General features: G+C 40.7%; 4 protein-coding genes and 1 pseudogene across 12 annotated transcripts; 3 read left to right on the top strand and 2 right to left on the bottom strand.

Moving 5' to 3' along the window:
- Positions 1 to 27,384: 27,384 nt before the first annotated feature.
- LOC308415385 (putative ribosome biogenesis protein RLP24) lies at positions 27,385 to 27,995 on the top strand (annotated as a pseudogene). The gene has a single exon. The product of its transcript is annotated as a putative ribosome biogenesis protein RLP24 (transcript).
- An 18,787-nt stretch (positions 27,996 to 46,782) lies between these two features.
- TRO (trophinin) lies at positions 46,783 to 56,871 on the top strand. Of its 5 annotated transcripts, XM_080910618.1 has the most exons (13): positions 46,783 to 47,478; positions 47,747 to 48,484; positions 48,587 to 48,991; positions 49,565 to 49,669; positions 49,778 to 49,841; positions 50,024 to 50,103; positions 50,569 to 50,660; positions 51,154 to 51,233; positions 51,329 to 51,371; positions 51,736 to 51,798; positions 52,231 to 52,345; positions 53,136 to 56,503; positions 56,680 to 56,765. In XM_080910618.1, the coding sequence occupies exons 1-12, from the start codon at positions 47,434 to 47,436 to the stop codon at positions 56,490 to 56,492; spliced, it is 5,187 nt and encodes a 1,728-aa protein (XP_080766744.1). In that variant the 5' UTR covers positions 46,783 to 47,433; the 3' UTR covers positions 56,493 to 56,503; positions 56,680 to 56,765. The 5 variants fall into 5 exon arrangements, with proteins under 5 accessions (XP_080766744.1, XP_080766746.1, XP_080766743.1 ...); XM_080910620.1 differs by having other exon boundaries at positions 47,747 to 48,991; positions 53,136 to 53,243; positions 56,680 to 56,871; XM_080910617.1 differs by having other exon boundaries at positions 53,136 to 56,780.
- Positions 56,872 to 58,138: 1,267 nt separating this feature from the next.
- PFKFB1 (6-phosphofructo-2-kinase/fructose-2,6-biphosphatase 1) lies at positions 58,139 to 100,835 on the bottom strand. Of its 3 annotated transcripts, none has more exons than XM_080910760.1 (14): positions 100,656 to 100,835; positions 83,810 to 83,935; positions 81,300 to 81,393; positions 80,269 to 80,335; positions 79,271 to 79,345; positions 78,791 to 78,847; positions 76,308 to 76,429; positions 72,629 to 72,836; positions 69,521 to 69,667; positions 67,312 to 67,416; positions 62,737 to 62,866; positions 59,999 to 60,061; positions 58,769 to 58,833; positions 58,139 to 58,429 (listed from the first exon to the last, which is right to left on the bottom strand). In XM_080910760.1, the coding sequence occupies exons 1-14, from the start codon at positions 100,681 to 100,683 to the stop codon at positions 58,370 to 58,372; spliced, it is 1,347 nt and encodes a 448-aa protein (XP_080766886.1). In that variant the 5' UTR covers positions 100,684 to 100,835; the 3' UTR covers positions 58,139 to 58,369. The 3 variants fall into 3 exon arrangements, with proteins under 3 accessions (XP_080766886.1, XP_080766885.1, XP_080766887.1); XM_080910759.1 differs by lacking the exon at positions 100,656 to 100,835 and adding an exon at positions 96,079 to 96,887; XM_080910761.1 differs by lacking the exons at positions 58,769 to 58,833; positions 59,999 to 60,061; positions 100,656 to 100,835 and adding an exon at positions 96,079 to 96,887.
- Positions 100,836 to 102,656: 1,821 nt separating this feature from the next.
- APEX2 (apurinic/apyrimidinic endodeoxyribonuclease 2) lies at positions 102,657 to 120,154 on the top strand (the record flags this gene model as incomplete). The annotated part of the gene is made up of 6 exons (XM_080910758.1): positions 102,657 to 102,810; positions 103,585 to 103,668; positions 104,390 to 104,570; positions 105,110 to 105,256; positions 105,925 to 105,994; positions 119,025 to 120,154. 6 exons carry the CDS (start codon positions 102,657 to 102,659, stop codon positions 119,937 to 119,939), a joined length of 1,551 nt encoding a protein of 516 aa, XP_080766884.1. The 3' UTR covers positions 119,940 to 120,154.
- Positions 120,155 to 121,114: 960 nt separating this feature from the next.
- ALAS2 (5'-aminolevulinate synthase 2) lies at positions 121,115 to 141,001 on the bottom strand. 2 transcript variants are annotated; one of them, XM_080910351.1, is made up of 11 exons: positions 140,965 to 141,001; positions 136,342 to 136,537; positions 135,570 to 135,692; positions 134,613 to 134,723; positions 131,456 to 131,678; positions 130,668 to 130,852; positions 127,304 to 127,483; positions 126,489 to 126,653; positions 125,190 to 125,458; positions 123,770 to 123,932; positions 121,115 to 121,388 (listed from the first exon to the last, which is right to left on the bottom strand). In XM_080910351.1, the coding sequence occupies exons 2-11, from the start codon at positions 136,520 to 136,522 to the stop codon at positions 121,225 to 121,227; spliced, it is 1,764 nt and encodes a 587-aa protein (XP_080766477.1). In that variant the 5' UTR covers positions 136,523 to 136,537; positions 140,965 to 141,001; the 3' UTR covers positions 121,115 to 121,224. The 2 variants fall into 2 exon arrangements, with proteins under 2 accessions (XP_080766477.1, XP_080766478.1); XM_080910352.1 differs by having other exon boundaries at positions 135,570 to 135,647.
- Positions 141,002 to 141,826: the final 825 nt, after the last annotated feature.

Raw genomic sequence — 141,826 nt, 5'->3', positions numbered from 1 at the left:
AGTTAGATTTTTATTATTTTTTGCTATCTACTGCATTTGGGCTCCGGTTTGTTCTTGTTTGTTCAAATTTTTGAGTTTCATTTTTTAAGGTTTTTTAGATTTCTTGTTTGTCCCATTCACTACTCAATAACATATTGTTTAATCTTCATAGTTTAATTATTAGAGACACATTTGCTGTTGACTTTAAACCTTATTTTACTGTGGTCAAACAGGATACATGGAGTTATTTCATTGTCTGAGTTTGTAATGATTTGTTTTGTATCTCAGTATGTGGTGTATTTTAGAAAGGATTATTCAGTGTTTGTATGGAATAATCTGTAGATAACTGTTAGTTCCACTTGATGTCATTTAATTCTAATAATTTTATTATCTATCCAGATAAGCCCTCTATTATAGAAAGAGGAGCATTGAAACCACTCATTCTTATTAAATTGAAGTTAATCTGTGTTCTTGAACTCAGTAGAGTTTTTTTTTTTAATTAAGTTGGGTGCATCAGAGTTTGGTGCATGTATAGTTAGGATTGCAATGCATTCTAGGTATTTTTTTTTTATTAAAATGAGGTGTCCTTTAAAAACTCCTCTGATTAGTTTTATTTTGAAGTCTATTTTGCCTGATATCGAGATAGTGACACCTTTGTTTGCCTCCTGTTCCCATTTGCTTAGGATAATTTGTTATTGACTTAACCATCCTTGCTACTCAAGGTTGTGCCAATTTTGAAAGTAAGATGAGTTTCTTGTAGACACAGAAATATGGATTTGATTCTTAATACTTTCAGCTTAACTTTTTTAGCTAGGGAATTGAGGTTATTAATATTTAAAGTTATTATTGAAAGGTGTGGTGATTGCAATCATTTGTTATTGTTTTCTATTAGTGTTCCTAGCCCTATTTTGTGCTTTAATAATTAGAGTTTCATTTGCTTCTATAATCTCTTGGTTCTCCTTATTCCTCTTTTGATACAAAGTATTGATTCCAGTGTTCTCTGTAGGGCTGGACTGGTGTAGATGGATTCTTTTTTGGCCTCTTTAAATCATTGAAAGTTTTTGTTCTTCTTCAACTATGGCCAGATGATGTGCTGGGAACAGTAGTATAAGCTGACATCCATGGTTCTTTAGAACTTGACACATGTTACTTCAGATTTTAAAATTTCCCATTGAAAGATTAGCTATTATTCCTGTCTATTTTTCTATGTAGTAACTTGTGGTTTCTCTCTCATATCTTTCAATATTCTTTCCTTGATCTGTATATTCAGTGTGTTAACTATTGGGTAGATTATACACATTAGTGTTTAACTCTGAGTTACTAAAAATACATTGCTGTCAGATTAGGAGAAGAAATAAAAGCACTTCCCTGTAGAATCTTTTAACCAAGAGTGAGGCTAGATTTGAATTCTCTATTCCATGCTTGCTGTGTCTTCCATTTTCTCGCTGTCAAAGAGCTGGAATCTGTGCCTGTCTGAAGAAAATTTTCTTGTGAATCTTGTCTGTCCCTGTGTCTGAGTCTTTTGTTTGTATGTACTGTCCCTGTGTCTTCTATTTGTGTGTGTCTATCCCTAAAAAGGGAGCTTCAATTTGTATTTATTGAATAGCACAGAAAGAATCACATGGGGGAAGGAACAGGTTACTTTACAGAGACTTTTAACAGTTTTACAAGTGTTGAAGTCACTGGCTGCAAATGATCCCAACTGATCCAGACATCAACCATCATTGTTTATCAACCAATATCCACAAATGATTGCTTTCAACCTTTAAGGTAGATTTTATAAAGTTGCTTTCAATGTCTGTATTTGTTGCTTTCAGAAAATGATGCACATGTATTACTCTGGGTCAGGGGCAAGGAGGGTAAGTACATAACTTGAGATTGCAGCTATGCACTATCTTAGGTTGTAAAAGTTGATTACTCAAGAAATCCAAGACAAACAAAGTTGACTGTTACCTTGCTCTCTTTAAGACAGGTTAAACAAACAGTTTAAGTACACAGTGGGATATAAGTCTTAAGTCTTAACTGGCCTCAAGGTATATTATTAACTTTGGCTGTGAGGACCAGCAAATGTTCCATTGTCCTGGAAAGTAAGAGATATTTTTATAATACTGCATTGCCACAAACCATAATATGGGGAGTTTATCCTTCTGTTCCTGTCTATTTAGTGTTCTTTGTGCTTCTTGTGTCTGTACAGACATGTCTTTTCTTAATTTGGAAATGTTTTAGTGTCTGATCCAGGTGAAGATCCAGCCTATACCATTAACCTGGGATTCTCTTTCTTCTACATGGACAATTTGAGGATTTGGTATTTTAAAGGTACCCAATAGTTTCTGTATGTTTTTATGTGTTTATTTTTCATATCCTTTCCTTGAGTAGACTAATTTCTCTGTCTCCACGTCTTACTGTTCTAGCTCTACTTAACTCATTCTACTGCTATATCTTTTTCTAGAGTTTTCTAATTTCATTGTTGCAGTAAATATTTTGAAAATGGTGTACTGTTACACAGCACTACACCATGCGACCCCCAGCTACTCTCTGTCCTTAGTGCTCTCTCCTGGCTGGCTCTCTGCTGTGATCTCTGCTTTCATTCCCAGCAACCATCCCCTGTGGTTATTGTCAAAATTCTTACTAGCCAAGCAAAATCAAATAAAAAATTGATAAACTTGCAATTTATCAATCAGATTTACCTCCTTTGTCAAAGATCAAGTGACCATAAGGTGTGTGATTTTATTTCTGGGTCTTTAATTTTATTCCATTGATCAAGCTGTTTGTCTCTGTAACAATACCATGTAGGTGGTTTTTGTTTTTGTTTTGTTTTGTTTTTAAATCACTATTGCTCTGTAGTGTAGCTTGAGGTCAGGGATGGCGATTTGCCCAGATGTTCTTTTATTGCTGAGAATAGTTTTCGTCATCCTTGGTTTTTTTGTTATTCCACATAAAGTAGATAACTGCTCTTTCCATCTCTGTGAAGAAGAGTTGGAATTTTGATGGGAATTGCATTAAATCTGTAGATTGTTTTTTGTTAGATGGGCATTTTTACTGTGTTAATCCTACTGATTCATGAGCATGGGTGATTTTTCCATCTTCTGAGGTCTTCTTTGATGTCTTTCTTCAAGGACCTGAAGTTCTTGTCACATAGATATTTCCCTTGCTTGGTTAGAGTTACACCAAAATATTTTATATTATTTGTGACCATTGTAAAGGATGTTGCTTCCCTAATTTCTTTCTCTGCAAGGTTATTTGTATAAAGGAGGGCTACTAATTTATTAGAGTTAATTTTATATCCAGCAACATTACTGAAGATGTTTATCAGCTGTAGGAGTTTTCTGGTAGAATTTTGGGGGTCGCTTATATATACTATCATATCATTCTCAAATAGTGATACCTTGAGGACAACAGAAACACTGGAAAGCCTACACACTCATGGAAATTTAACAACCCTTTAATCAATGATATCTTGGTCAGGGAAGAAATAAGAAAGAAATAAAAGGCTTTTAGAATTTAATGAAAATAAGGTTTCATTTTCATTATGGGACACAATGAATGCAGTGATAAGAGGCAAATTGATAGCACTGAATGACTTGGTAAAGACTCTAGAGAGATCCTATACTAGCAACTCAATATCACATCTGAAAGCTCTAGAATAAAAAGAGGCAAATACACCCAAGAGGAGTAGACTGCAGTGAATAATCAAACTCTGGTATGAAATCAACCAATTAGAAACAAAGAACAATACAAAGAATCAACGGAACCAAGAGCTGGTTCTTTGAGAAACTCAACAAGAGAGATAAACCCTTAGCAGAAAAACTAAGTACCACATAGACAGTATTCAAATGGACAAAATCAGAAATGAAATGGGATACAAAAAAAACAGAAATCAAGAAAATTTAAAACATCATCAGATTCTACTACAAAAGCCTATACTCAACAAAACTGGAAAATTATTGGTCTGATTCCTGTTTCTTTTCTTTTATTTTTTCCTTTCTTCTTTCTTTCCTCCCTCCCTCTCTCTCTCTCTCTCTCTCTCTCTCTCTCTCTCTCTCTCTCTCTCTCTCTCTCTCTTTTGCCTAGTGCTTCCAGGGATGCTGTAAAGTTGCATATGAGAACTCTCCAAATTCTTTATGTAGACACTTAGAGCTCTGAATTTTCCTCTTAGCTCTGTTTTCATTGTGTCCCCTAAGTTTGAGTATGCTGTGCCTTCATTTTCATTCAATTCTATAAAGTCTTTAATTTTTTAAAATGTTTGTCTTGACCTATTTTTTATTGATAATAGCATTGTTCAGTTTCTGTGAGTTTGTAAGCTTTCTGTTGTTTCTGTTGTTGATGAAATGCAATTTTAATATGTGATATTATGATAAGATACAAGGAGTTCCTTGTTTAAATTTCTATTATCTGTTAAGACTTGCTTTGTGTCTAAGTAGGTAATCAATTTTGAAGAAAGTTTTATGAGATGCTGAACAGAAGGTATATTCTTTGGTGTTTAGGTAAAATGCTCTGTAAATATATGTTATGTATATTTGGTTTATAGCACCATTTAGTGCCAGCATTTCTGTTTCGTTTTTGTTTAAGTGACCTGTGTATTGATGAGGGTGAGATGGGTATTGTAGTCTCCCACTATCATTGTGTGAGGGTCAATGTGTGATTTAAGCAGCAGCAGTAGTGTTTTTTTTTTTTTTTTTTTATGAACTCGTGTGCCGTTGTGCTTGAGCATAGATGTTGGACTATGCTCTAAGATCAAGAATCAACAAATGGGACCTCATAAAATTGCAAAGCTTCTGTAAGGCAAAGGACACTGTCATTAGGACAAAATAACAACCAAGAGATGGAAATAAAACTTTAGCAATTTTATATCTGATAGAGGGCTATCAGATATGGTATCTAATATATACAAAGAATTCAAGAAGTTAGACTCCAGAGAATAAAACAAAAAAACATATTTAAAAATGGGGATGGAGCTAAACAGAAATTTCTCAACTGAAGAATATCAAGTGGCTGAGAAAGCACCTAAAGAAATTTTCAACATCCTTAGTCATCAGGGAAATGCAAATCAAAAACAACCTTGAGATTCTACCTCACACCAGTCAGAATAGTTATGATCAAAAACTCATGTGACAGCAGATTCTGGTGAGGATGTGTAGAAAGAGGAACACTCCTCCATTGTTGGTGGGATTGCAAGCTAGTCCAATCACTCTGGAAATCAGTCTGGTGGTTAGTCAGAAAATTGGACATAGTACTACTTGAAGACCCAGCTATGCCATTCCTGTGCATATACCCAAAAAGTGCTCCAATATATAATAAGGACACATGCTCCATTATGTTCATAACAGCCTTATGTGTAATAGCCAAAAGCTGGAAGAACACAGATGTCCTTCAACAGAGGAATGGATACAGAAAATATGTATTACATTTGCACAATGGGATACTATTCAGCCATTAAAAAACGACTTCATGAAATTCGTAGTCAAATGAATGGAACTAGAAAACATCATCCTGAGTGAGGTAACCCACTCACAAAAGAGCACACGTGGTATGAACTCAGTGATAAGTGGATATTAGCCCCAAAGTTCAGAATACCCAAGATACAATTCACAGACCACATGAAGCTCAAGAAGAAGGAAGAACAAAGAGTGGATGCTTCAGTTCTTCTTAAAAGGGGAGTACAAAATACTCACTGCAGAAAATACAGAGACAAAGTGTGGAGCAGATACTGAAGTTAAGGGTATCCAGTGACTGCCCCACCTGGGGATCCATCTCATATACTGTTACCAAACCCAGACAATATTTTGGATGTCAGAAAGTGCATGCTGACAGGAGCCTGATCTAGCTGTCTCCTGAGAGGCTCAGCCAGATCCTGACAAATACAGAGGTGGATGCTCACAGCCAACCATTGGACTGAACATTGGGTACCCAATGGAGGAGTTAGAGAAAGGACTAATGGAAGGAGCTGAAGAGGTTTGCAACCCCATGAGAAGGACAACAATATCAACCAACCAGAACCCCCAAAGCTCCCAGAGACTAAACTACCAACCAAAGAGACCCTTGGCTCCAGTCCCATATGTAGCAGAGGATGCCTTATTTGGCATCAACCAGAGGAGAGGCCCTTGATCCTGTGAAGGCTTGATGCCCAAGTGTAAAAGAATGCCAGGCTGGGGAGGTGGGAGGAAGTGGCTGAGTGGTTGGGGGAGCACTCTCATGGAGGCAGTGGTAGGGGAAATGGTATAGGGGGATTTCCATGGGGAAACCGGGAAAGGGGATAGCATTTGAAATATATGTAAAGAAAATATCCAATAAAAGAAAAAAAGAGAATTGCAACATCCTCTTGGTGGATTTTTCCTTTGGTAAGAATTAGCGTCATCATCTGTCTCTTCTGATAAATTTAGTTTGAAGTCTATTTTTTCAGATATTAGGATGATTATACCAGCCAGCTTCTCACCTTCATTTGCTTGGAATATCTTTTTACAATACTCTACCCTGATGTAATGTCTATCCTTGAGGTTAATGTGCAATATCAATGAGTGATGTTCATTAATTTCTGTTATTTTGTTATTGTTGGTGGTGGTGGTATGTGCCTCTCTCTCTGTGTGTGTGTGTGTGTGTGTGTGTGTGTGTGTGTGTTCCTCTTCTTTTGTTATACTGAAGTTGTTTATTCTTTGAGTTTTATTAGATTCAGTTATTTTCTTTAGGTTAAAGTTTTTGTTCTATTGCTTTCTCTACAATTCTGTAAAATACTCCTAAAATTGTATACACACATTGCTGAAATTTGGTTTTGTTAATGTAATAATGTTTTATTTTTTCCATCAGTTGTGAGAGAAGGCTTTTCTTGGTATAGTCTAATCTGGCACTGGTAGTCTCTTAAGAGTCTAGAGAACATCCATCCAGGCCCTTATGGTTTTTAAAATCTCCATTGAGAAGCCAGGTGTAATTCAGATAGATCTGCCTTTCTATGTTACTCAGTGTTTCTCCCTTAGAGCTTTTAATATTCTTTCTTTTTTTTTCTGTACATGTAACATTTTGATTATTGTATGCTGAAGACACTTTTTTCCTGGCCCAGTTTATCTGATATTTTGTCAGCTTCTTTTATGTTGATAGACACTTCCTTCTCTTTGTTAGAGAGATTTTCTTCTATGGCTTTGTTGAAAATATTTTCTATGCCTTTTACTTGGCTGTGATCCTTCTCTTCCTATTATTCCTATTATTCATATGTTTGGTCTTTTCTTCATGTCCCAGATTTCTTAGATATTTTTTGCCAAAATTTTTCTTTTTTTTTTTCTTATTGAAAAACTTTATTTTAAAGAACAAAGATAAATGTACAAATTTTTAAGCATTTTGCATAAAAGTATACAAATACATTTTTAAGGGTGTAATTAAGTATTTGTGGGTACTTATACATACACATATGTATATATGTAACAATAATATAGGAAAAGAGGTTATTAATTTGAGGGGATAGGAGAGAAACTGGGAGGTGCTGTAGGAAAGGGAGATGTGATACAGTTCTATTTTAATTAAAATATATTCTTTTTTTTTCTTGAACTTCACACAGTCTGTGAGTTGTTTCTGGGGTGTTCAGAGCTTTCTGTTGTTAGTATCCCATTATCAGTGACTGCATATTATGTCTGTTCCTTTGTGACTGTGTTATCTCTGCAATGCTAAACCAGACCATCCAGCTGTGTTCTAGATGCATCACTGTCTTGCTCAGCTTCTCCAGAATCTGATCTAGCCTCTTATGTTAGGAAGTACTCTGGGTACTATAAATCTCCCATGGGGTAGAATACATCTCCAAGCTTAAGCAGCTCAGCCTGGAGGTGTAGTAGAGCAGGTGCTCCAGAGCAGCCACTGAGATGGGATTCCTTAAGTAGTTGAACATGATGAGCTGAACACATTGGCTCAGGGCAAAAAAGAAGACATTGAGATGGGAGTCCATAATCATACAGTTCACCAAGTTCAGGGTCTTTCGAGTGGCTGCAACTCTCTCCAGCAGGACTAGAAGGGGCTCAGGATTTATGTCAGACCGAATGACACCACTCAGGTTCAGGAGTTCCAGCTGTGCTGTCAGATACCTAGACACTGAGACAGGGACTTCAAGTATAATTCTGACAGCAGGGAATCAGTGATAGAGAGGAGCTCCAAGGGGGTTTCCAGGCATAGCCAACCATTGGATTGAGGTCAGAGGCCAATATGGAAGAGTTAGAGGAAGGACTGAAGGAGCTGAAGGGGATCGCAGCCCCATAGGAAGAAAAACACTGTAAACTAATCCAGACCCCTCAGAGATCCCAGAGACTAAGCAGAGGACTCTTTGTATTGATTTCTTTATTTCTCCTTTTTATTAAATAATTTAGGCATTTACATTTCAAATGTTATCTACTTTAACCCTGATTTTTAAATTTCTTTTTCTTTCATGCTTTCTTCTTGTTTTTGGATATATTTTTTGAAGTGTTAGTTCAAATCTTTTATTGCCTGACTTTTTGAATTTTATTTTATTAGACACTCTCTGTATTTACATTTGAAATGTTGTCACCTTTCCCCACCCTCTCCTATACCCCCTCCTTCTCCACTTGTCTTCACCAAGATACACTCGCTCTTAATCGTCCTTTCCACCCCAGTGCCTTGGCAAAACGTGCCCTCCTTGGACCAAAGGCCTCTTCTCATATTGATGCCAGACACTGCTATCTTCAGCAACATATACAACTCTCTCAATGTGTGTTTAATAGTTGGTGTTTTAATCCATGGGAGTTTTGTAAGGTTTGGTTGGTTGATAATGTTGTTCTTCCCATGAGGTTGCAACTCCTTTCAGTTCCTTCAGTACTTTCTTTTGCACCTTCATTGGGGTCCCCATGTTCACTCCAATGGTTAGCTGCAAGCATGCTCAGCTGTATCTGTATGATTCTGGCATAGCTCCTGAGGAGGCATCTCTATCTGGCTCCTGCCATTAAGTACATCTTGGCATCAGCAATAGTGCTTGTGTTTGGTGGGTGCATATGGGGTGGATCCCCGGGTGAGGCAGCCTCTGAATGATCTTGTTTTTATCCCTGTTCCTCTATTTGACCTTGCATTTCCTCCCTTGAGTGTTTTGTTCTCCGTTCTAAGAAGGAATGAGACATCCCCATTTTGGCCTTCCTTCTTTTTGAGCTTCATAAGGTCTATAAATTGTTTCTTGGGTATTCCAAGATTTCTGTGGCTAGTAGCTGCTTATCAATGACAATACACCATGCATGTTCTTTTGTGACTGGGTTACCTCACTCAGGATGATAGCTTCAAGTTCCATCCATTTGCCTAGGAATTGCATAAAGTCATTGTTTCTAATAGCTGAGTAGTATTTCATTGTGTAAATGAACCACACTTTCTGTATCCATTTCTGTGTTGAAGAACATCTGGGTTCTTTCCAGCTTCTGGCAATTATAAATAAGGCTGCTATGAACATGGTGGAGAATGTATCCTTATTATATGTTGAAGCTTCTTTGGGGTTATATGCCCGCAAGTGGATTAGCTGGCTCTTCAGGTAGTACTACTCCAATTTTCTGAGGAACTGCCAGACTGTTTTCCAGAGTGGTCGTACCAGCTTAAAACCCCACCAACAGTGGAGGAGTGTTCCTCTTTCTCTACATTCTCCCCAGCATCTCTGTCATCTGAGTTTTTGTTCTTAACCATTCTGACTGGTGTGAGGTGAAATCTCAGGGTTGTTTTGACTTGCATTTCCCTGATGGTTAAGGATGTTGAGCATTTCTTTAGGTGCTTCTTGGCCATTCTGTAATCCTCAGTGGAGAATTTTTTTGTTTAACTCTGTACCCCATTTTTTAATAGGATTGTTTGATTCGCTGGAGTCTAACTTCTTGAGTTCTTTGTATATATTGAATATTAAACCTCAGTCAGATGGGGGATTGGTAAAGATTCTTTCCCAGTCTGTTTGCTGCCATTTTGTTTTCTTGATAGAGTCCTTGGCCTTACAGAAATTTCATGAGATCCCATTTATCGATTGTTGATCTTAGAGCATAGGCCATTGGTGTTCTGTTCAGGAATTTTCCCTCTGTGCCCATGTGATCTAAGCTCTTCCCCACTTTCTCTTCTAATAGTTTCAGTGTACCTGGTTTTATATGGAACTCTTTGATGCATATGCACTTTAGCTTTTTCCAAGGAGATAAGAAAGGATCTACTTTCTATGATCCTTCTAATCCACGAGCATGAGAGATCCTTCCATCTTCTGAGATTTTCTTCAACTTTCTCCCTCAGAGACTTGAAGTTCTTGTCATACAGATCTTTCACTTGCTGGGTTAGGGTCACACTAAGGTATTTCATATTATTTATGACTATTGTAAAGGGTGTAGATTCCCTAACTTTTTCTCAGCCTCTTTATTCTTTGAGTAGTGAAAGCCTACTCATTTATTTGAGTTAATATTGTATTCAGCCACTTTGTTGAAGTTGTTTATCAGCTGTAGGAGTTCTCTGGGTGAAGTTTGTGGGGTCACTTAAATATACTATCATATCATCTGCAAATAGTGATATTTTGACTTCTTTCTTTCCAATTTCTATCCCTTTAACATCTTTTTGTTTTCTAATTGATCTGGCGAGGATTTTGACAACTATATTGCATAGGTAGGGAATGAGTGGACAGCCTTCTCTAGTCCCTGATTTTAGTGGATTGCTTCAAATTTCTTACTGTCTAGTTAGTTGGCTACTGGTTTGCTGTATATTGCTTTTACGACATTTAGGTATGGGCCTTGCATTCTGATCTTTCCAAGAATTTTATCATGAAGAGATGTTGAATTTTGTGAAATTCTTTCTCAGCATCTAATAAAATGATCATGTATTTTTTTCTTTGAGTTTGTTTTTATAGTGGATTATGCTGATGGCTTTCTGTTAATTGAACCATCATACCATCTACAAATAGTGATATTTTGACTTCTTCCTTTCTGATTTGTATCCCTTTGACTCTCTTTGACTTTTTTTTGTCTAATTGTTCTGGCCAGGGCTTCCAATACTATATAGAATAGGTAGGGAGAGAGTGGGCAGCCTTGTCTTAGTTTCTCATTTTAGTGTGATTGCTTCAAGTTTCTCTCCATTTAGTTTGATGTTGGCTACTGGTTTGCTGTATATTTATTTTACTGTGTTTAGGTATGGACCTTGGATTCTTGGTCTTTTGAAGACTTTTAATGTGAAGGGGTGTTGAATTTTGTCAAATGCTTTTTCAGCATCTATAGAAATGATCATGTGGTTTTTTTTTTTTTCTTTGTGTTTGTTTATATGATGGATTTCCATATATTGAACCATCCCTGCATCCTTAGGATGAAGCCTACTTGATCATGGTGAATGATCATTTTGAGGTGTTCTTGGATTCAGTTTGTGAGAAATTTATTGAGAAATTTTACATTTATGTTCTTGAGGGAAATTGGTCTGAAGTTCTTTTTCTTTTAGGGTCTTTGGTTTAGGTATAAGTGTAATTGTTGCTTCGTAGAACCAGTTGAATTGTGTTCCTTCTGTTTCTATTTTGTTAAATAGTTTGAAGACTATTAATTAGCATTAGGTCTTCTTTGAAGGTATGCACTAAATCCATCTGGTCCTGGCCTTTTATTATTATTATTATTATTATTATTATTATTATTATTATTATTTAGTTTGGAAAACTTTGATGACTACTTCTATTTCTTTAGGGGTTATAGGAAAGTTTAGATGGTTTATCTGATCCTGATTTAACTTTGGTACTTGGAATCTGTCTAGAAAATTGTCCATTTTATCAACATTATCCAGTTTTGTTGAGTATAGGCTTTTCGAGCAGGATCTGATGATTTCTTGAATTTCCTCAGTTTCTGTTGTGATGTCTCCCTTTTAATTTTTGGTTTTGTTAATTTGGATACTGTGCTTGTGGAATGGAATGAAGTACATCACCATTGATGACAACATGCTCTATTTTCTGAAGGAATCATAACAAATTCCTACCACCAGGAGCATTAGATGGGAAGTAGTAACACACATTTGTAGACATTTACAGTTTGTGATATCAAACAGAACACATTTAGCAAAAAATAGATAATTGAATTAATCTTTGTGGGTGAAGTATGTGTGTGTGTGTAATAAAAGACATTGTTTTTTCTGTTTTATTAGATATTTTATTTACTTGCATTTCAAATGTAACCCCCTATCACATCCCCCTCGCCCTGTTCCTATAAGAGTGCTCCCCCACCCACCCACCCACTTCTGCCTCCCCGCCCTGGCATTCCCCTACACTGGGGCATTGAGCCTTCACAGGACCAAGAGCCTCTCTTCCCATTGATGTCTGACAAAGGCCATCCTCTGCTACACATGCAACTGGAGCCATGGGTCCCTCTATGTGTGCTCTTTGGTTGGTAGTTTAGTTCCTGGGAGTTCTGGGGATCTGGTTGATTGATATTGTTGTTCTTCTCATCAGGTTGCAAACCTCTTCAGCTCCTCAGTCCTTTCTCTAGATCCTCCATTTAGGTGCCCATGCTCATTCCAATGGTTGGCTGTGAGCATCTGATTCTGTCTGTATTTTTCGGGTTCTGGCAGGGCCTCTCAGGAAACAGCTATATCAGGCTCCTGTTAGCAACCACTTCTTGGCATCAGCAATAGTGTCTGGGTTTGGTGTCTATCTATAGGATGGATCCCCAGGTGATTTTTCTTTACATAGCCATAAAAGCGTGTTCTTGAACAATCCATGAGCTTTCATAATCTGTCTGGCCTCTGCCTTCTGTTTTGGAAACATCAGCATTAGTTAGATTTTGCTTCGTGCCCTGGATATGCTTACCATTTTGGGGAGGGAAGATATGGGAAAACAAGTGGCGGAAATATTGTACAATATAAGACAACAATAGCAATGTAATAGAATACAGGGGAGAAATTACAGCTGCTCTGAAGGTGACAAACTAACTATACATAAGGAAATAAAAAGGCTTCAGGAAGAAATTGTCTATTTGAGGTGATATAGAACAAGGATGTGGCTTGCACTTTCTTTCGATGGTTCTGCAGGGATGGTTCTAGTCATAAAACTGTATATGGAGAAGCGCCCGACAATATGACAATAGAAGATCATGAAACAGCATAGCGAGTAGAAAGAAGCAGTTCATCCCTCGAAACAGAACAGAGTATACTGCCACCAGGTGGCTGGAAGAGTCGTATCTTTCTCTGAGGCAGAGGTGATTAGTTAACTTTGACTGTTGGGCTTTTTCATTTACGGAAAATGTGAAATGCTGAATACAGTGTAAATCTAGATCCCCGTTCTTATACTAGAGAAGCTTAGTACATTCTTAAAGGAAAAAATGAATATTGGGGGATGCTTCATTGCCAGATGTGAACATGTAAAATATGTAAAAATATATCTGAACTTAATTACCAGCAGTACAAAAATCAAACCTATCAGGTTAAAGGTGTAAGTTGTACTTTATCTTCTTTCTAACACTGATTTTTTTACTATCACATTGTGTGGTAGACACTTAGTTTCATCTATTTGTTGACCCCCTTTCTTTTTGATCCTCTTCTGCTACATGGAAGTGTGAATTGGGGGATCTAATATTCTGTGCTGGCATCATTGAGATATTTTCTTTATATGTACCATGGCTCATTTGTTTGTGCTGGTTTCCCATACATTTTCCTTTTCTTATAATAGACTTCAGCCATTGTTTGCGAACTGCTTGAGATGATGGGAACTATGAATAAGTTTATTTGCCTAAGTTTTATACAGACAATTCTTGACTCTTTTAAAAAAGAGGTGCAATGGGATTCTGGAACCTGGCTAGATACTTGTTCTTGATACTGGGGGTGGGTTGGGCTGGGGTGAAGAGGTACACTATTATATTTTCTTTCTGATTTTCAGACTAATATGTATGTTTTACAACTTGGCCTACGTTTTACCAGGCTTATTATTTCTCTCTTCAGATTGCATAGTGACAGATAAATTCTCTATAGCTAAAACTTCCTGATATCTATCTATCTATCTATCTATCTATCTGTCTGTCTGTCTGTCTGTCTGTCTATCTATCTATCTATCTATCTATCTATCTATCTATCTATCATCTATCTATCTACCTACCTACCTAACTATACACACACACACACACACACACACACACACACACACACACACACACACACACATATATATAGTTTCTGGATAGAAAGATCGTCTTGCTATACTGAGAACTATTAAAGATTAAATTATTTTAATTGGTCTATTTCTCTCTACTTCCTTCTTTTCATCTTTCTAAATCTAAATGTTTCGTGACCTCTTGGCTAAATTATGGTGTGAATCTGGATCCCCATTCTCATACTGAGGAAATGTAATGGCATCTTAAAGGATAAAAATGACCTTGGTAGGGATGCTTCACTGGCAGATCAAGGCTTTTAAAAACAGAATTCAAGAGTTGATTTTGCTGTTTTCTTCACTAGCAACATCTTGTCTGAGATATAGCAAAGGTAAAAGACATTCTAAATGAAGAGGGAGATGTGGATAAAGCTATGTACCAGAGTGGGACCAAAAGAAAGCAAATGAGAGGCTCTGGAGACTGTATGGCTTTGTGGAGCAGACATCATTTACTTCGAAATTCCAGGGCATGCATGTGGGGCCTCTGGAAAGGCTGGGACAAAGGATGGACATTGAGATCATTCCAGGAAAGCAAGTGGTTCCAGGAAAAAGATCTGGGGGATGGGAAGCTAGCTGAGGACCTAGAATAGGACTGAGATATTTGGGGAGGATTTCTAAGGTTTATGGAGAATACGACTGAAATGATTATACTGAAGACAGCACAAATTATATGTTTATCTTTAGAACAATGAGGCATTTCAGACTCAAGTTGTTGATTATTTATATGGACATGGAAGCACAATAAAGCATGCCAATTCCTCACAGTTCTTATCTCATCCATTAAGAATGACATTACCACATAGGAGGTCAGATTATGACAATACAAATGGTGTCTTACCCCAGTACTGAGAAGTCAATTCTATACTTAGGTTAAACTGTTTTGTTCATTACAGTTTATTCTGAAGAGGGGAAAGCCAGATGTTCCATATATTGTTACAACCAGGGGGAAAGCAACTATTTCATGGACAGCTTCTTAGGAGAGTCAAAAAAGCAAATGGGAATTGGCTTTGTCCTATGCTCCTCTTAGGCCTCTCATCAGTTTATATTTGGGGAGCACAACTATACAACTAAGACTTGGATTAAATGATGTTAGGTATGTGTGCTATATAGGTTTGAGGCCAGTCTGAGCTTCATAAGGAGTTTCAAAGACCTACGATTTAAGCTGTTGCTCATACGGAAGGATGTCAGAGTGCCATGGGAGACACTGCCCTACTGTCCCTTCCATCTCTTGTTTTCCTCTGAAGAAAGAAAAAGCAGGATCTAGCTCTGTAGTCCTGGGACTTCAGGCCTCAGACTCAGTTCCCAGTCAGCCCTGGACTCACGGACCTGAGCAGATACTAAACCCTAGAGGTGGGGTGGGAGGTTCTGCTGGCCTTCTTTGTTTTTCTTTTCCTCACTGACCCAGTCCTCAGGCTCTGCAGAGGGAGAGGTGGAGTAGGGACAAAGGACCAACAGCTAATCACATTAGGACAGCTCAGGGCATCCATATAGATTGGTGCTTGCCCATTTAGATGGGTCTCAGGTTGGGACAGTTATTGGTTGGCCATTCCCTCAGGCTCTGCTCCCTCCCCATGCCTTCATTACTTGTAGACAAGATAAATTTTGGATTGAAAGTTTTGTGGGTGGGTTGGTGTCCATATCGCTCCACTGGAGTTCCTGTCTGGTTATAGGAAGTGGCCTCTTCAGGTTCCATATCCCCAATGTAGTGAATCACAGCTAAGGTCACCTCCATTGATTCTTGTGTGACTCTTGTATCCTAGGTCTCTGTCTGGTTCTGGAGATATCCCCTACCTTTTCACCCCTGTCAGTTGCAGATTTCCATTAATTTTCATGGCAATATAGCCATCTCTCCTGTCCTTCCCCATACCTGATCTTGAATCCCCCATTCCCTTACCCATGCCCCTTCTTTCCACTTCTCTCCCTCCGTCTGCCTCTTATGCTCTACCTCAAGACCCAGTTATACCACTCTTGGACATATACCCAATAGATGCTCCAACATCTCACAAAGACACTTGCTCAACTATGTTCATAGTGGCTTTATTTGTTATAGCCAGAAACTGGAAACAAACTAGTTATCTCTCAACTGAAGTGTGGATAAAGAAAACATGGTACATCTACACAACTGAATACCATTCAGCTATTAAAAACCAAGACATCACGAATTTACAAGCAAATGAATAGAACTTAAGAATATCATCCTGAACATTGAGAAACGAGCTACTGTAGTGTTGAGCTAAACCTATGGGCATGTTGGGAAAATGACTTTAACTACATTTAGAACTGATTCACATTGTGCAATTGAATGTTGTAATTTTTCAGTACGTCCTCTGAAGTCAATGCATGTTCAAGTGCTGCTAAATAATGCTGTTAAATAAATCGCAGGAAGAGATGTGTTAAGTATGTATAACATTTCTCTTGCTTCTAGGGGGCGTTCCAGATGGGGGTCATTCACAATTCTAATAGCACGAGAGGGGTAAGTACAGCACCGAGTACCTACCTAGCTCCTCCAGCCCAGTCACACAGTAAAATAGGTTAGGATAGCCTAGAAATTGAAGACAGTAGGGAGGCACATCACAGTCCATGGGAGTTAGCAATGATACTAATTTTCAATCCCAATTGCATTCTTTCTCCCTCACAGAATCATGGACTTAATAACAAAACTGACAGCCACAATGAAGGAAAGGTTATTCTTTGGACAGAGAATAAGAAGAGGCTGGAAAGATTAGTTTAACGATTGGCTTCTAGTCTGAACAAAGAACAGAAGTCCCTTTAAGAGCAAGGGGAGAAAATGGGGGCAGGTGATAAGGGAGTAGATTATACATGACTGAGTTATGGAAGGTGAGAGTAGAAGGTCCATTTGGCATCTTTTATAGATCAATTTCATTTTGTCTGACTCAGTTCAGTATCTCGTTTTGCAGAAGTAGCAGCTACTATTCCAAATATCTGTTTGGCTGGCTAGGTAATATCTTGTCAGAAACAGAACACTGGTTAACAAAAGGAATTTTCTTTCAGGGGTTGAGACTGAAACCCTTGATGCTAAAATGAACATTTGTTGATGGACAAATTATCATGACTGCAGTTAGAAAGAATCATCACATCATAAGGACAATCATATTGTTAAGTTTGTGGTACCAATAACTGTTTCTGTTATAAAGAGTTAAACTGTATAATTTTTAGCAGAAACAAAAAGGGAAAATGTTGCAGGACATTTGATCACACTGTGAACCCCCGAGATAGTATTACTTGCTGAAAAAGTTGTTTCTAGTTGTAGTGTGGCTCAGCCCTTATCACTTACATTTAATCCTTCTGCCTAGACTACAGACATGCCCTTAGCACACATTTCAATCCTAAATGTTAAAGGTAAAGTAGGTTTGTACAAGGAAGCACCAATGTTTGATAGTGATGTCTAATTGAGCGGCAGACAAAGTGATGAATCAGAGAAAGATTTGACAGAATAGGAAATGCCCATGAGAAGAGAGAGGAAAGGGAAGATACTTAAAAGGGCAGCGCAGAGAAAAAGGAGGAGGCAGTTTTACTGGGAGTGTTTTACAGAGACAGGTAGAAAGGCAAGATAGATATAGAATAAGCCAGAGAATGAGAATGGGTCAGAAGATTGGAACATATAGCCTGAGTAAGTATAAAGCCAAGCAGAACAAAACTCAGAGGCCAAGAGAGAAGCCATACTGAATCAGTCAGCTTGGAAAGGAGTTTGAACCAAAATAGATGAGTAGAACTAGCCATCCAGAGTTCAGAAAGAACTAGGAAATGCTGATCTTATTCTGTAGTACCTCTCAGAGCCTGAACACATTCTAGGCTTAGATTAGATTCTACAGAGGATATAAGCATCCAGGTCTAGATCCTAGGAAGCAGACTTAGGCAATCAGCCTAAGGAGAGAACAATTACTTCAGGAGAATAAGTTACTTGAACAATTACCTCTGGAGAATAAATGTTACTTTTGCAAGGGTACACATACACTTAAGTTGAGGTTGGGCAGAGTAAAAAATGTCTAGACTATTTTTTAGACAATGAATTCTTCTAGGTTTTTCCCTGTCATATCTACACCTGTGAAAAATGGACGTTGGAATTTGCAAATATCAGACACAGTTATGAACAGGCAGGTGATTTTTCTATTTTTTAAAATATTTTATTAACACACAATCTTAAGGTTTTATTACTGTGAAGAGACACCATAACCAAGGAAACTCTTACAAAAGAAAGCATTTAATTGGGACTGGCTTAAAGTTTCAGAGGTTTAGTCCATTATCATCATGGAAGAAAGAATGGCAGTGTTCAGACAAACAGAGTGCTGGAGAAGTAGCTGGTAGTTCTACATCTTGATATGAAAGCAGCAACACCAAATACCACACTGGGCTTAGCTTGGGCACATAGAAGAGTTGAAAGGCCATTCCCATAGTGATGTACTTACTTCAACAAGGTCATATCTACTCCAACAAGGTCACACCTCTTAATAGTGCCACTCTCTAGGGGCCAAACATTCAAACACATGAGTCTATGGGGGCCATCCTATTCAAATCAACACACACATTCATATTAGCATACACACATATTAATACGGGTTCTATGTGATGTTTTAACACATTCACATAATGTTACTTGTATCAAATCTGGTGTTTGTCAGCCATCTGTCTACCTTTCTAACTTCTACTAAGGACCATTCTGTAGTAGAATTCTTGTCTTCCTGTTTCTGGTTCATTTAATAAAACAATGCTCTCCAGTTCCATTTTACTGCAAATGTCAGAATTTCATTCTTTTTTTTCTTACAACTTTACTTTAAAAAGAGAAATACATTTACAGATTTTAAAATGCATTTTGGCAAAAAGCTATATGAATATATTTTTGTCAGTACTTGATTCTTTTAAAGGTTTGATAGTGAGACACACCGGACTGGCCAGAACCGGGTGAGAACAGATTCCAACTAGCCAGGGGGCAGAGAGATCTCAACGGAGCACATGGAAAGTGTGCGCCTGCCCGGCTTGATCCAGGGACAGAGGAACCCAGAGGCATTGGGCCCTCTGTTCCCAGCCTGCGGCTTCTGGGGTACACAACAGGCACTCAGAACATCTGCCACCAGGAAGAGCAGAGACCCAGACACACCGGACTGGCAAGAACCTGGTGAGAACGGATTCTGACTAGTCAGGGGGCAGAGAGATCTCAGCAGAGCACGCGGAAAGTGTGCACCTGCCTGCTCGGCTAGATCCAGGGACCCAGGAATCCAGTATTGGGCCCTCTGTTCTCAGCTGGCAGCTTTTGGGGTGCACAACAGGTGCTTGGACCATCCGCCACCAGGAACAGCAGAGATCCAGGGACACAGGCCAGGAACAAGGGAAAGGCGAGAACCAATCACTGACAACAAGATGGCAGGAGGAAAGCAAAAGAACGTACCCCAGGGAAACCAAGACAACCTGGCAACACTAGAACCCAGATATCCCATCACAACAAAGAGCAGAATGTCAAACACTCCAGAAAAAGAAGACTCAGACACGAAATCCTACCTCAAGATGATGATAGAGATACTTAAACAAGAATGGGAGGAAAAGCATAAAGAATTAGAAGCTTTTAAAGAAGAATCAAGAAAAACACTCAAAGAACTCAAAGAACTAGAGGAAAACAGAACCAAGGAGATAAAGGAATTGAAGAAGGAATTTAAAACGGAAATGGACAAAATAAAACACTAAACATAAAAGCAATATACAGCAAACCAACATCAAACTTAACGGTGGGAAACTTGAAGCAATCCCACTAAAATCAGGGGAACTCGACAAGGCTGCCCACTCTCCCCCTACCTATTCAACATTGTACTGGAAGTCCTGGCCGGAGCAATTAGACAGCAAAAGGAAATCAAAAGTATACAAATTGGAAAGGAAGAAGTAAAAACATCAATGTTTGCAGATGACATTATAGTGTATGTAATTGACCCCAAAAATTCCACCAGAGAACTTCTACAGCTGATAAACAAGTTCAGCAAAGTGGCTGGATATAAAATTAACTCAACAAATCTTCTACTCAAGGACAAACATGCGGAGAAAGAAATTAGGGAAAAGATACCCTTCACAATAGTCACAAACAATATGAAGTACCTTGGTGTGACTCTAACTAAGCAAGTGAAGGATCTGTATCACAAGAACTTTAAATCTCTAAAGAAGGAAATTGAGGCAAGATGTCAGAAAATGGAAAGATATTCCATGCTCATGGATTGGAAGGATCAACATTTTAAAAATGGCCATCTTACCAAAAGCAATCTACAGATTCAATGCAATCCCCATCAAAATTCCAACCCAGTTCTTCATTGAGTTGGAAAGAGCAATGTGCAATTTCATCTGGAATAACAAAAGACCTAGAATAGCGAAATCAATCCTCAACAACAAGAAAACATCTATGGGAATCACTATCCCTGACCTCAAGCTATATTACAAGGCAATTGTGCTGAAAAGTGCATGGTACTGGTACACAAATAGGCACGTGGATCAATGGAATCGAATAGAAGATCCAAAAATGAGCCCTCACGTATATGGTCACCTGATTTTTGACATAGGAGCTTTAAACATTCAATGGAAAAAGGACAGCCTATTCAACAAATGGTGTTGGTCCAACTGGCACTCAGCATGCAGAAGAATGAAAATAGAGCCTTTCTTATCTCCTTGTACAAAGCTCAAGTGTAAATGGATAGAAGATCTCCACATTAAACCAGGTACACTGAAACTATTAGATGAGAAAGTAGGGAAAACCTTAGAACTCATAGGCACAGGAGAAAATTTCCTGAATAGAACACCAATGACTCGAGCTCTAAGGTCAAAGATTGACAAATGGGACTTAATGAGATTGCAAAGTTTCTGTAAGGCTAAAGACACTGTCAAGATAACAAAACAGCAGCCAACAGGGTGGGAAAAGATCTTTACCAACCCCACATCAGATAGAGGCCTAATATCCAATGTATACAAAGAACACAAAAAGCTAGACACCAGAGAATTAAACAATCCTATTAAAAATGGGGTACAGACTTAAACAAAACGTACTCAATCAAGGAATATCGAATGGCTGAGAAACATCTAAGGAAGTGCTCAACATCCTTAGCCATCAGGGAAATGCAAATCAAAACAACCCTGAGATTCCACCTCACACCAGTCAGATTGGCCAAGATCCAAAACTCAGATGACAACAGATGCTGGCGAGGATGTGGAGAAAGAGGAACACTTCTCCACTGCTGGTGGGGTTGTAAACTGATACAACCACTCTGGAAATCAGTCTGTCGGTTCCTCAGAAATATGGACATAGTACTACCTGAAGACCCAGTTATTCCACTTCTGGGCATTTACCCCAGAGATGCTTCAACATACAACAAAGATACATGCACCACAATGTTCATTGCAGCTCTATTTATAATAGCCAGAAGCTGGAAAGAACCCAGATGTCCTTCAGTAGATGAATGGATACAAAAATTGTGGTACATTTACACAATGGAGTACTACTCAGCTATCAGAAACAATGACTTAATGAAATTTTTAAGAAAATGAATGCATCTAGAGAATATCATCCTGAGTTAGATAACCCAGTCACAAAAAAACAGACATAATATGCAGTCACTGATTATTGGATACTAGCCCCAGAAACCTCTGAATACCCCAGAAACAACTCACAGGCCATATGAAGCTCAAAAAAAAAAAAAAAAAAAAAAAAAAAAAAAAAAAAAAAAAAAAAACCCAAAGGCCAAAAAGTGAAAGCCTCAGTCCTTCTTAGAAAATAAGTTTATAGCTTCCTCAGAGTTTGGTACACCTAGACCTTAAATAATTAATTATATATATATATGATATCACATTTTTCTTTACCCATTTGTCCAAATACATAAATGCCATTATCTTATCTTGTGAATACTGTAGCAATAAACTTACAAGTATCACTTTATAGCATTATTTGGAGAACACATATTCATTCTTATAATAAAAACAATGTAGATAAAAACCTTACATATTTATTACCATATATTTTTCTTGTATATTTCATACAATACCAACTCCATAGAAGAACTAGGATAATTTTCCTAAAGCTATTATCATAGCTAAATTTTCTTTCCAAATCAATTTATATATATGTATCTATATTTATAATATATATTCCATGTGTATGTATATGAGTACATTTTAATGTTTTTAAATTATTTTTATTTTTACACTCCAGATTTTGTTTTCCTCCTATCCACTCAATGACTGTTCCACATCCCATACCTCCCACCCCCAGTTTCCATGAGGATGTCCCTACCCCATCTACCCTGTCAGACCTCTAAACTTCCAAGGGCCTCAAGTCTCTTGAGGGTTACATGCATCTTCTCTGACTGAACCCCGACCCGGTAGTACCCTGCTGTATATGTGTTGGGGGCTTCATATAAGCTGGTGTATGCTGCCTGGTTGGTGATCCAGTGTTTGAGAGATCTTGGAGGTTGAAGTTTAATGAAACTGCTGGTCCTCTTACAGGGCTGCCCTCCTACTCAGCTTCCTCCAGCTTTTCCCTAATTCAACCACAGGGGTCAGCAGTTTCTGTCCATTGGTTGGGTGAAAATATCTGCATCTAACTCTTTCAGCTGCTTGTTGGATCTTTCAGAGGGCAGTCATGATAGGTCCCTTTCTGTGAGCACACCATAGCCTCAGTAATAGTGTCAGGCCTTGGGGCCTCCCCTTGAGCTGTATCCCCATTTGGGCATGTTTCTGGACCATCTTTTCCATTTTCACCCCTGCAGTTCTTTCAGACAGGAACACTTATGGAAGGGAAAGGGAATGTGGTAGGGGAGTGAGAAGGAAATATGATCTGGTATTGGGTGGGGGGAAAGGATATTTTGATGTTTTTGTTTATTCCTTGGGAATTTCACACAATGTTTTGATCATATTCTATCCCCTCCCTCAGCTTCTCCCAGAGCTTACTGTATGTATTAATCAGGGTTCTACATTGGGAAAACATGCCCTCCCTGGACCAAAAGCTCCTTCTCACATTGATGTCAGACACTGTTATCTTTAGCTACATATGCAACTGGATCAATAGGTCTCTCAATATGTGCACAAAGGTTGGTGTTTTAGTCCATGGGAGTTTTGGAGGGTTTGGTTGGTTGATAATGTTGTTCTTCCCATTTGGTAGCAACCACTTTCATCTCCTTCAGTCCTTTATTTAGCACCTTCATTGGGATCGCTGTGTTCAGTCTGATGGTTAGCTGCAAGCATGCTCAGATGTATCTATATGACTCTGACATAGCCCCTGCGAAGGCATTTATATTTGGTTACTGCCAGTAATTACTTCTTGAAATCAGATATAGTGTTTGGATTGGTGGCTGCATATGTGGTGGATCCCCAGGTGAGGCGGCCTCTGAATGATCTTTTCTTCAATTCCTGTTCCTCTATTTGACATTGTATTTCCTCCTGTGAGTGTTTTTTTCTTCCTTCTAAGAAGTACTAAGGCATCCCCATTTTGGCCTTTCTTCTTTTTGAGCTTCATAATGTCTGTGAATTGTTTCTTAGGTATTCAAAGCTTTCTGAGGCTACTATGCACTTAGAGTTTCTAGTTCTATTCATTTTCTAAGAATTTCATGAAGTCATTGTTTCTAAAAGCTGAGCAGTATTCCATTGTGTAAATGTACCACATTTTCTGTAACTATTCTTCTGTTGAAGGACATCTGGGTTCTTACTAGCTTCTGGCTGTTATAAATAAGGCTGCTATAAACATGGTGGAACATGTGTCCTTGTTATAGGTTGGAGCATCTTTGGGGTATAAGCCCAGAAATGGAATAGCTGGGTTTTCAGATAGTACTATGTCCAATTTGCTGAGGAACTGCCAGACTGATTTCCAGAGTGGTTGTACCAGCTTACAACCTCACCAACAGTGGAGGAGTGTTCCTCTTTCTCCATATCCTCGCCAGCATCTGCTGTCACCTGAGTTTTTTATCTTAGCCATTCTAACTTGTGTGAGGTAGAATCTCAGGGTTGTTTTGATTTTCATTTCCCTGATAATTAGGGATGATGAGCATTTCTTTAGATGCTTCTCAGCCATTCGATGTTTCTCATCTGAGAATTCATTGTTTAGCTCTGTACCCCATTTTAAATAGGATTATTTAATTCTCTATAGTCTAGCTTTCTGAGTTCTTTATATCAGATACTAGTCCTCTAACAGATGCAGAATTAGTAAAGATTCTTTCCCAATCTGTAGGCTGCCATTTTGTCTTCTTAACGGTGCCCTTAGCCTTACAGAAGCTTTGCAACTTCTTGAGGTTCTATTTGTCGATTCTTGATCTTAGAGCATAAGCCATTGGTGTTCTGTTCAGGAAACTTTCCCCTGTGCCTATGTGTTCTATGCTCTTCCCCACTTTCTCATCTAATAGTTTCAGTGTACCTGGTTTAATGTGGAGATCTTTGATCCACTTGGACTTGAGCTTTGAACAAGGAAATAGGAAAGGATCGATTTTCATTCTTCTGTATGCTGACTGCCAGTTGAATCAACACCATTTGTGGATGAAGCTGTTCTTTTTCCATTGAATGTTTTTAGCTTCTTTGTTAAAGATCAAGTGACCATAGGTGTGTGGGTTCATTTCTGGATCCTAAATTCTGTTCCATTTATCTATCTGCCTAACTCTGTACCAATACCATGCAGTTTTTATCACAATTGGTTTATAATATAGCTGGAGATCAAGGATGGTGATTTCCCAAGAAGTGATTTTATTCTTTAGAATAGATTTCACTATTCTAGTATCTTTGTTATTCCAGATGAATTTGCAGATTGCTCTTTCCAGCTCTATGAAGAACGGAGTTGAAATTTTGATGGGGGTTTGCATTGAATCTGTAGATTGCTTTTGGCAAGATGGTCATTTTTACTATGTTGATCCTTCCAATCCATGAGCATGGGAGAGCTTTCCATCTTCTGAGGTTTTCTTCAATTTCTTTCTTTAGAGACTTGATGTTCTGGTCATACAGATCCTTCACTTGCTTGGTTAGGGTCACACCAAGGTATTTTATATTATTTGTGACTATTGTGAAGAGTGTTGGTTATCTAATTTCTTTCTTGGCCTGTTTATTTTTTGAGTAGAGGAAGGCAGTTGATTTGTTTGAGTTAATTTTATATCTAGCCACTTTGGTGAAGTTGTTTATCAGCTATAAAAATTCTCTGGTGGAATTTTTGTGGTCACTTAAGTACACTATCATATCATCTGCAAATAGAGATATTTTGACTTCTTCCTTTCCAATGCGTATCCCTTTGACTTCTTTTTGTTGTCTAATTGGCCAGGACTTTCAGTACTATATTAAATAGGTAGGGGGAGAATAGGCAGCCTTGTCTAGTCCCTGATTTTAATGGGATTGATTCAAGTTTCTCTCCATTTAGTTTGATGTTGGCTACCGGTTTTCTATATATTGCTTTTACTATGTTTAGGTATGGACCTTGGATTTCTGATCTTTCCAAGACTTTTATCATTAAGGTGTGTTGAATTTTGTCAAATGCTTTCTCAGCATCTAGTGAGATGATCGTGTGGTTTTGTATTTGTCTTTGTTTTTTTGTTTGTTTGTTTTTGAGATTGTTTATATGGTGGATTACACAGATGGATTTATATATATATTGAACCATCTCTGCATCTCTGGAATAAAGCCTACTTGATCATGTTAAATGATCATTTTGATGTGTTTATTGAGTATTTTTGCATCAACATTCATGAGGAATGTTGGTCTGAAGCTTTTTCTTTGTAGTGTCTTTGTGTGGTTTGGGTATGAGCATAATTGTGGCTTCAAAGAACAAGTTGGGTAGTGTTCCTTCTGTTTCTATTTTATGGAATAATTTTCAGAGTATTGGTATTAGTTCTTCTATGAAAGAATGATAGAATTCTGCACTAAACCCTGGGATTTTGGGGGGGGGTTGGGAGGTTTTTGATGACTGCTTCTATTTCTTTGGGCATTATGGGACTGTTTAGATGATTTATCAGATCTTGATTTAACTTTGGTACCTGGTATCTGTCTAGAAATTTATCCATTTCCTCCAGATTTTCCAGTTTTGTTGAGTATAGGGTTTTGTAGTAGGATCTGATAATTTCTTGAATTTCCTCAGTTTCTGTTGTAATGTATCCTCTTTCATATCTGATTTTATTAATTTGGATACTCTCTTTGCCCTCTAGTTAGTCTGGCTAAGGGTTCATCAATCTTGTTAATTTTCTCAAAGAACCAGCTCTTAATTTTCTTGGTTCTTTGAATGGTTCTTTTTGTTTCTATTTGGTCAATTTCTGCTCTGAGTTTGATTAGTTCTTGCCGTCTACTCCTCTTGGGTGTATCTGCTTCCTTTTGTTCTAGAGCTTTCAACTGTGCTGTCAAGTTGCTAGTGTGTGTTCTCTCCAGTTTCTTTTTGGAGGTGCTCAAAGCTATGAGTTTTTATCATAGTACTGCTTTCATTGCATCTCATAGGTTTGGGTATGTCGTGTTTTCATTTTTATTAAATTCTAAAAAATCCTTAATTCCTTTCTTTATTTCTTTTTCTATTGTTGAGTAGAGCATTGTTCTGCTTCCATGTGTAAGAGGGCTTTTTGTTGTCTTTGTTGGTGAGACTTGCATCAGTTGGTTATGCAATACCAAATGGTCAGCACTGAAAACATTTACATACAAGAAACATCATACAGACTTAATAGGTTGTATTTATATATTTAGTAATAAATGTACAGACACATATAGACACACACATACAGACACATAAACACAATACAGAGACCGGAGGCCAGAAGCACTATACTCTTCTCTTTTTCCCTCTTCCCCTCCTTCCCTCCCCCCCCCCCGTGTGTGTGTGTGTGTGTGTGTGTGTGTGTGTGTGTGAGTGTAACAACAATTAAAGAAAAAAGATTTGATAAATTTGAAAAAAAACAAGGGGGTTGGTACATGGAAGGGGTTGGAGGAAAGAAAGGGAAGCCGGATATATGTAATTATATTATAATCTTAAAACTATGGATGGAAAAGCATGCACAGTGCTGTTTTTTTTTTTTTTTACTGCATCCAAATGGTTAAAAACACAAGCCTGTGGGGATGGAGGGATAAATGGCTCAACAGTTCAAAAAAAATGTACTATTTTTTTTGCAGACAACCCAAGTTTGTTTTCTAGACCTTATGTCAGGCAGTTCACAACTGTCTATACTGTAACTCAAACTGCAAGGGATCTGATATACTCTTCTGCCCCCCCCAGGGGCTCTATATTATGTGTATGTCTTGCATACACACATTCAAATGAAATCTTAAACAAATATGTCTAGGACTTGTTTTTTTTTAAAGCTTGATCCTTTGTTTGTTGAATATAAAACTTCATGTTAATTAAATTTAACTTCATCTTTAAGTTGTGGCAAAAATATGTTTTATAAGATTGAATTTCCACTTCCTCTCAAGCTCCATATCTAGAAGGTGGGCCCCATGTGGGGTCAACATGAAAATCAAGAAGTATTATTTCTGCTCTGGGCAGATCTACCCAGGCCACTGCATGGTGTTCATTCACAATGACTGCAAGTTGTTTCAATTCTGCAAATTCAAGTGTCATAAAAAAAACCTCAAGAAGAGGGACCCATGCAAGGCCACGTGGACTAATGCCTTCCGTAAAGCAGCAGGCAAAGAGCTCACAGTGGACAACTCATTTGAGTTTTAAAAATGTAGAAATGAGCCTGTGAAATGCCAGCTAGAGCTGTGAAATAAAACTATTGATGCAAGAAAGAGAGCTGAAGAGATCAAACAGAAGCACCAGGCTAAATGTATAATGAACAGGTTGAAGAAAAACAAAGAGCAACAGAAGGTTCAGGACATCAAAGAGGTCAAGCAGAACATCCATCTTATCAGGGCTCCTCTTGCAGGCAAAGGAAAGCAGCTGGAGGAAGAAATGGTCCAGCAGTTACGGGAGGATGTGGACATGGAGGAAGCTTCCTAACGGTGCTGCCTGCAACCGGCCCTGTGCACACTAGAGTCAAGCAGAGACTTTTGGCCCTTAAATTATTGATTGGTTCCATAAGGTCTCTCGGACAAGGGTGATTCAACGTGCTTCTCCTTAAACGCTGCAGCCTGTAAGAGCATCCCCTTGTGGGTGCTAGGTCTCAGCTCAGCATTCTGCTTCACTGTGTTATGCTCATGCAAACAGGAAAGTTTGTGTGTAGATGAAGACATGAACTGTGGGCATAATGTGGTTAGGCCAATCTCTTCCAGTGTGAAATTTGAAATGATGTAATATTTTTCTTGCATTGGGATAGTCTGTTTATTAGGGTTATTGAAATGGAGGTCACATTGGAACATGTAACTAACTGTTCTCATATCTACCTGAGTCTCTTTTGTTTTGAACTAGTATGTTTAGTAACTTCTTAGAGTTGCACAATAGCTGCATACAGTACAGTTAAATTATGTTGGACTATCTGACCTGCTTCAGCCATTCTAACAGGCAGCTGTGATGGTGGAGGTGGGCCAGGCTGATAAACTTTGCCTGAATGGCACCTTATTATTTATGCTTTGAAGAATGCTAAGTTCTAAGTTGTGACATCTGTCCCAAAACATTCTCCTCTCCTTCTAGCCCATCAGTGATCTAGAAGCAGAAGAATCTTGGTACCTTTCAAAGTTTAGTGTGCAGTTTTCCTTCCTTCCCTCCCTCCCTCCCTCCTTCCCTCCCTCCTTCCCTCCCTCCTTCCCTCCCTCCTTCCCTCTCTCTCTTCCTCCCTCCCTCTTCCCTTCTTCCTTCCTTCCTTCCTACTTATCATTCCTTCTTTTCTTTTTGTGAGACAGAATCTTTGTGTAGTCCTGGCTGTCCTGAAACTCACTCTGTAGACCAGGCTGTCTTAAACTAACCTAAGATCTACCTGCTCTTGCCTCCCCAGTTCTGAGTTTAAAGGCATACAACATCATATCTAGCATTTTTGATTAAAAAAAACCTTAAAAAACAATGAAAAAGAAACTCTGTCTTTTAGAAAGTAAAATTTATGGATAGAATGCTAACTAGTATTTGTACAGAAAGCCCTTTCTAAAGTTTAAAAAAAAAGATTGGATTTCAATGTTACAGTATATGCTTAAGTGAAATTTACTTCACCAGCAGTCAACTTGTATCAATGTTTAGTACATTATGTAATATTTCATGGGACAAATTTGTCAGCTGTTGTTAATGCCTTTAGTCCATCACTCAGGAGTCAGAGACAGATAAATTTTTATAACTTAAAGTCCACTTAATCTATATAGTGATTTCCATGGTTATCTAGTGAAGATTCTGTCTTAACAAACAAACAAGACAAAACAAAACAAAACAAGAACAACTCAAAGTACAAGCTTGAATTGACTATATTAACAAAGCCTAGTTTGGAGGTCTATGCTAAGATGGCTAAGAATAAATAAATTTATTTCATTAATATATTTTTTCTTTTATTCAATATTTTATATTTACATTTCAAATGTTATCCCTTTCCTGGTTTCCCTTTCACAAATGCCCATCTCATTCCCCATCCCCCTGCCACTATAAGGGTGCTCCTCCACCCACCCACCAACCTACCTACTCCCTCCTGCCTCCCCACCCTGGCATTCCCCTGTCCTGGGGCATCAAGGCTTCCCAGGACCAAGGGCTTCGCCTCCCATTGATACCCAACAAGGCCATCCTCTGCTACATATGCAGCTGGACCCATGGGTCCCTCCATGTGTGCTCTTTGGTTGGTGGTTTAGTCCCTGGGAACTCTGGGGGGTCTGGTTCGGTGATATTGTTGTTCTTCTAATGGAGTTTTAAACCCCTCCAGCTCCTTCAGTTTATACTCCAATTCCTCTCTTACTCTTCTCCTCCCAGTCCCTCCTATTTCCTCTTTCCCCATTCCTCTTCTCTGAGAAGGGAAACACACACACACACACACACACACACACACACACCTCTAACCCGGGTACTAATGTGCCCCTGGTGTTTCAAGTTTGCATCAGGACTAAATCAGGACTAAGTACATCCTTTCCAACTGAGGTCAGACAAGGCAGCCCAGCTAGGGGAAAGGGATCTGAAGGCAGGCAACAGAGTCTGAGATAGAGACAGCCCCCACTCCAGTTGTTGGAGGATCCACATAAACACCAAGTTGCATATCTGCTATATAAATATGGGTAGGGGGCTTAGGTCCAGTCCATGCACACTATTTGGTTGGTGATTCAGTAAGAGGGAATACATTTATCTTACTATTTAGATGAACAATATCCCAGTTTCCCAGGACATTGCCTGATTTTTAGCACTAAAAGCTGTATATAACCCAGGGTCCTTCTAGATAGACTAGTATAATGGTTAGCACTCATAACTGTTATCCACATTTCTAGCTGGAATTGTTTGCTAATATCACTTCCATATCCATATATTTTATTTCTGATTCCTTATTTTTTTTCTTTCTCATTGAAAAACTTTTATAAAGCATATTTTGACCACACTTCCCCAATGCTTTCCAGATCCTCTCCCACCTCCCCACCCACCCAACCTCATGCCCTTTCTTTCTCAATGTCTATAACTTTTAATGGAGCAAATCCTTAATTAGGGCAATCCATTTTTCAAAACACAGAAAATTTCTTGATATGTTTACCTTGCAGATGTAACTATTTATCTTTAGAAGATAGCAGTGTTTGAGACTGAATATTTTTCTTATCATATCTCATACAATTCAGAGTATCTTGTTTAAGTCTCAGGGGAAAGGGTTTTTAACTACAGCCTTTATGAGTCTAGGTTGAATGTCTTGTTTCTCTCACAATGCAAGATGATGCCAGGTCTGTGAAGACTTGTCCTAAGGCCCTATCACATGCCACAGAGCCAGGCTTTAAACTGCTCAGCTGAACTTTTAAGTTGGTTTCTCAATGCTGATGTGTCTGATAATTTATGTCATAATTCTCCACTCTTTTGTATCAATATTCTTTTCAGTATACAGGATTCGATGTTTACTAAGCTGCACCTCTGGGTCCTTTTTTCTACCATTGTCTGTGTATTTAATAAGCCATAAATCTGAAAGTAGCTAAACCCATCCATTAGCAAATCAGTAAGGCCTTTACTTAGGCTGCGCTTGTCTTCTGTCTGCTTGACAAGATCTTTTAAAGATGCCTTCAGCTTTCTTTATCATTTTGTTGACAGTGCTGAAGGATTAGGGACTCTTCCAGGCTAGCAGCTGGTTCTTTATCACGTTACATTCTACCACTATTTTCTGCAGATGGCTCTTGCACGCTCTGGCCCTGGACTGCTAGGAATGTGTGTTTATGTAAATATAAAATGTAGCACACTTGTAACCTTTTAGTGCCTCAGAACTACTGATCTAGTGAGAAAAAAAAGCCATTTGACTCACAAGGACCCTGTAGGACAATGTTCAGTGGCTAAAAAAATATATGGTAGAAAATAACAGTAAAACTTCATGAATTAGCAATTTCATACCTAGCCCATATGATAGAAACTTCTTCACAGGCATACCACCATAACAACTTTTCAGAGACTGGCTAAGTTGCTGTTCTCAGAGTGATGAGCAGCAATACCCATGCTGGTAAAGTCTCAAGGGAAAATGAAGACTCTCCTGTCTGACATTTGAGTTAAAGCCATTCTTAACACACCTCTGCAAAGAACATATTATTCCATATTCCGGGGCTTCATGACAGACCATATTTTAAAATGATGAAAAACTATCAAAGCACTCAGGTTGCTACTTGGCTACCTTTACCCACTTATATCCAGATAAGAAAGAATAGAAAGGACACAAGGACAAATTTTCAATAAAGGAATAGTAAAGCATCCAAATTTGAAAAATTCCCAGCCTCACCAGACAAATAACCAAAGGTATCTAGGGGTAGGGTTCAGTGACTAAATGCTAAAAAACAGCATTAATAAAATGGACACAGGTGAAGAGGAAGAGACTTAGGTTATGGGGACATTACTATCAAAAGGGATTAATACATTTCTTGCATGATTCATAAAGTACTCATGAAGGCAGATGCAAGACAATCTATATGTACAGACCTTTTTCATACATCTTTCTGCTTCTCTGGTATGTTGTGATATAATTTAGGAATCCTTGTTAGAGTGAAGATTCCATGCTACTTGGGCCCTTCAGCCAACAAGAATTATGACCCCGAAAATTTATTTCCATTTTAAGTTATCTAGCCTCTGATATTGTTTAATAAAAACACAAAACACAGATATATACATAATTTATTAGAAATACACACATACACAAATGAAAGGGTATTGAATTTTGCTAAATGTCTTTTTCTGCATCTATTAAAAAAGTAAAAACATTTTAGTCCTTTGTTTTGTTGATGTGATATTGAATCATTGTAAATAATATTTTTAACATCTGGTTGGATTTGATTTACTACTATTTTGTCAAGGAATTTTCTATGCCAATCAGAGTGTATCCTAGTGGTTTATTTGGTGGTTACTGCTGTGTCCTTTATTGATTGTGGTATCAACATAATGCTGTCATTTTAGAAGGACTTTGGAATTATCTTACCTATTTAGTTCTTTGAAATAGTTTGAAAATAATTTGCATTAAATTTCTAAATATTTGGTAGAACTCATTAATGAAACCTCAAGGTCACAGATATTTCTTTACTAAGTGACTTATTATTTCTCACTTAATCTCTTTCATTAGTAATCTGTTCTGTCTAGAAATGTCTGTTATCCCACTTGCTGGCATACTGTTGCTTTGTTAGAGTCCCTTATGTTCCTTTCTCTTTCTGTGGTTTCAGTGGTAATGTTTCATTTCCCAGCCCTGATTTTTATTTGGCTGAGTCTACCGAAAGGTTTGCCAGTTTTGTTGAATTTTTCAAAACGTATTTTTTAACAGCTCCCTTGAGTATCAGGATGACACTGTGAAATGGTTTGTTGGATGACACAGTACCTCACTGTGGCCTTTCCCTTTGAAGTAGAGCCACTTTGGGCAGTTTAAGCTGTTCTATAAATTATGCTCAAGGCCTTGGAGGACATTAGAGGTGCCCCATGGCAGAGACCATCAGTGTCCACAGCAATAAACAAGACTTTCTTATCTTCTCCTTTACAGAGAGGAGTCTTCCCTGGTTTCAGCTATGAAGACGAAGTGACAAAAGGCAGGGAATTTTGAGCCCTGATTCAATTTTCTGTGCTCCACGAAGCTCCTGCCACCCTCTAGAACTCTTGCTTTCTCCTTTGACTAGCATAATCAACCTGTAAGTGTTTATTCATCCTTTAATCCTTTTTGTGTGTGAGGGATGGTGTTAGGCATCTCTAGTCATCCATCTTGTTAGGGTCATTTCCATGGTGTGTTTTTGTAGTTATTTAGTTATTTTTTTGTTTTCTTATTATTTTTTTCTTCTTTGAAAAGGGCTTATAAGGTAATATGGGTCAGCCAGTGAAAATGCCTGAGTTTGACCTTATATGACGGAAGAAAGTTGTTCTCACATACTGTTCTCCAGCTTCTATATGCATGTTGTGACACACACACACACACACACACACACACACACACACACAAAATATTTTTTAAAAATAGAATTAATTTACAAAGTAATAGTTTCCTATGACATTTCTATTCATGTTTTGTTTTGCTGGATTCCACTGCTGGTTTTTCCCATTTTGCTGTCCCCCTCATTTCCCATGTATACCCATCTGGCCCCAGTGTTCTTCCCTGTACTTTCATATTTTATGATGGATCCTGACCATCATCCTCCCTTACAGCCTTTTGTCCCACATACAGAGCCCTGCCTTCACCATAACCAATATTAAGGTTTTGGCCTGGATCCTTACCTATTCTTCCAACCCACAGGCCCCTTTTATGCCAATACAATGTATTCACCCAAATCCATGACCATCAGCTCAGTCCCTGCTGTCCAAGTGACTCCATTCCACCTAAGCCATTTCAAATCTAGAGGCCCAACATGTCTACACATCTTCTCTTCTGCAATAACTCCCACTGTCCCTAAGAGACACAGAACTGACAAAGTCTACATGCCCAGATCTCATCACAAAAATACAAACAATATGAGAGCTCAAGCAGGTATCTCCTCTCTAAAATCTACCAGTCCTGTTTGCCAATGAGAATTACTTAGACTAACACCAGAACATAGAATTCAAAACAACAATCATAAACTTCATTAAAGAATTCAAGAAGTTTAAAGAAGGCACTAAGAAACAGTGTAATGAAATTAATGATAAAGAGCTTAAAGTAAATAAATGCCCAAGAGACACCCAAGAAAACACAAACACAAGGCTGATGGAATGATGAAGACAATCCAGGACTTCAGAAAGAATTCAATAAAAAGATACAAACATCGAAAAGGACTCAAGGTGAAATTGAAAAAACCTGGTAACAGAACTAGACAACTCAAAGGAATGCCTTACAAGTAAAAGCTCGAATATCAGTACTCAAAGATAAAGTAGATGTAGACCAAATAAATAAGGACTATAAATTGTTTTAGAAAACACAGGAAAGGAACATATAGGAAATGTAGGAAACCACAAAAAGACCAAACTTTTGAATAATGGGCATATATGAGGCAGAAGAAACATAAATCAATGGCATACACTAGATCTTCAACAAGATTGTAGAATAAAACTTAGTATAGACACACCCTTAGAGATACAAGAAGCACACAGAGCACAAAATAGATAAAACAAACAGAAAGAAAGAAAGAAAATCCTCATGGTACATCATAGGCAAGTATACATAACAAAGAAACTATACTGAAGGATGTAGGAGAAAAATCACAAGTTACAAATAAAACCATCAGCATAACAGTTACTTTCTCAATGGAAACTTTGAAAGCTAGAAGAGCATAAAGCAATGGATTCTAAGTCTTAAAAGACCATGACTGATCTAGAGTAATATATTGAACAGAATTATCTTCCATAATTAAAGGAGAAAGAAAAAACTTCCTATGATATGAACAGCCTAAGGAATGTATATCCAACAAGCAAAACCTAAAGGAAATACAGGAACCAATATTTTTCACTGAAGAGAGGAATGAGCATAGCCAAGAAAACAAATATAAAGCCATGATTACTAAATGAAAAAGTACCATTGAAAACACAATACCACCAGAACCAACATGATAAAAATTAATATGTGCATATAAATAATTACATTAAATATTAAAGCCTCCATTTCTCCAACCAAAAGACACAAGACTGATTGGATCATGAAACAAAATCCATCAGTGTGTGTCAATAAATGAAAAAAAAAAAAGAAACACAAGTTAAGTTAATTTTTAAAGATAGGCAATGCCTTAAAATAAAAGGATGACCAAAAGTAACCTAATCAAATGGGGTCAGGAAAGTTTGGTAGAATTAATATTCTGAGGATGACTATCTTACCAAAAACTACTTATAGATTCAACACAATCCCAATCTAAATCCATAGCTCATTCTTTATAGATGTATTTTAAAAAACTATCCTATAATTCATATGGAACCACAAATAAATAAATAACCCAAATCTTTAGCTAGCCAAACAATCCTGAAGAAAAAGAACAATGGCAGAAGGGTTTCCATTTCAGATCTTAATATATATTATAGATCCATAGAAATAAAAAAAATATGGCTAATTGGTGCAAAAACAAAAATATAAGCAAATGGAACAAAATTCAAGACCAAGGTAGGCATGGCACTGCATGCCTTTTTTCAGTTGTAGCAAAAGAGGTAGAGACAGAGGCAGAGAGACAGAGAGGCAGAGGCAGAGGCAGAGAGACAGAGAGGCAGAGAGACAGAGAGGCAGAGGCAGAGAGGGAGAGGCAGAGAGGCAGAGAGGCAGAGAGGCAGAGAGGCAGAGAGGCAGAGAGGCAGAGAGGCAGAGAGGCAGAGAGGCAGAGAGGCAGAGGCAGAGGCAGAGGCAGAGAGAGAGAGAGGCAGAGAGGCAGAGAGGCAGAGAGAGAGAGGCAGAGAGGCAGAGAGGCAGAGAGGCAGAGAGGCAGAGGCAGAGGCAGAGGCAGAGAGGCAGAGAGGCAGAGAGGCAGAGAGGCAGAGAGGCAGAGAGGCAGAGGCAGCTCTATGAGTTTGAGGCTAGTATGGTCTACACAGAGAGACTATCTCAAAGAATAAGAATAAGGAGAATGAGGAAGAGAAAAATAAGCAAAAAAATTACTTGCAGATAACCATACTCTCTAAATAGAGATCTCCCAAATTGATAAAAGTTACTAAATTTATCAACAGTTCAGTATATGCAAAATGGAAATGTAAGATGATACTGTATTTTTTAATTAAAGATTCAAACATGAATTACATGCTACTTCAGCCATTTAATATTTAAAAGATTTTTTTGACAAAAAAAAGGAGAAAGCATCCTCAACAAGTGGTGCTGGGAAAACAGGATGTTCACATGCAGAAGAATGAAATCAGGCCCATATCTATCGCCTTGCACAAAAATTGACTTCAACTAGATCAAAGACTTAAACGTGAGACCTGAAATATTGAACCTGCTAGAAAAAATGCATAGGCAGTACCCTACATGATATATATGTAAGAAACGACTTCCTGAATAAGATGCCGTTTAACCCCAAGTTAAAGTCAACAATGGACAAGTGGGACTTCATAAAACTAAAAGTTTTGGCACAGAAACAACCAACCAGGTACAGAGAAAGCTCACATCATGTCAGCTATACACCTGACAAAAGACTAATACATATTATATATATATATATATATATATATATATATATATATATATATATATATATATAGAACTAAAACAAAACAAAACAAAAAGAATAGAAAACCAACATCTCATTCAAACAATGGGCCTGAACAGAGAGTTCTCAAAAGAAGAAAAACAATGGCCAAGAAGTATCTCAAAAATGCTCATTGTCCATAGCAATTTGGAAAAGGCAAATCAAAAAACCCTTGAGATTTTATCTTAGTCCAATAAGAATGGTAAAGATCAATGGAACCCTGAACAACAAAAACTGGAGAGGGGTTGAGGAAAATGTAATCCTCATTCACTGTGGGATTGTAACCTGGTGCAGCTACTCTGGAAATCAGTGTGGAACATTCTCAAAAGGTTAAAAAATAAATCTATCATATGACCCAGCCGAACCATTCCATGACCTATATCCAAAGGACTTGATATCCCACTGCTCAGATACTTTTACAGCCAAATTCATTGCTGCCCTGTTTGCAATAGTAGGAAATGGAAACAAACTAAATGTCCTAAATATCTTGATGACTGGATAAAGAAAATGTGATACATACACACTATGGAACACTATTCACCTGTAAAGAAAAATACAGTTATGAGCTTTGCAAATAAATAAATGGAACTAGAAAATGTTACACCGAGGGAGATAACCCAGACCCTGAAAGACAAATAGGCATGAATCTGTGTGCCTCTAGCCTGCTCCTTGCCCTGGGAGGAGCTGCCCTTGGGTTAGCAGGGGGATCCCTACTGGAGTTGGGGGTCTATAGCACAGCAACAAGTGGAGGTTAGGAAGGAATGGTTTGTAGGATCCACAGGAGTATTTTTTTTTTTTTTTTTTTTGCAGCACTAGACATAAGACTGGAATTTTAGATCAGAGAAAATAGACTGTTTCCATTTCTTTATTATCATAACATTTTTGAATACAGACATAATCAGATGAAACAAATGAATAAATGAATGATAAATGATAGCCAAGCTTTCTAAATAATATCAGAAAGGGAAACTACAGATAATCAAGAAAGACAGATACAAATGTGCACTTGGGTTGGAGTTAAGCACTTCTATAAGAATGGATTCTCTAGTTATTTGGAAAAAAAAATCGTGTTTAGCTTACTCCATATAGAAATGTATGAATCAAACCAGTAATATGTCTATATAAACAAGTTAGTTCAGAAAATGCATTTTCTAGTTCATTCTCCCAAGGTAACTTCATAATAATAACCAACCCTAGCATCTAGACCTTGGTTCCTAAATAATAATCTCCAATAAAAGATCCAAGTTTGTGGAGAAATCACTAATTTTAGGGCTTATCTGAGAAATATGTACCATGAACCTGAGTCAATTTCTAGTACTAGAAAGTAATAAACTGCCAGTGTTCCAAGAGAGTGTCACAGCTGGGTCTTTGGGGAGTTTTTTACTATAAACATTGCTTTTAGTGTTTGATATTATAATTTCATAATTTCCCCTTTCCATTTCCTCCATCCAACCTTGCTTTGCTCTCTTTCAAATGCATGGCATCTTTTTTCATTTATTGTTGCTACATGCATATATGTTTTCAGGGATGGCTATTTACTATTGGATAGCCAATCCCTATGCTTTTCCCTGGCGAAGACGATTTCTCTCACTCTCAGTATTCCTTACTTGACTGTAGATTTTTGTGTAGGTTCAGGTCTTTGGGGCTTTAAAACTTCTACTTGGCTATTTCTGTCCTTGTTCAGCTCATGTTTAGACAGGCATGTTGGTGAGACTTTATGGGTGTGGCTTCTGATCTTTCTAGGAGACACAATCTCCGAGCAACTTTCCTTTATTCTCCGAACCTTACAATCTTTTGTGTGTAGTTGGTTATGTTTTCAGTATCAGACATGCTTTATATTTTGTTTAGAGGGTCTTAACTTGTTACCACCGAGGTATGTGTGCCACTACAGCACCTTAGAGTTATTGTGATATGCTGTTTTTTTTTTTAAATTGTGGTTCATAGGCATCATATACGGGTAATATTTTTGGTTACATCCCTCCTTTGGAAGCTTGCATGGTGCATTCTGGCACCATGAAAGCTAGCCCTCAGAAAGAAGGCTTTCAGGTCAACTCTAGCTCAGGAGCATCTGGACCCTGCATCTAAAGTGTGTCATGTCTTCAGCAATAAGTGCTTACTTTCTTCACCTGGAGACAATCAAAAGCAATAGCAATTGTAACTTAATTTTTTTTTCCAGACCTATTTTTAATAATGGTTCTTAAATGCTTTAACTTTTCTTTTAACCCACCACCCACCAGAGGTAGTGGGAAAGAAAAGATACAGGGGAGTGGACCTGTTTAGAAATGTTATTTGGAACCCATAGGAAGAACAGTATCAACTAACCGAACCACCCAGAGCTCCCAGAAACTAAACCTCCAACTAAAGAGTACACATGGAGGGACCCATGGCTCCAGATACATATGTAGAAGAGGATGGCCATGTCGGGTATCAGTGAGAAGAGAGGCCCTTGGGCCTGTGGAGGATTGATGGCCCAGCATAGGGAGATGCTAGAGTGCTGAGGGAGTGGGTATGTGGGTGCAGGAGCACCCTCATAGAGGCAAAGGGAAGGGGGATAGGGGGAATGAAATGGGAGGTTTGTGGAAGGGAAACCTGGAAGGGGAATGTCATTTGAAATGTAAAAGAATAAAGTGATTACTAATTTAAAAAAGCAAGTTATTTTGGAGCAACTTCCATCTGTGTTGTCTGGAAATCGGCAGTTCAGTTCAAAGGTCAGCAGCAGCTCAATCCACTCTCAAACACTTCAAGGATACACCAGCAGTCCAGTTAGGGAGAGTAGGGAGAGCAGACAGGAATCAGTAGCCATGGCACTACCTAGCAGAGACAGCCGGGCCTCAGCTTTGATGCGAGTCAGCAGGAAGGTCCAGGAATAGTTCTTGGGTGTGGCTTTCTCAGTGAAGCGAAGATCAGGAAAGAATGGAGACCCTCAAGTTGTTGCTATGTCCTAGATCCCCAACCCCAGTAGGTCCTCACTGCTAACCCAAGGGCAGCTCTTACCAGGGCAAGGAGTAGGCTAAAGGCAAACAGACCCATACCTCCACTAGCTCTCCTAAGATCCCATGCCCCGGGTCTCATCTTCTGTTATGTAGCAGCAAACTTGCTGTGCTCTCCCTTTCCTCCTAGACTCCATTCCGGATGGATCACAAAGACCTTTTCCTCCAATCTTCCTTCTCCCAACTCATCCCAGTTACCAAGTCTCCATGCACCAGCTGAACAAGCCAGTAAAAGAGGTAACTCAGCCATCACACTTTCTGAAGACACAGAGAAGAAACCAAGGAATAAAATCAAGGAATAAAACACCCAAACAATGGGGAAAAATACAGAAGTCAGTGCCTAGAACTTTAATCATCCCATACTCAGGTGCCTAAACACTAGGGCAAAAGCAATCAAAGACAGCCAGAGTACTGTCTCCACTAAAGCACAGCTAACCTACCATGACAGGCTCTGAATATTCTAATACAACAAAAGCACAAGAAACAGACTTAAAAAAACCTTTATGACTAAGATAATGAATCAGTATAAATAGAAGTTAGTAAAGAGGAAACTAATAAATCCCTTAAAGTAATCCAGGAAAACACAGAGAATTGGAAGAAATAAATAGCTCCCTTAAACAAATCCAGTAAAATACAAACAACTAGAGGAAATGAATAAACCTCTTAAAGAAAGACAAGGACACAAACAGAATGCAAGGAAATAAATGAAATTGTTCCAGACCTGAAAATGGAAATAGAATTGATAACGAAAACACAAACTGAGGGAAACCTGGAAATGCAAACTTTAGGAATTGGAACAGGAAGTACAGAAGCAAGATTCTCCAACAGAATACAATACATGGAAGAGAGAGTCTCAGGCACTGAATATACATTAGAAACAATGAATGCACCAGCCACAGAAAATGTTCAATCTAAAAAAAAATCCTAATACAAAACATCCAGGAAACCTGGCACATTATGAAAATAACAAACGTAAGAATAATAGATATAAAATAAGAAGAAGAAAATCAGGTCAAAGGCCCAGAAAATGTTTTTAAGCAGATTACAAAAGAAAATTTCCTCACCTAAAGGAGATACCTATTAAGCTATAAGTAGCATACAGAACACCAAATACAGTGAGTGAACCAGAAAAGAAAGTTCCCTTGCTATATAATAATCAAAACACTAAAAATACAGAACACAGAAAGAATACTGAAAGCCCTAAGGAAAACCAAGTGACATATAATGACAGGCTTATCACTTTTTATACCTGAAATTTTATTGGGAACTCTAAAAGCCAGAAGTGTCTGTACAGATATGCTGTAGACTCTAAGAGAACTCAGATACCATCCCAGACTATAATTCTTACTTGGCAAAACTTTCAATCAGCATAGATGGACAATATAAGACATTCCACCATTAAATCAAATTTAAACAATCAACAAATCTAGCCCTATAGAAGACACTAGAGGGACAACTTCAACTTAAGGAAGTTAGCTACACCCTTGAAAATATAGAATAAATAATCCCACACTAACAAGGGAAGTACACACACACACACACACACACACACACACACACACACACCTCAAACATTACAACCAACACCAAAATAAATCAACAATCTTTGGTCATTGATATCTCTCACTATTAGTGGTCTCAATTCCCCAGCAAAGAGACACAGACTAACAAAAAGGATGGAAACAGGATCCATCCTTCTGATGAATAGAAGAAACACACCTCTAACATCAAGAATACACATTGGCTCAGGGTAAAGAGTTAAAAAGAATATTTCAAGCAAATGGACATAAGTAGCAAGCTGGTGTAGCTATTTCAACGTGTAACAAAATAAAATAGACTTCAAACCAAATCTAATCAGAGGGGATAAGGAAGCATACTATACACATTCATCAAAAGAAGTCCCCTTCTCACCAATGGATATGTCATCTAGACAAAAACTAAACTGAAAAATACTACAGCTAACAAACATTATAAAACAAATGGGCTTGACAGGTATTTGCACATTATTTCACCAAGACACAAAAGAATATACCTTCTTCATGTCATGTCATGAAACTTTTCCAAATTTGACCGCATACTCATACACAAAAAAAGTCTCAACAGAAACAAGAAAATAGAAATAACTCTTTGAAACCTGTCTGACAATCATGGATTAAAGCTGGAATTCAACAACACAAACATCAGAAAGCTTACAAATTTATGGGAACTGAGCACCTCTGTATTGAATTAGAAAGGGTCAACAAAAAATAAAGAAATGAAGGACTTTCTAGAATTCAATGAAAATGAAGGCACGACATACCCAGACTATGGAGCACTGTTAAAGAAGTGCTAACAGGAAAACTCACAGCACTGAGTGTCTTCATGAAGAAACTGAAGAGATCCTATACTATTCATTTAACAGCACACTTGAAAGCGCTATCGAAAAAGGAAGAAGCACCCCCAAAGAGAAGCTGATTGCAAGAAATAATCAAACTCGGGGCTAAAATCAACCAATTAGAAACAAAGAGAACTATACAAAGAATCAACAAAACAGAGAGCTGGATCTTCAAGAAAATCAACAGGATAGAGAAACCATCAGTCAAACTAACCAAAAATGCAGAGAAAGAATTATCCAATTTAATAAAAGCAGAAATGATAAGGGTGCATAGCAACTGACACTGTGGGAAATCCAGAGAGTCATAAGACATACTTTAAAAATCTTTATTTCACCAAATTAGAAAATCTAAAAGAAACAGACAAATTTCTCAGTAGATACCACTTACCAAAGTTAAATAAGTATCAGATAAACTATTTACATGGATCTGTCACCCCTAGTGAAATAGAAGCTATCATTATAAGTCTCTCCTGCCCCCTCCAAAAATAATAAACTGATAGGCAGTTTATTGCAGAATTTTACCAGACATTCAGAAAAGAGTTAACACCAATATTCATCTAATTATTTCACAAAATAGAAAAATATGGGATGTTGGTCAATTCATTTTACGCGTCCAGTTATCGATACCTAAACCACACAAAGACTCAAGAAAGAAAATTCAGACCAATTTCCCTCATGAACATTGAGGCAAAAATATTCAATAAAATATTTACAAACTGAACTCAAGAGCACATCCACAAGATCATCTACTACAAAATATAAACAGAAGAAACATTTCTAAATTCTTTTTTGTAGTCACAGTCACCCTGATACCTAAAACCACACAAAGACTCAACAAAGAAAGAGAATGTCAGGACCAGTTTCCCTCTTGAATGCTGATGCAAAAATTTTCAATGCTCACTAACTGAATCCAAGAAAACAACAAAAAGACCATCCAACATGATCAAGTAGACCTCATCCCAAGGATGCAGGGATGGGTCAACATGAAAATCTGTCAATGTGATCCAGTATATAAACAAACTAAAAGAATAGCCACATGATAATCTCATTAGATGCCGAATAAGCCTTTGACAAAATTCAATACCCATTTATGATAAAAGTCCTGGAGAGATTAGGGATACAGGTGACATACCTAAACATTAAAGGCAGTTTACAACATGCCTATAGCCAACATCAAATTAAATGAAGAGGTCCTAAAAGAAACACACTTAGTACTAAAAGCTGTAGAAACTTAGGACTAAAAGTCCTGGCTTCTGTCTGCTGCTGGATACACCATCTCCTACATTGTAGGTACTCACTGATTATAAAGATGTTTTAGATGTCATCAGTAAAGTGGCTTCCTTTGGCAGCAGATGGGAACAGATGCAGAGACACACAGCCAGACATTACATGGAAAGAGTCTAAGTTGGATGTCTCCATCCAATCCTTCCCCTCAGGGTTCAGGGAATCCCATGGAAGAGGAGGCAGAGAGAGTGTGAGAGCCAGAGGGGATGGAGGGCAGCAGGAGAACAAGGCCCTCTGAATCAGCTGAGCACAGATCATAGGAACTCACAGACACGGAAGCAGCAAGCACAGGGCCGCGAGGGTCTCCACCAGGGCATGCATCTGCATATATATATAATAGCTTTCAGCTTTGTATCTTTATGGGATGCTTGACTTTGAGGACAAGTGGGTCTCTGATTCTTGTGATTCCAATTGGGAGTCGTTTTCTCCTGTTGGGTTGCTGTAGCCAACTTCTATGTGATGGTTTTTGTTTTATCATTTTGTGTGTGTGTGTGTGTGTGTTTGGTTATTGTCTCTTAGAAGGCTAGTTTTTTTTTCTGTTTTTCTTTTTCTTTTCTTTTTCTTTTTTCTTTTTTTAAACAAGAGACAGAAAAGCAGTGGATCTGGAGGGGAGGGGAAGGAAGGTTGGGAGGAACCGAGTAGAGTGAGGGGAAACTATAATCAGGATATATTTTATGAGAAAAAAAGTTTATCTTCAATAATAGAACCAAAAGGGGGAAATAAAGAAATGCACTACCTACAGGACAGTATATTTATAGGGTTTACTTTGATTTTATTTTTAGTTCCCATTCAATCAACCACCCAAATATATTAATGTAAACTGCTCCTTTTCACCTTTTACAACATTGCTTAGGTACTGTCAATATTCAGTTCTTTTTCTATCCTTCATTATAAAATGTGTAATTGTAGGATACTTATGTAATAAAGTTGGAGTTACTTATCATAGATTTTATTAGATCAAAGATCACTTGTATGCTATGGTTATCTTTTTTGTAGATATTAAAGTCCCCATTTAGTGACATACAATTCTATGGGTCTTGACGAATATTCTCCTTGCATTTGTTAAGACTTGTTTTGTGGTCCTACTTAGGATGTGTGCTGGAGAAGGCTGCATGAAGACTTGAGAAGAATATGTGTGTTGCAGCTGTTGGCTGAAATGTTCATCTGGCCTAAAATGAAATTCAGGTACCACGTTCCTTTACTGATTTTTCCATCTGGATGATCCCTGCATCGTTGGAAGATGGATATTGAAGTCCTTCACTATTGTTTTACTGTGCTCCATCCCCCATTCTTTATTGACATTGCTTCATATACCTAGGTGCTTCAAGGTTGGATTCCTATATATTTGTATTTTTTCTATGATCCTTCTGAATTGCCTCTTATTATATAATCTTTTGTTGTTTTATTTTCTTTATACAGGACCTCACTATGTAGCGTTGGCTGGCCTCTGAACTCATAAAATCTGCCTATTTCTGCTTCTCAAGTGCTAGGATTAAACACCCAGTGTATAATACCATTCTTTTTTATAATGTCTCATTTTAGCTTTTGATTTTTTTCTGACATAATGATCTCTACTCTGTTTGACATAATTGAATGAAAAAAATTAATGGCACAAAATGTTTCCTGCACTGGAGAGTAGTGTGCTACATCACAAGACACAGCCTAAATTCTTGCTCAGTGCATCAGTAAAAGAAGAACAAAAAAGTAAAAGAGAAAAAAAAGATGTGCATGTATATTTATGTGTGTATATGCATGATTTTTTAATATATCATCTCACTGTAGAAGGCTGTACTTGAACTCAAGACCCTTCAACATGTCCCTTGTAGGTAGTTTTGGAATTATATGAGTGCTTTGTTAAATGCGCACTCCCATAGTTTTCAAATTATTTATTTTTTAAAAAGAAATCAGTGGAATTATTCTGAGATAAATAGAGGCACGCAGGGATTTTTATTACATTTTTATTTGTAATAAAATGTGTGTGCATGCACATATGTGTTTGTGTGCAAGCAGAGTTGTGAAGACAACCTGTGGGAGTAGGTTTTCTCCCTCCGCCATGTGGGTCCAGGAAATAGAATTCATGTCCTCAGGCTTGGTGGCGAGTGCTTTTATCGCTGAGCCATCTGACAGGCTCTAATTGATTTTTCTTACATCTACCGTTTAACAATATGTATTTAATCAATTTATGTATTATGTATTATTCAAATATATTATATATATGAATTATTTGAGAGCATCCCTTTAATGTTTAGCGCTTTTATCTTAATCTAGTCGTATTTGAGAGGCAGCAATGAATGTGACATAATCGTCTGCTCTCACAGTGTATCACGCCATGTAATTAGTGTTGTCGGGACAGGCGTGGGAGCTCTGAGGTCATTCTCTTCAGGAGAAACTGAAAAATCAAATAGAAACAGGGACAGGGAATGGGGACTAGAGAAATGAAATGGAGAATAGGTGTGACTGCTGAACAAGAAGAGGTAGTAAACAGATGCGCCACACTGAGGAGACTGGGAAGCTGTTAAGCAGGGAGGGGGTGGGGCGGGCCGGTAGGGACGGAGACCCCCCTCTGGAGGCGGAAAGAGGCAGGACCACTTCCGGCCAGGGGGGGCGGGTTACAGCTCAGACCTGAGGAGAGGCTTGGAGAGAGCAGACGTCCTCTCGGCTCACGAGGGCGAGGTGAGCTGAGGTGGCCGGCCAGCTTTGGGGAAGACGCTGTGGGGCTTCAAAGCCGCGGTTTCGGGGTGACTAGCTTCACACAATCTTAAGGTTTGACAAGAACCTGGCTGGATTTGGATTCGGAATCTAGCGGTTTCGATGTAGTGGGTTTAGAGGTGCCTGGACCAATTCTCACTGCGTAAAAGCGGGGGCGGAATCTCTGGCTACGGGAAAGTCTGGACTTAGTTTGGGGATGGAAAGAAGGGATGCAGACCTGGTTGGGATTGTGGAAAGGAAACATCTAGAAAACGTTCTGGCTGTAGCGAAAAGGGAGGAGGGTCGAGTTCAGGAGGGAGGTAAGGGACCCGGATCAAGCTGAAGAAAGGGGGCTGGACCCTGTTATGGGCTACGGAAAGGATGAATCGAATCTGGACCAAGAAAGGAGCGACAGAATCCTCTTTAAATGGCCAAAGGACCAGGCTTGGGAGAAAGGGCGGGCTAGGATCCGGTTAGCACTGCTTTAAAATGGGGGCGATGACCTGGTAGGGTTAGGGAGCTGGGAATCACGAAGGGGTATTTCTGTTGGATTTGAGACTGGGGTATCAATGTTGCAGAAAGGGCGGGGCAGGGCCCTTGTAGACGTGGACTGGGGGGGGGGCAGTGTTGGCGAAGGCGACTGCAGAGCAGTGGGGGAGGGGGCTTGTGGAGGGGTGGGAGGTGCGGAGGACTGCGGAACCACAGCCTGGGTGAGTGGCTGACGTTTGGCGCGGCCGCACAGCAACGGGGGCGGGGAGGAGGTGGGGGTGGAAGGAGGGGGCGGTGCGAAGAGGCCCTGCGGAGCCTGGGGGGCTGAGAAATGATGGAGGAGCAGGAGGTGGCAGTGGGACCGAGATGTTGTATAGCTCTGAGAGCTGTGGACATATGTGGACATTAGATGGTTAGAGATGCCTGTCCACCATAGCGCATGCGTACTAAGGGCCTTGAGGACCAAACGCATTTGGAAAACCTGTTATCATGCGCGCGCCTTGTGTGTGTGTGTGTGTGTGTGTGTGTGTGTGTGTGCGCGCGCGCGCGCGCGAGTGTGTGTGTGTGTGTGTGTGTGTGTGTGTGTGTGTGTGTGTTTCTGTGCGCATGCGCACTGTCAGGTTGCGGCGTGGTAGAGGGTATTAAGGTGTAGGTCGTAGAACTAATTTGCCATTTTGGAAAGGAAAGATGCTGGAGCTCGGAAACCATATGTTCTGGGCTTCTAGGTAGGCAAACCCAGAAAGATTTGGGGCCCAAAACTGGGCAAATCCTTTCACCCTTAAGATTTAGCAAGACTTTGGATGGCTCTCCCCCCTCACCACCCCAACATTCTCCGCTAACTCGGGCGTATTTCCTTCAGGCTCGGCTATTAGCCTTTCAGAAAGATGGATAGAAGAAATGACTATGGTTATCGGGTGCCCACATTCCAGGTGAGACCTCCCTGCATTTTTACCAGGCTGTCTGTCATGCCCTGAATTTATTTACCACTATGGAGCCTATTACCACTGATAATTCCCTACCTTACCTGTCTTGGTTTTCCTTTGCATGGTGCAGGGAAGAGGAACTCATTTGTCTCCTGTGCCCTCCCCTTTTCTCAAACACCTTTCATTGAAATTGCTTAGGAGGGGAGGCAACTGTAGACAGGGGTGGGTGTAGGAAGGTGGGGTGGCTCATAGGATCATAATCCTAAGTATGTAGGGCCCTCCGCCTCCCCCTGGGAGCCTAGGGCTTCCTTTCCCTCCAGATGTACAGAGTGAGACCACAGAAAAGGACAACGTCGTGGTGATGAACACCCTGTTGTCAACAACCAAGGACACACCAGTTGCCAGCCGACCTAAGAAAAACAAGACCAAGAAGACTTCTATTAAGCCTGCTGCTAAGACTACACCTGCTCCCCCTCCCGCCCCATCTGCCAATGATAATGCTAGCAACAAGCCTAAAGTAACTTTGCAGGCCTTAAACCTACCAATGTTCACCCAGGTCAGTCAGGCTTCAGCTACTGCTGAGGTACCCAATACTCAGGCTTCAGCTACTGCTCAGACAAAGAAATCCAAGACAAAGAGAGTTACTCCCAAGGCATCCCAAGGCAGTGAGGATGTCACTGCTCAGCTCAAGACACCATTGCAGGCCCTAAACCTGCCAGTTACGGCACCAGCTACCCAGTCTCCAATTGCCAATGAGTCAGCTAATTCCTTTGCTGTGGTAGCTGTGAGCAAACCCAAGAAAGCTTCTAAGGCAAAGAAGGCTGCCAATAAGACTGTACCTAGTACCACTGAGAGTTCACTGGCTTCGACTACCACCCACACAGCCACTACCCAAGGCCAAGCTGCCAAGGAGACAGGTAGTATCCAGGCTACAGCAGCCACTGCCCGAAGCAAGAAAACTTCCAAAGGCAAGAGAGCAACTGCTAAGACCACAAATACTGACACTGAATATGTAGAGGCCTCAAATGCCATTGAGGCACCCAGCAGACAGATTGAGGCACCTAGCAGACAGATTGAGGCACCCAGCAGACAGATTGAGGCACCCAGCAGACAGACTGAGGCACCCAGCAGACAGACTGAAGCACCCAGCAGACAGATTGAGGCCTCAGCTGTAGTTATAAGACCCAAAAAACCCAAGGGGAAGAAGGTTACCAATAAAGGCTCAAATGCTGCGTCTGAGCTCTCTGAGGCTCCACCTGCCATTCAGATGGTCACAAACCATGCCCTGTCAGTCACTGTACGGATCAGGAGAGGGTCTAGGGCCCGTAAGGCTGCCACTAAGACTCGGGCAACTGAAAGCCAGGCTCAGACCACTGACCAAGGAGCTCAGGCCTCTCAGGCCAGCATAAGTGCCCTGGAGACTCAGGTTGCTGCTGCTGTCCAGGCGTTGGCAGATGACTATCTGGCTCAGTTGAGTTTAGAGCCCACAACCAGAACCCGGGGCAAGAGGAACCGGAAGGTGAGATCTGTTACTTTATCCTTTATTTTGTGCTACTTTACCATTTCTATTCTAGATTCATATTCTGTGTTCATGGAAGCTATAGGATGTCTTGAGAAGAATGTGATATATTTCTGTGTCCTCCAGTAGTTTGTAGATTGGTAGGGAAATATATTTGTGTATTTAGTTCAAGAACTATTTGTGTCTGGCTTTGTATTAACTTAATGTTTATCCATGTTTCATATACATTTACCTAGGTTATATGTGGATTTCTTGAAAAGAACTCTGACTAACTGGGGACTGTAAGTCCCAAAAGCAAAGTACCAGAATGAAGTGATCTATCTAATGCACAATACACTGGTAGCCAAAGAAAAAGGAAAAAAGTCCAGGCCATGTCCTTGGTTAGCTTGTATGCTGGGAGGTGGCAAACTTACACAGATGCCAGTCAAAGAAAAGCCTGGGAGTCAGAGAAGCCACTGTTAGACCCTCTATAGGGGAGGGTCTGGGCCCTCTAGCCTCTAGGGGAACTTTCCAGAAGAAATAGCACTTTCTTTCATTTGGTAACTCTGGGCATTTTTCTTTCCATTGATAAAGTCTAAGCATCCCAATGGAGAAGAAAGAACTGGGAGTAATTACAGGCGGATGCCCTGGGGCAGGAGGCCTCCACCACCCAGAGATGTGGCCATTTTGCAGGAAAGGGTAAGAATCCAATCTGCCAAAGTCCTGTTTTTCCTTCTCTTCCTTCTCCGACATTCTTCCAGGTGTTCTGCCACTGGATTGTTACCTCTATAATTCTTCCTTTTCTAGGCAAATAAATTGGTGAAATACCTGTTGGTTAAAGACCAGACAAAGATCCCAATCAAGCGCTCAGGTAGCCGTCTTTGTCACTACTCTCTGTCCCCATGACTGAGGTTACATCCATCACCTCCTCTCATACCACCCCAACTGCCACAAATGTATTTCAGCATAGCTTCCCTGACCACACAGGGCTGGGAAAAGACTGCAGTCATCTGACCTCTGTACGCTTTAGCATCTTCTGTCTCCTCCTTGTAGACATGCTGAAGGATGTCATCCAAGAATATGATGAGTATTTCCCAGAGATCATTGAACGAGCAAGCTACGCTCTGGAGAAGGTGAAGGGGCATCCCTGGGGGATGGGTGCACTGGGGAACCTTTAAACAGAAGAAAGGTAAATGATCACCCTCCTGGAGGGAAGCAGAGACCTACTACATCCTCATCACTGTGGAGATGAGCACATGGTGGCCTAGGGAGGGGCGGCCACTGACCACACAGCAAGTCAGTGGTGGAAACAAACCTAGTACTAAAAGCTGCACAGCTTTCTCCTGGCTCCTGTCTGCTGCTGGATACACCATCTCCTACATTGTAGGTGCTCACTGATTATAAAGATGTTTTAGATGTCATCTTATGTTTGTTGCAACTTTAGTGTGTGCTTGGTACTGAACTGTATGTTTTACATGCATTTTCTTTCTCATAAAAAAGGCTTACTTAGGTATACATCAATCAGCACAATGTCCAACATGCTAACTGATAACTAAGATATATTTTGAGAACTCACAGGCTATTCTTTTACTTGGCAGATGTTTCGAGTCAATCTGAAGGAAATTGATAAGCAAAGTAGCTTGTATATTCTTATCAGCACTCAGGAGTCCTCTGCAGGCATACTGGGAACGTAAGCTGGGAAAGTGCTAGGGTGGGAAGGGGCTTCTGCTTCCATCCCTCTCTCCATGGCCTATTAGAAGCTCAGGAAGGAGGTCCTAAACATCCCTGTGCCCGCTCCCACACACGGATGGATCCCTGTGGGTAATAGTGCTGCTGGACTGAGAGAAGGGTTTCCGAGCCTGGGGTGGGGCATTACTGTTGCCAGGGTTTCTGTCCCTCCAACAAGAATTCTCAGGGGAGTTTGGGACTTTGGGAGAGAAAAAAAAGACATCCATTGCCAGAGTGCTCACATGCCTGGGTTGACAGGCATTCTTCCATGTCCTTCTAACCCTAGGTAAGAGTAGCTTGTCTCAAGAGTGGATGCACTGTCCCTTGGGGCACAGCTGGGACCATAGAGTAGGCTGAATATATCTGAGGAATCTAGGAGAGGCTGGCCCAACAAGCTGCCCTACTGATGATGGCTTATGAACATAAACTTTCTCTATGTCCTGTTATTCTCTTAGGACCAAGGACACACCTAAGCTAGGTCTCCTCATGGTGATTCTGAGTGTCATTTTCATGAATGGCAACAAGGCCAGTGAGGGTGAGTGGCTGAGCATGCAGTTGAATAGGTGGCTGTTGCCTGAATTCCAGATGCTCATTTTCTGTCCTTGTCTCCTTCTTGCCTCCTCTTTGCAGCTGTCATCTGGGAGGTGCTGCGCAAGTTGGGGCTGCGCCCTGGGTATGATTGGGCTCTCTCAGTGCTTGCTGTCCGTGTTGTCTTTTGGCAAGAGAGGACGGTCCCGGGATTGCATCAGCCTGGTGGTCTGGTGGAGCACGTGTGGGGCGGGGATGGCAGATTTCTTACCTGGCCGAATGACAACGTGGTTCTGAACTCTGCTTCTTTTCTCCTTTATATCTTATCTTGTCTGTTCTGAGATGAGGTGTAAGGTGGACCTTCAGGCCTCCACTGTTTTCTTCTAGTGGCCATATGCTCACTACTCTCTTCACCTGCTTGAGACTGCCACGGACTATATGTTGGGAAATACCTCTGCTTTCATTTGAATAGTTCTGGTCTGTATTCACTGCTTATTTTTCCTTGCTAGGGTAAGACATTCACTCTTTGGAGAAGTGAGGAAACTCATCACAGATGAATTTGTAAAGCAGAAGTAAGTAGTGTTTGAAGCTCAGTGTAGCGCTAAAGTGTTCTGGTTCAGAAGTACTTAGTGCCTTTCTTACACTCTTTATAGACAGAAGGGCACTCTGTCCTAGACCTGAGTTCTATTGAAAATTTTTGTGGTCAAGCTGTATTGGGACACTTACAATGGGGTATACTCAGAGCAAGGGCCCAAAATGGCCAATTTATTAACAGCACACCCACAGGAATCTGGGGTAAGTTTTCATAGGAGACGAAACCTAACTGTGGCACTGTGTCCTGAGTAAGTATCACCAATAACTACCTTGCATGGAACCATGTGTGGGAATGAGTCTGGATTTAAAGGCCTTGAAAAAATTTCCTCATGTGTTTGCTTCATCTGCGGCCTAGTGGTTAAATAATAGTTTTGCTTGCTTAGAATCAAGTTTCATTTCCTTCCTCTAAGATATCTGGAATACAAGAGGGTCCCCAACAGCAGACCGCCTGAGTATGAATTCTTCTGGGGCCTACGATCCTACCATGAGACTAGCAAGATGAAAGTCCTGAAATTTGCATGCAAGGTAATGAACTTCCTGAGCTTAGTATGTTAATAGAATGGGACGTTCCTAGCTAAGGCAAGCTATGAGCAGTAGTGGACAGGTATTGGACAACATATGGTTTGTATATAAACATATAAAGCCTCATCAATGTTCAAGATACTGCAAGATATATAGCTTTCATTGTCTGGTTATTTTTTTATAAATTATACTAGTCACTTCAGGCTATTATAAAATATTAATAAGTGGATGGCTTAAGACACAGAATTTGTTACATTTAACAGTTCTAGAGATAAAAATCCTAGGTTAAGATCCAGTGCACTCAGTTTCTGCTATAGGCTTTCTCTCTGACTTCTAGAGGGTAAATGTTTCTGCATCTTTGCATAGAACAGAGCAAACCTGAGTTTATTTTCATGTGTCTTATAAGGATACCATTTGATCAAAGCCTCACCCATTTTCACTGAAGTTAAGACTCATAAAAGTCCCTCTCTGCAAATATACTCATGATTAGATAACATAAAAATTTTGGGTTTCCCCCAAACTCAATCTATGACATACTTAGTTTCTTATCATAGTTTCTTATCATTTCCCATATTATAAACAGGAACATTTGGGCTTTGTGATATAAACTTGTCCCAAGGATATAACTTGAGTTTCTAAGTATCATCGATGAAGTTTGAAATCCAGACTGGCCCATCAGAACACTAGAAAGTTTTTATTTACCACTATTAGTTTTGTGTGGATCCCATAATGGGTGCTTCACATATAACTCTAAGGACTCCTTTTTTTACAATAATTATAATTTTCATTTTAGGTACAGAAGAAAGATCCCAAAGACTGGGCTGCTCAGTACCGCGAGGCAGTTGAGATGGACGTTCAGGCTGCAGCTGTGGCTGTGGCTGAGGCTGAGGCCAGGGCTGAGGCAAGAGCCCAAATGGGGATTGGAGAGGAAGCTGTGGCTGGGCCCTGGAACTGGGATGACATGGATATTGACTGCCTAACAAGGGAAGAGTTGGGTGATGATGCACAGGCCTGGAGCAGATTTTCTTTTGAAATTGAACCCAGAGCCCAAGAGAATGCAGATCCTGCTACTAATGTCAACTTCAACCAGGGAGCTAGTACCAGAAATAGCTTCAGTGATGCTGCTAGTATTAGCTTTGGTGGTATAGCCAACCCCAGTGGTGGGTTTGGTAGCATATCCAACCCCAGTGGTGGCTTTGGGGGCAGAAATGGAATTACCTTTGGGAGTGTACCCAGCACTTCTGCCAACTTCAGCAATGCAGCAAGCATTAGCTTTGGTGGTGCACCCAGCACCAGCACCAGTTTCAGTGGCGGACCCAGCATTAGCTTCAGTGGCACACCCAGTACTAGTGCCACTTTCTGTAACACAGCAAGCATTAGCTTCGGTGGCGCACCCAGCACTAGTACTAGCTTAAGCAGCACAGCCAGCATCAGCTTTGGTGGTGCGCCCAGCATTGGTAGTAGTTTCAGTGGTGGATCCAGCATTAGTTTTGGTGGTGCTCCTACCACCAGTACCAGTTTCAGTGGTGGGCCCAGTATTAGTTTTGGTGGTGCACCTTGTACCAGTGCCAGTTTCAATGGTGGAACCAACTGTGGCTTTGGAGGCACACTTAGCAGTATCCCAGCTGGTTTTAGTGGTGCACTCAGCCCAAGCACCAGCTTTGGCAATGCACCAACTACAAGCAGTGTCTTCAGTGGTGCAGTAAGCACCACCACTGGCTTTGGAGGCACACTCAGCACCAGTGTCTGCTTTGGTAGTTCTCCCTACTCCGGCGCTGGCTTTGGAGGCACACTCAGTACCAGTATCTCCTTTGGTGGTTCTCCTAGCACCAATACTGGTTTTGGTGGTACACTCAGCACCAGTGTTTCCTTTGGGGCTTCTTCTAGTACCAGCTCTGACTTTGGTGGCACACTAAGCACTAGTGTCAGCTTTGGTGGCTCTTCTGGTGCCAGTGCTGGCTTTGGCGGTACACTCAACAGCAGTACCAGTTTTGGTGGTGCCATCAGCACCAGCGCTGGCTTTGGCAGTGCACTCAACAGCAGTGCGAGCTTTGGTGGTGCCATAAGTACCGGCTTTAGTGGTGCACTCAACAGCAGTGCTAACTTTGGTGGTGCCATCAACACCAGCACTGGCTTCGGCAGTGCACTCAACAGCAGTGCCAACTTTGGCGGTGCCATCAGCACCAGTTCTGGCTTTGGTAGTGCACTAAGCACCAGTGCCAACTTTGGTGGTGTACTCAATGGCAGTACCGGCTTTGGTGGTGCCATCAGCACCAGTACTAGCTTTGGTGGTGCACTGAACAACAGTGTTGGCTTTGGCGGTGCCATGAACACCAGTGCCAGCTTTGGCGGTGTACTGAATAACAGTGCTAGCTTTGGTGGTGCCATCAGCACCAGTGCCAGCTTTGGTGGTGTGCTGAACAACAGTGCTAGCTTTGGCGGTGCCATCAGCACCAGTGCCAGCTTTGGTGGCACGCTGAATAACAGTGCCAGCTTTGGCGGAGCGATCAACACCAGTGCCAGCTTTGGTGGTGCACTGCATAACAGTGTCAGCTTTGGTGGTGCCATCAGCACCAGTACCAGCTTTGGTGGTGTGCTGAATAACAGTGCCAGCTTTGGTGGTGCCATCAGCACCAGTGCCAGCTTTGGTGGTGTGCTGAATAACAGTGCCAGTTTTGGTGGAACAATCAATACCAGTGCCAGCTTTGGTGGAGCAATCAACACAAGTGCTAGTTTTGGTGGTGCACTGCATAACAGTGCCAGCTTTGGTGGTGCCATCAGCACCAGTGCCAGCTTTGGTGGTGTGCTGAATAACAGTGCCAGCTTTGGTGGAGCAATCAATACCAGTGCCAGCTTTGGTGGTGCAATCAGCACCAGCCCCGACTTTGGTGGTGCGTTCAGTACCAGTGTTGGTTTTGGTGGCGCACTTACTACCACTGACTTTGGTAGTACCCATAGCAACAGCATTAGCTTTGGCAGTGCTCCCACTACCAGTGTTAGCTTTGGTGGTTCTCAAAGCACTAACCTCTGTTTTGGTGGAGCACCCAGCACCAGTCTCTGTTTTGGCAGTGCATCTAACACCAACCTATGCTTTGGAGGCTCTTCCAGCACCAACTCCTGCTTTAGTGGTGCTACCAGTGCCAATTACAGTGAGGGGCACAGCACCAGTGCCATTTTCAGTTTTGGGAATGGGCTAAGTACCAGTGCTGGCTTTGGAAATGGGTTGGGAACCAGTGCTGGCTTTGGTAGCAGCTTGGGTACCAGCACTGGCTTTGGTGGAAGCTTAGGCCCTAGTGCTAGCTTCAGTGGTGGCCTGGGCACCAGCACTGGCTTTGGCGGTGGACTGGGCACAAGCACGGATTTCAGTGGTGGACTAAATCACAATGCTGACTTCAATGGAGGACTGGGTACCAGTGCTGGCTTCAATGGTGGACTAAACACTAACACTGATTTTGGAGGTGAACTGGGCAGCAGCACCAGTTTTGGTGGTGGACTGGTCACTAGTAATGGCTTTGCTGGTGAGCTGGGTACCAATACTGGTTTTGGTGGCACACTTGGCACTGGTACAGGCTTTAGTGTAAGCCTCAGCACTAGTGATGGCTTTGGCAATGGGCCTAATGCCAGCTTCGACAGAGGACTGAATACCATTATTGGCTTTGGCGGTGATTCCAACACCAGCAATGGCTTTACTGGTGAACCCAACACTGGCTCCGGCTTCAGTAATGGACCCAGTTCTATTGTTGGCTTTAGTGGTGGACCAAGCACTGGTGCTGGCTTCTGCAGTGGACCTAGCACTGGTGGCTTTGGTGGTGGACCAAGTACAGGACCTGGCTTTGGTGGACCAAGCGCTGGAGGTGGCTTTGGAGGACCAAGCACCGCAGCTGGCTTTGGTAATGGACTGAGCACCAATGCTGGCTTTGGCGGTGGACCGAATACCAGCACTGGCTTTGGCGGTGGACCGAACACCAGCACTGGCTTTGGCGGTGGACCGAACACCAGCACTGGCTTTGGCGGTGGACCGAACACCAGCACTGGCTTTGGTGGTGGACCGAACACCAATGCTGGATTTGGCGGTGGACCACCAAGCACTGGTACTGGCTTTGGTGGTGGAGCCAATGGCCTCGGTTCCTGTGGCTTCTCTTACGGCTAGTGAAGTTTCAGGTAACTGTAATATTCCTATAGCCAGAATCCACAGGGATGGCTACAATAGCTGGGGGATACTAGGGGATACCCTAAGATAGGAGGGGCCAAGTGAGAAGATAAACACAAGAAAGGAAATAAGAAGAAATGGACCTTGCACTAACAAGTGTTTCTGGGTATTCGGCTTTGTTTTTCAGGCTTGTCTCCCCTGTTTACATCTAACGCTAAGTGCAGCAGTACTTCCCATGGAGCCAATGCGCAGCTTTGGAACTGTTGACCACACAGCAGCCTAAGCACTATTACCCATCAGCTGAGTGAAACACTGAAAAATCTGCTGTTCCTGCTTTGTGTTTGCTTCCTGTGTTGTTGTCATATTTTGGTATCAGAGTTACATTAAATTTGCCAAAGGAACCTGAGTTTATTCTGTCCTTTAATATGACCAGAGGTGATGTTTTGGCTTCAAAGAACTGCTAGGGTTCAACATAGCTTTTTGGGAATCATGGGTCTCCAGCTAAAAAGCAGGCATTTCTCAAGAGTCAGAGAGCTCTGGGAAAGTGGCAGGCAAAGGGATAAAAGCTTGAGCAAAGAACTGGAAGAGGGAAGCCTAAGGTACAGGGCAAATAGAAAGTAAACTCACATTAATTTGGGGTAGTTGTGTAAGAATATAGGGATAAAAAGGAAAGAAACTAGGAATTGACACAGGAGTAAAAGGGCATTTTTTTGGGATAGGAAGGAAAACTTAGTATGGAGTGTAGGGCCTAAATCAATTGAGAAACGGGACTAGTATGGAAAACAAGAAGTGTGAGATGGTGGAAAGGGTGACCCTGACTTTGAACAGGCTCGGGGGAGCTGCAGAGGAGACAAAACCTGTTTCAAGCAATAACCTATGACCCTAGTAGGTCCCCGATGGAAGAAAGCTGTGGATGATTCAAGGTTTGGATCTCCCTGAGTGCTTGTGATGAATGTACTAGAGAACAAAGGCAACAAGGTTATGAGTCTGTTTCTCACAGTGATGCAAGTACCTGGCCAATGATGGTTAGAGGAAGGACAGTGGCTGAAGATGTAGGTCCAAGTTGGTGAGGGATGGAAGGACACTGAGGAACTAATGAACTAGGAGACAACAGAGGATTCAAAATGAACATAGTGATGAACAAGGACAGATACTGTTCATCAGGAAAATACAACATAAATGTCTATGGTGTGGAGGCCTGATGCAAAGTCATAAGGCTAATATAGCTTTAGGGACTGGAATGAAGTTAGCCCAGAAGAGGATGCCATAAATGATATCAGACAATTACTTAAGTTGAAGAGTCAAAGCCCAGGAAGGGAGGAGGTTGACAGCATCATTAATAAAAGCAATGAAATTACTCAGGATGATAGAAAGAGTTGGAGGAGACTGAAGCTCTTAGCCCAAGTACTGGATTCTTTTCTGAGTATGATTGAACATATCCAGTCCCCATGCACCTTGACTGTCAAGGGACAAAACCAACAGGAACTCACAAGGACCTTTTCCATCTTTGAAGGTGCTACCCAAGGATTCTTCCATTTCAGATTTTTCCCACCCATTCTTCACCAGTAACACCAGAGTTGGGTTAGAATTGAGATCTTGAGAACAATGAAAGAAGCCTTAGAATTTTTCCTGTCCTATAGGCAGGAATAATGCCTTTATTCATCAGAGAATATTTAAAAAGAACTTTATCCACAACTAGGTAGGCTTCTTAGTTGTGGCTAGGAATTGAGACCTGTTTAGGAGCTGCTACGGACTTCTTCACTGGAGGTAGGGGACTCTCAGGCCAAAGCCAGAGTCTGCTTAAGGAGAACAAGGGCAGCAGTTCCTACAGGAGGAAGGAGGTGAGAACAATGACAATCTGATCACTTGAAAAGGGCTCAGTAATGGGCAGGTACAGTGTCCAGGGCTTCCTTGGGTTCGCGGGTGATGTCCACATTCTAAGAAGAGAGTCCAGAATTAGTAAGAAGTGTAAGGTTCCAGTCTCTGCCCTGCATCTTGTCCTTATTGCTGGGCATCACTCTTTCGGCAGGGATGCCCAGCAATAAGGATAAGGTCTTAACCCTCTTCTTAGGCATGGTTGGGGAATCAGCCTGAGGCCTCTTTGGTAGGGACTGTCACAGATCTGAATATAGGCCTGGACTGTGATTCTTGCCATTTTTGAGTACTGGTTAATTTGAAATACCTGGGATGTCCAGGGTTGGAGACAGCCTTTCCATGTAGGAGAGTACTTTCAGTGTGTACTTTGTTAACAGCCATCTTGGGTACAGAGCACCTACCTCAGGCTTGTCCCGGTGTGTGTTCACAGCCTCCACATTCAGGTAGATGGACTCCACTTTGCAGCCTCAAAAAAGAACAACTCATATGTTCATACATGCTCCGGATAAGCCCAGGTCTTTCGTAAGGTACATTTCCCTTTCCCATCATCATTGCCCTCGCCCAGGTCCATATTCTCTAGAGCAGTCATTCTCCACCTGTGTGTCACAACCCTTTCCGGGTTGCATAGCAGATATGCTATGTATCAGATATTCACATTCCAATCCACAACAGCAGAATTATGGTTAGGAAGAAGCAATAAAAATAACGTTATGGTTGGGTGGTTACCAACCATGGGGAAGCATATTAGAGGGTTGCAGCTTTAGGATGGTTGAGAACCACCGCCCTAGATTGTAACTCCCCTGAAGGCAGGGGAGTTCAGATAGGCTGTAAGTTGTGTAGCAAAGATTCAGGCTCCAAAGCCCTGAAGCCAACAGTTACCCTCCCAGCTCTGCTTGTATGTTTCCCCAGCTTCAGTTGCTCATTTATACATGGGGAAATGAGAGAAGGTGATCTCTGTGTCCTCCCCTGACTCTTGCAACCTATGAAACAGTGGAATCTAATCTATGACTGACAGAGCACTATGGATCCTTTAGCCATCCTAGGTAGAAGAGGCCCAGGGTGCAAGGTTTACTCAGAAGACAATTAGAGCAATACAGGGGTGTGATTACCAGGAAGTTCTACCTGAAGAAGAAGGGCCCAAGGCTGGCAATGGTAGCCCCTTGAGCACCATTCTGTAAACTACCCTATCACAGGCTTTGCTGAGTCCTTTTATCTTGTTTACACCCTGGACGTCATTTAATTCCATCCTTTCCCTCCCTAGGTATTTTTCATAGTTAACTAAAACCCCAATAGAGTCTAAACTGCCCAGAATTTTCTTTGAGCTCTTCCTTCAATATTACCTCAACCTGTAATTTTCCTTAAATCTCTGTTGGGGACACACTCCTGTCTTAACACAAATAGAACAATGTACTGTACCCCAGGCAGGGACAGAAAGAGCCAGGCTCCAGATCTGGATGCTAGTCTAGTTCTTCCTTGTCATCCTACTGTCACTAGCCCCACCTTTACCAGGATATCCTGCCAGTCACCTAGGGAACCTCACCCAGGAACCTTTAGAGAAAATGGGGGGCACACTGGAGGCATACTCCTGGTTTCTGTAGTATGCCTTTCCTTAGATGAGTGGCAGTACTTACCATAAGCCACAGGTGTAAGTTTGAGCACTGTATGCAGAGGACACTTGAGATAGGGCAGCTCATCTGGAAGGCAGGCAGAAGCAGCCCTAAGAGATGTAGTACTGGGCAAAAGACCACATTCAGGCTTGCTAGGTTCTCCTATTTATACCTCTGCTTCCTACTTGGGCCCCAGCACAGACTTACACCAGGTATTCTACATAGTGGGTATTCGTGAGAGCAAAAGAGAGCAACCTAGCCTGCCTGGGAACCAGGGCAAGACAGCCTAGGAAAGGTAGACAGAATATGCATCTCCAGGATTGTCTAGGTACCCACTAAGAGGTTTCAGAATCAGCAGGAAATGAATGCAAGCTTACCCCCTGCTCCACACCAACTTTCTACAACCCCCTATGACCCATACCCAACAAGGATTCAAAGTTCTGAAACTTTTCTATGTGCTACTTCTACAGTAGAGGCACAGTGTGTGTGTGTGTGTGTGTGTGTGTGTGTGTGTGTGTGTGTGTGTGTATGTGTGTTTCTGTTACTGATGATTATGAAGACAGTGATTCTGAATATTAATGTACAATTTCCTGTCTAGACCAGTGCTTCTACTTGCCAGACATACTAAGAGGAGGATGATCTGGCTCATTCTATAGATAAGCAAATGGGCTTCAAAGGCAAACATACTGAGGCAGTCAGGAGCCTCAAATTTAGGGTACTCTGAAGACAATATGTAAGGTCTGCCACTGGAGTCTGTAGCTGCTACCATGGAGGAATTCAGAGTACTAGGGATGTACAGCTTTCTAGGCACTTTATCCCTATGTCCTCTTCACCAGTCTCCAGGCTGCAATGCATATCATTACCTTACTTATTTAGCCAGAACACCATCACTTGGAATGACTTTTTTTGTCCCTTAGGTTAATTGTAGGAATGAAGGCATGGCAACATCCTCCCAACCTCCTGATATATTAGGAGAGTGCATTTTCCTGAAAAATGAATTTCCCTCCTCACTGGCAATCATTAGAACGAAGCTCTGGAGTTATGACTTGTATGTGTGAGTGTGTGTATATGTATGACCATCCCTCATGATGCTCTGGGTCCTGTCCACTGTCACTTTCTATATGAAGAAACAGATTTAGAGAACAGAAGGAACAGATCTAAAAAGTCTCTGACCAGCTCTGTCATGGCCTCTTCTCTCCCTGGACCTCAGTGTCCCCTACTTTACAGAACAAGATTAGATTCAATACCATCTGAAGGTACCCTAGCCCTGTAGTTTCATGGGTATGTATTCTAATTCATTTAAGTCTTCTGGGCTTTCTTCCATCACTTTCCTAAATACTGAGGATAAAGCCATCTGCCTAGCCCTGTGCACCCTTGCTCCCAGGGAAGTTATGAACAGCTAGAATGGTCTCTTTGTAAAAGAGGGTAAGAAATGGAGATATAAGGAAGTACAATGCCCTGTGTATGTTTTAGATGGGCATCTGGGATTAATCTATCTCATGACCCTGGGAAAGTCACTTTGCTGCTTGGAGCCTTGGTTTTCTCATCTGAGCAATGGGAATGGGGCCTGCTTCACAATCTCAAAAAAGGGTCTGAAAAGCGGAAATGCAAACATACCAGAGAATTCTAAGACTGAAAGGCTCATATCACACATTCCATCACCTATATCAAATGAGGACACTGAAAACCGGATAAAGAATATGACTTCTCCAATTCCAACTTCTCAAGTTCCCTGGATTCCAGTATTGGATTATTCCATATTTACATATTCTTTATTTTGAAATTAACATAACAGCATTGATTCAAGAGCTCAGAATATTGTAGGCACTAAATAGTATTTAACATGGTTTCTAAACACCTTCAAAATATCCTGGAAATGCCACATTGCAGCATCCACATTAGAAATGGACTGTTGTATGAAAGTTGTGACAGGCTAAGAAGCAGATGTAGTATATGTAGTCTTTGTATACATGCATACAGCAAGCAGTATATGAAGTTTGTGTATACATATGTATGGCAACACATGCAGTCTTTATATATGTATGTATGTATGGCTATCCATAAGCCTGTATATACACATATGAAAACATATACATACATATCATACATATATATATATATATATATATATATATATACATACATGACAGTATAAAAGGCCTACACATATATGTATGGCAGCATTGAATAAGCAGTATATGAATATACACATATATGTGTGTATTGCAGCATATAAAGTCTACATATACATACTTTCATAAATATAGGGTCTAGATATTTTATCTAGTGAAAGATAAAATACCACTTGAAAAATTAACTTATAGCATTGATATCTTGGAGAAAGTATCCCTATAACAAGGGCACTGGTCTCACTATCAACTGAGGCCAGTGTGCTTCAGAGATACACTGGCTTAGTATTTGAAGCAGTAGCAGACTGTTTATGCTAGCTTTCAATATGCTGACTCTGCAGATTAGCTAGGAGTGATATTAATGTCAACATAGCCTTACAATACATCATACATTCTAGGCTTTTAACATGTTTATTTCAACTTAATCACTAATTTCCCTATTTAGTTGAGAAAGTAGGTTGATGGGAAATAACAGTACTTACTGAACATAGTACAGATGTGTGCTATAAGTTTGAACCTAAAAAAATACTTGGTTTAAAAATTGTGCTTTTAACCACTATGATATAAACTTTTAATTGCATCCCAAATCATATCCTGCTCTTTATACCAAGAACAGAGAGAGGGGGGTGTTACCTGAACTTTTATCCAGGAAGTATGCCAGGAGGCACCGCATGACAGCCTGGTGACAGATCACCAATACATTTTCTTGCCTTTCTAGCTCCATTATAACTGGCTCAAGACGTTGAACCAGATCCTCATAGGACTAAAAAAGAGAGAAAGAAATAATTAATAGATAGAGGGGATTATGAAGCATATTAACCCAGGGAAGAAAATTTGGTTTGGGAGCCAGAATTGTTGACCTAGCAGTGTGACTTGTTTCTCAGGGTTTTAGTTTCTCGTCTGTTAAATGAACCAACCAATAAGTGTGGGCTAAAAGACAATACTATAACCCTCCTCTATAAAATAACTACTTAACTGTACAACTGGCATTTCAAAAATAAGGAAAATTCTGATCTGTAGTAGTACAAGATGAAAAGAAAAAAATCAAAAAAGAAAAAAGAAGAGAAAGAAAGAAAAAAAGAATAAGGGAGTGTAAATGCCATAACTATCTTGGGACATTTGGCAATCTCATTAGCCAGGAAGCTGGGGTTTCGAAAACCTTATAGAAATAGAAATTAAGCTAGGAGTTGGTACTCAACATAAATGTGAGACTGTGAGAGGACAAATCTTTATGCCCTTAGTAAAAGTTTAAAATATAAAAAGTCCATCCTCAGGAAAATGAAAATGATGAAAAACTGTGTCTTTCTATGTTAAACTCTCATGGGAAAATATTTATTTTAAAAGGCTGATGGTGTAAATGACATGTAGGAGGCCTTGTATGTGAGTATCTTCAGAAACAGAAAGAATGAACAAAACAAAGAGGGAAATAACGGATTGGAAGGATGCTGAAGAGAGGGGAGGAGAAAGGAAAGGAAAGGGGACTAAAGAAATAGAGGAGAGAAGTGGAGGGGAGAGTGAGGAGGATGGGAAAGAAAAGAGGAGAGGAGAGGGAAGAAGAGGAGGGGAGAGGGAGATAAAGGGAATAGAGGGGAGGTGGTGAGCAGGTTGACTCTAGTACTATGTAGACACAAACAAGAGAATCTTAAAGGCAACAAAAATAAAAAGACTTTCCACTTAGCCAAAGAGCAAAGAAACAATAATGAAGCTGAAAAGTTTCTCAGCCACAGTGGCAACAATAGGACAAGGACAGATATCTTCTCAGAGTGCTGAGAGTACAACAGTCACCTGAGAGCTTTCTATGCTACCAATTACCATCAAGGCTGGAGGACACAGCCACGGGACACTTTTAGATGAGAGGAAGGGTGACAATACTAATGACAGATTGTCAGTAGACATATACTTCCAACAAATATGGCAAAGTGGAACTTGAAATAGAAGAAGCAAAATGATCAAAGGATCATTAAACATTCAGTTAAATGATGTATCAAGTAGTAGTAGCAACAACAACAGTAATAGTTTATTTAGGGATTAATATTGAGGCTACATGCACATAAAAGCAACATGTAAATTAGCAGAGGAAGTTACCAAAGGCTGAAAGATCCTATATTATTTAGGACAGCATCAGGGACATCAATTTTGGACTTTGTTAGTCATATATATATTAAAATACTAAATGTTCCTATTCTAGGTTCCCCTTTATCTCTGTATAACACTATATATATTTCTTCTTCATTAGGGATGGGTATAGGAAAGCAAGTAAAGGAGGGAATATGGGGAGGGGCAACTAACTTTAAAATTTTTTTTGAAAAACAAAACCCCACACGTAAACGTACTACGGGAGAAGCTTCTTAAAATATGTAGATAAGTAAAAGAAATTAATCACCATATAATAAGGGAGACAATGTCTCAATTAGACATCTTACATTTTTTTTTACCAAGTAAAATTTCCAGTGCCAGAAATGGATTATATCTAATTGTATCATTAGCCAAATGGGTCCCATGGAACCTCACAAAACACTACAGGCTGTTGGTTACTGTCCACAATAGTAAAGTCCTATTGGTGAAGATACAACTTACTTAGTTATCAAACACAGAGAAATTGAGCTAGTAACCAACTAAGCTTTACCCCTACTGACTAGCATCCATGGTGCCAGAAGATACTCTGCCAGACAAAAGTAACCATCAATATTACCCAGCTACAAACCCTATGACTTATAGGACCTGCCTGCAAGTTGCATCAGTACAATGGTGGCACAAACATTACGAGCATAACAGAGATGGACATGCTAAAATGTTCAAGAACCTCAGACTAGATAGGTTATGTATGTATGTATGTATGTATGTATGTATGTATGTATATGTAATATAATATATTTAACATAATATATTATTCTTCTAAAGGAACTCAGCAATAAAATAATCCCCTATTGACATAATCAGTGCTTTATTCAACTGTCATCAGAGAAGCTTCTTGTAGTAGATGACACAGAGGGCCAGAACTGGACAATATGTGAGGGTGAGAGACTTTAGAACACTCAGTCCTAAGTGGGATGTCTTCATCAAACCCTTCCCTTCAAGGCCCAAGGGTATTATGTTGAAGAGGAAGCAGAAAGATGAAAAGAGACAGGGGTGATGAATGACTCCCAGAAAACTGTCTTCTGAACACAACAGGGCTGATAACAAATTAGAGCTCAGAGACACTGACAGCATGTACAAGATCAACACAGATTCTCGCCAGACAGGGTGCCAGCACTGCGATGGGGAAGTAGACACATGGTCCCAGCCCTAACCAAGAAGCTATTTACCTACTGGCAAAAGGGAAAACCAGTTTTCTCCAGTGGACTGTCACTATTACGTCAGCCACACCTCAGAGCAGACCCTATACCCAGAAGTAGTTGGCCAATACAAAATGAACTCCCTGGTTTTGTTTGTTTTGCTTTGTATATATGAACTTTTTGGTTTGTTTTGGTATTTATGTCTTACTGGTTTTTATTCGTTTTAGCTTCATATTTGTGTTTTTGTGGGTACTTTTGAAAAGGTCAGAGAGAGAGAGAGAGAGAGAGAGAGAGAGAGAGAGAGAGAGAGAGGAACAACATAAAGCTAGGCAAGTAGAGAAGATTTGGGAGGTGTTGGGGGAGGGGAAAGAATAATCAAAATATATTTTATGAAAAAATTCAATTAAAATAAAGTATAAAAAGGTTAAATGTTCAAGTCAAATGCATATCAATACACAACAGATTATTTTGAGTAATTCTAAAGTATAATATTTTGACCTCATACCCTTAGTGGGATATCTTCAAAAACAGAAAGAACCATGACGAGTTTTTTTTTAAGTTAAGCGTAACCTCCACAAGAATCTGGAAACAAATTATAACACATATTGATGAAAAACTCACTCCTAAGGAAAGCAAGAGAAAAATAAAGTAAGATAGAAAGTTTAAAACAATAGAAATATATGTTTAAAAGTCAGTAATACCACTCAAAATATATGTACCAAGCTTAGCATTCAAAAGTCTTATTTCAGTTTGAATTAAAGACAACAAAATTCAAATATAAAGTGATTATAAGAGACATAAATAAAACAAAAGGATTCAGAAAAGTTGAAAGTGAATAAATTACTTATAAAATGGTTAGGAGCCACCATGGAGAGCTAGAGTTGTGTTAGAATATTTTTTAGGCAAATAGCATTAGGAAGAAAAAAAGAGCTTAGTCACTCTTAATAGAAGATATGTAATTCAGTGAGAAGATAGCATTGCTTTTGATTTGTATATCTCTAATAACACAGCCTAAAATGTATAAAAAAATGAGAACAAATTAACATTGATTTTATAAAGTCTATTCCAAGGATGAAAATGAAAATACGAAAGTGGTTTGTGACTGAACATAACATCTACTGTTTTATCATCCCAGATGGCCATATTTTCAAAGGATTTTGGATCAGAAATGGAGTATGACTAATAAATACATTAAAATGCAGAGCTGTGCTAAGAAGAGGCTGGATTGGAAGCAATAAGCATTTATCTCATAGAGAGACAGGAATATTATAGTCTGGTTCATATAGTAGCCAAGAAGTTGATTAAACTAATAGCTTTTGTTCCTTGGAATGATGCCAACTGCTGAGAGAGCCTGGAGCTTTAGGCATGTTGGCCAGGAGATATTACAGAGTTGGAGTATAGTAAGCTATTTCAAGTTGCCCAGTTTAAAAACAAAAATGGCAACTACGACACACTGGACAAAATAAGTTCTTCTAAAAACACATAGTGCCTATAAGCAGGCAAATATGTAGCATTTTTAAAAAATGAGGAGGAACTGGACACCGCACCCATCACTGAGCTAATAACCTGAATTTGATCCCCAGGATTCACATGGTGAAAGGAGAGAACGGAGGCCCATTGGTTGTTCTCTGACTTCCACAAGCACATAGGCCATGGCATACATGCTCTACTCACTGAATGAATTAAAAAATTAATGAATTAATATTTAAAAAAAGAATAGCTTGCCTACAGTGAATGAATGAATGAATGAATGAATATTTTTAAAAGAAGAGGAATAACTTGCCTACAGCTAAGGAGCAGATGAGCATGCACCTTGACAGATGGCAGCTACTGAAAACACACTTTGCGTTGTTCCTAAAGGAATTTCTGAAACTCTGGAAGTTTCAGATACAGGGAGGAGTCCTAGGAGTTAAGCCACTCCTTCAAACTTTACCTCTCCCTTGGGATAGCGGTAACGATATTTATCCTGGTCCCGTAGTGCAAATTCTTCAGGGTAGTGTTCCTGAATTTCTTCATAGGTCATCTCTTCACAGACACCCTATAAAAAGTATTTGTGAAAATATATTGAACAGGGGAAATCAACATAGCTTTTAACATAGTTTAGGTACCAATGAGTATTGAACAGTATAATACCTGTGTTTTTGTGAATGTAGTAGCTTTGGAGTTGCACCTGTTGCTTTGTTTGTATGTGCTTGTGAGGTGTGTGGCTTGTATGTGTAAGGACAAATGGATGGGTGTGTTTAGACTGAGTATATGATATTTTCCTATGACTGCCTCAATAATTCTATATGTGTACATTATGTATATGTTGTCATAAATATGTACAAATAAGGACTTGGTACTATGTTTGTAAGCATGTGTAGCATGCTTATTATGTGTGCTTGAGATATGTTTAAAGCCCTGTTTGTGTGTATATTATATATCTCTTTATGCATATGCAGTACACTTGTATTCTCTCTGTGTATGTACAGGTTGTCTAAGCATCTGAGAATATGCCCATGTGGGTGTGGGTATGTGCACAGTATGTGCCTTCATGTGTATTGGTAGCATATACACATGAGCGTAGGTATTCTGCATTATGTTTCTGCTATATCTATGAGTCTATGTCTGAGGTCTGTAAATTTGCAGTAATATGCTTGAAGCTATATATTTGTGGTGTATACATGTCAATGGTTTGTTCATCTGTGTTCATATGAAGTGCATGTATGTATCTGATGTGCCTATATTTGTTTCTAGATGTCTGTGCATACATGGTGCAGGCATGATGACAAAAGAAATGCTTCTGTGACTGTGACATTAATGTTTGCACCTGTACATACTGTGGCAAGTGTCTGAAACTCTGTGTGCATATGAAACATTGTACATTGGTGTTCTCCAATTGCCTTCCTTATCCTTCCTGCTCTACCCTGTATTTTATTATCACTGGGGAGAATATACCCACAGATACTTTCTAAGACAAAAACTAGGCACTGGAGAGATGGCTCAGTTGGTTGAGAGCACTGACTGTTCTTCCCTAGGACCTGAGTTCAATTCCCAGCAACCACATGGTGGCTCAGAACCATTTGTAGGGATTGGATACCCTCTTCTAGTGTTTTGAAGATAGTGACAGTGTACTCATGTAAATAAAATAAGTAAATACATCTTTTTAAAAAAAGACAAAAACTAGTAAATTTTTAATGGTTTCAGAGTGGGTCTGACAAGACAAATTCTGAGAGCTTCCGAGTCTACTGAGAAATGCCCATAGGCAAGGCTACTGGGGGTAAAAAGTGATGCTGTTTCTGGCATTTCCTTCAAAGTGTGTGACTTTCAACTAAACCTTGCTTGTTTGGTGCCCAGAGTCGCCAGACTCTGGCTGTTGTCTTTTTGGACTATCTATTAGGCTTCCTTCAGGGAAAAGGAATAGAACACTTAGACCTTTCAAACAGCTCCGCTGTGTCAGGCTTTCTGAATGGACACTGCCCACGGTAAAGGAAGTACACAGGGATCCTTTTAAACTGTTCTCAATGTTCTGTTCTGAAGCTCATTGTGAGGCTTTTTGACCAGGGGCATGGCTATTGCCTTCTTACTTTGACTTCAGGCAGCAGCCCTGCCTCTCTGAGTTTTATTTTCCTCATCTGCAAAATGTAGAAGATAATAACTGCCTTCTAGAAGTTGTCTAGTTGGTTTCTCTTGCTGTGAGAACAACCAAAAGCATCTTGTGTAGAAAAGGGTTTATTTTAGTTTACCCTTCTAGATGATAGTACATTAATAAGGGAACTCAGGGTAGGGGCTCAAGCAGGAGAAGAGACAAAAGCCATGGAGGTAATGTGATTACTAACATACCCTCAGGCTCACATTAAGATAGCTTTCTTATATAGCCCAGATATACCTGCCTAAGGATGGTAGGCTTACAGTGCTCCCCCTATATATTAAAAAGCATGTAAATGCTTCCATAGACATTCCCATAGGGCAATCTAATGCTGGGCTTCACTATGTCTTCATGACACAGAATATTCTCTTACATTGATTGATTGGCAAAAGACAAGATAAAAATACAAAAAGATTCGATGAACTAAGTAGGTTCCAAGGAACAGAGATAATCCATGAGATAAGCCTAGAAAATCACCTCCCTCCATGCCAGGACATTAACCCTTCCATCTTACCGCATCAATCTCATTCAGGGCCTTCCACTGTTCATACTGGACACCTAGGGCTTCAGCTGTCTGAATGGTCCTCTTCATGTGGCTAGTCCAGACCTTCAAGGAGCTGATACCTTGAGACCGAATGAAGTTGGCCAGGGCATAGGCATACTAGGGGTCCAAAGGAGAGGATGGGGTAAAAAAGACGGATGAGAAAGGGAAGACCAAGGGAGCCATAAGAACAAGTTCAAATCTCTCACGAATGGTAAAGTACTAATGGACAAGTAAGAAAATGGGGTTAAATTTATATAAAAATAAACATGGGACTATAGGTCATAGTAGAGGTTGAGGTGCTGGTTCTTGAGAAGGCAAGGTACAGAGAGGCTGATCACCGGATATGAAGTTACAGTTAAAGAATGATCAATAGGTAAAAAGTTAGGTTAGAGAGTGATCAATGGGTACAATGTTCCATTTAGACAGGAAAGTAAGTTCTAATGTTTCAATGCATAGTAGGGTGGCTACCCTTAAATACTGGCATGTATTTCCAAATCCATAGAAGATTATGGATGTTCTCATCATGCACAACATAATATACAATTAGCATGGAAATTGTATCTAATAAGTATATGCAATCAAAAAGTATTAAAAATAAAAGTCATAGCTTTCCCTGTGTGACTAAGGATGAAAGAAAGAAAAAAGAGCGCCCATGCTTGGGATGGAGGGTGTGATAACTTGCTTCCTGCATTCCCTGCTAGGTGAATCATTCATTCAAACATGCCCACCTCTAACATATATAGAGCCTAAGAACAAATGGAACCACCCAAAGGTCTGCATCATTTCTCCTTCCATTTCTAATGACATCCTGTACTTCTAGGATCATTTACTATATGTCTGAGGTTAACCAAATCACAGCACGGAGTTCTGGTCCATTGATCCTCTTATTACACAACGAATAACCCTAGTGTTATACATGGGTAAAAAGTTAATATTCTTGTGACCATGGCTTGTTTTCAGGTAGAAACCAACAGCCAGGTACATATAGGCATCGAAGCAGATTCCAGGCCATCAGAGTAGGGTTCTGAGAGTAGAAGTGGCCAGAATGTGGTTTAAAGTATGAATTGAAGGATCTGAAAGACAGTGCTCTGATGCTATGATTCCTATTGCTTAAATGGGGAGCCTGGTACCCAGGTAAAGGACATTTGCACATACATTAGTATTCATGTCCCTGCTTTGGGTGCTGGAGTGTCAATGCTTTCAAGATCCATACACTCAGGGAGACAAACAATGACAGTACAGAAGGGAACCACAAAGGGTTGTGGAAGCTCAAATATGCAAGAATACACAGTCCTTCTGTGTACAAAGTGTTATTATTCAAACATGGCATGCTCTAGGTACATATGCACAAACGGGCACAGGCGCAAATTTGTATGATATATACAAGTCAGCAGTCAGATCTCCCTTGTCTGGGAGAGTAAGAGAAAGGCAAATCTCAGTAGCTCCTTTGTATAGTACCTATCTCTGACCTCATATCATGCCATAAATTGCAAACATCATTCAGCTATCCAGCTGTGCCTTTGAGTTGTGTGAAGAATACACTACTCTCTGTTAGGCAGTAGGTGCTAGTTAGGTGAAAACTATAGAGATTGGGATGACTGGCCTTTAAAGCCAGGCTTGGTGCATTGTGCTGAAGAATGTGAAGGTTTGGGTTTGATGTGTGCACATATGCATGATTGTATGTGCAGGAGGTACTCGTGAATATAACCACCTTTCCAAATGAGCACTGAGTCGTGAAGGTAAGACAACGGTTAGCTATATCCAAGAAGTCTTGGAGATGAAAACATACCTCAAGTGATTTCAGCCTCTGTTCTGGAGAGCATGAGAGATTAGAGTCAGGTAAGAGGGCATCTGAGGCATTTCCCAACTATCCAGCAGGGGTGCTGGAACAAGGCAGGAAAGCCTAGTTTTCAGTTCTGCCTATGTTACATTGCACTGGCCATGTGACCTGAGACTCCTCTTTATTTCTGTTGCTCAGCTTCCTTATCCATAAACAATGATAGTTATGCTTAGTTCACACTGCTGATGTCATTCAAAAATTATATGTGGAAGTTAATGGTACTGTGGCTTTGCATAGATGCCCAGTAAAAGGCAATAAGGAATTGAAGAGTTTATTCAGCAGTTAGGAGTACTGGCTGTTGCTGTTCTCAGTACCTACAGAACAGCTCACAGGGATCTGATGCCCTCTTCTGGCCTTTGTGGACACCAGGCATGCACATGGTACACAGAGAAACATGCAAGCAAAACATACATACCAATAAAATATAAACAAATAAAACTTTGAAAAAATTACAAGAACCAGGAATGCCCCTCCTGTACTTCATTTCCTATCTAAGCCATCCCAAAGTGATTTTCTCTAGCAACATGTGTACTAAACAAGTCCAGATAAAGGACCAGAAGCTGGAAAGTAAATCCCTTTATGAAACTGGTACATAGGATGGACAGGTTACTACATTGCACTGGGAATAGAGACAATCATGACCTGAAAAAGTAACAGACTAGAATAAGGAGTCCCCAAAGGCCAGCAACCCCTGGGAGAAGGAGTGAACAGGGAGGACTTAATAGGGGGGATTAGATCTTGGAGCAAGAGTTGGGTCTTAGAAGGAAATGAAAGAGCAAGAAGAGATAGTATGGTGGGGACAGTATGCTTCTTCCAATAGGGTAGAATAGATACAAGGTCTACACAGTTACGGAGAGGAAGGTTTGAGGTTAAGGCCCTCTATCAACTGCCCTTGAGAGCTATCAGCTGGAAGAGAAACCAATAAGAACAGCAAGGGGAGTATCAGCAGAAGACAGGGATTGAGAATGATGGGGGGGCAATCAGGCAGCGAAAAGACACTTTGATGGAGATCAAGAAGCATCCAGAGGTGAGTAGCTGTGGAGGACCACGCAACTGGTCTTGCAGAAGCAGTAGGTGTATGGGAGCCATTCAATGTCTGTGACAGGACTCATGACTAATGGTGGAAGAGGAGGATTGACTATAATTTGCTTCTTTCTCATCAAGGGATACTTCTCAGTACCCAGCCATTGGCCACCTAGGCTAGCCTAATCTACACAAGTCTCTGAAGCCCTCCTTACCTGCTTGCCCCGAGTTGAGAGGCCAGAGTCACCTCCAATGCGGCCTCTAAGGTTGAGTTCACTTTCACCATGCCGGCATAAGTAGATAGATCGAGGTGTGACATGGATGTTCATGAGGTAGTAGGCTGTACGGCTCTGAACGTGGTCCTGCACTCGATTTACCATGTAGCGTGTGCCCACGTCGAAGATCTTGATGTAGGACAGGTGGCTGAGCCAGACCCAAGCAGGAGCAAACATATCTTAGGTGCTTATAGTAGGAAGGGTTGATCCCAAGAAAAAGTCCCAACCACACAGTCTGTTTCCAATCGTCTTCACTTCAGCTCCTACCTAACAAGATGTTATATCTAGTCTTGTTCTAGGTATATGACCTAGAGATTCTGCTCCTCACAACTCCAAGGAGCTCTTCTTGGGCTACCATCTCCTTTCTTCACCTTGAGTCAACCTGTCATTTGGCCTTTCCTAATACCAATGTAATTCACAAGTACTTCTATCGGAATAATGCACTGTGCTTTAGGTAGAGGTTATCAGCCCTTTAGTAATTCTTACAGCAGTCATAATCATACATTTAGAAACGTGGATAATAATTCAACATTCTTGTCACAAACCATATAGTATGCCATGTATTGGTATGAAGAAATGGTCTAAAATATTGGCAAACTTGTGGTCCTGGCTCCACGTTCCTAGTGGTCCCCTTACTGATGTGCTCAGCTCTAGTAACTACACACTGAGTAATAATCAAATACAACAGCCTGTCTCTGGAGGAGCAGAGAGGGAGCATGGAGGGGCAGGAAGACAGGGATGAGGACCAGGGAGACAGGAGTGAGGATACCAATGAATCAGAAGACTTAGAGCCATGAACTAAGACTTCTCTATCTCCTGCAATAGCTGTAAATCCTCTAGTTATTTAAGAATCTGAGAGTGCTCCCTCAGAAGGGGCATGGGAACTGGAATCATAGGGTGACACACGTGGCCCAGGGTCAGTGAGGCTGCTGATAGTTTTGGTTTTAGAGAGCTACTTCCTTGATCTTCCTAGAGGAAAGTCCTTTACATCTATAGCCTCATCCTTCCCAGCTCTGGGATCCATGTGCAGTGGCTCCCATAGAACACTCACTTTTGTTGAGTATTTTTTGTGTATCTTGCAGAGACTGGGGGACTTTCAGATGCATGAATCTTCATAGCCATCATTCAGCGATCATCATATTAAAAAAAAAAGCTGAAGCACACGAAGAAGCAATTGGCTATAGATTGTGTTCCACTCTAGAGATCTTTTTCAGACCCCTGGAGCCTTAGAGCAGAATGTCTCTGATGCAGTCTTGTTGCCTGGCTATTGGCTGTTCCTAATACTAGACCCTCTGTGGTGGCCTCACCTCACAGCATGACACTTAGCCTATGACTTTTTAAATTCATGTACTGCTGTTGTCCTTGGAATATTCTCTGTGCATCTCTTTTTGCGCTCTGAGCTAACTAGGCAGGCTGTCACATAGTACTTGCCATTTTGCTTGAAAGGATGTGGCTTGCTGATCTCCAAAGTTGAGTTCCTATATATACATCTTTTAAAAGACATTGGAATATAATGCTCAAAAAAGATAGGATATTTACTGTCTCTAAGAAATCTTGGAATATAGAGCTATATAAAGTCATTTACAGATGCACAATATCAAATTATTAAAAAGTTCATGTTCATCTCCCAAACTGTGCCATTTAAAATAAAACATATAAACTATACTAATGAGGTTCTATAAAGTTCTGGTTTTATTTTTCTACTTTTCTCTTGTTGATGCCTTTAAATACTAATACAAATTAAACACATATTGTCAAATGGCTGTGGGATAGTTTTGTTCTTATTTTTGGAAGATCCAGAACTGCTGATGTTTAGCTTGCCTACTGAATTACCTAGCTCTTCTTAACATTCTCTCTCCAAGGCATGCCAAGTCACCTGCTGTAAGTTCTTCCAATCATCTGGCTTACTGCTCCCACAAGTGGGGTCAACTGTGTCCACACCACCACTTCCAAATTACTGGGCATTCTAGCAAAAACAGGGACAGCTTTGCCTCTTTGGCTTCCTTAGACACTGAGAAACTTGTCATGATGCATGAATGTCTGTTACTTGAAAAACAAATAAAGCTGGTCTTTTCCACTCATTTTCTGTAGGCACAATGGACTCATCAAAAGAATAACAGAAACAAACAAAACCTAACAGTGCTCCTCTAGGTGTTCAGAGGCTTCCGCTGGGGAAGCCTCCATCCAAGTCTAGAGGCTTTTATAATGTCATTCTTTCTCTTCAGCCTGCGTCCTTCAATGTCTTTCCATTGTATGCTGTTAGCCCACATAGTACACTTATAAAGTTTGAAAATAACATACTTTTCTCGAAGCACAAACAACCCTATTCCATCACATGTCTTCCTGAGAGAAAAGGGTGTATCTTTGATCAGGGAGTACGTACAGTAAGTATTCTGTGAAATTAAACACGAAGGACATGCCCATTGTGTTGAATATGCAAGTCCCATCTGATATTTCTTATGATACAAGGATGTCAAGAGATAAAAACCAGGCTAAACTATGGGATATACAGACATCATTTAGTGCAGAATGTGTTGATGATTTGCTCTGTGGCCATAGGCAAGCCTCTGAACTGAACCCTGGTTGTCAGTTTCCAAAACTATGAAATGGTATACCCATTAGCTTACATGACCATTGGGTAAGATTGAGAAGATGCTTTTAGACTTCTTAGGATATTGATGACACTTGCATCCTTTCTTATACTAAGGGGCTTTCAAAGAACATTGGTAGCCAGAGTATGTTTTCATTAGAACCCATTTTGAAGATAGTTTCTTTGAACATTTTACATCTAAAGTCACATCTGCCTTAAACTGCCAGCCAATATCTCCCTATCTGTAGCTGGTATTATGAAAGAAAAAAAGTTTAATTTTATTGCTTATATATGGGTCTTTCTACATGGCACAATGGACTCCAAGGACAGAACCCATCTTACTTATCCCTATTTCCACCTTCTGCACGCAAAGCAAAGCTTCTAAAGGTTTGCGGATTAAAGAGATACATGAGAGGAATGAGAGGGGAAATGAAAGGAGACATGATATATTGTTAGACTTCTGGTGCACCTCTGGCTTGCGGTAGAAGGCCAGAAGCAGCTTTACCTCCCTGAGACTCACTTTCTTCCTCTTGGAAATGTACGATTATCAGATCTACTGCAGCCTCCTTTACGAATGTGATTAAAGAAAGAAGGGGAATTTGCTCGGGTACTGAGGTACCATCCATGTGAAAAGAGTATTTTTTGCAATGATAAGAATAATACCCACAGAATGGAAGCATTTGTTCTCAGAGGCCGAAGTCCTAATCTGCACTTATTGCACAGGAAGGCACAACTCTACTCATATGGGGAAAAACATACACTAAGCATACTATCTCCAGGGAACTATAAGTAATTTAGATCTGATACAGCAAACTGTGTGTCCAAATAGGCGAGGGAAAAGCAATTTGAAAAGTATATGATGTGGAATGACTCATGGAAAATTAAACTGCAGGGAGTCATAGAGACATATTAAGTCCCACTTCTGATATTATAGATAGAAAAGTTATGGCTCCTAAAAGGAGGACATTTCCTTGGGTCCCATAAGATATGAAAACTGGACTAAGTCTCCAGGAGGTGTTGGGCTCTTACCTATCCAATTCCTCATCCAAAGGTTGGTAGTTGATCTCATAGCATTCAATTCTCTTTAGAAAGTCTTCCAAAACCTTTTCTTGGTCACAGTCTATGTAATCAGGACTGCCGAGTTTCACTTGCTATGAGAAGGTGGGAAGAAGATAAATGTAGAGAGGAGACAGGGACTCTGATACTATACTTGGAAGTGACCTTCAGAGACAACTACCATCCACCCCATTACAAAGGCAAGGAAATAGAGTTTGACAAAGGGTTTTGCTTAAGTTGGGCTAAATGTTACAATGTATTTACTCACAGAACACACATTTTTAACAATATTTCTAAGAGGACAGGTAAGTGAAGAATCAGATATCGTGACTTGATATCATAAAGGCTCTTGTGCATTTAGTCACTGCTGAGAAAACAGTCATGCTGCCTTTGGTTTTCCCAAAGGCTGGTATCTCCTAATCCCCAATATTGGCTCTCTTCTCCTATATTTCCCATCACTCCACTCAATCACTTGAGCCTAAATGGCATCTCACTTGCTAGCAGGAACTAAGCCATTCTAACTAAATAGCCATCCTCTTTTGTCTATGCTTACTACAACTTTGTGATTGCTGGTATCCCTTTCCCTTAAGGGAAAGATATTTCTTTAAAAGGTTTAATTCATCATATCATTATTTGCATTTACACGTGTATGATATAGTATTGGGGTACATATGCATGTCATGAATGGAAAACAGAGGACAATGTTTTGAAGATAGTTCTCTCCTTCTACCTAAGTATGAGTTCTGGGGATAGAACTCAGGCCATTAAGCTTGTGTGCCAAGCATTTTTACTCACTGAGCCATTTCCCTGGCCCCAGAAAGATACTTATATAACATTTGACAACAGGAGTCTCCTATCTAAATTTTTCACTATTTCCATGTGTCTTTTAGGACCAAGATGAACTATTTTAGTAAATGGATCATGACAGCTCAAACTGCCTTTCCCTACCATCTCTTACTGCTCTCCTATTTGGACACACATTTTGTCTTATCAGATCTAAACTAGTTAAGGTTCCCTGGGGAGATCATATCTAGTGTATGTTATTCCCCATTTCAATTCTTTACCAGTAAAAACTCCTATGCATCTATCAGGATACTGCTGTTACCTCTAGGAGGCCCTCCGTGGCATACCACCATATGTAAGATGGGCCCTTACCACCATGTTCCTACAACCTTCCTTTTCCCCCTTACCACAGCTCTAATCTCAAGTGCTGTATATATATTTGCCAGTGTCTCTAACTAGGCTGTGAGTTTAATAGAAGGGATTTCACTGTTTCTGTATCTTTAAAACTCATAATGGCTCTCTATGTATACAGTATCACCCGTACACCTGAACCAATAAATGGGTGCATAATTGAGTGGATAAAGAGAGAAAAGATCTGAAGATGCTATTTATCCCAGAGATAGAAATAAGGGGTAGAAGTTACAGGGAGACAAATTTCACTTTGACTAGGCTACATGTTTTTTTAAATGGCGAGTGGTTATTAGCCAAATACTTGGCTGATATTTAAGTACTTGATAAAAGGTTAAACAGTATGGCATTTAAGGGTTCTTACGTCCTTGAACTCTACTAATTTCAAGGGGCAGGGAACAATAAAAGTTTGCAAGTGATCTAATTCTGGACCATGAAGTTCAAAGTCTAAAAGTAGCAATGATTCTGATGCAAAATGTTGTTGGGTCTACAGACTATAGGCTTTTGAGAAAGACAGACAAGCCTATGGTGCAGTCCTACTTCCATTTTTCCCCCCGAGCTGAACCAGTCTTTGCCAAGTCTACTCTTTGAGTCTCTAAGACAGGGAAAGAATATTCAGGTTTCTGAACAAAAATCGTGAGAGTCAAGCTTAGTGGTTGATGTATTCTAAGGACTTTATATACGTTGGCTTCATGCAACTTTAGAGGAACACTGTAGGCAAGGATAGGGAGTGCTTCTTATACAAAGGAGGTACGTCTCAGGAAGAATGCTTTCTTTAAGTTTAGTAGTCTTTTAGGTATGACTGAGGCCTAAGACAAAATACAGAGGATTAAAGGTTGGGGAGATGACTCAGTGGGTAAAGAGCTTGCCACACAAGTATGAGCGAGGCCCTGAGTCGAGATTCCTTAAACACACATAAAGCTGAACATAGTGATATGCATCTGTAACCCCAGTGCTTCTACTGTAAAATGACAGGTGAAGACAGGAGAATAGCTTGGAAGCTTGAGGGCCAGCTAGCTTAGAACATATAACAGAGAATAAGAGACCTACTTTAAACAGGGTGGGAGGCGAAGACTGACATCTGAAGTTATCTCTGACCTCCACATATATACACTGTCATGTGCATTCCACATTCATGTATGAACATACATGCATAATGCATGTATGTATAGATATATGCATATATATGTGACAAATTAAAGTGTAAATTAAATTAACACTTACTTTGAAAAGAATAAGGAAGAAAGGTAATTGGTGTTCCTTACCTTGATGTTTTCTGCGATAATTTCAGGGTCATTACATATAGACTCAATAAAGAAGACCTATAAGAGAAAAGGAGAACTTTCCATCAGGGCATTATGTTTCCTGGGAGCCAAACAGGATCACCCATTCTTGATAGCCCGAGTCATCCCTAGGGAAACTGGTAAAAACAGTGCTTTCTCACATAATGGTGCATTGAGGGTTCAGACTCCTATGAGGCAGCCTGGCTCTAACTGGATTGCCCCAGACTTCTGCTGGTTTTTGGTTATAACATGTTTCTCTTGACTCCATCCTTGCCACCTCAGTGTCAGCCTGTCAGTAACCATCTTCCACTGCCTAATGTGGCACCTCTCCTGTTCTGTTCTGTTGAACACGAATCTGAAAGCCAGATGTTGACCCCATGGTGTCCAAATTGGCTACTCTAAGTGTCCTATTTTGGACTGCTTTGAATTTTATCTTAGATAAGCATGGCTGTGTCACTGTACCTTGTAACCATGTTCTTTAGCAAACTGCAAAATCAATGATCGTCGTTCTCTGGTAGTGTTGGTGGCATCAAAAACCTAGAGACACGTAATAAGAGAATCTTACTCTCGGTATAGTGTTGATATGATCATATTCTCTGTTCACACTTTTTTCTAAGTGGAAGGAGCAGAAATTAAGAGTCTTAAAGAAAAAGAAGAGTTTGGAATTTGCTTGTGTCACTTTCAAAAGCACTCGTTGAGCCCACACTATCTGCCCCATGAAGGTGGGGTTTTATTAGGATCATTTTATAGGTCAAGTAACTGGCCTAGAAGGACTTGCTCTGACAACAACCATGCTTGCTTTTAAAGCAATAGTACAGATTGTTCTCTCAATGAGTCCTTTCCTTCCTAAACCCCTAGAAACTCCCAGGAACAGGAAAAATTCCCTATCCTTAGCACCTGAGAAGGGGCAAGTGCATATTTGGGAATCTCTAACCCAAGGATTTAAGATGTTACATTGCCGAGATATATAAGCAAATCTCGATTTAGAAGGAAATGTACTTCACAGCTTTTGTTCTGCACTGTATAGAAGTACATGGAATTGCATAGACTTTGGGTCTGGTTATCTTGGTATGGTATTTATATTTGTTTGCAATGATTTTTAATAAAAAAAAATTCATGTCATTTTGAAAAGAGGAAAGAAAACAATATTTGTACCACAGTCTTAAATTTTTGTACCACTGAATCTCAATGGCAAATCAATGAAACACAGGGCTTAAGAGTATGGATTGTACAACTATATAATCTGCTCTGCCACATATACATTAGACTACCCTGGGAAATAAGTTTTCCATGGTAGTTCTTTCAGTATCTAAAATAGAGCATAATAATGACACATCTCATAGGGCAGTGTGAATTAAATTATTAATATAAACAAAGTATGCCATAAATAAGTGCTTAGTACATATTATCTACTTTCCATACTGACAGATGGCCTGAGGGGGAAATGGAAGATTATTTACCGCAACGTGACCTTCCTCTCGGCTGAGATACTTATGAACATCCTTTAGGGCTGCTAGAGCACACTGCCTGAAAAAACAGAGAAAGAAGCAGAGAATCCCTATCCTCAGGATCATTTCCCTTCACTGCAGTTCTCTTATGAAGCATCTCTCTGTTGAACATCTACATAGTTCATCTATATGTTGAACATTTAGAACAGGGCCCTTTGCTCTAGTAAAGGGGTCAGAGTTGATACTAGCTCTATGTGTTCAGCTTAGAAGCTGTACATGAGAATACATGCCCAAGAAAAGCTGAACAATGAAATCACCATAGTTTTAGGAATCTATTTACTACTGGAGCTGAAGCTGAATTGGTTAATGTACACAGGTAAGACATAGGGATGTTCTCTTTAAGTTAACAGGAATTCTGGGCATAGGTAATATTGTAAGCACAGGTATAATAGTGATGATGTACTTAGGTTTTCAGCAAAATATTTTATATTGGTTATTGGGTTCTATAGTGAGGACTCTGATTAGAAGTTCACAGCCAGGCTGCATCTAGAAGAACTTCCAACTACACAGGAAAAAGAGACTTTAAAGCTGAACTCATGAGGCTGCAGAGACTGAAGAGGGCTGAGCTCATGAAACACTCATCTCAAGTGCTAGGAGAAGACATTTCTCTGCTTGCTTACAAGAAATACAGGACTGGAAAACCTTCTGGATAGGAAATGGCTATGATGAGAGCAGACGTTGAACAGGCTGACAGAAAGGCTGGATACCAGGGTATTCAACTCATGGCCTAGGCTAACTGTGGAATGTGGCCCTACACAAATCGTAAACTTACCTAGAAAAAAGTTGAGAATTTTTGCATTTTTTCCTATTCATAACTTGACTAAAGTGTTCTTGAGCCTGGGCAATTATAGATGACTCCACTGTGTTGCAATGTCAACAGTTTGGACACCCTGAAAGAGTGGGTAACTCTACACTACTCTGCTAGGATGTGAAGACAGGTCCCACTCAGCCAAAGGGCAGATTCTTAAATATTGGATACTTACTTCCTGATAAGCTGGGCCTCAGTATTGTCTGGGCGAAAGAATTCATAGTTTCTGTAGCTCACTGCCTCTCGTCGATACTGACCTAAATTAAACACTGAAAACAGAAAACACTAGTGAAGATACTGGGAAGATTGCAGTGGCCAAAAGTATGTTTTTGTTGGAAGGAATCCCAGAGGTAGAAGGCATAATTTATAGCTGGAAAATGTATATGTAAGACTTCAAATTATGGGTACCAGCTAAATTCCTCCCTCACATCAGTCCTACAAAGTACGGGTTAACCATTTCACCTTCCCAATAAGGAAAGTAAAGCTCAGAGGTGTAAAATAGCTTTCTTGGGTAATAACTGGCAACTGAAATTCAAACCTATGTCTTTTTTATTCTAAGCCATTTTACTTTATCATAAATTCCAACCCTTTAAATCTCTTATTCAATAAGGAAGATAAAAAATGAGATTCAGATAATCAAACTAGTTATCCAAAGTTAAACCCAGAGTGAATTAAAAATGTATACAGACTGGGTCTCCTGACTCCTGGTTACCAAGGTTATTTTAACATTTAAGATCATAAGGGAAAATCCAAATGTTAATCTCTAAACAGCACCTGTTTGTAATGGGAGAAAACAGAGAAGAAATGGACAAAGAGGATAATCAGCCAAAGAAACCATAGTTCATAAATTCATTTGTTCAACAAATAATTTTAGAATAGTGTAGGGGTTTGAATAAGAATGGCTCCCATAGGCTCATTTATTTGAATGCTTAGTCATCAGGGCGTAGCACTGGGCACTACTTGAGAAGGATTAGGGGGTGTAGCTTTGTTGTAGGAAGTTCTCACTGGGCATTTTGGCTTTGAGATTTCAAAACACAGGCCAGGTCCAGTGTCTTAATTTGCCCATGGATAAAGATATAGAACTTACAGTTACTTCTCTAGTACTGTCTATCTGCATGCTGTCATACTCTCATCATGATGATAATGGACTAGAACTTTGAAACTAGCCACAATGAAATGCCATCTTTTATAAGAATTGCCTTGGTCCTGGTGACTCTTCACAGTAACAGAACACGAACTAAAACAAATATACACTCTGTAAAGTGAGAAATAATTTCTGGATCACAGAGGGAGGAGAAGGGAGAGAGAGAGGTGGGGGAAAGGGGAACCCAGATTTTTGTGACAGGGTCCTCAAGCAACTCATAAGTACAAAGTCAGTCAGACAGCAACTACCTCAGGGAAAAGGAGAGTTCCCAGAGAGTCCTTTAAGTGCTCCAACAAAGACAATAGCCAACTATCCTGGAGAGTGAGGGGGAAGGAAAAGAAGGATTCATTTGAGGTTATCTTAGAGTATCTTAAAGAAAGAAGTATTTAAGCAAAGCCTTTTAAGGCAGGTGTATTTTACTGGAGGGTATGAGGGTGAGGGTGGGGAGCAAGGATAGTGTTAGGTAGATGGCAACTAAGTAAACACTACTTTAGCATAGGTATAACATCTGCAAAAGGCAAAACATGTTTTGAGAGAAAGGGTTAAGCTGGCTAGGGCCTGAATAACTGGAATAGGTCAACTGTGCATGGTACTGAATGGAAGTAAAGGGGCTTGGGTTCAAATCTACAAACCATTGGAGACTACAGGGATTACCAGTCTTGTAATTTGACTTTAATTCTAAAGGCCTATGTGAGTAGTTAAGTTGAATAGACAGAATAAAAGGGGGATCAGGACAGAGACTCATCTGCCACTGTGTCTTATGCATCTTAATTCAGTAGAGGCTCTCTAGGCTTGCCATTCTCTATGACAGTGGCTCCTTCCTGCCTTTGCTTTGTCAAATGTTCCCTTCTTCCCATAGGACCCACCTCAGATATATTAGTATCCATGAAGCTGTTGATGCCTGTCAGTCAGCAATTCCCACTGTGAGTACCATCAGCACCGTGTCTGAGAATTTCTAGTCTAGCCTAGGTCTTATTATGTATACCGTTCAGAGTTAGAACTCTTCAAGGACAGGATATGAGTCTTGTCCATTTTTTATTTCTTTCCTAATGCTTGGCATTGGCTTGGCCCATGGATTAATTGGAGAAAGTGAATAAGGGTAAGGAATAAGCTGGGGGAGGAGAGATTTGATGCCTGGTGTAAATCCATGGTAGAATGCACGTTTAAATCCTAGCACACGAAAAGGATGCCAAACAGAGAAAAGGTTTGATGTGAATGAGGGAGGAATTACTAGATAGAAGGGAGTATACACACTATCAGAGGGTTGCTTTGTGTTTGTGAGCCTTCTTAAGAGCAGATTTAGTCTTAGTTTTTCTATGCCTAAAACCTAGCCTGGTATTAGGCAGAGAATATTTTTCATGAAATGTATGATTTGTAAGACTATCAGGATAGTTGTAGTAGTAGTGGTAGACATAGTTTTAATCCTGAAACTAGGGTTTACAGCTTTTTCAGGACTGAATGTGTTGTTAGCCTTTTACCTTTCCCAGTTTTCAGTTAGTGGCTGGTAGTGGAGGTAGGCAGCGATGATTTCTGAGACGTACCTTTAGTCGGTGTTCCTATCCAGTTGAGATACCGTGTGAGCTTCGTAGAGATGTAGGTCTTGCCTCGAGCTGGTAACCCTACCATGATCACCATCGTGGGGGAATTGGTGAACTGTGGTATGGAGGCTGGAAGACAAAGAGATCCTCAAAAGCTGATCTCCACAATGAGAAGCTCTTCTGCCATTAGCTTGGAGATAATGAGTTGGAAACTGTATTGCTTCCATTGTTATGAGGGTGAGGGCAAAGCTTTGAAATGGGCATCACAAATCTCCTTAGACTCATCAGAAAACTGAGGTTGCAGTATAGGGAGCTAACTTAAACTTGGGGAAAACAAACAAACAGGCATCTGAAGAGGGCAACTGGACCCAGACATTTCTTAGTTGATACAGAAACTGCTGAATAGCATATGAATTCATAAGAAAGTCCAGATAAAAATGACTAATGAGTTGCTAAGGCTGGCTGTGGGTCAATGGGAACCTTAGAGGGACTGATATATATCAATCTTCCTCCAGGTGGTGACAGAAAAGATTGAGAAAAATTCCTGAGAAAAGTATTGTATAGAATTCTGGCTTGAGGAGAACAGAACAATAGCCATTGCTCAAATTCTTTCCAGAAAATGTTCTTCATGTTCCTGCAGGGAAAGCCTTACTATTAAGAGAAAGGCAGTAAACTATAGCTTGAAACCACTGGTGGTAACTTACTGCACTCAGCAGTCAATCCTGCTCAACCTAGCCCCTCTCTCCTGGAACTAGGGCCAGATCAATTCACCTTCTCTCACCTGGGAGGGAAAACATTTCAATCTGCACAAGGAAGGGAAACAGAAGTTCAGGGCACTGATGAAGTTCAGGGGTCAGTGGGAGGAGAGACCCTTGGTCCTGTGAAGACTTGATGCCCCAGCATATGGGGATGCTAGGGCAGTGGGGCTGGAGTGGGTGGATGGGTAGAAGAGCACCCTCTTAGAGACAAAGGGGAGAGGGGATGGGATGGATAGTTTGTGGAGGGGAAATGGAATGGGGATATCATTTGAAATGTAAATAAATAAACTGATTAATAAAAGAAAAAACAAACAAAAGTAAAGAATATGGAAGGGGTAAAGAGATGATTCAGCAGTTAAGAGCAATTGCTGTTCTTGCAGAAGAACCAGGTTTAGTTCCTAGCACCATGTGAAAGCTCACAACCACCTGTAATTCCAGTCCCACAGAATCTGATGCCTTCTGCTGGCCTTCATGAGTATACACACATGCAACAAAGTACTTAGACACATAAAAATTTTTTAAGAAATCATAAAAAAAGATAAAATAGCAGTGAAATGTAGCTTTAAGAGATACAAGAAAGGTGGATATGGTGAAGCACACCTTAAATCCCAGCACTCAGGAGGCAGAAGCTATCAGATCTTTGAATTCGAGGCCAGCCTGGTCTACAGAGCAAGTTAACACAGAGAAACCCTGTCTCAAACATCCAGTGGAGGGCAGGGAGTGGACTGTAAGCATTCAGAGCACCAAATAGACTGGATCAGAAAAGAAAGTCCCCATGCTACATAATAATCAAAACACTAAAAGTACAAAGAAATAATATTAAAATCTGTAGGGAAAAAAGACCAAGTAACACACAAAGGCAGACCTATTAGAATAATTCCCGGATTCTCAATGGGGATGCTAAAAGCCAAAAGGGCCTAGACAGATATGGTGTAGTCTCTAAGAGATTAAAGTTGCCAGCCCAGACTATTATGCCCAGAAAACATTCAATCTCCATAAAAGGAAAAAATAAGAAATTCATGAACAAAACAAATTTAAGCAGTATCTATCTACAAATCCAGCCCTACAGAAGGGGCTAGAATTTAAACTCTACCAAAATAATGTTAACTACATATAGGAAAAAAACAAAGGGAATAAAAAACAAACCTAGACCTGGGCTGGAGAGATGGTTCAATGGGTAAGATCACTGACTGCTCTTCCAGAGGCTCTGAGTTCAATTCCCAGCAACCACATGGTGGCTCACAACCACCTGTAATGGGATCCAATACTTTCTTTTGGTGTGTCTAAAGATAGCTACAGTGTACTCATATAAATAAATAAAAATAAAATACTCAATAAAATACTTGCAAACTTCTGGGCAGTGGTGGCACATGACCTTACTCCCGGTACTCAGGAGGCAGAGGCAGGCAGATCTGTGAGTTTGAGGCCAGGCTGGTCTACAGAGTGTGTTTCAGTACAGACAGAACTACACAGAGAAACCCCAAATATCATAGCCATTGCCAAGGCTACTGGTTACTCTCTGTAACCTTATCAAACTTATGTCATTGAACATTGAGAAATCAAGCTGGTGCCCAACTAGAAGCTTCACCCCGACTGACCAGCAGCTTTCATGGTACTAGAAGGTACTTTGTCATGATAGAGGAGGAAAGTAATCGTCAATTATTACCCAACTACAAATCTGTGAGTTATAACAGAGGCCTGTCTGCAAGATATAGCACTGCAATAGTTGCACAAATGTTATGGGAATGGCAAACCACTTTTTGATTTGATTTAAGGCCCACTCCATTACATGGACTATATTACATTACTAAAGTATCCAAGGACATGAGACTAGATAGGCCATAGGTCTAGTGGAAAACCTAATACTATTGTTTTACTAAGGGTGTATAGCCCTAAAATAAGTCCAAATGATATATTGCTATGCCCATGGAGCAGATCATTACTCAACCCTACTAAGAGAAGCTTCACCTTGCAGTAGATTGGAATTAACACAGACCCACAAGTATATTGCATACAGAGAGTGAGAAACTTTGGAACAGTCAGTTCTAAATGGAGTGTCTTCATTTAACGTCTACCCTCAAGCCTCAGGGCTCTATATGGAGGAAGAAGTAGAAAGATTCTAAGAGCCAGAGGTAGTGGATGACACCAAATAAACAGTATTTTCCAGACACAACAAGACTAATTGAACTTACAGACTAAGACTAATAGGAATGTACAGAGACTTTAAAAGCACCCAGAAGACCCAAGCAGGTTTGAACCAGACAAAATCTCAGCACTGAGATGGAGAAGTGAACATAAATTCCCACCCCTAACCTGGAAGCTATTTGCAGTTGATATATGTTGAAAAAGGGTAAATCAGTTTTCTCCAATGGAGTGTCACTAGGCATGTGGGTATATCAAGCACACTCCAGAGCAGGTCCTCGGCCTAGGAGTAATTGGCTAACATTAAATGACGTACAAGGGCTTTCTTTTTTTTTTTTGCTTGTTTGGTGTGTGTATGTGCTCGCACACGGGCGTGTGTGCACATGCCTTTTTTGGTTTTGGTTTTGTCTCATTAGTTTTCTTTTTCATTTGTCTATTTAGATTTTGGGTGTTTGTTGTTTTTTTCTGGCTTTTTTTTTGAGACAGAGCATGAAGTTGGATGTGCAGAGGGAAAGATCTGGAAAATTGAGGTGGGGGAAGAATATGATTAGCATATATTGTGTGAAGTATTTTTAAATTAAAAATAACTATTAAAAATTGGAGGTTGAAGCAGTTGATGGATCAATAGTTAAGAAGAATGCTACATGCTCATGTAGACAGAAAGCCTCGGTTCCTAGCACCTACATGGCAGTTCAAACTATTATAACTCCAGTTCCAGGGCTCTAGCATCCTCTGTGCTCTGCAGGCAGTACATGCCTATATATAGTCTTTAGTTTCTGCCTGTTTGCATTCTCTGTGCACTACAGTGTATGACTTCATGCCTGGTGCTTTCGGAGGCCAGAGTAGGCGTTAAATCCCCAGCCTGGACTTCAAAATGGTGAGCTGCAGAGTGGGTTCTGGACCTCCGAACTGTGAGACTCTGGAAGAGCAGTCAGTGCTCTTAACCACTGACCCACTTCTCAAGCCCCTTTTAAATTAGTTCACTGATTATTTTTTTAAATTTAGATAGGGTTTTTCTATGTGACTCTGGCTGTCTTGGAATTTGCTCTGAAGTCTAGGTTGACCTTTAACTCAGAGATCTGCTTGCCTCTGCCTCCAGGCAACACAGGAAATACACATACATTACATACATGCAGGTAAGACATTCATAAACATGAATAAAAATAAATTTGAAACATATTTTCAAACAGATTAAATATATTTAAATCTTTTATTCTAGCCTTTATAGGTGTAATATAGGGTTAGGAATATAATTCAGTAGTAAAGTAGTTGCCTAGAAGCTTCGAGGACCATGTGTAATATTACATATTAGAAAATGAATGATAAAATAAAAATGTGTAGTAATTATGATATCAAAGCACATAATGTAGTTTGTATAACAGTTCACATTTGACCGCCTTTGGGTGTTTTGTAAATAAATTATGACTGTTTTCTCAATCTTGCTGGTTCTCTCTTGCTCTCCACTTGGTTCATTAAAAGCCAGTTGTCATGTTGATAACTTAAAAGAAACAACAGGACTAGATAGATGCCAAAAGCTAGTAGGATACTTCAACAGTGATTTGATAAACTTTAGCACCTGAGTGAGAAGGCCCCACAGGAACCTCTGGATATCTTTGGAGTGGAACTAAAATAAAAGATCATGTTGAGTTTGGCAAGCCAGACTCAGAAAGAATAACATCACATCCATGGCCACAAGCTCCAAATCATCATATAGGATTATATAATCTGGAGTAAATGCAGAAATCAGGAAAGTAAGAATAGACCACTGCTAGGGCAGGGGAACAATAGAGAGGGTAATAGCAGGGTTCAAGTAATCTGATTAGGAAAATAAGGAAAAGGAGGGGGGTTCTCATTAGGGAGTGATAAGGAGGGAAGAGGGTAGAATAACAGTAAGGATGACTTAAGGAATCATACTATTAACTACCTAAAATGCCTACAATACACATAAGTTGGTGTATAAACATACATATATAGTTTAAGTAAGCATTTCCCGTCTTGACTGACAGTGCTCCCTCCAAGACCCAAAGACCATATAACAAAACACCCAACACCAGGCATGAGAAGCCCTCTTTTAAGTTATTAATCAGGATTGTCCAAAAGATCCCCAGAAAAAAGATTACACCAAGTGGCTGTCCAATGGCAAAAGATCAGCTCTGAAAGTATACACAGAAGTAACAGTATATAGACTGACCAGGTTGTATTAATGAATCTAGAAATATATATGTATATATGTATACACACACATGCATGTAACAATAACTAATGAGAAAAGGGGCCATGAATTTCAAAGAGAGCAGGTATGGGTATATGAGAGGGTTTGAAGAGAGGAAAGGGAAGGAGGATGATGTAATTACAATCTCAAAAAATATTTTTAAAATGAAACAAGGAGAAAATAAAGTGAAATTAAGAAAACCAATTCCATTTATATTGCCATAAAAATTAAATAGATGAACATAAAAATGTACTTTGAAAATTACAAAGAAGTTAAGAACAACCTAGGTAAATTAAACAGCTTACAAAGCCAAGACTGCATATTGCTAAGATGGCAACACTCCCAGGCTGATCTACAGACTGAATGCAGCCCCTTTACAGAAATACACCAACCCATTCCAAAAATATATATGAAAATGCAAAAGATGTAAAGTAGCCAAAATAAGTTTGAAGATCAAAACTGAAGGAATCATGTTTTAAAGTTTCAAATTTTACTATATGTTAATGTATAGTAATGAAGACTGTAACTAATGGGGGCTCAGTATGATTAAAAACCCAGAAATAAATCCTTTAATTTATGGTCAACTGAATTTCATTAATGGTGTCAAAATGATTCAATGTAGAAAGAAGTCTTTACAATAAATACAGTTGGGATGACCTAATATTCACATGTAAAGACAAAATGAAATTATGTTACCGTTTTATACTGTATGACAAAATTATTTCAAAATGGACCACAGAGCTACAAATATATAGTAACCAAAACTACAAAACTCCTAAAGTACAACTTAGGCATACAGATCTTTGCAGCACTGAATTAGACAACAGTTTCTTTAAAATGATACATAAATGACTAGCAAGAAAAGACTATTGCAAACAAGCTGAGCTGAAATATGCTAAGTAGGCAGGGCTACCATCAAAGCTGTGACCCTTCTGCTTATCTACTGTTCCAAAGTAAAATGTTTGTCTTTCAAAGGACATGGTAAAAGACAGGCATAGTGGAATAAACCTGTCAACCCAGCACTAGGAAGGTAGAGACAGGAGGGTCAGGAATTCAAAGACAGCTTGAATTATATGACCATTTAAGAAAAACAAAAGAAAAAAAAAAAAGATAGTATACTATAAGTGAAGGTAATGATACAGCTGTCTCCTGAGGGGCTCTGCCAGATCATGACAAATACAGAGAAGGATGCTCACAGCCAACCACTGAACTGAGAATGGGGTCCTTAATGGAGGAGTTAGACAAATACTTGAAGGAGCTCAAGGGGTTTACAACCCCATAAGAACAATAATACCAACCAACCAGACCCTCTAGAGCTCCCAGAGACTAAACCACCAAGCAAAGATTGCACATGGAGGGACCCATGGCTCCAGCGGCATATGTAGCAGAGGATGGCCTTGTTGGGCATCAATAGGAAGAGAAGCCCTTGGTCCTGCCAAGGCTCAATGCCCCCGTGTAGGGGAATGTCAGGGCAGGGAGGTGAGAGGGTGTGGGTAGGTGGGGTAGCACCTTCATAGAAACGGGGTAGGGGGATACGGGGTATGGATGGGAAACCAGGAAAGAGGATAACGTTTGAAATGTAAATAAAATATATCCAATAAAAAAGGGGGTGAATAAGTACCTTACAAATGTTAATAAAAAAGGTGAAGGCAAACATGGAGATATACACGTTTTATACTAGTACTACAAAGGCTGAGGCAGAAAGATCCTGAGTTCAAGGACAGACTAGACTACTTAGCAAGATTGTATTTCAAAAAAGAAAAAAAAAAGAAAGGAAGGAAGGAAAGAAGGAAGGAAGAAAAACCCTGACAGGTAGAGAAGTAGCTCAGTTGGCAATTTGCCTAACATGATGAAACTCTAGTATTGTATCCCTAGCACCATATATAAATTGTATCTTGTTGCTCACATTTGTCATCTCAATATAAATTAGGAGATAGTGACAGGAAAATGAGAAGTTCAAGGTAAACATTGTCTAGTTCAAATCCAGTCTCCCATAACACTTTGTCTTAAAACAGGAGAGGGGAAAGAGGAAGGAAAGAAAGGGGGAAGAGAGGAAGGAAGGAAGGAATGAAGGAAGGAAGAAGAGAAGGAAGAAAAGAAGGGAGAAATTAAAAAGAGAAGAAACCACTCATTTACAAAAGTAAATTCTGTAATCATATTTTAGAGGTTTATTTATTTTGTGTACAAGAGTACCAGTCACTATCTACAGACACACCAGAAGAGGACATCAGGTCCTACTACAGAAGGTTGTGAGCCACCATGTATTTGTTGGGAATTGAACTCAGGACCACATGGTGGCTCACAACCATTTGTAATGGGATCTAATACCCTCTTCTGGTATATGAAAACAGCTATAGTATGTTCACATATATAAAATTTTTAAAAAGAAAAAAAACTTATATCTACATAAAAATTTGTACATGAACATTCATGACAGCATTATTCACATTGCTCAAAAATAGAAACAACCAAAATGCCAATCACTTTGTGAATATATGTATAGAAAGTGGGTTGTTCATATAAGACAATATTTGGCTACAACAAGCTATAAATGTGCTGCAACTAACATTATGTACAATAAAGCAGACCAAAGACAAAAGGCCACATTACTTTCCATTTCTATGGAGTGTCTCAATAACTAACCCATTGGAGAGTGATAACTAATGGAGAGTACATTAGTAGCTGCCAGGGGTGGAGGGATGGGTAGAATGGGAAGGTACTCTAAAGGGTATAACATTTCTTTTTCTGATAATGACCTTTGAAAGTAGAGAGGATGACTTTAATTGTTTCCAACACAAATAAATAATAAATGTCCGAGTTAGTGAGTTGATTAGTTACATTAATGTAATCACTCATACTGTACACATATATTAAAATATTAAAATATATACTTATGAATCAATTAAATCTTGTAATATTTTTATTATTTGAGAATTTCATACATGTATACCATATATTTTAGTCACAGTCAGCCCCCAATCCTCCAAGGTCACTCAATTTTTAAATATATATTAGTGAATTAAGGATGATGGTTGCACAACCATATGAATATATTCAAAACTATTTTCTTATACACTTCAAGATAGTGAATTATATGTTTTATGAATTGTTTCTCTATTTAAAAAAATTTACTGTGTGTGATGGCACAGGTCTTGAATCCCAGCACTTGGGAGGGAGAAGCAGGTGGATCTTTGTAAGTTCAAGACTAGCCTGGTCTACATAGAGGGTTCCAGGACAGCCAAAGCTATATGACAGACAGACTGTCTCAAATAAAACAAAATATAACAAATTTTAACAAGGAAAATTTATCGGGCAAATATTAAATTTAGTAAACTGACTATAGATATATTAATATCAAAGATAAATGAGACTGTAGTGCAATTTGATAACAATAACCAACTTTCGATATTACTGAAGATATAGCAGTTCTAAATTTATTTGTAACTAGGTGGCAAAACTAGCAAAATTATTACATACTTTAACACATTTCGCACAATGACTGGCAGCCCAAACTCCAGCAGAATGTTGGAATACTCCAGCCAAACTAACAAGCAAAACTTAAGATTAAGGCAATATGCAATTAACATAAAATATAACCTCTTTTCAAGTTCCCAGCGAACAGTCACCAAATGCTCCATAAAGCAGATTTCAAGGCCCTGAGATCATACAGTTTGTCTTCTTGCAGGAATGGAATTTGAGTGGACACGGCAATGACACTGACCTATCTAAACAGAAGCTGGCTCAAGGGCTGGCACTTACTCCAAGAGCATTAACCTTTTAGTTGCTCCATGGCAATCCACAGGGGCCTAGTGGGCCTGGAGTACAGACTGAATCACTGATGACACCTGGGCAACTGGGTGAGTGACAGACTATGCCAGTCTATAGCGAGGTCTGTTTATCAAATGCTGTGGCAAGATTTATGCACATACAGAACACCAGCCCTGCTTAGTAGGCGAACTGTAGATCAGAAAAGGAGAAAGTTCGGAAATAAATGAGATCGACATCTCACTCTGCTACTTAAAAAATATCCAAAGAGAACACTAGAAAGATAATTAAGCAAAAATAAATACAGGACAGGAACAAACAAAATGAAGCTTTAAAAAGAAAAGGCTGATGGTTTTCTTTTTAGGAAAACCAGAAACTGTTCATGATATTTGTTGAGGGAATAAAACAGAGGTACAAGTGAGAAATGTTTTTAGAGTATGTTATGTGAAAATCTTTTTTCAATAAAAATAACAAATAAGTCTTCTAAAAAGAACATATGAAAAGACAACAAAGCTTCTTAAAAAGATGCACATACAAACTTTACATCAACTTGAAAACTTGCGAAATAGAAAATTCCCAGAAAATCTTAACTTAGTAAGTCTAAGTACAAGTAGCAAATAAAACAAACAAAAAAAATCCATAACTTTCAAAGAAACAGTTGAATGGTTTCAAAGACACACTAGGACTAGACTGTTTGATCTGAAAGTTCTGCCAAATATTTGAGGAACAGATAGTTCTGGGACAAACTTTGTCAGAGACCGAATGAAAGAAAATAGTTCTCACCTCATTGCACAATGTTAGTATAACCTTGACATCAAAACCAGAAAAGGACAACATGCAAATAGAATCTCTCCTAAAGAAAATACTCGAGAATGCAACAAAATTTTAGTGAACTAAATCTAGAAGTACTTTTATGCCCCAGAACTGCAAGATTAGCTCATAAAAAATTAAAAAAAACATGTAGTGCAAAAAAGTTAAAGTTTAAAAAAAAATCATGCTGTATATATAAAGAGGGTTAAAAAATACATCCTATACATTCATTTCAACACCAACTCACTTTTTAAAAACAATGTCAAGTTACAAATAAAAGGAGCTTCCTTATTCTCTTAAGAGATATCTGCACAAAACCCCTATATTTAATTACTCAATGATCAAATTTATAAAACAATCTCTTTAAAATCATAATCAACTAATGAATACACATCAATAATATACTTTTAACACTATACTGTATGTGTGTATGCACATGCATGCATGTATGTGTGCATTCATGCATGCACATGGTACATGCTCACTTGTGTGTGGATGTCTGTGTGTGTAGGTTCTAGACGTGAGGGATCTTAGCAACATGTTAATATAACAAAAATGATATTTAAGAATCATAAGGATAAAGATTGCTTGAAAAAAAGTAAAAGCTGCAGTTTGCACACAAATTATCAACACTATTAAGAAAGTTTACTAGGTTTGCTAAATACAAATTCACCATACAAAATACACTATAGAAAACCAATTTTACACACACACACACACACTTAGACACATGTATATAGCATCAAACTACTATAAAGTAATGTTCTACAAAAGTAATGCTTATAGTAAAAATTTAGTTATTCCCTAAAGAGTATTTTGGGTACACAGAGCAATGGTAAAATTAAAAGCATCCAAGTGACGATTTCTGGAGCATCTGTTCTGGGCCAGGCTTAGGACTTGATGCTGGGTATGTATGATGGTGAATAAGAGCAGACAACCATGCTTTTGTTTACTAAGTGCATGCAATGGGATGGCCATTCTTCTTAACACATTACATGCTTCAGTTTATCTAATCTTTTCAACAGTACAACTAGCAACATCAGTTTACAGGTGAGTGAATGGAAGCAAAACAAGGGTAATAGGCTTGTCTAAGTTTACAGACAAGAGGTGGGGCTCAAAGCTATACAGTTTTACATCTGGTAAGTATTACTGTTATGCACAATTAAGGAATGTGGAGCCCAGATTTTAAATAAACACATTTTTTTTCTGTTCTGTGGGGTGGGGGTTGTTCTTGTATTGCTTTTGAGATAGAGCCTTGGCATACAGCTCTGGCTGGTTGAGAACGTCCTGTGACGCTAAGACTAGCTCTCAAACTTGCAGCAAGCTTTCAGAATCGGCCTCCTGAGTATGGGTCATAGTCAGCTCTGTTCTGCACTTTCTATATGACTGCAAAGTCCTTAATGTGTTTTGCCTCTCCAAGTTGAAAGACAGATTTCACAAGAATGTAAGGGTTTTTACTCTGGAGGACCTGTGTAGGCAGAACCTCATTCTATCTTATCCAGACTCCTGTATCTCCAGATGAGTAATTAGAATTGCTGATGGAGAGAGCAATGAAGAATGGGACTCTAGATTTTTTCCTCCATTCTGCTTCTTCTATACACATCCTTCATCCTCTGTACTAACCTAAGAGCTTGCATCTACCTGAAAGTGCTATCATGTAGTATTGCTCCCGATATGCGTTAGGCCTACCCCTCCTTTAACATTAAGAGTCCAGCAACTTCCTCAGCTGCTGCTTGAGCTGTCCTGCAGTCCACAGATGTCTTATCTCTAGCCCCTTCTGGTCTCTCCAGCTGGGCTGGAAACACCTTGTTGCATGATTATTCTCGCTTATCTACGAAAAATTGTACACTTCGGTTTCAAAGCCTATTTACAAGCTGAGCTTTGCTTACTTTGCCTCTGCTCCTCCTTAAAATTTCAAAGGTCTGAGCTTTGAAATAAAGACAGCAGGCCTAATTAGAATCTTATGCTCCAGCTCAGAAACAGACCGGGCTTTGTGATACTGTCTTTCCCTTCAACTCCTCAGAACAGCAAGACTGTCTCTAAATGTCATGGCAAAGTACTCAGTTGTTCCCAGCCTGGGCAGGTACAGACTTCTTAAGAGGATCATGATGGAGAAAGGGCACTGCTGACCAGTGACATGGTAGTGCTGTGGACTCAGCACCTAGCCTCCGACACACCATGCCACGAACCATCACCTCCTTTCACCCTGGCATAAATTAAAACCCGTTCCCAGAGCTTTCCTAAGAGAAGCTAAAGGAAAATACTCTCGGGTAGCACTGTACTAGAATGCTCACCATCCAGACAAGAAGCATTCCCACAATTTCTCCAACAAAGGGAGACAGCCCTTAGTCAGGGGTCCCTGTAGTTTGGGGACTTTTTATCTAAGCCTCATCCTTTGTCTTCTCTACCTGCCTTTCTCTTACTTTCTTGCCCTTGCTCATATTAGCCCCATGTTATCCTCTACCAGTTTCCTTCAACTGATCATCTATCCCAACTTCTATGTGAGGGTAGGAGTGAATGGGGAACACCGTTTGTCCTTCTAGAGCCACCAACCACCACCACCCACAATGTCAACCCCCACTTACAGCCCCTTCGCCGTTGCAGCACACTGCCACTGCTGCTGTGTGGAATCCAGATCTTCTGTAACCTGGTTTGAGTAAGTTCTCCCATCTCTCGAGACATCTTAGGCTTTGCAGCTAATGGCACCACTACCCACAAGGTACTGGACCTCACTTCCTATGTTCCTAGCTGTCTTGTCTGTTGCCTTGGCCACAGCAGCAGGTGGGCAGAGCTGAGTCAGGGGGATGCACTGGACTTCTGAGCCTGTCACAGATTATCTCCAGCTCTCTCTTTTTCTTCTGCTCCCGGATGTGCAACTGGGGAGGTGGGTGCTGAGAGCCAGAGGCTGAGCAGAAGTCGGCAGAGGCCTCTGAACTCCAAGGGCTATGTACATAGAAGATAAGTTGGAGCCCAGCAAGGAAGGCAGCCAGCAAGACAGCCCAGGTCTGGCCAGTTACTTCCCGCCAATGAAGGCAGGACTAGTAGAGTATGCAAATAAAAGAGCAAAGATCATGTGCTTACATCCTGTGTAGTGTGGCATGACAGAAGTGATGGAGAAAGGTTTGAGCTTTGAAATAAAAAAGCAGGCCTAATTAGAGTGTTAAGCTCCAACTCGGAAACAGAGATTCATTACAAGGGCCCCCACAACAAAACCACAAACATAATGCTCCTAATTCAAAATGCTATGTTTTGAGCTAGCAATTAAAGGCCCAAACTGGAAGTAGACTTTCACTACCCCACTGCTCACCCTATTCAACAAGACACTGTAAAACTGTCTTTCCCTGGACTCTTGTTTCCAGCCTCTCTACAGGACCTCTCCCTCTTAAAATGAGCTGTCCTGGGCACTCCAAAGAGATTGGCACTATCTGATCATCTTTATACTCTCTCCGGCCAAGGTTAAATAAATCAGAGTAAATCTGACACCCTGGGAATGAGAGTAAGGGCAGCCATTACTGGGCAGAGAGCCGATAAGTAAGCGCAGCTCACATGGCTGCCAATGCTGAGATGACCCAGCACTAACGGCATCACAATTCAAACCTGGGCTAAACCTCTTCTAGCCAAGGTGTTAAAATGGGATCTTAGGAGAGGTGGAAAGCATACTGAGGAGAGTATGAGGAACATGAGGTAATGGTGTCTATCTAAATAGCATAAATCCACAGGCCAGAGACATCTCATCCATTCACTTGTCCCCACTCCTAACTGCCATTCCCCCAGTTATTTTCAGACTTTTATCTGTAGAATTCATGCAACTGCACGGCTTGCCTGGAAGATGTCCAAGTGCCCTTTTACTTCATTCTTCGGAACCTCCCCACCCCCAGCAAACCTCCAGTGATTGGGTATTAGGAAGCTCAACTTTCTTCCACTGAGCTGGACCATGCAAGGGCAATCTCTTGGGAAAAGAAACCTCCAATCCCTGCCCTCAAATGCTCCCAGCTCTACTTTGCCTTTTAAGACACTTCCTAAAATATCTTCTTGGAACCTTAGTCTATACAAGGGTTAGACTCACTCCAGTTGCTGTGCACACATCATATAAGACTTTCAGCATCAAGGCTTATTTATTTCAAAGAGCCTACTGAGGCAAGGGATCAGAGCAGTTAAGAACAATGGGATCTAGAGCCATTCTGTCTGGGTGGAATCTCACTTCTGCCCATTGCTAGATATGAGAAGGATAGTGAAGTGCATTCCCTCGATGTTAGTGAAGAACCAATGTATTGATACACATGAGGAATCCCGGGGAATGCTGAATTCATATTATATAACATTGTTACTTCCTTTGGGAAGTAAATGATTCATCTTCCTGCCCCAAAGTAATCTGCAAGTTCTAGCACGTTATTATAACACAGGATTAACATTTATACTGTAAAGACTTCCTAATACTCAATTAGAAAGGTTTCTGTTAACTTAAGTATGGCATAAAACACCAAATACTACGTTCTCACTTGGCAAACCTAAAAAAGGCTGGTGAGGAACTGAGTATAGACTAGTGGGCAAAGGAGAGGGAGAAAGGGAATAACAAACGGGATGGATCTGGTAAACAGGAGGAATAACTTCTGATGTTCTGGAGCACATTTGGTTAACTATGGTTCACAACAGATAATTGTGCACTTCAAAGTAGCTGTCAAAGAGGAGAAATAACAGATATTTGAGGTGATATATAAAGCAATTAATCATTGCATATTATATGAATACACTGAAGTATCATACAGTACCACAAGTATAAACAATTATAAATCAATTTAAAGTAAAAAGTATTACGAGGTTTTCCAGATTAGCAGACAACTCCTAGAGTCTCAGGAATAGATTTTGCAAGACACAAGTCTCTTAATCCTAGTAAGTCACATAGTTAGTGGAAGTCTGTTTTAATGATCTTACAATGACTCTGTATGCTTTCCAGTGCCCACAAAGCAACATTTTGCTTATCTTATTTGTTTTTTTTTTTCAAACATCCCCAGTAATAGCAAAGGGAAATGGGTCTGAGGAGGGGATGGCTTATCCAAGGTAATCTAGTCAACAGCATGAACATGTCTTTTATGTTTGCAATTTCGTCCTTACAACACTGCCAAGAATCAAGAAGATAATTTTAGTATCAAGAAATCTGAGCTAGGCAAGAAGGCCTCTGACAAGGTCTGAAATAGGTAAACTCAGGGTTCAGGTCTGACACCCTAATTTATCTCTGCCTAGAACTATGAAACTGTTCACTACTGTTACCAAATCTGAGCCCAGAAACAGAAAAAAAAACAAGCCTTAGAGAAATGCTCAGACTAGCATTCAAACTTTTTCTAAATCAAATCCCAAGCTACCTATCAGTCATCTGTCCCCCAGGGACCCCACCCCCTCATGTTCAACTGCACTGGCTGATTACAAGGCTCTCGAACACAGTGTTTTCCTGCCTTTAGGCTCTTGCTCAGTCTGAAGCGGCTTCTATTCTCACTGAACTCTGTCTTGCTCATCAAGACCAATTTTAGTGTTTATCTTCACTGAAAGTCGGCCTTGTAGCCTTGAGAGAAGCTTAACCTTCGGTTCTCACATTGCCATGTGCCTTTATGTGACCTAGGCTTTCTCTGGTCTGGTACCTAAGTAGATTGTGGGCTCCTTGAAGATGGGGCCTGGATCCCTGTGATCTGCTGACTATTCACCTCAGACTCTGGTTTGGGAGGACACTTGTTCAGTGACCATGTTCACAATCTACACCTCTCTGCTGCAGAAGAGATACACATGGTGACAAGAAATCCCAGTTCACCATGGTAGATATTATGGAGCTTTCAGGGAAATGGATGGGGGTGTGTGTGCTGGTTCTCTGAGATAAAGAGTGACGTTTGAAAAAAAAAAGCCCTTAAAACTTTAGGATGGAGCAGAATAAAATGAGATTCTAAGAAGGTTTAATGTATTGATTACAGACACGGCGTTCGCTCAACATCAGATTCACACTTAAGGCTAAAAGCTGAGCCATAAAGAAGAGCTATCTTGAGGGAAGAAAAGTATGCAGCATGATGTTTGGAGAGCCATAGAGCCTGCTCCCACGGCCATGTACAGTATGGAGAAGAAGCTACAAGTATCTAGACAGGATGGACAATAAAGTCAGAAACGGGGTGTCCTTATTGGTGACTCTTGAAATGTGTGCTTGTAAATGCATTTGTTATAGGCTAGATGGACGATTACATGCTTCCAGGCTAGATTCATGTATGAGCACCTATGAGGACTTCTGTGACAGTGGCCTACAATCCCTTTGTTCTCAGTGACTGCCCTGGCCCCATTATGCCACTGTTTTCAGACTCAGGTCTGCTCTGCAAAGCTCACTGCAAAGCTTGTCTTAGGAGTGGCTCTCCAGTGACTACAGTCAGTCAGGAAGGAGAGCACGTAGAGGGCTGTGGGTGGTACTACCTGTGGGCACCACATAAAAGCCAAGAGCATGAATCTCAGACGCAGCATGAAAGCCCTGAAGCAAAAGAACTCTGGATTCTGCCTTCTACACCTTCTTGATCATCAGGCCAGTCCTCTGTGGGAAGTAGGCTAGTGGCTTTCATTTCTGTTTTACTAATATACCCATTGACACCCAGAGAAACTAAAGAACCTGTTGAAGTTTCACAGCAAATCAACTCAACTTTATACATTAGAGGGGAGGTCAGAGATACACTCTCTATTGTGCATTTCATTAAAAATATACATATGTTATATAGTTGGAAGCTAGGCTGGGAGAATCACACAAACACAGCCAGTCGGGGCTACATACAACGTTTCAGGCCCCCATGGGAAGCACAGTTAGATTCATTTTCCAAAACTAAATAAAACAAAAATTAGAATTTCAAAGATAGTAGGGGATTGACCTTTAGGACAGTGTCCTAAAAAATCAAGTCCAAGCAGATTTTAAAATACTGGCAGTAGGGAGGAGGGCAGCAATGGAAATGTAAATAAATAAAATAACTAATTAAAAAGTAGAACATTGACAGTTGAATTAGATATTCATATCATCATTCTCCAGCCCTCCCATCCCCGTTAATAGAGCTAAATCAAACTCCTAGGCAGAGCAAATCTTCCAAGGGGCCTGAAAGAAGGATTTTTGACCTGTAAAAGGCCTGTCTATTTTTCCTGTATGCTCACCTACCTGTTCTCTTAGAGGCTTTTTCTTCCATCGCTAATTATCCAATGGCTCTCTTGCATTTACAGACCCCCAAAGCAGGTCCGGTGGGTGGCATCAAATAGGAAACCCGGAGACATCCGTTGGTTCCTGGGAAGGCTGAGGAAGCGCCCTTGTTAAGGGGTGTGTGCAGTGTTGAAATCTTAGCTGCTGTACTTGCCAAAGAAGTTCCTGAGCCACCCAGAGCCTTTTCTCTTCAGTCCAACCATGTGTTCACCTTGCCCCAAAGGTCAGCACTAATATTACCAAGCCACCAGAGAATGGAGAAGTTAAAACCAGCTATTGAGGTGAGCAAGATCTGGATTTCCTTGGGACAAAGCCGTATACATATCTGCCTTTAGTGCAGCGTGGGCAAAATCCCTTGTTTGAAAGCAATCTGGCAACAAGAAGAAAATGTTCATTTCCTTTGTCCTAATTAACCCACTCCTGGGATTCGATCTTTAGCCGGTAACTCCCAGCACATGGAAAAGCTCAGGGCACAGAATTTTAATTACAGAGAGCTGTTTTTCTGATGGCAATAACTAGTGCCCTTTAAGTCCTCTGGGGGTGGAGAAGCAGCCCACTGTGGCTCTTTGTGCAGCCACTGAAGATCCTGACTCAAAGGCTATGAAATTCTGAGGGTGTGTGTATTCGAGTGGGAATAATTCTGTGGCAATTTTCGGTGGGGGGCAAAAAAAACCCTTTAGGATGCAAAATTATATAGTTTTCCTGGAAATTGGGCAAATCCTGTTAATTCTGTTTCTGTGATCTCAGAAAGTAAGTCAAGAACTCATCGCTACTGTCCTCCTTATTTATCCATCTGCTAAATATTTATTCCATTATCATATAAGCTGGGTCAGAGATGGCTACTGCATTCAGGCTGTTGGCAGTCTCGTGACAATGGAAATCAATGCGAGTTGTGCACTGTGGTAAACGCTGTGGCCGAATGGCCCATAAAGTGTAGTGGTGCCCACAGGAAAAGACACAGAGGTGTGTGGACAGAAAATCAATTGTTTACCTGATTAAGAAGGGTTTAAATCTTGGCTCTACAACTTCTGTGAGGCTGAGACGAATTTATTCAACTTCTACTTAGCTTCAGTGCCTCTTCCTGGTTTATCCTAAGAATGAAAGGACAAAGTGTAGACAGGAAAACCATAGCTCGGTAGGGAAACGATACTATTCTGGAGCTTAAATGTTCTAGGCCTCGACTTGCTCATCTGAGAAATGGAGCCAAATGCACGTCCGCCTCATGCTTGGAGAGTCAAGACAAATACCGCTTTACAGGGAGGATTTGAGGTAGTCTCCTTCCTCCAGACTCCATTAAAACGGAGGTTGAGCTAGATTCTTAACTTTATCTTAATCTTTCAACTGAGAAAGTTCCCTCTGCCACTGCCCCAAAGGACTCCAGGGGCAGAAGCCCCTCAGCCACCGCCAGGGGCCGCTCACTTAAGCCGGAGTTCGGTCTCGATCCGGGTAGGGCGTTGGCTGAGCTTGTTTCCCCAGAGGCCTGCCCCTTGACCAAAGGACAAAAATCCCATTTGGAAGTAACCTGGCACACCAGGGGGGCTTTTGTGGTAGAGAAAAGCAGTCAGCCTCGGGCATCCAGGCCAGCAGAGAAGGAGCCCAACCAGAGACGCGCCTCTCACCAGTTGCTCTTCCCAAGTTTTGGACTGGGTCTTGCTACGTAGCCCAGGCTGGCTTTGAATTCATTACTGACCCTGCCTCAGCTTCCTGAGTACTGGGGTGACAGGCTTGCACGCCCAAGCCCGGTTTTTCCCACAGCCTCCACCTTAGCTCCGTCTCCCGCCTAAGAGAACTGAACTCGAAGTCCCGCCCCGCGTGCGTCCCGCCGTCGGAGGGGGCGGAGGGGCGGGGGGGGGGCGGGGGCGAGCGCCCGTGGAAACGCGAGAGCAAGGCGGGCGATCACTTCCGGCCGGCGAGGCCTTTGCCCGCCTAAGCTTCCTTTGGGAAACGGTCCGGTTGACCAAAATGCTGCGTGTGGTAAGCTGGAACATCAATGGGATCCGGAGTCCCCTGCAAGGCCTTGCGGGCCAGGAAGCCGGCAACTGTCCCACGGCCTTGCGACGCGTTTTGGACGAGCTGGATGCTGATATTGTCTGTCTCCAGGAGACCAAAGTGACCAGTGAGCACTCGAGAATCCCGGATCTCTACCGTGTTTTCCTTTTGCTGTTAACCTTTGCTCCATATTTTCGCCTTTCAGTTTTCCCATCCTGCCCTTATAACCATCTGAAAGGCCTGATCCTTTTCCTCCTAAACACCCGGGCCCCAGCTAGAACCCCTAAGTGCCACTCCTGGCCTGCTTTCCTCTTTGAAGCCCTCCTACACAGATCCCCGCCCATTCTATAGACCCAACTCAGCTCGGTGCCTTGGATTTTCTCCTTTCGTGCTCCTAAGCCAAGCCCCTCAGTTTTCCATCCCTGCCCCCACCTCAGTCCTTTCCCTTCATCTCAGACTCTAATTTCTCCTTCTCATATCCCATTTTCTCTTTTGTCTCCACCTCAGAGGCCTAGATTCGTTCCTCTTTGATGTTTTACCCCCAAATTAGACCTAATTTCTTCTCCCATTATAACCTGCTCGCATTCCCTAATTCCCTCGCCCACCTCCCACCCTCAGTTCAGGTCCCCAGCCTCCAATGCCAGCATTCTGTCTGTCCTATCATTTAGACGACAAGACTTAGTTTTAGTTAGCTCTGATTTGCTCTCCTCAGCTCCCCCATCAGATTTGAATATCATTTTCCTTCCTGACTTTTCTCTCAAGCCCCTGTCAACATAAACACTTCTCCCATCCCCCACTTACAGTTCTGATGTATGCTAACCTATAACTGCAATTTCAGTCTATCACGGGTGCACAGTGCTAATTTACCTCTGACTTTATCTTACTTTTTTTTTTTTTTCAGGAGATGTATTGACAGAGCCCCTGGCTATTGTTGAGGGTTATAACTCCTATTTCAGCTTCAGCCGCAGCCGTAGTGGCTATTCTGGTAAATGGAGTCTTCTGGGTATCTCTGTTAGCATTGCTGATGGAGGAAAGGAGTGTCTTTGGTATTTAATAAGAAGGGAAAATATTTTGACTTTTCGTTTCCACAGCAAATGCTGCATAATCTTAGGTTATATGAAACTTCTTATTTATGTACCGTTTCCTTTCAGCCCCCAGAAGTACAGTAATGCCATGGTGAATTGGATGAACACTAAAGCTTAGCTGTCAGGGTTCGAGTCCTGGATCATATTTTGGCTCTGTGTTTTCTGGCAAGCTATTTTACCTTTGTGTCTCAGGTTTTTCACCAAGAAAATGAGGAGAATGGTTATTTTCCAGGCTCTCACAAGGGTTTAGACATAGTCTTGCATGTGATAATAATAATAATAATAATAATAGTAGTAGTAGTAGTAGTAGTAGTAGTAGCTAATATTTCATCAGCATTAGTTCTGCGTGTATAAAATACATTATTATTGTTCTTGTGAAATATAACATTATTCTGTGGCTTTTTTTTCTTGGAGGAAACTGAGGCCTTAGGTATGCTTTAGATGTTTGAGGCTCTACCAAGCCATGTTGAGTGAGGAGGATTGTTCATAGATTTTTGAAACAGTTAAATTTGACAACAGTAACCAAAGCTGTTCTCTGTGTGAACACAGTTGGAGTAGAATAGGTTGTCTGGTAAAAGATTGTCTGCCAATCCTGTTCAGAATGCTCTTGTCTGTCCCCAGGTGTGGCTACCTTTTGTAAGGACAGTGCTACCCCAGTAGCTGCTGAAGAAGGCCTGAGTGGTGCATTTGCCACTCTAAATGGGGATGTTGGTTGCTATGGAAACACAGACGAATTCACACAAGAGGAGCTCCGGGTTCTGGATTGTGAGGGCCGGGCCCTCCTGACACAGCACAAGATCCGGTAATAGCCCATATCCTACTACAGTCCCTCACTGCTTCTAGTCTTTTCGTCCAGAATATAAGGCCCATTTTATAGGTATGCAATCACTATAGAAAAGTTCCCAAATTTGCCTTCCTGGTTTTTAGTCCTGGCTGGGATGGGTGATCCTGAAAAATTCATGCTGTCTTCTGAGCCTGTGTTCCTCTCTCTAACAGCGGGAGCCTGGCCTGGGAGTATAGCTTTTCAATCACCATAGCCTCCTCAAAAACAGCTTAGCCAGCACAGAACTGATCACCCTAAGTTGGTTTCTTTCTAGGTATCTTACAGTCATGAATGGCACAGCATTATCACCCAGTTTACCTGGGTACCATACACTCCTTACCTTATCCAGAGTTCATCTCCCCAAGACTAGTCCATTTATTTCTCCCAATCCTTTTTTTTTTTCTTTTTCTTTTTTTCTAATCCCATGGGCAACCATTTACTAGAAGCTGTATGATGGGTGGCTATGAAGGGGAGACTTGAAAGTGACCTCTTTTGTGGGGCTTTTTTTTTCTCCCCAGCACAGTGGAAGGGAAGGAGAAGACCTTGACTCTGATCAATGTGTACTGTCCTCATGCGGATCCGGGGAAGCCTGAGCGGCTGACCTTTAAGATGCGCTTCTATCGCCTGCTGCAGATCCGAGCAGAAGCGCTCCTGGCAGCTGGCAGGTATATGGTCAATCTAGGCAGCCAGGTTGAACACATCTCGGTGGCTGGCCTGTTCCATGCTCTATGAGAGGACATAGAATTTTGGCTTTGAGATCCTCTACAGTCTAGCTTCAAACACTGTCATGCTGACCTGATGAGCCCTTGCTGGCATAAGAGCTGAGAGGATACAGTAAAGGAACATGAACTCTGAGCCTTGTACTCTGAGCACATTATCTGGCTCTCTTCCCTTACTGTGAGCCTCAAAGGCAGTGCAGCTTCTCTGTTGGGTTTTGTCAAATGCCCTACCCTACAGAAGATCTTAGAGGACAAGATGAGGTGATGATGGTAAATGCCTCATTCTGAGGATTGACAGGAAAGTGGGAGTGGGTTAGAGTAATCAAGGGGGACTTTCTCCAGGAAGTGGTACCTGAGCTCGGCTTTGAAGAATGAGAAGGATGGCATTTGGTTGAAAACACTGAAGTAGCCACATCATATAGAATGGTGTCAACTTTGAGGCTCAGGAGTTGGTTCAAGATGGGAGAGTGGAAGAGGTACATTGTTATGAATCATTGGTACCTCAGCCTCTAGGTAGGGGAGGTAGCCTCTCTATGCTCTTGGCCCTGGGAGAAAAATATATGGGACTTCTCTTTCTTAGTGTCCAATTGACAGTCCCACATTGTGTTTTTCAGTCACGTGATAATCCTGGGGGACCTGAATTCAGCCCACCGACCCATTGACCACTGTGATGCAAGTAGTCTGGTAAGACTCCCTCTAAACCATAGGCCTGAGTCGTTCCGTTCATTCAGCCAGCCAAACTGGGACTTTGGCACCAGAGGTAGCTTCTTTTATGCAAAGAATAATGCTTGGTTTGAATATATGATTTTTTTTAATTTTGAAATGACATGTGGTAATGTTACATATTTATGGAGTACCACATAAAATACTGACATGATGGTCAGATGGGGTAAATTACCATATTCATCTCCTCAAACATTGGTCTTTCTGTGTGGGCAAACATTCGATTTTTTTTTCTACTACCTGGTTTGAAATACATAGTAAATTATCGCCAGCTATTACTATGCTATGGAATACTAGGTTTTTTTTCCTCCTGTCAGTTTCTGGCCTTGCCTTGTCTTCCAGTCCCATTCATTTTGCTGCAGACGACAAGAAAAAAAATCTATTCTTTCTATTGTGTATTGTATGCATATTATATTTTCCTTGTTTGTCCATTAGTGAATATATAGGTTGCTTCTGTATCTGGGCTGTTATAAATGATACTGCAGTGAACAGGAGTTCAGATGTGTCTTTGATGTACTAATTTCATTTTCTTTGTACATATACCCAAAGTGGGGTTTCTGGATCATGTGGTTTGAACTTTTTGAGAACCTTCCATACTGTTTTCTAAAAAGATGGCAATAATTTATGTACCCCCCATCAGTGTTTGAAAGTTTGCCTTTGTGTGTATACTTCCCAGCATCTGTTTCTTGTCTCTGATAAAAGCTGTTCTAACAAGGGTGAGAAGGAGGTGCTGCTTATTGTACTGGATTTGGTTCATATTTCCCTGATAATTATGTGAAACATTTTGTCATATACACATTGTCCACCTGTATATCTTCTCTTTTTTGATAATTTTTTCAGATTATTTGTCCATTTTTTCCACTTTTTAAAGTTGGACTTTTTTAATTTACATTTTAAATGTTATTCCACTTTTTTCATTTTTTCAATTTTTAAAAAGAATTTTGTTTTTATTATTCAGTTGTTTGAGCTTCTTATATGCTGTGGATATTAATCCCAGTCAGATGAGTATTTTAAAAATATTTTCTCCTCTGTCTTTGCTCTATTAATTGTTTCCTTCACAATGTAAAAGCTTTTTAAATTATACAGGGTCCCAATGAAATACTATTCTATAAGAATTTAGACTTAATCTTTCATTCAATAGACAGTGATGACCTGACCTTGACCTGGCCCTGGCCCATATGTTGGAAGACATGCTCATAGACCCTAAGCCTTCAGTTTGTGAATGGGCCATTCATAAACATAAGATACATTGTTGTCCAGTTCAAATTGGTGTTTTCAGCCTTACTGTCTCATCCCTAGGAAGTTAGATGAACCCAGAGATGGAATTCCTGGACAAGCAAATATATCATCAGTCAGATAGCTAAAGGTAGCTAAATCTTTAGAAGTTAGTAGATGCTTTAGGATGTGGAGAACTTCAAGTCTCATCCTTTTTAGAGTATCCTGGGAAGGAAGGTGAGAGGCAGGAAGTGGGGCTGCAGAGATCTTTGTGGGCATGGTGAGATTTAAGGACAGCTTTCCTGTTTGTAAACCAGACTTCTACCTCTGTGGTACAGAGAAAGCATTGAGACCAGGCACTCAAGGTGCTCTCTGGTTAGGTCCCTGACTTCACAGTGTCTCTGCACACTCTCTTCCTCTACCCACTGAAAAAGCTCTTTTCATCCTGGCTTTTTCTCTCCCACCTAAATTAGCAGCCACCTCTCTTTTTCCCTTGTGAGCATTTAAGTCCCTCTAGGCCAGTGTTTCTTGAATCCTTAATTGCATATTAGAGCAAACAAAGCAGTACCTTAATACTACACCCAAACAATGCAATCCAAATCTCTTATGAATAGAGCCAGGGTGCTGGGTTGTTTGAAAACTCCTACGAGCCTTTGTTGTACACACAAGCCTAAGAAGCACCACTTCCAGAATGGAGACAAAACTCAGTTCCATCATCCTCATAGAAAGGAGTGCTTTGCTAGAAAAATGAGCTGCCTGCCTGTTTTGCCTCTGCTCCCTTGTGAGCTCATAAGGTGTGGGGATGTCTCCTTGCCCCCTGGAAAGCAGTCAGCTCTTCAGAGGCAGTCCTGGTTGGAGCTTCTGAGCTGTAAAGTGAGGCACACACAACTTGGTCCCTGTGTTCAGTTAATGTGCTAGAGCAAAACAAGTGCTTAGGCAGCCACTATAACTTCTGTCTAAACTGACCTGGAAAGAATATTTTAAGTGATACAAACAGGCAGTTAGATGAAGAAATACATGCAGGGAAGCTCTAAAAGGGCCCTAAGAGTCAAGCTCGTATTATTCCTGTGGCGTTGGGATGAACCATTTTCCCAGTACACGAGGAGTCAGTCCTCATTTGTCTTCTTGTTCCTGCATGTGGTCCTCTGTCAGGAAGCTCGCTCAGCCCTGTTGTTTGGAGTTTCATGGATAAATGCTCAAAGTGGGATGGGGAATCCCATCAAGGCCTGTGGAGGTTTTTCATCATTCTGTTTTTGGTGGTTCAGGCACGGAGCCTCTGGAATGAGGCTCTTGTTTTATTAAAATGGATTGTTTTTAATGTACTCTATTCTGATCATGGTTTCCCCTCTCTCATCTCCCAGATCCTCCTCTCCTCCCCACCCATCCAATTGCATGCCTTCTTCTTTCTCTTTGCAAAACGGGAAAAACGGAATAGAACAAAACAAACAAAAAACAAAGAACGAGAGAGAGAGAGAGAGAGAGAGAGAGAGAGAGAGAGAGAGAGAGAGAACCAAAACACAAAATTGCAAACTATAATGTTAGAAAAGGGCCAGTAAGGTTTAAAAAATGCTCAGACAAGGATCTACAAAACACTGTTGTATTTGTTTAATGTTGGCCACCAACCCTGCCCTTCAGTATGGTTAACATATCCACTGAGACTCCGTTGGAGAGAATTGATTTTCCTTTGCAAGCAGTTATCTATTAACTTAGTGGTTAGGGAAGGGAGATAATATCCAATTCCCCCTTTCAGTGCAGGGCCCCATCTGGCTTGGATTTGTGCAGGCCCTTGCAAGCTTCCCCAGCCTCTCTGAGTCCACATGGGAGAGTGGAAGAAATTGGTTTCTTGCTGTCTCCAATCATCTCCCACGGCTCTTCCAATCCTTCCACTTCCTACCCCACATGTCTGTCTGAGCCCTGAGGGAAAGGATTCAATGAAGACACTCATTTAGACTGAGTGTTCCAAGGTCTTTCGTTCTCTATGCATTTGTCCAGTTGTGGGTCTCGGTTTTTGCTTCCCTGTCATGCGGGTGGAAGCACCTCCAATGATGGCCGAGCACTGACCTACAGCTAGAGCAGAATGTTGTCAGGAGTCATTATATTGTTTCATCCCTTTAGCAGAATTGTAGTATTTGCTCTTCCCTTGGTCCCTGGCCTATTTAGTCTCAGGTTCTTGGCCACCAAGGCAGTGTCAGGCATGGGTTCCATCTCATGAAATATACCTTTAATTCAGTCAGAGTGGTTGCTTACTTTCGTGACTTGTGTGCCACTGTTGGACCAGCACATGATGAATGCAGGTTATTATGGTCTATAGAAGAGATTATAGCTGAGTTGGGTGTTACCTTTCTCCTTTGAAAGTACAAAGAGTACCTTCCAGTATCATGAACACTGGGGGCGAACAGTAGGGGTGAAGGCTCTGGTTAGGCACCAGCTTCACTTTTCTGTGTTCAGTGAGATATATATGTGTTATCTTTGGCATTCGGGCTTTACCATCAATTGGTAGAGAGCATTCAGTTGCCTTGGCAATAGCCTGAGTTTTTTGAGGGTTTCTCTGGGGTTCCTTTGGTCAACAACTCAATTATATGTAGCCCATTTCTAGTACTGGATGTTTCAAGTGGTAGCAAGAGTTGTCCAGGACTTTTTCCCCCCATTATTTGGTGGTTCCATTTATATTTCTTTCACTTACGTGTGTGTGTGTGTGTGTGTGTGTGTGTGTGTGTGTGTGTGTATTGTAAAAGGCTCACTATTAACCCTTGGATGACCTTTAGTTTTAGTTGTCACCATATTCTCTTTCTGATCCTCCTCTTCCCTCCCCTTCTCCATTTAATCCTCTCATTTCAGGTCCACCACTCTCCCTCCTTTACACTGTCTCTCCATAATCATAACTGTATTCTATATATTGTATTCCCCCTTCCTTGGTAAGTCTTCCCATCCATCCTAGTCCCTTACTCTATATCTAGTCCCTAGGATTATACAGTCGCAGCATGCCCATTGAAGGCTTAAAAGCTATCCTAGACATGTAAGTGCATAAGTACCATATTTGTCTTTTTAGGTCTGGGTTACCTACCTCAGTCCAGATGACTTTTTCCTTAGCTTCATTCATTTAACTATGGGTTTCATTTTTATAGCTAAGAAATATTCCATTGTGTGTATGCATCACACTTTCATTATTCATTCATCTGTTGATGGACACCTGGGCTGTTTGTAATCGTGGCTGTTATGAATTGAACAGGAGTGAACATGGGTGAGCAGTGTCTTAGTAGTAGAATGTAGATAGAGTACTTTGGATATATTCCCAAGAATGGTGTGGGTGGATCTTGAAGTAGATCAGTTTGCACTCTCACCAGCAGTGGGTGAGTGTTCCCCATACTCCACATCCCCAGCAGCATGAGCTGTCATTTGTTTTATTGATCTTTGCCATCCTGAGAGGTGTAAGATGAAATCTGAAAGTGGTTTGCATTTGCATTTTCCTGATGACTAAGGATGTTAAACATCACCTTAAGTGTTTCTCAGTCATTTGTGTTTCAGTTTTCGAGAACTCTCTCTTTAGGACTGTACTCCATTTTTTTAAAGGGTTTATTTTATCTATGTCCAGTTTTTTTTTTTTTTTTTTTAGTTCTTTAATATATTTTACATATTAGCCCTTTGTTGATGTATTTGGTGAAGATCTTTTTCCTTTTGTAGCCTACCGCTTTGTCCAAATGAAAGTGTTCATACAGCTTTTCAGGCTGGTGACATCTTATTTATTAATTGTTATTAGTACATGAGTTATACAGTTTCTATTCAGAAAGTCTAACTGCCATTGAGTTCAAAGTTATTCTCCACTTTTTCTTCTGTCAGATTCAAGGTTTCTGGCCTTATGTTAAAGTCCATCTGGAGTTGAGTTTTATACAGGTTGATAAGTATGGATCTATTTGCATTCTTTTACATGCAGAAATCCAGCTTGGCCAGCCAGAGTGTGTTCCTGGCTTCTTAATCTAAAATCAGATGTTTGTAAATCTTTGGACCTATGTCAGGGTCTTCCCTTCTGTTCCATTGATCAATTTGTCTGGATTTTTGCCAATGCCATGCTGTTTTTATTATTATGGATCTGCAGTACAGTTTGAAATTAGGAATGTTGATAGATACCTCCAGTAGTTTTTTCGTTGTTCAGGAATGTTTTAGCTATACTGTGTGTTTGGTGTTTCTATATGAGTCTGATTGTTATCCTTAGCATTTTTATGAAGACCTGTGTTGGAATTTTGATGGGTGGTGCATGGAACATGTAGATTGCTTTTGCTAAGATAGCCATCTTCACTATATTAATCCTATCGATCCACAAACATGGGCGATCTATCTATCTTCTGGCATTTTCTTCAAGCTCTTTCTTCACTAACTTCAAGTTTTTATCATACAAGTCTTTCATTTACTTGGTTGGAGTTACCTCAACATACTTTATATTATTTGAGGCTATTGTGAAACAAAGTCAGCTGTAGAAGTTTCCTGGTGGGGCTTTTCAGGATCACTTATGTACATTAATGTCATCTGCAAAGAAAGATACTTTGATTTTTTTCTTCTGTATTTTTTACTCCTTTAATTTCCTTCTGAAGTCTGAATTCTTTAGCTAAGACCTTAAGTACTGTATTGAATAGGTATGGAAAGAGTGTACACCCTTGTCTTCATTTTAATGGAAATGCTTTGAGTTTTGCTTGGTTTAAGTTGATGCTGACTGTGGGCTTGTTTTAAATCACTTTTGTTATATTGAGGTATGTCCCTTGTATCCCTAGTCTCTCAAGGACTTTTTGCCTGAAGGGGTTTTGAATTTTGTCAGTGGCCTTTTCTTTATCTAATGACATGATCGTATGGTTTTTGTCTTTCAGCCTGTTGATGTGGTAGATTATATTTGTAATTTACATTTGTTGAACCATATCTTTATCTCTGGGATAAAGCCTACTTGATCATGGTGGATAGTCTTTTTGATATGTTCTTGAATTCACTTTGAAACTAAAAAATATATATATTTATTTACTTTATGTATATGAGTAGCTGTCTTCAGACACCAGAAGAGGGCGTCGGATCCCATTACAGATGGTTGTGAGCCACCATGTGGTTGCTGGGAATTGAACTCAGGACCTCTGAAAGAGCAGTCAGTGCTCTTAACCGCTGAGCCATCTCTGCAGCCTGGAAATATTTTATTAAGTATTTTTGTATCTATGTTCATAAAGGAAAATGGCCTGTAATTTTTCTTTGTTGGCCTTGTGTATTTTAGTTATGGGGTATTTATGGACTCTTAAAAAGAATCAGGCAGTGTACCTTCTGTTAAGGAGTATTGGCTTTCTTTTGAGGTCTGGTAGAATTCTGCACTGAATTCATCTTGCCCCGGGCTTTCTTTGGTTGGGGAACTTTGAACAGTAGCTTCTATGGGCTCCACTAGGAGTTACAGGTCTGTTTCAACTGTTTATCTAATCTTGATTTAATGTTGGTAAGTGGTTTATAGCAAGACATTTATCTATTTCTTTTATGTTTTCCAATTTGATCAAGCATAGATTTTTGTCCTTATGATTCTCAGCATTTCCTTGGTATTTATTATGCCCTCCATTTATTTTATTTATTCTTCTCTCATACAATATATTCTATCCACAGCCCCCTTCCCTCCACTCTTCCAGGTTATCCCCAGACCTTCTCCAGATCCACTGCTCCTCTGTTTCCCTTCAGAAAATAGCAGGCCTCCAAGGGATACCAACTGAACACTGCATAGCATGTTAGACTAGGCACAAACCCTCACATCAAAGTTGGATGACGTAACCCAGTAGGAGGGAGAGGGTCCCAAGAGTTGGCAAAAGAGTCAGAAACATCACCACTCCCACTATTGGGAGTCCCACAAGAACACCAAGCTACTCAGCCATAACATATATGCAGAGGACCTAACTCAAACCTATACAGGCTTCCTATGAGCCCTGAGTAGTTGGTTCTGTAGGCTGTATTCTCATGGTGTCACAAACCCCTCTGGCTCCTACAATTTTTTTCTCCCCCTTTTTCACATAGTTCCTGAGTTCAACCTAATGTTTGGCTGTGTTTCTCTGCATTTGCCCCCATTAGCTGCTTGAGAAAGCCTCTCTGATGGCAAATGGTTATGTCCCCATTTCATCTCTAATTTTTATGAATTTGGATCTTCTGTCTCTTCCTTTGGTTAGTTTGAATAAGGTTTTGTCGGTCTTTCTCAGTGAACCAGCTCCTTATTTTATTCGTTCTTTGTGTTATATTTTGTTTCTATTGATTTCAGCCCCGAATTTGGTTATTTCTTACTATCTACTACTTTTCACTGTGGTTTCTATTTGTTCTAGAGCTTTCAAATATGCTTTAAAGTTACTAGTATGAGATCTCTCCGAGTTTTTTTTTTTTTTTAATGTGAGCACTTAGTGCTATGAGCTTACTCTTAGCTTACCTTCATTGTGTCTCACAAGTTTGGGTATATTGTGTATATTCACTTTCATCCAATTCTAGAAAATCTGTCATTTCTTTCTTCATTTCTATCTGGTACATTTTTATTCAGAAGAGAGTCATGCAGTTTCCATGACTTTGTAAGCTTTCTTTTGTTTCTGTTGTTCATAGCTTTAATTTGTGATAGTCTAATAGAATCTAGGGTGTTACTTCAATTTTCTTTTTTCTGTGGAGACTTGTTTTGTGACCAAGTGTGTGGTCAATTTTTAAAGGAAGTCCCATGATACTCTTCTGTGTTTAGGTGAAGTGTTCTGTAAATATCTATTAGGCCCATTTGATGATGACTTTATTTAGATCCAGCATTTGTCTGTTTATCATTTGTCTGGATGAACTGTTCTTTGTTGAGAGTAGTGTATGGAAGATTTCCATTATCAGTGTGTTAGAGTCAATATGTTATTTAAGCTATGGTACTTACTGGTTCTTTTAAAAACTTGGTAGCCCTTGTGTTTGTGGCATCAATGTTAAGAATTGCAATGCCCTCTTGGTAGATTTTTCCCTTGGTGAGTATGAGTGTTCTTTCCTATCTTCTGATTTATTTTGGTTTAAAGTCTATTTTCTCAACATGGAAGTGGCTGTACCTCTTTGGTTCTTAGGTCCATTTGCTTGGAATATCTTTTCCAACCCTTTACCATGATGGGTTGTTTATCCTTAATGGTAAAGTATATTTCTTTGATGCAGCAGAAAGATGGATCCTGTTTTTAAATTTAGTCATTTAGTCTTTGAGTTTTTATTATAGAATTGAGACAATTAATGTTGATGATCAATCAACCAATGGTGATTGATTCCCATTAATTTGTTTCTATAATATTTTTCTGTTCTTTTGATTTACTAGCTAGGGATTATATATTCCTTGAGTTTTCTTGGGTGTGGCTAGCCTCTTGAAATTAAAGTTTTCCTTCTAACACCTTCTGTATATCTATGTTTAAAATCTGTTTTATTGTGGAATTCTTTCTCCATCTGTTTAAAGTGAAAATTTTTTGGGTGGGTATAGTAGTCTGGGCTGGCGTCTGTGATCTCAGAGTTTGTAGAACATCTGTGAAGATTCTTCGGGCTTTTAGAGTCTCCTTTGAGAAGTCGGGTATAATTCTAACAAGTCTGTCTTTATGTTACTTGGTCGTATTCTTTTGAAGCTTTTAATTTTCTTTGTTCTGTAGGTTTAGAGTTTTGGTTATTATGTGCCCAGGGGACTTTCTTTATTAGTTCAGTCTATTTGGTGTTCTGTATGCCTCCTGTACATTAATAGACATCTCTGTCTTTGGATTATGGAAATTTTCTTCTATGCTTTGTTGAAAATAGTTTCTGCCCCTTTGGGTGATATAATTTTTCTTACTCTATTTCTCTAAGTTTTAGATTTGGTCTTTTCATAGTATCTCAGATTTCCTGAATATTTTGTGTTGTTTTTTGTTTGGTTGGTTGTTTGTTTGTTTGGTTGGGTGTAGTGGCTATTCTTGATTGTCAACTTGAGTATATCTGGAATGAACCACAATCCAGAATTAGGAGGCTCACCTGTGATCCTGATCTTGAGGCATAGAGGTTGTGGATTTTAGGACACTAAGGCAAGGTGATCTCTGAGCTCAAGGTCATATGGGACAAAGCAAGTCCCAGATCCAGGCGTGGTGGTACACACCTTTAATCTGGGACACACCTTTTGTTGGAGACCTAAGTAAGGACATTGGAAGAAGGAAGGTTTACTCTCTTCACCTGCTTACCTTGTGGGACTAAGCATCTGCTAGATCCTTGGACTTCCATTCACAGCTACTGCCAACCATTGTTCAGGAGTTGGACTACAGTCACCAACAAATTCTGTTACTATATATAGAGACTACCTTAAGTTCCGTGACTCTAGATAACCCTGACTAATATAGTTGTTTTTTTTTTTTTTTTGATTGATTTACCATTTTCTTTGACTGAGGTAGCTATTTCTTCTACTTTGTCTCGAACACTCCAGATTCTCTCTTTTATGTCTTATATTCTATTGGTGAGGCTTGCCTATATGGTTCCTTTTCAAGTTCCTAAGTTTAACATTTTTAGTTTTCTATCAGTTTGGGGTTTCTTTAATAATTCTATTTTTACTTTGATGTCTTGAACCATTTTCATTAACTCATTCCACTATGTGTGTTTTCACAGACTTCATAAAAGGACTTATTCATAACCTCTTTAAGGTCCTTGGGTATATCTATAATAGATATTTTGAAGTCCCTGTCTTGTGTTTCAGATATATTTCATTTCTCTCAGGGTCTACTATAGTAGAGATACAGCTTCTGGGAGAGACACTCTGTCCCGGCTGTTATTGATTGTGTTTTTATGTTGTCTAGGCATCTGGGATTAGGAAGGTTGTAATTATAGGTGTTGATATCTGGTCTTGCCTTTGTTGGATGGGTGTTTCATTCCATGGATTTTGTTAATATGTCTGGTTCTTAGGAAGGAAAGTGTGATGGCTGCGTGTATGTTGCCTTGTAGAGAGTGCTTCTGTAGGCTAGTGGTTGGCAGAGAAGAATAGTGTTATCCTTGTAGAGGAGACTGAGAGAGGCTTCACATCTAGTAGATTTCACAGGGAGTTGGGAGGTACAGTGGGAAGCAGGGGGGGGGGGGATCTATCAAGTAGGTTGTGGCAAGGCAAAGAATTATCTAGACAGACATGAACTAAGTGTTGGAGTCTCCTCCAGTGAATGGAGGTGAAGTAGGAGGAGCATTGTTAGCAGGTTTCGAGTGAGAATCAAGAGATTGTAATGGAAGCCAGAAACTGTAATATTATAGATTTACTTGAATACCTGCCAGCTGTAGCTATGTAGGTTCCTGGTAGAAAGATTTTCAGGGTTTTGGAGGCTGGCACATAGGAAAGAGATGAACTAGAAGGGGTGTTGAGAAGGTTCATAAGAAGGAGGCAAACGGGGTCTGCCACAAGCTTTGGTGGAGTCTCCAGGGAACAGGGGCAGAGTGGAACGACTATCCCCTGCAGGTGGTCTTTTACAAGGCTGGGGATGGGACTGGGGAAATTTCAGTGGAGGACAGGAAGGATAGTGACGTTGGCCTACTTGCTTACCAGGCCAGTGTGGATACTGGGTTTCCAGGTAGAGGGTGTTTCTAGTTATCAGAAGTTGACACAAAAGAACAGGAATGGGATTAAAGATGTGGGTGGACTAAAAGGGCCCACAGGAATTAGGAAAGCTGGGTATGCCTCAAGGGTTGGAAGCATGTCCAGAGAATGAAGGCAGGATGGGAGGACAATCCCCTGCACGTATTCCACCACAGGGCTGGCAATGAGACTAGAGAATTGCAGTGTAAGACAGGAAGGAGAGTAATGATGGTGAACCTGCTTCCTAACCAGTTGCCACTGGGTTTCCAGGTGGAGAGTCTGGATTAGGAGTCCCATGCCCTATGATCAGACAAGGTTTAGACTGAGAATTTCTTACTGGCTGCCTATGTGTGAGGAAAGGTTAGTTTCTGTAGTCTGCCTTTGGGAGAAGCAAAGTACTTTTGGATTTGCTTTGAGGAGGAGTTATAATTTTGAAAGCATGAATGAGAACAGATGGTATAACACCGTCAAAGGCATGATCAGTGGTGGCCCAGTACAACTCATCCCTGGAGTTGCTTCAGAAATGGAACATGGGAAGATTCCTTAGTTGGTGTTTAAGAGAGGCAAAGAAACGTAGGCATGACTCTTGGCAGAACTGGGCTAATATGAAGTGATAGATGACAGTATGGCACAGACAATAAACACTGCAAGGTGCAGGCCTTTGGTCACTCCCTGCCTCATTCTGCATTGGTAATTCTTCTTTCCGATTCCCATCTTAGCGATGGATATCATTCTGCCTTCTCCAGTTAGTCCAGAACTACCTTAGATGTCTCCAGGCCACCTTTATCATTGTTCCAGAAAAAGAACTAATGGCACCAGCACAGGTGATGGGTACAGTCCTTTCCAAACAACAGCATTCCCTGATTCCCACTACAGCTGCTTGGCTAGTCTTCTTGTCCTTCTCTGTCTACCCTTTTGCCACAGGCAGCCAGTCAGTAAGCACTTGATCTATCTTCAAATTATCTCACGGTTATGTTTTTATGTCTTCTTTGGCACCATGCTAGTTTAAGTACCCATCACCTTTTACTTGATGGATTGTAGTGGTCTTATTCTTCAGTCTGGTTTCCCCTCAGGTCACTGAGGGATTTTTGCACCCTCTTTCCACAAGCTCATCACAGAGCTGGTCTTTCACTTTGGAGCCCTCTATATTGGAGTTACTACCACATGGCCTTCACATCTTGTTCGCAGATCCTTTCCCCAAAGCAAGCATCCTTTGTTATCAGGACTATACCTACTTTGGCCCTAGCATCAATTCTGTCACAAAACAGGTGTTCTGTGAATATGTTGTTACACTAAGTCAGTGGGTGTGTAAGTGGGTTGGCTGGATAAATGTATGGGGTGGATGGATCAAGGATGAGAGACAAAGGCACAGGTGTGTATGCCTGAATCCCCTAAGCTCCCAAGTGAAGAGGGATGTCAGTGAGGACATTGACATACAGTATAGCCCAGGGCGGCCTCAAATTTATGCCAGTTCCCCTGCCTCAGCCTCCTGAGAGCTGGACTTACAGGTAGAACCCCCATGATTGGTTTTGTTTGACAATTTTTTGAAAAGCAGTTCTGAGAATTACTTTGATTAAGCAAACAACAGACCTCCACGTTTGGCAAGGTAAGTACAGTGTGGGATAGACAGAAAGACAAACAAGAATTTTTAAAAAGATTTATGTTTATTTTAAGAGGGGGATGCACATAAGTACAGGTGCCCATAGAAGCCAGGGGGCATTGGATTCCCTGGAACTGAAGTTATAAGTGGTTCTGAGATATCTGTATGGGTAGCATCTAACTCAGGTGCACTGCGAGAGTATTAAGCACTGAGCTCTCTTTAATCCCAGACTTTGATTTGTAGTATCGTTCATTTAAAAGTTCATGTTGTGGGGTCTGGAGAGATGGTTCAGCTATGAGAAGTGCTTAGTCCTCTTGATTCCCAGCCCCCACATGGCAGCTCAGAGCACCAGTTCCCTAGAACTTGATGATCAGCTATTCTGGCTCCCACGGGTTCTGCATGCACATGGTATACAGACAGTGAAGGCAAAAAAACCTATACATAAAAGTAAATAAGGGAAGAAAGCAATGAAACCAAAGCCTATCCCTGGTCAGAACTATATGACCTTGAACAGGAATGTTCTTTAGGACAACCAAAGTTTCTTACTTGTAAAATGAAGCAGTTAGTCCAAATTTCACCCTGTATTAAAGGCTCTAGTTTTGGCTTTTCATTCCCTTTCCCAGGAATGCTTTGAAGAGGACCCAGGGCGTAAGTGGATGGATGGCTTGCTCAGTAACCCAGGGAATGAGACTGGATCCCACATAGGGCTCTTCATGGATAGCTTCCGCTACTTCCATCCAAAACAGCAAAGGGCTTTCACCTGCTGGTCAGTGGTCAGTGGTGCACGCCATCTCAACTATGGCTCTCGACTTGACTATATACTGGGAGATAGGACCTTGGTCATAGATATCTTCCAGTCCTCCTTCCTACTCCCTGAAGTGATGGGCTCTGACCACTGCCCTGTGGGAGCTGTCTTAAATATGTCCTGTGTGCCCGCAAAACAGTGCCCAGCTCTGTGTACCCGCTTCCTCCCTGAGTTTGCAGGTACCCAGCTCAAGATCCTTCGCTTCCTAGTTCCTCTTGGGCAAGAATCTGTGCAGGAACAGCCAGTCCTGCAGACCAGCCATCAAATCCAGGCACAGAGACAGCCAAGCAAAGCCCGCATGCATTCATCCAGGCTTCGGAAAAATCAAGGTGGCCCCAAAAGAAACCAGAAAAACCTGATGAGTTACTTCCAGCCTTCCTCTAATCTTTCCCAAACCTCTGATGTGGAACTGCCTGCCTTGCCTCCGGTGAGCCCTCTTACAACCCCAACGACTGCAGAAGAGGTGGCAATGGCCACAGTGGGAGAAGAAAAGAACAAGATTCCAGAGGCCAAAGATGAAAAGGAAGTAAGGACCGCCTTCTGGAAGTCTATGCTGAGTGGGCCCTCACCCATGCCCCTCTGTGGAGGCCACAGGGAGCCATGTGTGATGCGCACTGTGAAAAAAGCAGGACCCAACTTTGGCCGCCATTTCTACATGTGTGCTAGACCCCGAGGTCCTCCCAGTGACCCCTCCTCCCGCTGTAACTTCTTCCTCTGGAGCAGGCCCAGCTAAACACACTGAGGCATAGGGATGTCTGCGTGTTCATCCCATTCACAGGGTTGGATGCCAGGTCCCTGCCTCTGAAGATGTCTTCTACCAGAGGCTTCCTTTTTCCTTTGCTTTTTCTTCTCTTGGCTCCCTCCCTTCCTTCCCTTCTTCCCTTAATTTCTCTCCCATTCTCACATCTGTTTCTTCCTTTTTGTACATGTAGGAACAGAGAAGTAAGTTAAACCCCTTCTGTCCTTGCTAGGGCATAAATAACATTTTGTTTATAAATAAAGTTCATATCTTTGTTTCAGTATACCATGTTGAGTGGATATTTTAGATGTACTCTAAAAAGTTGAGTCAGAGGCTCTTAGTGTAAGGCTTGCTTAGCCTTGTGTAGCCCAGTGGGATACTAAGTAATCATGGTGGAGGGGGAGTTGTGTTCCCCTTGAGGGGGTCTGGTGAGCTCTGGAGATTATCAGCTACTCTTGAGTTTGGTTCAGTGGTGAAGGTGGTGTGGTCTGGGGGTATGTATTCTTAAAAGTTTCCCAGTTAGTGTGTTCTTCAGCTGTTACAAATGAATCAACAGAGAGAAGAACCAGTGTGTTTCAGAGGTCCAGGGTCTGAGGTATCATAAGTCTTGGGAAAGATGACCACCTTGACCAGTAGAGTTATTAATTCCCTGTTGGAAACCTTGCTGTGAAGGCATTGTGTACTGTAGCCAAATCTCTTCCCTCACCTTGGGAAAGGATAGTAAATCCTATAAGATTCTATTGAGTAAAAGAGGATAGTGGATCAAGAAAGTCCATTCTTCATTCTGGAAGATTCCTTGGTTTGGGGAAGCCATTATTCCCAAAGAACAGTCAGTTTTTAGTTGAGACCCACTTCATCTTCTGACCTGAAATGCTACCTGGGACTCATTTTCCAAGTCTCCTAGTGAAGAGTAGAGCTCTGTATCTTTGTCGAAACCATTAGGAAAGCCACTTCAGGTTAGCTAAGGGGTTTAGCTCTTTATATGGCTTCCAATACAATTTAGGGGCATTTTTTTCCTCTTAAGTCTGGCTTTTTCTATCGGTAAACTAGAGTGGTCAGACCAACAAGTAATCTGGTTTCCTTATGAGGCTGCAATTGTCTTGAGTCAGTATAATTACAAATTGTCTGTTCTTTGTCCATCAAAGGGATACCAGTGTTTCAGGTTGCTCTTTATTTTCAGAATCAAGTTAGCTAGAAGCACACAGCAAAGCAGAGAGCAGGAGGAAGCCCATCCCTCAGGGGAGTGCAGGTGGGGTTGGCATCCAAGGCAGCTGACTCCTTAGGCATAGGTGGTAACATATTGGGGTCCCATGTTCCCAAAGTAGGATTTCTCCCACTCACTCATAAGCTCAAAGTGCACAGGACGATGACAGAAGTTGCATGCAGCCACAGACACATCTTGGAGGGGCAGCCCCACCTCGGTCCAGGCCAGCAGCAACTTCTCTGAAAGTGAAGAAGAGATGAAGGAAATAATTGGTTAGACTTGGTCTTCCAAAACCCATGTTGCTACAGATGCACTAAGGTTTTGCCTCCCTGGGTCCTTGGCGGTAACTTGGATTCAGAAGTAGATTTGCTTGTCTGCTTCAGTGTGACCCATGAATGCTACCATTTGTCTGTGGGTCCTAGGATGTATAAAAGACAAAATATGCCTATGACAATATTTAAAGGCATGCTGTGCTAGCCTGTATCTCTCTCTACATGAAGGACATGTGTAGGCCCAACAGTGAATGTCTCTGCTTAGACAATCCTGACCTGATAAAAACAACACTAAAAGGAATCATGCTACTCTATCAGTGTCGTGAGACAGGGTAGGGGTGCATTCCTAGGGTGTGTAGGGACCCAGAGGAGGGAACAGGACCAGCTGTATGTCAGGTGTGTGACTGGTCTTTGTTTTTAGTCTTTTTTTTCCTGCCCATCCCTTGTTGGTATGATCTAGTCTTGTGTTCTTAATGCAGATGACTCTGAAATTTTTACTTCCATTCTCCCCAGAAGTCTTAGTTTCCAGACTTGTATGTCCAATAGCATCTGTGCTTAGCTGCCTAATTAGCTATATCTAACAACATGGGCACGACCAAACAGTTCATACTGTCCTCCACCAAGCCCGTTCTGCTCACTTTTTCTGCCACTCCATCCACACCCATCTTTTGTTTCCCAAATATAAAAGGAATAATTTTGCCCTTGGGTATTTACCTTTGACTGTTCTCTGGGATGTCCATTAGGTACATACACAGCTAACCTCAGTGTCTCCTTCAGATCTTCTCTGTGTCACCTTAATGTTTTCTACCCTTGCTACTCCATGTCTATGGTCCTCCTCCGAGCCAGTACCTGCCCACAGCACTTTTGTTTCCCTATTTCTGCCTTTCCCTTAACACTTTGAACTAGAATGTTAATTGACTTTTTAAAAGCTAATTATCCCTTTCTACTAGATTTTTAAAAAGCTTAATTTTAGTGAAATTAAGGCTTCTGTGTCTTGTCTATTCCTAGGTCTCTAGGGAAATGTCCAGCCTATAATAAGAACACGATAGGCATTTATTGAAAGGATGAGTTAAGGCTACAAGAGGAAGGGAAGTGAGCCAGAGAGGATAATGGATGGATCGAAGTACAGTGAGAGAACTTGAATTGATTGGACATAGTTGGAGAAACAAGATGCCTGTGGCAGAAGAGGAGAGGTCAGGACAGGAGAGGACAGGACATGGACAGCATCAGGTGAAAAGCACTGAATGTCATCATAGGGAGCTTCAACTTTGTTATATAATCTACGGGTGTCTACAAATTTGGGGTAAACATTCTTATTAGTATAAATGGTTTAGGATGTACCTCCAACATATATATTCTGTATATTTGTCATCATTAAATGCTGATATATTTTCTCAAATGGTGGGTCTTCTTTTTAAAGAGTTATTTAAAAGATTTATTATATATATATATATATACACACACACACATATCGATGGAAAAAAAAAACAGGCCATGAATTTGAAGGGGAACAGGGAGGGGTATATGGGAGGATGTGCAGGAAGGAAAGGGAAGGGGAAATACTGTAATTAAATTACAATCTCAAAAATATACAAGACTGCAATTAAATTATAATTTCAAAAATAAACCTAAGAGAAATAGTACATATTGGGTGAATTCACCCAGTTGCCATCTTTTGGGATAAAACACAAACTCCCCAGCTCAGCTCCATAGGCCTTGAAACTTAGCCCTTGCTTATGTTGTCTTTGTAGCTCATAGATTGACACCTCCCTTCTCTTTCTATCCCCTACTCCAGTAATTCCTCTGGAACTGCTGGGATTCCTTGAACTCTTGATTTCACCTCCAAAGTGCTGGGATTTTAGGCTGCACTCAGCTGATACTGTTCTTCACTTGTAACTGTTCCTCACCTTTATCCTTACCTTTTTCTTTATGTTCTTTCCTCCTCTAGGAGTGCCTTGTATTAACTTTTTTCTCTTGGTCGAAAACCACTCACATAGTAACATTCAGTCTAGAGATCCTTTCCCCTAGAAAGCCTATCTTGAATCCTGAAGGTTAGGCTCCTCTCTCTTCCCACAATTTCCCCAGGTACAGTCAGTTAATTTTTTTATCTCGCCTGACATTATTGTTTGTATACACTATTGTTTCTGTCTCTGGTATTACTCCAACCAAACTAGAGCCCGGGGAGTCTACGGGCTGTTTCCCAATCATTCGTGACCCTGGTATAGAGCCTGGTTCACAACAGATGCTACTAGAAATATTTCCGAGTCAAGTGAAATCTAATCTCCCAGCTTCTTTGGTTCCTGGGGCTTAGGGGTAGGGAAGTGTAGACACCTATGCAGAGGACTTACCCACAAAGTTTTCCATCATCTGAGGGCTGTGGTGGGGGGATGGGGCCAAGCGCAGTAGCTCCTCACCACGAGGCACAGTTGGGTAGTTGATGGCCTGCACATAGATGCTGTGCTTGGAGAGCAGAAGGTCACAAATCTTGCTGTTGAGTGCCGCATTACCCACCTGGACTCAAAAGAAAGGGCTTTCAGTACCTCTTACCCTGGGGCCACCGTTACACACTAGCTAGGTGGGGGGAACCTTATTAAGGAACACCACTGAGTTTGGAGACAGATTGATTTTCATAAAGGGCTTATTAGGCAGTGACAGCCCCAGGATCTCTATGGGGGGGGGGGCTCAGGGCCAGCCATGAGTTGTGGAGAGATAGGGCTGGCATCTTGTCTTGATACTATTTGTATAGCAAGCACATTGATAAACTTGGTGTAGTTGGAAATCCAGGGCAGTTCTGGGTTGCTGTTACTAGGTTATTTTAAACATCACTTAGTTAGACCCAGTTGGTCCTCTGTATCTGTGTCTTTTGTTCAAGTATCCAATCAGCCTTGGATAAAATTAAATGTCTTTAATGTGCATACTCTCCATCTTGCTACAGTTTAACTACTAAGTCGTTTTTTATTTGAATTTGGTACCATTGGTGATCTAGAGATGATTGGATGTATATTGGAGGGCTTAATAGAGTATATGGAAATATAACACTTTTCTGTACAGCCGAATGTGAGCGTTTATGGATTTTTATATGGGCCATGGGCAGGGCTGGAACCAATCCTTCATGGATACTGAGAGATTACTATTCTTCCCTTTCTCATCCACAAAATTGTCGTAAGAAGCATCCTTCCCACACCCTGACTTAACAGGCTCACAGGAATATATGCCATTTAAGAAGGGCATGGGGATTGATTTTAGAAGTGAGGGGAAACATTTAAACAGAGCTGTGATCTAGGGTACCAGCTATTTCTGTGGTTGTTCATTGTATTGCTTTGAGTCAACTGTTAGTAACAAGTAGGTTTTACAATCAGGTGTGATAGCAACCTGATCAAATTCATAGCCTTTACTTCATGTTGTATGCTCCAGCATTTTTCTGTTTCCTTTTTCCCAGTTTATAGGCTAAGTATAACCCATTAAATGGATTTTGTGATCCACTATTAGTTTTTATAAAAAATTTGAAAACCATTAAATTATAAGCTCAATATTGTGAGATGCTAAATTGACAGGTTAATCTATAATGGCTAATTTTTCAAAGCAGGGGCCAAATGTGACGATAAGTGTGTGTGCACGTGTGTGGGGGGGAGAGGGCGGGGGAGGGAGAGGGTGTGTGAGTGGTGGGACATAGTGTTGATTGAAGGAGCAGGTGTCAGTTTGTTGCAAATGGGAAGGTTCCAAGAACAGGGAGGTGGGAAAGGAAATGGGGCATGGTGGAGTCCTCACCCTTATGGGGATGATGTGGCTGGGACAGGGGATAACAGGAAAGCCCCTGTCCATTAGTAGCTGGCGCATATGTTTGACGTTACGCTGATGTGCCCGCCTCAGGGCTTGACCCTCCTCTCCCTTGAGTAGACGCACAGATTCTAGAGCTCCAGAGAGCACCATGGGAGGCAGTGAAGTAGTAAAGATGAAGCCCGCAGCGTAGGAGCGCACCATGTCCACCAAGTCCCGAGTGCTGGCGATATAGCCACCAACACAGCCAAAGGCCTTGCCTGCAAACAAACAATAATCAGTCCCCAGTGGGGCAGGATCGTGTCCCAGGTAACATAGGGAGGTACACCAGAAGCTGGAGCTCCAGGCTCCCTTCCCAGTCCTCTGCACATCTCTCCTGTCCATGTCAGGGTCGTGCTTCTGTGGTTCTCAGATAAGACTGTCACGTACTGCCATATGTGGTGACTAGATAGGAGCAGGGTGGAGACTTTTCCTTGGTTGGGGCCTGGAGAATTAACTAAGATGGGGCTCAGAACCGGGTGGGGAGGAAAACAGTTTTCTTATTCTGGTTAAACCCAGCTGTTTGGTCTAGTTCTGGAGCCCTTTAGAAAAACATTTCCAGACTTTCTTGGTGACCGATAGGAAAGAGATGATTTGGTAGGATGAAAGCCTGGGGTTTTAATGAAGAATTTGATGTCATTTCTATAGTCCTTAAAAGAGATTAATGCCAAAGTGGGGTTGTGGGCAGATTTGAAGGGGGGGAGGAAGAAATAAAGAAATTATAATCCCCCCAAATAAATAAAATAAAAATGGTTCATGTCAAGTTTTTTTTTTTAAAGCCTGAGGTTATAAATTCTTTCCAAACAGCTGTTTGCTGGGGCTGCTTTTGGACATTGTACATAAGGGCAGCCCTTATATACAGGTATTTGCTCACTGCTGACTAGCTTTATGTCAATTTGATGCGAGCAAGAGTCATCTGAGAGGAGTTAACACGTGTCTGTAAGACTGGGCTGTAGGCAAACCTGTAGAGCATTTTCATAATTAGTGATTGATGTGGGAAGGCCCAGCCCACTATGGGCTGATGTTTCTGTGTTCTATAAGAGAGTAGGCTGAGTAAGCCTTGAGGAGTAAGCTAGAAACCAACACTCCCTCTATGGCCTCTGGATCAGCTCCTGTCTCCAGGTTCTTACCTGGTTTGAGTTCACTGTCAGTAGGCTTGTGATTCAGGATATATATAAGCCAAGTGAATCCTTTCCTCTCCATGTTGCTTCTGGCCATGACAGTAATATTAACCGTAGCTAAGACACTCACCAAGAGTTCCAGAGATGATGTCAAGCTTGTGCATAATTCCATCACGCTCCCCGATCCCTGCACCATGGGTTCCGTACAGTCCTACAGCATGGACTTCATCCACGAAGGTCAGGGCCCCATACTGGTGGGCCACATCACACAATTCCTCCAGAGGACAGATGGCACCTGAAAAGAGCCAAGGGAAAGGAGTAGGAAGTCATAACCCTTCCTTAGCTCCATAAATGGATAATATGTATCGAGGACAGGATTTAAATCCACATCTGTCAGACTTGAGAATCTTTTGTGGCTGCAGTGCTTCCTAGTGGACCTTGGAACCGTAGGCAAGAGTTGTAAAGACTAGAAAGACACTGCCACAACCAACTTGCATATTATTCCTTATGAAAAGTTTGTCATGCAAGGAAATAAGTTTTATATCCTACCTAGTATGAGAATAATCATTGTGCCATCAACTTGAATGAGGGAGTAAGACAAACTGCACTCTGTGGAATTTAGCTTCTTTATGTGTAAAAGAATGTAATAGCGGCCTCTCCTTTGGCATTTACTACCTGTGTGACTCTAACTCCACTTGTTTGTGCCTCGGTTTCCTCGTGCAATAGTAGTAGTAGTAGTAGTAGTAGTAGTAATACCTACTTAATATAATTAATTATAATAAATAACAATACCTACTACTACTAATAGAACCTACTTCATAGAATCATAAGAATTTAGTGTTTTTAAATATAAACTATGAATAACTGCATAACACACTAATAGTTGGTTTTGTCATCATGCTTATCATGAGATATCAATACTAGTAAACATGTACATATACATACCATCCATGGAGTGAACAGTTTCAAAAGCCACAATTTTTGGTGTCTTGGGATCGGACTTCTCAAGAAGTTTCTTCAGGTGGCCTGGATCATTGTGTCTGAAGACAAACTTGGCTGCACCACTGTTTCGAATGCCTTGGATCATGGAGGCATGATTGCCTGCATCTGAGTAGATCTCACACCCTGAGGAAACAGATGTGTAATTCTTGAGCTTCTATCTCGGCCTGCTTTTACCTTTCAAGTCTGACCTGGCAAGAGAGGAGAGACTACCTACTCCCTTTGCCCTCTGAAGACCTGTTTTTTTTCTTCATCCTTTGGAAACCTTTGTGACACATCTCTTACACCCTTGTTGCAACTGCCCTGCCCAGGAACTCTCTCCAAGGATGCCTGACTATTGCTTCTCACTTTCTTGAGGGAAAGGAAATTCAGTTTCCCAGGAACCTTGAGTTTTAGTTTTATTCTCCACACTTAGGAAAAAAAAATCAAAGGTTGGAGTATGTTAATCTCAGAGAATGCTTGCAGACCGATGCTAGATGCTCCCTGGTCTATTTGACACTTTACCTTTTCCACATAGCACCCAAATGTTTATAATTACAGTGTTGGGGTTATACGATCGTGACAGTTCACAGCAAATGGAGTGGACAATAACCACTTTACTGCACAAAGAAGAAAGCTTAGCACCAGAAAATGGTTTTCTCTAGGATAAGAAGAATGCAGAGATTTTTACTGGGTCATACTGGGAGGGTAGAAAAGTATGGAATGTGGAAGAACCCAAATTTCACAGACATTAAGGAAGAATTGTAGTCTTCAATAAAGTAAGGGACAACTTCTGTTTGAGAAAAATGAGTCATGTTTGTTTTTTTTTTTTTCCCACAACTTGGATTGTTTAGCTAGAAGTTTCTTGAGATCAAAGCCAGAGTCTTTTTATCTTTATATCCCTTGTCCCCAGTATAAGGCACAAATATTCCCAAGGAAACACTTTTAATGAATGAATGTATGAATGAATAAACAAGTTACTAATTTATAATTGAATGAAACAGTAAGAAAGGGATGGCAAACGAGATTTAAAAGATACATGTGTAACAGAATTCAGTTTTTTTTTTCTTTTTGCTTTTTTGAGTTAAGATCTCATTTTGTAGCCCAGAGTATCCTATAATTCACTATGAAGTCCTTTGGATTCAGCCTTCCAAGTACTATGATTACAGATCAGATCTACTGTGCCTGTCTTAGGGTTTAAGTTAGCTAGAAGCCATGACATGAGTTCACATTTGATCCTAGAGGTAACAGGGGTTCATTAAAGTATTTTGAATAGGGTAAAGACATGTAAAGATTTATATAATGAAACATTGTTCTGAATGTATTAAGAGTATATTGTAGGCAGGGAAAAAAAGAAATCAAGGAAATTATATTTGTTAGACTAAAACAGTGGTAGTATGTTGCAGTAAATATTAAAAAATAAAATTGGTTTATCTCTTTACCGGCCCTGAGGTCTCACTCCTCAGGCCCGACCCTGATACAGAGCCGCGCGCACCTCTAGAGCCTGGTCTGAGCCACCACGGCCCAACTCTCCTGCACAACTCCATTCCCTTTACTACTGCCTGTTCTCTGCCTCTGTCCAGGGTATTTCTGTACCCCAAAATTCCACACGAACACCACTCTACAGCCCGATAGCTTTTCATACAGGTTTATATGTTCCACTCTCAATCCATATCTACACAACAAGATTACATCAAATAGACAAAGATACAAATTGCCCTTCATTTAAGATGCCAGACCTATAAAATCCTTAATGTTCATAGTTTTTTAACACCAATTAATATCACCTGGGTCTGACTGGTCCTTGGGAAACTCCATGTTGCCACGACAACCTTCACCCTCCGTCCTCTGACCTCCTTGGACCTCTCAGCTCTCTCTATTTCCCTTGCCCTACAGTCACTGGCTTTCCTTTATTTTACTAATTAAAATGGGAAGGTTCCATTGGAGACCTGTGACTAGCAGGCCCTTCTTGGGGAAGTGGAATTAACATTAAAATACAAACAGCCTCAGGACAATCTGAAGTAGGGGAAATGAAAAGTGTTGGGTTCTATTGGTTGAGGAGTAAAGAATTAGTCAGAAATAATCCCCAAATAAACTGTACTTAGGGGTTCAGAATGAGCTTAGAAAAAGTGTTCAAGTGGTGGTGACTTTTGAAGTGTACACTGAAGTAGCAGATAGCAAGTACAAAACTTTTCTCAATGGATTTTGTCTTTTAAAGTAAGGCGAGGGACAAGCCAGGAGCAAGAGATTGATACAGGAGTTGAGGCAGGAGACATCTTAGAGAACAGTGAATGGCTGAAGATATGGAGGGATCCAGGGACAGATGTGAAAGTAGAGGACAGACATGCACACACACACACACATGCGTGCACTCGCGCTCTCTCTCTCTGCCTCTCTCTCTCTCTCTCTCTCTCTCTCTCTCTCTCTCTCTCTCTCTCTCTCTCTCTCTCTCTCTCTGAGAGAGAGTTGGAGGGAGGAGTGAGAAGTTGCTAACTGGATCATGGGCAATAACTAGTAGAAGAAACAGTCAACAAGAAAAAGGCATTTCCTATACTGTTCCAGGAAGCAAGGAGTGAGATGAAAACTGGGGATGCAGGGAAGTCGGCGTGTGTTTTCTGGCTTAGAGTTGAGGATAATGCTGTTTGGTGTCTTCTCCTTTCAGGGTAGTAGGAGGGGAGGATATGTGCTGGAAGGAGGGAGGAGAGGAGGACTTGGCAAAACTGTCCCACAGGCTTAGAGGTTAAGGGATGTGACATTTTAGTGGCTTCTCTCTGAGCTGAGGATTGAACATTGTATCCGCCTGAGATTCAGACTGATGGAAGGTATATGAGGGGACTATAGAATGGGAATGTGGGAAGATGGGCTCTGGTGTATAGGTGAAGGGATGCCTTTAGGCAGAAAGGGGAAGTTATATTTCACAGTAAGGATTTTGGTTTCATGTCAATAAGTAAGGAGAAGCTATCCAGTGGGTTCTATATTATTCTTGCAGTAGGATGTGGTTTTATGGTAAGAGTGGAGGATGGAGGTAGAGGTTTTAGATTAAAAAAGTTTTTAAAAGCACTGTTGAGACAAAAGACTGTGTTAGAGAATGATAGGTTTATGGTGTTACTGTTCTATAAGGTTAGGCTTTGGTGCTGGCCTTCAACCTAGGTGTGGAAGGAATAAAGGCAGAGGGATGTAACCATGTGCTGTCAAGTCTGTGTGTGTCAGGCAAAAGGATGAACAAGTAGAGCAAGTGAGCTCAAAATAGTGGGGGCAGCCAGAGACCAGGTGCTCTATTGCAGGACCCCTGCCTTAAACATAGCTCTTGCCATCTCACGCCTGTGCTTACCTGGCAGAAGCTTGGCCAGCGTAAAGAGAGTAGAATCATTGGCCACAAAACAGGAGGAGAAGAGCAGAGCTGAGTCCTTCTGGTGTAGTTCAGCCAGCTCCTGTTCAAGCTCCACGTGAAACTTGCTGGTACCTGAGATATTGCGAGTGCCTCCAGCTCCAGCTCCATGATTCTTCAGGGTCTCCCTGGCCCCAAGAAAGTGGAAGACAAAGGAAAACTTTGTTAGGCACTGAGGAAATACGAAAGCCTTCCTTAATGTGGTCAGTACTAATGTAAGTTGTCCTGTGTAAAGGCTGTGACCTTTATTAGTGACCAAGTAGAGGAAAGAAGGAAACATGTAGAGGTACCTCAGGGCGGAGGTAGAAAGTAAAAAGTAATTTAAGTAGTTTGGAAAAGCTAAAGTAAACCCTCCCTCCTTCCTTCCTCCCTCCTCCCTCCTTTTCTCCCACCTTCCTTCTTTTCTCCCACCTTCCTCCTTCCTTCCTTCCTTCCTTCCTTCCTTCCTTCCTTCCTTTCTTCCTTCTTTCCTTCCTTCTTCCCCCACATCATTCTAAACTTTGGTTTCTAGCTCCTGAAGTTAGTGAGTCTTTCTTAGTTTCTATTATCACCCTTCACATCAAACAATGAATCAAGTGTGATGTGTTGGTTGACTTAGTTCTTATTTGAGGAGTAGATATACTTGGAGGGACCTTGTACAAAAGGAGTGGCAGTAGAACCAAAGTGTTCACTACTATTTGGACCCACATCTTTACATGTGACCCACAGCTCATAGTCCACACTCTACTTACTCTATGGCCTCCAAGACACGAGGGTGCCTGCTTATGCCCAAATAGTCATTACTGCACCAGACAGAAACGTCCTTTGAGGCCATAGATGCCTCGGAGAAGTGTTGGGCAAAGGGATAGGCATTAGCCCAGCGATTCACAGTCTTGAACACACGGTAGGTATGGTCCTCTTTCTTCTCCATGATCTTGTCTCTGAAAAATTGGTCATAACCAAAAGCCTGGCTTCCTGCAGGAATAGACATAGAGATAAGGATAGTTGCTTCCTGGGTAGTTTTTGTTTTAGACATGTTGTTGATTTTGAGTTTTCTCACTGTCACCTCATCTATTCATTTATTTGCTCAACAAATGTCTTAGTAGTCCTGTTCACTTTTTTCTTCTATTGTTTAATGAGATATGTGTATATAACTCTGTGAGTGCACACATGCAGGTGTGTTAATGCCACAGTGCATGTTCGGAATTCAGAGAACAGCTACAGATGTCAGTCCCTATTTCTACATTTGAGAAGAGGGTGTCTTGTTCACTGTGGCGTACTGCAGACGAGCTGGCCCATCAGCATCCATGGGTTTTCCCCATCTATACCTTCCATCCCTCGGTTGGGGCATGTTGAGATTATCAACTCTTGTGTTATATCTGGCTTTTGTGTGGATTCTGAGGACTAAAACTCAGGCTGTTGGTCTTCCACATCAAGCATTTGACCCACTGAGCCATCTCCCCAGCCCTGGTTCATATTAGCTCTCTGATATTTTATTCAACCATCCCTCTGTTTACTCATTAACTCAGTAATGCATTCAGAAATTTAGTCAGGCTCCAGAGTCAGTGTGGAAGATGCCTTACAGGAGTTACCACTTCAGTCCCAAAGAAAGCAACATTGCTAGACCTAGTTTCTGGCCATGACTCTTCTCACCCGATAGTTATATGATCCTGAGCCAGCACAGAATCTTCTCTACTTCGAAAATTAAGCCCCACAAATTATCCAAATGGCAAATGGGCTGAAGAGCAGAATAAACAATTCTCAAAAGAGATGTTCAGGTGGACATTGAATACTTTAACATCCTTAGCCATCAGGGAAATGCAGATTTAAGCTGTTTTTTAATTTCATCTCACTTTGGTCAGAATGGCTATTGTCAAGAAGAAGAAAAAAAGATAAGTGTGTGGGAGCATGTGGGCAAAGAGGAAACTGTATACACCAAGGGTGGGAACGTAATCTGGTACAGCAAGTATGGAAATCAGTGAGGAAGTTCCTTAGAAAAGTAACAGAGGTTATAGAGATAACTCAGCAGTGCATGTTGTTCTTGTCCAGGGCCTGAATTTGGTTCATCACTCACATCAAGTGGCTCACAACTGCCTGTAACTCTAGCTCCAGGACATTTGACACATCTGGTCTCCAAGGGCATTAGTACACATGCATAATTTTAAAATAATAAAACTTTTCAAAAGAATCATTAAAAAACAGACCTTCTATGTGAATTAACTCTTCTAAGCATATACCCACATGACTCCAAGTCAGAATACCACAAAGATACTTACACATCCATCTTTATAGCTATACTATACATAATAGCTAGGAAATGGAAGCAGCCTAGATATCTATAAACAAATGAATGGATAATAAACGTATGGTACACATAAAACAAAGTAATGTGCAGCTATAAAAAATAAAATCCTAACACTTTCTAAAAAACATCTAGAGCTGGAAATAATTATGCTAAACAGTTTAAGCCAGATTGACAGATATTGCATGTGTTCTTTCATATATATGTGAAACTTAAAATTTAAACTGTGCATATAGTGTATGTGTTTGTACATGTGTGTTTATGGGTCAAAAAAAAATAGAAAGGGTAATATATATATATAGTAGGAATAGCAAGTAGAGAGGGCTAACTAGGTCAAGAAGGGAAACCAGGAGAAAGAGGAACAAATGAGAATAAAATATAATGATGCCTTGTGAAACCTATTACTTTGGATGCCAACCAAAACAATTCAAGGTCAATTAAAACAATCCTCTTATGTTTTAATGTCCTCCAAAGTAGAATGGCGCTTAGACTTCTTTTCTTGCTGAGGTGTGACAATCTGAGGACACCACTGATAGTTGATATAGAGTAATTAGAATATCATCACAAACATAATAATAATAATAATAGTGATTAAAACTAGGTAGTATCTTATTAAATTATTCTGGCTGGCATTAATGAATGCCCAAACAAATACATACAAACCTATTTTCAGGACCCTTAAAGATGCTGTTTTTTGTTTCTCATAGAAACCTTTTGTCAGCATCTGTATGTGACAGATGAAGTGACTGGGGCATGCAAAGAACAGCTAGCTGGATCAGGCAAATTATATAGCAAATTAGTGGCCAGCAAGGGAGTGACACAATGGTTTAGATAATAAAAAAGGGAAAACCATTGGATTTTCTTTGGGTGTATTCATGTGGATATAAAGCGAACATGCCGTCTAAACTAGAATACAAAAGCCATAGAAACAACCTGAATTATAGGTCCTAAATTACATGAATAATGATGTGTCCACACCACGGAACGGGATTCAGCCATTAACAGTGATTGTTCAGCTCTGTGTGGATGGCACAAAGGCATAAGTGATATGAGGTCACATTGAACAAAATACACAGTGATTATGATAATTAGATAATAATCTGTGTGTCTGTGGCTCTGTGTGTGGATAGCCATAGGAGAAAATATAACAAGTTAATAGTAGATAGTAATTTACTCTTTATTTTCCTGTATCTGTTAAAAATATTTTTATTCCTATGTTAGAAAAATGAAGCGAATTCCATTATGAAAAAATAAATACAGAAGACAGAAAGGAAGTCTGTGAAGGGTGAGAAACTTTGAGGGAGTGTGGAAAAGAAATAGTGGAGGGAAGCCTAATTTCTAATAAGATCTCAGAACAAACTAGAAACACCACATTACTGTAGATGGCATCTTACTTTTCCTATCATAGATGACTTACCTCGGTCTATGATAGGAAAAATGACTTAATTACAAAAGATACAGCCTCAGCAACATTAGCACTAAGACTTCCTTTTGAAGTCTCTTTGGTTTAAATTTTTTTTCATTTCCCCTCTTCTCCTGTGTTACACATCCTTTCAGCAGCTACTGCCCTGTTCCCATGCCCTTCATTCCTGTCTTGGCAAACTCACCAGTCATATTGTTCTGAATCAGGAGGGGAAGTGCCTCTTCAGTCTGCTCTGGACCCTGGAAACGAGGGAATGGTTGGCTTCTAGTGGTTGAATCCATGGAGCTCAGCAGGTCTGATAGGGAATATGGAACTCATTGGCATGAAGGGTGAAAACAAGGCAGTATTTGTTGTCCTCTTTAGATTCAGTATAATGTGTAGAGATTCAAGTTTAGAAAGTGCACAAGGTTCCTGGAGTACTGGTCTGCAAAATAAACATCTACTTGTGTCCCCAGTAGCAGTGTCTAGAATGTCCAGAAACCTTTAAGGTAACTGACAGTTCATTGCCCTTTAATTAAGGTAACCAGGCTATGTACCCTAACTCCTGAGCTTGGAAGCATATGTGAGTCTTCTTTTCTGAACATCATTCAATTTTAATATTTAACTTTTGTTCTTAGTGATAACTCAAAATGGCCTGTGAAAGATGCCAATAGAATAGTCATCGCTTAAGTGTAATTGTTTAGGTGCTCGGCCCAGGTTGTCCTTGAACAGGTTGTTTTGTTGAGAACAAAACTTTCTTTGGATTTCTTTTAATAAAATTGATAATGCAAGATACTTCTGGCTGGAACAAAAGCTAATCAGTGGACTGTTTGTATCAAAACTAAAAGAAGCATTTATTCTCTTTTTTTCCCCCTTAATACGAACACAATATGGTCTGCTTAAATTGCAATCCCAGCCTTTTGGATTTCATTTAGCCACTTGGGACAGAAGAGGCCCATTTTAAACTAACAGCTGTACGTTATGGGGGCTTGTGCATGTGTATGTGTTGGCAACTGCCCATTATGACTCCCCTGTAAAAGGCCAAGATTTCCCATCATGAAATGTCCACTAGCTTTATTTGGATTTGCCTAGCTCAAGAGTCTGATAATGTGAGTTCAGTCATTAGGAGTGGAGGTAGGATAAGATGGAGGTTGACCCCAACCTGTCTTGAAACTCTTGACATCCTCTTGGACTTCTGGAGGTGCCCGCTGTACAATCTTGCTCTTCCTGTCTTGGAGTTCTGACAGCATGAAAGGACAATGGCTCTTAGCCCAAGATGGAGAGTCTACATAAGGTAAGAGAGTAATCGCACATTCATTCTTAGCTATGCATTCAGCTCAGAAATGATTGCTGAGACTTACTGTATCCTAGAGATCCCTAGAATAGAGACAAGGAGTTAAATGAATCTGGTCTCTCTCACTGCAGGGGAGTTCCTAATCCGGGAGAAATAGCACATACTGATAATACTCTGGGAACAATGGGATGGGAGGGAAGACAGGACAAATGAAAGCTAAAAGATATACGGGATGTGACCAAGAGTTGCATTGGATAGGGTAGGAGTGTAGGCTGGATTTGCAGAAGTCATAATGTCCAGATTCAGTGTTTAATGGGAAAATTGAGAGGAGATAGTAGTATGGGAAAAGGTCTTATGTCAAGAGCAAAGGCAAGGGATTGTAGGGCAAGAGAATAGATTTGAGCAGTTTTAATGTTGTTCAGCATGGCTCAAGTATATAGTTATGTGAATCTCTATAAATACCCTGGAATTTATAGAGTAATTTATATTTACTCTATAAATATTTTGAGTTTATTTTTTTAAGTCAGTGCATCTTGCCTTGATATTTTCACATTAACTTTCCAAGCTATTAGGTAATTATAATCAGATTTGGAACTCTCTGTGACCCAGAAATACCCATTTGCCAGTAACCTCTTCTTACCTCCTCCAGCCTTGGTTGCCTTAAGATGGATTTGAGAAAAGGTTGGTCCTTGAGTGGCCAGGATGGGGCAGCGTCCAATACCAAATAGAAACTGGTAAGTTTTAGCCACTTTGCCTAGGAGGCCTGTGGGGCCCTTAGAGAGCACTGGACAGGACCGTAGCAACATAGCTGCTGCCGCCATCCTGAGCCCAAAGTCCTGTAGAAATTGGGGAAGAGATGAGATTCCATCATAAGAGCCTGGCCAAAAACCAAAAGTCATGTCTGTGTCTCATTCTTTGTCTTTTAGTTTCCCACTGAAAGCTTATTGCCTTCCTCAGAGATCCCCTTGTCATCTTTCTCAGCAAGGAGCTCTAGTGTTAAAATGTGAGGATGAAATGAGAAACACTACTAGAGAAACAGGCAAGTTCTGACTAGAGGCCAGAAAACTTGGCTTCTGATTTACTCTGTCACCAGCTGCTCAGCGACTGCGAAGATCGTAGAAATGACTTCGTGCTGCAGAATGACAGCTGACAACTCATCCTGTGATCACCACCTGAGACTACTGTCATCCAGGCTGCTTATCTTCAAGCAAATGAAGACTCTACCCACTTATGGAGACAGATGCTCCTCAGCTAGTCCTGCTGTGTCCAGAGAGGGGAAAGGAGCTTAGAGCCAGCTCTCACTTAAGGAATTCCCAGAAACAGGAACGGGCAGTCATGTGCCCTATACGCTATGTACCACCAGGTTGGTATTTTGATATGTTTGAATTCTTTTCTTGACTTTTGGTTAAATTCTGATAAAGGAGGAGGTACAAATAAGACCCAAAGAGGCTGGAAGATTAAATCTATGTAGATCAGTAAAGAAGACAAAGGCTAAGATAGAGGAAAGAAAGGGGCTGGAAAACATCAGGGGAAATGAACAGGAAAAGATAAAGCACATGACATATAACTCTCATTGAGTATTGCCTGAATTTTGGAGTATGATCTTCAATGGGAGAGCATAGGGAGGTAGGGGGAAAAGATCAAGATGACTTCAGAAAGATAAAAGAAGAGAGTGAACAAAAGTGTGATGGCGGAGGAGGAAGACCTGAAACTGAGGAGAAAGACGTCAGAGCTGGAAGGAAGAAGAGCAAGGTAGAGATAGGAAAGGACAGGGAGAGGAAGACTGATGCTAAGAAACAAGACAAGAGTATGATGGGAGATACAGAAAGTAGGGCAAGATGATAAGACAGAAGGAGAAACAGAACCTACTGGGAGAGACAGAGACAAAGGAACCTCAGGTAGCCTAGAGGAATATAAAGACTGAAAATTAAGCTGGAGACAAAGGAATCCAGCAAGGGCACAGGAGCATTGAGATAAAAGGGGAGGCCATACCGATTTGGGGGGGGGGGCATGACCCTGCTGGAGTGGTGGTGGGAGAGAAACAATGAAAAAGACAGTGAATTTTTTAAAACACAGGAGGATCAAGAGGCAGTGGTAGTGGCAGAAGAAATAGCTCAGTGGTTAGGAGTAAATACTGTTCTTCCAAGTTGACATCCCAGTACTCATGCTGTGTGGCTCACTCCAGGAGATCTGATGCCTCGGGTTGCCACTGACCTGGCACCCATGTATACGTACCTATAACAGAACCAAACACATACATATAATTTAAAATAATAAATCTATATTTAAGAAGGAAACAGGCAGGTGAAAGTGGGGGAAACTATAAGGACATGAGATTGAGACCAAAATGAAAGACAGAACAAGAGGAAGAAACAAATTGGAAGAAAAGGAGCCAGTTGTAGAGTGAGAATTAATGGGTAGGGACAAGATAAAGACAGCACAATCAATAGGAGAGATAGGAGGGAAAGTGGGAATACTAAGGCCTCAGCTCTGCCAAGAAAGCAAACAGCTCAGTGCATAGAGCCTTATTATGCAAGGGACAAGGGGGCCAGAGGAATTCTTGGTCCTATGTTATTGGCAACTTCTTTTATCTCCCTAATCTCGTAGAACAAGCACCCACCTCTTACTTTTCAAAGCAACCCAGTCATCTTATTCTATCTTAGAACATCCTCCCTCCCTTCCCCAGGCTGTCACAGAGGCCTGAGTTAGTTTGTAGGCCTGTTCACATGGGCCCTCGAATGACAAAAAGCAGAAAGCTGGTTGGAAGGGTTAAATGAAACAAACAAAACAAAATTTGTAAACCTTTCAGCACAGTGGCTGGTGCATAAAAAGTTAGATTTTTTTCTTATTTACATTTTGGTTTCCTAGCTTCTTTGTTCAATGTTTTTGGACAAGGCACTTCTCCTTTCTGGGTCTTAGCTTTGATCAGTTGTCAAATGTGAGGTAATTTTGCCTGCATCAGCTGGTTGGCCATTGGCTGGATCCAGTGCCTATCTCATATCTGGAATAAGAGTCACCCTTCTGACTGACTACCCATGAAGGCTAAAGCTTTCAAGGCCGAGCCTGCAGACCGTAGATAAAGCCCCTAGAGTTTATCACCATTAGAGTCTGGCTACTCCCCAAGATGAGCCCAGGGTGTGGGAGAGAAGAAGAACCCCTTCCTGGAATCACGTCTGAGCATCTGGCCAAGGCTGGCTCTGGCAATCTGTAGGGAGTCAAGATGGATGGCCCAGGTTCCTGCAGGTTTGTACAAACTTCTGACACTGACAATAGCATTGAAGTATATAGTGAAACAGGATGATTATGATTATTATGATTATATGATTAGAGGCAAAGTCCTACCCTGGAATGATGATTGATAAAAGCCTACTTTCTATGTACAAAACCAGAAAAGGCCCAGTGGGTTCACCATTTTTGTGGGGCTATTGGCTATGATATACTGAGGGTCCTGGGAAAAATCCAGAGTACTTCTTGATGTGAATTGAATTTTTGAGTTTATTTTAAAGCTCCAGTTACAATTTCTCTTGTGCTACCCTGATCTTCCCGAACATCATTATGGCACATAACTTTGTATTTGGACTCTTAACATCTATTCCAGAACACTACTTAATGTGACCCGGGAATGAGTAAAGACCGAATAGAAAAAGCAGTTCAGGCAGTTCAGGGAATTAAGAACATAGACTCTTAGCTGCCTGTCTTGACACCACAGGAAGCTGAGACAACAGGATCCTGGATTGCATATTAGTCTAGGCTGCAGAGCTCCCAGACAGTCAGGACTAAGTAGCAGATCTTTTCTCAAACAAAACAAAACATATACTCTGGAGCCCAGGAGTCACATCATGAATATATCAGAGTTTCACCATGCATGAATCAGGTTAAGTCTGGAAAGCTGGAGATGAGATTTTTGTCTCGCTTTTATTGCAATTTACTGTGTGTAAACTTTGGGCTCCCCTGCACCTCTCTACCCTTTCTGAACCTTGCTTTATCCACAGACATTGGATTAGATAGGAAATTTCATAATTTATCTTCTGGTTCTGATATTCAAACATTAACAGAACTCTGACCATTGTCAATGTTCCACGTACATAGACGTATTCAGTCCGCAGGATAATGTTGGGAATAGACACATGGGCTCCAAAGATGTAATGACTCACCCAAGTCTCAAAACTGTTAAGTGAAAGGAGCAAAATTTCACCTCAGGCAGCCTGGCTCCAGAGACCCCTGACTTAGCCACCATGAATCAATCCATGGTCCAAACATTCCATATTTTCTCAGCTGAGAACTTGACTCTAGATACTAAGCCACTCTGTTACAGTGATATAGGCCCCTTTACTGTGGTCTTTTATGACCAATGTTTTCTACAAATGTTCTAAAGTAGGATTTGAGGTACTATTGAACATTTATTAATCCATTCCACCGCTTAATGATTTATATGCCCATTGCATAGAAAATATTGCCAGTAATCTTAAAACAAAATCAGAGAGTGGGGAAGTTTCAGGACAAGCACCATCATTACTCAGAGGGATTTTCCCCCCTGTATCTTTAAATTCCCTTTTATGTCAGCACCCAACTGGCAGTCCCATAGGCCAGAAAGATCAGCTGCGCCACCATCCCAGCAGGGAAGCAAGAAGCCACTCATAGCTTTTCTATGCCCTGTCTCCCATTACTTGTGGCCTGCTTTTAAGAACCATTTAAGTTCTGGAAAAGAATCTCTTAACTTCTTCTAGGAGCTGAAAGCATCCGGCCTTATCACTCCCCCCGCCCCCCAGTACCTTCTTTCCAACCCTGGAAAATCATGGGAGAGTTAAAAACAGAAAAATTTAGACACAAAACCAGAACTAAGAAATTGGTGGGAACCTTTTGCTAAAGGATAAATGACCTGCCTGGGGTCTCACAGTGACTTAAGAGTGAGACTCCAAATCTCCTGCTTTTTCTGCACAATGACAATTCTCTTCCACCTTTCCCCCTGTATTTCTGCTAGTTTTTCAACCTCTTAGTACCTATATCTTGCCTTACCATTCTTAACCACCCCTCATAGAACCTTTCACTGTTCCTTCCCTGGATCTGACCCCACCCCCACCCCAATCCCCAAGGCTCTAGGTTAATGTACTGGAAACTAATAAAAGAGGGAGAGAAGGAGAAGAAAGAAAAACCCCAAAACAGAAGAGACAGTTTCTGTGAAGGTCAAAAACCAGGTCTAGTCTCCCAGGGTCAATGCACAGTGTGGGCTAGAGCCCAGAAAGAGCACCAAAAAGTTCCTTACCTGTTGCCCTGCACTGAGGACGAACCAAAGACGGTGAGTGCTGTGGGCTGGGCTGGGCTGGGAAGCAGCTTTCAACCCAGCCTCCCTCTCAACCCCGCCCCGCCCACCCCACCCCACCCCACCTCCTTCTGCCTTGGCCCTAAGGTGTCTCAGCCTCTGCTAAAGATAAAAAACAAAGTAGTCTCCTTCCACATTCTCACTACAGCTGTTCTGTCCTTTCTCTTTCTGTTTTCTTCCTCTTCTCCCTCTAGGGTAGTAAAATTAACTCATTCAATTTTGAGATCAGACCATCCTTATAGAGCCAGGGCACCTAATGGAGAATCATCCCTTTGACCTTCAGTTCCCTCAACCATGAAAGGAGGGCAGTAAAGGCATGGAGAGGACCAGGAAGTCAGACCTAGAAGACACTCTAGGCACTGAGGCTCTGAAGGCTTTTAGCTATGAGTCTCCATGGGAAGCTGGGTCAATTCAAAGGATGGTGTGTCACTTCAGTAAATATATAAACATTTGGCACAGTGCCTAGTTTGAGAAAATAACAGCTCATGTTGATTCACTACTTAAGCTCAGTATCTTGTGGGGGTAATTGCTTTATATTGATTAATTTAGCCTTATAACAATTTTAAGGCCAAGATGCAGTTATCTCTATGTCACAGATAAAGAGACTAAGGCTTGGAGGGGGCTACTAACAATTGCCCATCTAGAAAGTACATAGCTCAGAAAGTCCGCAGTATGCTGCCAGAACCCACGCTCTTCTGTACATCTTAGAACATACAGTTAAAACATAAGGCTTCTCTTTTTTCTATCCCTTTTAATATTTTCTCTCATATCTTATTCCCCATGCCTTTCCTAAGCCTAGGGCAAT

The sequence above is a fragment of the Micromys minutus genome (assembly GCF_963924665.1).
Source record: "Micromys minutus genome assembly, chromosome: X".
NCBI lineage: Eukaryota > Metazoa > Chordata > Mammalia > Rodentia > Muridae > Micromys > Micromys minutus.
Note: the sequence above shows the minus strand (reverse complement) of the source record. Positions and strands in the feature narration are given on the sequence as shown.

Coding starts and splice junctions, on each gene's coding strand:
- ALAS2 (XM_080910351.1), bottom strand. CDS start 136,522: ATGGCGGCAGCAGCTATGTTGCTACGGTCCTGTCCAGTGCTCTCTAAG. Junction 135,693..136,341: donor GGCAACCAAGGCTGGAGGAG/GTAAGAAGAGGT, acceptor TACCTTATGTAG/ACTCTCCATCTTGGGCTAAG. Junction 127,484..130,667: donor GCTGGCCAAGCTTCTGCCAG/GTAAGCACAGGC, acceptor CTGTTTCCTCAG/GGTGTGAGATCTACTCAGAT.
- TRO (XM_080910617.1), top strand. CDS start 47,434: ATGGATAGAAGAAATGACTATGGTTATCGGGTGCCCACATTCCAG. Junction 48,992..49,564: donor GGGGCAAGAGGAACCGGAAG/GTGAGATCTGTT, acceptor CCATTGATAAAG/TCTAAGCATCCCAATGGAGA. Junction 51,372..51,735: donor AAGTTGGGGCTGCGCCCTGG/GTATGATTGGGC, acceptor TTTCCTTGCTAG/GGTAAGACATTCACTCTTTG.
- PFKFB1 (XM_080910759.1), bottom strand. CDS start 96,175: ATGTCTCGAGAGATGGGAGAACTTACTCAAACCAGGTTACAGAAGATC. Junction 76,430..78,790: donor TTATCGCAGAAAACATCAAG/GTAAGGAACACC, acceptor ACCTTCTCATAG/CAAGTGAAACTCGGCAGTCC. Junction 58,430..58,768: donor CACACCGGGACAAGCCTGAG/GTAGGTGCTCTG, acceptor CTCTCTTCTTAG/AATGTGGACATCACCCGCGA.